Source organism: Rhinoderma darwinii, chromosome 10 (assembly GCF_050947455.1).
Source record: "Rhinoderma darwinii isolate aRhiDar2 chromosome 10, aRhiDar2.hap1, whole genome shotgun sequence".
NCBI classification, from domain to species: Eukaryota; Metazoa; Chordata; class Amphibia; order Anura; family Rhinodermatidae; genus Rhinoderma; species Rhinoderma darwinii.
This window is the reverse complement of record NC_134696.1, coordinates 82,537,196-82,681,374: the sequence shown is the minus strand read 5'-3', so window position 1 is coordinate 82,681,374 and position 144,179 is coordinate 82,537,196. Positions and strand designations below refer to the sequence as shown.

Sequence of the window (144,179 nt, the reverse complement as noted above, 5' to 3'; positions counted from 1 at the left end):
AAATGGGGTAAATAAATAATAATCCGCAGATATGTGGCCAGTGTTGCACTTATATTATAAATGGCACCCGATCTTATCCGCTTTTGGAACGCTCTGCACATTTTGCATCGCCATAATCTGGGAGCCGGAATTTTTTTTATTTTTTCACCACCGGAGCTGTGCGAGGGCTTATTTGTTGCGGGACAATCTGTAATTTTCATTGATACCATTTTGGGGTACATGCGATTTTGTTGATCACTTTTTATTCCATTTTTCGGCAAGCAAGGTGACCAAAAATCATCAATTCTGACAATGATTTTTATTTATTTTTTACAGTGTTCACCCTGGGCTATAAATGACCGTTATATTTTATTCTGCGGGTCGGTACGATTACGGCGATACCATATGTATATAGGTTTTTTTATGTTTTGCAGCGTTTGCGCAATAAAATAACTTATTTAGAAAATAATTTATTTTTTGTGTCACCGTATTCTGAGAGCCATAATTTTTTTATTTTTCAGTCAAAAGAGCTGTGTAAGGGCTTGTTTTTTGTGGGACGGGTTGTAGTTTGTATCGGTACAATTTTGGCGTACATGCGACTTTTTGATCACTTTTTATTGTATATTTTGTGAGGGGTGGTGACCAAAAAATAGTGATTCTCGCTTTGTTTTTCATTTATTTTTTTTGCGGTGTTCACCGTGCGGGAAAAATAATATTATAGTTTTATAGTTGGGGTCGTTACGAATGCGGTGATACCAAATATGTGTACTTTTTTTTTACGTGTTAAATTTTTTTCCTATAATAAATGACTTATTATAGGAAAAAAAGCAGTTCATGTTTATGTCACTTATAACTTTTATTTTTACACTTTTTTTTAAAACATTTTTATTCTTTTTTTTACTTTTTTCACTTGTCCCACTAGGGGACACTTAGACTTGCAGCTCTGATCGCTGCTGGAATACATTACACTACACACGTAGTGTAATGCATTCCAACTGTCATTGTGACGTGACAGTCACACTGACAGGAAGCCTACGACGACCACCCTCCGGGTGGTCCTCATAGGCTTCTGTACATGGCAACCCGGAAGCCATTGTCTGGCGTCCGGTTGCCATGGGTACGATCGCCAGCCCCCGGGATTTCACATGGGGGCTGCCGATCGGCGCCAAACACCTTAATTGTGGCGTTCAAATCGAACGCCGCAATTAAGGGGTTAACTGCCGAAATCAGCGGCGATAGGCCGCTGATCGGCAACAGGGAATGCAGGGCAGACGCCCTGCACAGTTAACCGCCGCTGCGGTGTAGCGCCGCGCGGTGGTTAACTGTCAAAGCACAGACGTAACTGCACGTCAAGGTGCGCGAACTTACTGCACACATTGACGTGCAGTTACGTCAAGGTGCGGGAAGGGGTTAATGTCCATGCAGTTTTTTGCAAACCATAAGGCTGGGTTCACACGACCTATTTTCAGACGTAAACGAGGCGTATTATGCCTCGTTTTACGTCTGAAAATAGGGCTACAATACGTCGGCAAACATCTGCCCATTCATTTGAATGGGTTTGCCGACGTATTGTGCAGACGACCTGTAATTTACGTGTCGTCGTTTGACAGCTGTCAAACGACGACGCGTAAATTGACTGCCTCGGCAAAGAAGTGCAGGGCACTTCTTTGCAACGTAATTTGAGCCGTTCTTCATTGAACTCAATGAAGAGCAGCTCAAGATATACGAGCGTCACAGACGCCTCGTATATTACGAGGAGGAGCATTTACGGCTGAAACGACGCAGCTGTTTTCTTCTGAAAACAGGCTGTCATTTCAGCCGTAAAAGCCAGCTAGCGTGTGAACATACCCTAACAATCATTTGAAAACCGCACAGACTTTCGGTAAAACTGCATGTGCTACTTGTAGTACTGGACGATGGTTGTTGTTAATTACGATTTGATTGTTTGCATTAACGCCTGTGTACCCTTTTGAAGGGGATTTTTTATTTATTTTTAATAAAATGTCAGTCAGTGTGTTTTGTGCAACTTTATAATTAGTTTTTATTAAAAAATCTTTTTACTTTTTGAGAAACAGCTGCTCTGTATCCTGTATACAAAGCAGCTGTATCTTACGCAGAATCCTGAACACGTCAGGTGCATAGGACTGACGGGTTCAGTGTCAGCGTGTGCTGTGTGTCTCTGACACGCAGGATCCACCTATAATAGATCACATCTAAGTGACTTAAATGTGGTAGATTACAGGTGGATACAGTCAACTACTCTATTGATTCCGCCCAAAAAAACGGAAACCTTGCGAAACAGAGACAAATGGAATCCATTAGCAAAGGAAGGTTACCATTGAAATCAATGGTAATGGTAACGGAAAGCTATGGTTTCTGTTTGGTTTCCGTTCGTGGGTTCCCCTGACGGAAAGGTCTGACAGAAACCATGAACGGAGCCCCGACGCAGGTCTGAATGAAGCCTAATTATTACTGTACAGATGATGGAGGGTACTATTTTTTGGGGTATAAGCAACTCCCAGTATATCATTACCATTGTTCAGGTCATACTGGAAGCTGCTAACCTGACTTTGCAAATGATCTCTGTACTGAAATGTATTTGTACTGAGCTTTGTTCTAGTGCTGTATATATGTACTGAGCTTGGATTTTGTGCTGTATATATGTACTGAGGTTGGTTCTGGTGCTGTATATATGTACTTAGCTTGGTTTTGGTGCTGTATATATGTACTGAGCTTGGTTCTGGTACTGTATGCATATACTGAGCTTTGTTCTGGTACTGTATACATATACTGAGCTTTTTTCTGGTGCTGTGTATATGTACTGAGTTTTGTTCTGGTGCTGTATATATGTACTGAGCTTGGTTCTGGAGCTGTATATCTGTACTGAGCTTGATTCTGGTACTGTATACATATACTGAGCTTTGTTCTGGTGCTGTATATATGTACTGAGCTTGGTTCTGGTGTTGTATATATGTACTGAGCTTGGTTCTGGTGTAGAGCAGATGGCATTGTTGCAATTCATTGTATGTTTAATCAGAACCTGTCTGGTAGTTTAAATCCCTTGAACCGCCACCATGCAGTAATACATGACCTGACAATATTTCCAAACATTCCCCTGTATGTTTGTTTCAGATTCAAATCTTTAAAATCAACTTTTAAAATAATCCACGCTATATGCTAATTACTATATAAAGAGTCATGGGTCGGTGCTGCTATCCTGTAGCGTCACACAGTCCTAAATGCAAGTCCACCTTTCCATGCTTGGTTGACATCTCCCTGGCTGTTCTACATCACTACCAGTCTCCTCCAACTTTCCTGGATGCGCCATTGCCTTGTACTCCATGAACACGCACCGTTCAGCGAGTTGTACTCTGCCCGGCTACATCACTGCACCGTGCATGCTAGGGGAATACAAGGCAAAGGAGAAGGCTGGTAGTAATGTAGAACAGTCAGGGGGATGCCAATCAAGATCTGCGGGGTGCCATATAAATTTTCGCCTTAGGCAGCAGAAAAGCTAGAATTGGCCCTGGGCAGCGGCACCACTGAAACCAGCTGCCGCCCACCCCTCATGCACTAATTGTATCTGCCTGTAAAGGATTTGCCAGACACAGCTTCTGTGTCAATGCTCGTGGGCAATCAGTCTGCACCTGCTCCTATGTCTGTGAGACTGACTCCATCTTCCACCACTCAGGATGGCAGGCTTAGGTGTGGGAGAGCCTATCACAGCCTGGCCAGACGGAGCTAGTTCCCGCCCACTGTCTATTTATACCTGCCTTTCCTGTTCCTCCTTTGCCTGTGATTCTTCTATGCTTGTTTCCTGGCTTGCTGCTGCTGCTTGTACTACTCATCCTTTGCTTGTTATTGACCTTGGCTTTCTGACCACTTTCCTGCTCAGCGTTTTGTACCTCGCTCTCTCCTGGTTTTATCTCGGCTCGTTCACTACTCTTGTTGCTCACAGTGTCTCCGTGGGCAGCTGCCCCGTTTCCCTAGCTTCTGTGTACCCTTGTCTTGCCCTTACTGAGCGTAGGGACCGTCGCCCAGTTGTACCCCGTCGCTTAGGACGGGTCGTTGCAAGTAGGCAGGGACTGAGTGGCGGGTAGATTAGGGCTCACCTGTCTGTCTCCCTACCCTGTCATTACATAATCACAGGCCCATATACCTAGTCTACCCTGGTCCCTGACACTTCGATGGACCCCCTTGAGACCCTGGCTCAGCAGATGCAGGGCCTCTCTCTACAGGTCCAGGCCCTGGCTCAGAGGGACAATCTGCGTGATGCTTCCCTGGTAGTGCCCCCCATCTCACCTCTTGAACCCCACCTCAAGTTGCCTGACCGGTTCTCAGGGGACCGGAAGACTTTTTTGTCCTTTCGGGAGAGTTGTAGGCTCTATTTTTGCTTAAAGCCCCACTCCTCAGGTTCTGAGAGCCAGCGGGTGGGTATAATTATGTTCCGGCTCCAGGACGGGCCCCAAGAATGGGCCTTCTCCTTGGCTCCTGACGCCCCTGAACTTTCCTCCGTTGATCTTTTCTTTTCTGCTCTCGGGCTCATTTATGACGAGACTGACAAGACTGCCTTTGCCGAGAGTCAGCTGGTGACCTTACGTCAGGGTAAGAGACCTGTAGAGGAGTATTGTTCTGACTTTAGGAAGTGGTGTGTAGCTTCTCGTGGAATGACCCTGCCTTGAGGTGCCAGTTTAGATTGGGTCTGTCGAACGCCCTGAGAGACCTGCTAGTTAGCTATCCCTCTGCTGACTCCCTAGATCAGGTTATGGCTTTAGCGGTACGACTTGACCGACGTCTCAGGGAACGTCGACTTGAACGTTTTTGTGCTTTCTCCTCTGACTCCCCCATGATGGCTCCCGAGGTTCCGTTGCTTCATTCTTCCACGGAAAACTCGGATGAACCTATGCAACTCGGGGCCTCCGTGTCCCCCCAACAACGTAGAGAGTTCCGCAGGAAGAATGTTCTCTGCTTCTACTGTGGGGATGACAAGCATCAAGTGAACAACTGTCCTGGGCGTAAGAATAAGCAGCCGGAAGAACTTCCGCGTCTAAGTGATCATCGGGGAGGTCACTTGGGTGCACAGGTATTTCCCGTAAAGATGAAACCTAATAAAATCTTGCTTCCCTTCCAGGTCTCTTTTGGTGGTAGGTCTGCTACCGGCAGTGCCTTCGTGGATTCAGGGTCTTCTGCTAATATTATGTCTCTAGCTATGCCATTGATTGATTTGCCTAAACCTGTCCCGATAGTGGATATCAACTCCACTCCTCTTGCTAATGGTTATTTTACACAGCATACCCCTGTTTTTGAACTCCTTGTTGGCTCCATGCATTTGTAGCAGTGCTCTGTACTGGTGATGCAGGGATTATCGTCCGATTTGGTTTTAGGCCTTCCCTGGTTGCAGTTGCATAGTCCCACGTTTAACTGGAATACTGGGGATCTTACCAAATGGGGTAATGAATGATTGACGTCATGTTTTTCTGTTAATTCTATTTCTCTCCCTAAGGAGGTTAACACTCTACCTGAGTTTGTTCAGGACTTCGCTGATGTTTTCTCTAAAGAGGCTTCCGAAGTGTTACCTCCTCATAGAGAATACGATTGCGCAATCGATTTGGTACCAGGAGCTAAGCTCCCTAAGGGTAGGATATTCAATCTCTCTTGTCCCGAACGTGAAGCCATGAGAGAGTATATCCAGGAATGCCTGGCCAAGGGTTACATTTGCCCCTCTACTTCTCCGGTAGGTCCTGGCTTCTTCTTCGTAGGGAAGAAGGATGGTGGTCTTAGGCCGTGCATCGACTACCGGAACTTGAATAAGGTCACTGTAAGGAACCAGTACCCCCTTCCTTTGATTCCTGATCTCTTCAATCAGGTTCAGGGGGCCCAATGGTTCTCTAAGTTTGATCTACGGGGGGCTTATTACCTTATCCGCATCAAAGAGGGGGATGAGTGGAAGACTGCGTTTAACACGCCCAAAGGTCATTTCGAATACCTCGTCATGCCCTTTGGGTTGTGTAATGCTCCCGCGGTCTTCCAGAATTTCATAATTGAGATTTTAAGAGACTATCTGGGGGTATTTCTTGTAGTGTACCTTGATGACATACTTGTGTTTTCCAAGGAGTGGTCCTCCCACATTGAGCATGTCAGGAAGGTGCTCCAGGTCCTTCGGGAAAACAAACTGTTTGCTAAGACCGAAAAATGTGTGTTTGGGGTGCAAGAGATACCATTTTTGGGTCAAATCCTCACTCCTCATGAATTCCGCATGGACCCCGCCAAGGTCCAGGCTGTGGCGGAATGGGTCCAACCTGCCTCCCTGAAGGCGTTACAGTGCTTCCTGGGATTCGCTAATTATTACAGGAGATTTATTGCTAACTTTTTGGTCATCGCTAAGCCTCTTACGGATCTCACTCGCAAAGGTGCTGATCTCCTCCACTGGCCTCCTGAGGCTGTCCAGGCTTTTGAGGTCCTTAAGAAGTGCTTTATCTTGGCCCAAGTGCTGGTTCAGCCCATCCAAATGGAGCCATTCATCGTGGAGGTTGACGCCTCCGAGGTGGGAGTGGGTGCTGTCTTGTCCCAGGGTACCAGGTCCCTCACCCATCTCCGTCCCTGTGCGTGTCTACTTCTCCAGGAAGTTTTCGCCCACTGAGAGTAACTATGATATTGGCAACCGCAAACTCTTAGCCATTAAATGGGCATTTGAAGAGTGGCGCCACTTCCTGGAGGGGGCTAGGCACCAGGTAACGGTCCTTACTGACCACAAGAATCTGGTTTTCTTAGAATCTGCCCGGAGGCTAAACCCGAGACAAGCTCGATGGGCGTTATTTTTTACCAGATTCAACTTTTTGGTTACCTATAGGCCTGGGTCTAAAAATATTAAGGCTGACGCACTGTCGCATAGCTTCATGGCCAGCCCTTGTTCGGAGGAGGATCCTGCTTGTGTTTTGCCTCCAGGTATAATAATTTCCTCTATTGATTCTGATTTAGTCTCAGAAATTGCGGCTGATCAAGGTTCAGCTCCCGGGAACCTTCCTGAGAACAAGCTGTTTATTCCCCTGCAACTCCGGCTAAGGGTACTTAGGGAAAATCATGACTCTGCACTATCTGGCCATCCAGGCATCCTGGGTACCAAGCACCTCATTGCCAGAAATTACTGGTGGCCTGGGTTGCTTAAAGATGTTAAGGCCTACGTCGCCGCTTGTGAGGTTTGTGCTAGGTCCAAGACTCCCAGGTCCCGACCAGCGGGCTTATTATGTTCTTTGCCCATTCCCCAGATACCTTGGACCCATATCTCCATGGATTTTATCACTGATTTGCCTCCATCTCAAGGCAAGTCGGTGGTTTGGGTTGTAGTAGACCGCTTCAGTAAGATGTGCCACTTTGTGCCCCTCAAGAAACTACCCAATGCTAAGACGTTAGCTACCTTGTTTGTCAAACACATCCTGCGTCTCCATGGGGTTCCTGTCAATATTGTTTCTGACAGAGGGGTACAATTTGTTTCATTGTTTTGGAGAGCCTTCTGTAAAAAGTTGGAGATTGATCTGTCCTTCTCCTCGGCCTTCCATCCTGAAACTAATAGCCAAACGGAGAGGACTAATAAGTCTCTAGAACAATATTTAAGGTGTTTTATCTCTGACTGTCAACATGATTGCGTCTCATTCATTCCCCTCGCCGAATTTTCCCTTAATAACCGGGTCAGTAACTCGTCAGGGGTCTCCCCCTTTTTCTGTAATTTTGGGTTTAATCCACGCTTCTCCTCCGTTTCACCTGGTAGTTCTAACAATCCCGAGGTAGATGTCGTTCATCAGGAACTGTGCACATTCTGGGCCCAGGTTCAGAAGAACCTAGAGGCGTCCCAGAGCATACAAAAGACTCAGGCAGATAGAAGACGTTCTGCTAACCCCTTGTTTGTGGTCGGGGATCTGGTGTGGCTATCTTCTAAAAATTTGCGCCTTAAAGTCTCGTCTAAGAAGTTTGCTCCCCGGTTTATAGGGCCGTACAAGGTCATTGAAGTCCTTAACCCTGTCTCCTTCCGACTGGAGTTGCCCCCGTCTTTTCGAGTGCACGACGTCTTTCATCCCTCCCTCCTTAAACGCTGCTCCCCGTCCTTGGCTCCCTCGAGGAAACCTCCGGTCCCAGTTCTCACCCCTGAGGGGGTAGAATTCGAGGTGGCCAAGATTGTGGACAACAGGATGGTCCAAGGCTCCCTCCAGTACTTGGTCCATTGGAGAGGATACAGGCCTGAGGAGAGGACTTGGGTACCCGCCCGGGATGTTCACGCTGGGGTATTGCTCAGGAGGTTCCACCTTTGTTTCCCCAATAAACCAGGTCCACCTAGAAAGGGTCCGGTGGCCCCTCATAAAAGGGGGGGTACTGTAAAGGATTTGTCAGACACAGCTTCTGTGTCAACACCCATGGGCAATCAGTCTGCACCTGCTCCTATGTCTGTGAGACTGACTCCATCTTCCACCACTGAGGATGGCAGGCTTAGGAGTGGGAGAGCCTATCACAGCCTGGCCAGACGGAGCTAGTTCCCGCCCACTGTCTATTTATACCTGCCTTTCCTGTTCCTCCTTTGCCTGTGATTCTTCTATGCTTGTTTCCTGGCTTGCTGCTGCTGCTTGTACTACTCATCCTCTGCTTGTTATTGACCTTGGCTTTCTGACCACTCTCCTGCTCAGCGTTTTGTACCTCGCTCTCTCCTGGTTTGACTCGGCTCGTTCACTACTCTTGTTGCTCACAGTGTCTCCATGGGCAGCTGCCCCGTTTCCCTAGCTTCTGTGTACCCTTGTCTGTTTTGTCTGTCTTGCACTAACTGAGCGTAGGGACCATCGCCCAGTTGTACCCCGTCGCTTAGGACGGGTCGTTGCAAGTAGGCAGGGACTGAGTGGCCTGTAGATTAGGGCTCACCTGTCTGTCTCCCTACCCTGTCATTACACTGCCTTACAATGACGCTGATTGTCAGGGCAGAATGACTTGCCCCGCTAATCAGCACCTTTCAACCGCTTCTGTTGTTGAAAGGTGCTGATTGATGGGGAAAGTCATTCTGCCCTGCCAATCAGCGCCGTCGTTCAGCCCCAGCAGACCTGCTCAGAAGAGAGCAGGCCTGCATTGACATAGGAAGACGTAGGAACGGGATCGAGGTGAATATGTAAAGTTGTTTTTTTTGTCTTTTTTTCCACTTAAAAGTGTGAGCGGCATTATCTACAGTGGGGAGAGATATATGTGGGGCACTATATACAGGGGAGCTATATGTGGGCCACAGTCTACAGGAGAGGCTATATGTGAGGCACTATCTACAGGGGGGCCATATATGGGACACCATATACAGGGGGGCTATATGTGGGGCACCATCTACCGGGGGTGGCTATATAAGGGGGCACTTTATACCAAAAAATCCTCTAGAATAACAAGCATGTACATTATTCTCGTGGAAAAGCAGTGGATTCGTTGGAGTTGGGGCTTTCAAGAACTATTCCTCTTTTCATTTACACCAGTTTTAATAAATCTCCCCATGTCTTGTATAGCTGAAAGGTGGTCCCAGCCAAATACTGGCGGCTGAGTATGGCCTGCGGTGGGCCTGTGTGCTTAAAAATGCCAGGGCTGATTTTAAGTCCCAGTCCGGCCCTGCTGCTGAGTATTATGTCTCTTCTATCCAGTCAGATGAAGTATCTTAACCCTTAAGTGTGCTGCCTACGGACTACAGGAAATGAAAATTTTAGGTACATTTTCCACATATATAGATAGATAGATAGATAGATAGATAGATAGATAGATAGATAGATAGATAGATAGATCTGCAATCCTGGATACTCCATCCTGCAGTTGTGGTACATGTCATTTATGAGCGGTTGATGGAAGCCTAAAATTTTAAACATTTGCCAACACAGTTACACAGGTTATGGGTGACTGAAGACTCAAGGAAGCCATTTTAAAAAATACGCAGAAAGCTCTAGTCTAATTCTACAGATTTTAATGAGTATTAGCTATACTATGATCATTAATGCTGGTTCAACCTAAATCCTTAGGTTTTTGATGTTGTCTCACCCAAATCTAGCCCTACTGTTATGTTGTGCTCTGGGGGTCACAGATGACTAAAAATTCAGCTCACCCCTCAGCCTTATGATGGGAGACACTTTCTACAAAAGGTATAAATGCGCCATCTGCTGGTCAGAAGTTGCATTGATCTACTCTTGACTTTTCCCCAATTTTATGTTTATGTGTTTGTGCAGTGTCTGAAAGTGCATTGTCAAAAAGGCCCACAGCCACTCAGTCAGATGCTGCCCTCCAGTGTAAGAGCACCCCACCAGCTTATCTCTTCAAGCCGATAAAGATGGTGTTTAATAGAACCGCTAAAATGGTAGGAATTTGTTTATTCTATGATTTGACAAACGATGACAAGAACCTTGAGGACAAGGCCAATTCTAGACTTAAAGGAACAGTGTCATCACAAATTATTTTTTCATATGTTAAAGATGTTAGTGCTTTATTAAAAACGTTTATATTTATTTGTGTGTTTGTGTTTTACTTTTTCTTATTTTTATACTTTTTCTTCCCTATGGGGGCTGCCATTTTTTGTTCCATTTCTGTATGTGTCGATTAACGACACATACAGACATGGAATACGGCAGCCACAGTCCCATAGGGACTGCGAACGGCTCCCGTCCCATCCACTTCAATGTACGCCGTCTGTGTGGGAACTGCGCATGCGCCGCTCCCACACAGTCCAATTTGAAATGCTCGCCGTCCGGCGCCATTTTCGTGTGGACCGGAAGTCGCGCCCGGACAGTAAGATTACTACTTCCGGTCGCGGCTTCCGGACTTGTGCACTTGGACCAGCGGCAGCAGACGGAGCGGACGGGCCGGAGGGAGCCGCGGCGGCAGGAGCAGGTAAGAGATTTATATGTATGTTCGTGTTTGTGTACGTTTACTACTGTATGTAAACCTACTACACTGTGTGTTAGCTCAAAAAATGGCGACACACAGTGTAGGAGGTTAGACCGTTCAAACCCCTCGTTTATCCCGGCACTAGCCAGGATAAAGGAGGGGGGGGAAGCTGAGAGCTCACTAGAGCGAGGGCTTTTTACCCAATTTTGCAGCATAAAGCAATGTGGTTGCTTTACCACATGCAATGCTGCAATTTTGGGAATAGCTCCATCTAGTGACCAGCAATGGGAAATATTATAAATTAGAATTAATTTATAATATTTCCTGACTCGTGAAAAAAAAAAACACGTGTTTTTCTGGCAACACATTCCCTTTAAAGGGAATGTGTTGCCAGCAAAACATGTTTTTTTTTTTTTAATTAAACATTTAGTGTGTAAGTGATTAAACATTGTTCACATTTTTTTTATTTTTTTCACAAGTCAGGAAATATTATAAATTAGATTCTAATTTATAATATTTCCCATTGCTGGTCACTAGATGGAGCTATTCCCAAAATTGCAGCATTGCATGTGGTTGCTTCTGGTAAAGCAACCACATTGCTTTTTGCTGCAAAATTGGGAAAAAAGCACTCGCTCTAGTGAGCTCTGAGAATCCCCCCCTCCTTTATCCTGGCTAGTGCCGGGATAAACGAGGGGATTGAACGGTCTAACCTCCTACACTGTGTGTCGCCATTTTTTGAGCTAACACACAGTGTAGTAGGTTTACATACAGTAGTAAACACACACAAACACAAACATACATAGAAATCTCTTACCTGGTCCTGCCGCCGCGGCTCCCTCCGGCCCGTCCGCTCCGTCTGCTGCCGCTGGTCCAAGTGCACAAGTCCAGAAGCCGCGACCGGAAGTAGTAATCTTACTGTCCGGCCGGGACTTCCGGTCCACAGGAAAATGGCGCCGGACGGCGCGCATTTCAAATTGGACTGTGTGGGAGCGGCGCATGCGCCGTTCCCACACAGACGGCGTACACAGAAGTGGATGGGACGGGACCCGTTCGCAGTCCCTATGGGACTGTGGCTGCCGTATTCCATGTCTGTATGTGTCGTTAATCGACACATACAGAAATGGACAAAAAAATAGCATGCCTATACCATATATAATATAAGCACTGATTGTGTCGGAGGTATTCCCTGTGAGGCATTCAAAGGGGGCATCACTCTGTCTGTGCCCTTGCCCGCCACGGTAAGAATTGATCACCACATACAAGAGGTTAAACAGCGGAGATAAGAGGCTTTACTTATCTCCTCCGTTAGAGCAGGACTATAGACACTTTTGATCGCATCAACGGAATGCAATCACAATGACGAGTAAGCCCGTCGTTGCAGCTACTACCTTCCACTCATGAGTAGCATACTTGTCAAAGGAGCTCTTCTAACCACACTAAGTAATGGCTTATAGTTAAGATGTACCATCACTGATTAGTGGGAGTCCGTATAACAAAGAGACCGCAGCCCGCTGTAATCCCTCGCTCTAGAGGTCCTGGGGGACCCAGTGGCCGGCCCGTGTGAATAAGTAAGTTTTACCATATTATAGCCACATGTACAGTAAAACTTACTGTGGTGGGAGAACCCCTTTAAGCATAAGTATTTACAATAGTGGAAATAATACCTGCTAACATCCTTAATCCCAAACAGTGACTAGCAGCTTCGAAATGGTAAGCAAAATGTATACACTGTACAAACTCGAAAGGTGAAAATATAGTCCTATTAGATTGCTGAGTCATGTCTATCCCGCAAAGCCTGATCCCGGCTGGAGAGAATATGAACAGAATGGCTCTGCACTAAGTATTTTTTGGCATTGCTCCCCAACGTACACGGTTTTAAAAACCACTCATCCTCCCTTTTCTCCTCATTGACACAGAGCACCATTCTAGTTGAACCAGCAATAGCTTAGCTCCTACTGGGCAGTGACAACTAACCACTTCTATACAGAGCAGTTTCTGTCCCATGATCAACTGTCAATTAAACTCTATATGAAACTACTAAAAAAAAGTTAGAAAATCACATTTGGATACTGTACAAAAGTTTTCTAAATTCAGAAATACATGCCACTTCTGTTATGCCACATTGCTGTAACTCCTGCCTAAAGTACATAGTAATGTCAGTTATACATATGAAGATTTATAGAAATTGGTGCACAAAAAAAGTGGAGTTGGCCTTGTCAATCCATCAGGTTGCTGATTTTATTTTATTATGTTTAGGCTATGTTCACACGGAGTATTTTGCCGTGTTTTTTGACGCGGAAACCGCGTCGCAAAACTCGGCAAAAACGGCCCGAGAACGCCTCCCATTCATTTCAATGGGAGGCGTCGGCGTCTTTTTCCCGCGAGCAGTAAAACTGCCTCGCGGGAAAAAGAAGCGACATGCCCTATCTTCGGGCGCTTCCGCCTCTGACCTCCCATTGACTTTGCCGCGAAAATCGGCGTGCAGGGAGAGGAAAATCTGCCTCAAAGTTCCAAACGGAATTTTGAGGCAGATATTCCTCCCCCAAAATACTCCGTGTGAACATAGCCTTAGTAAGCAACAGCAAAGTTTTCAGAATCTCCCAAATGGTCTTTACTTTCCAGAACATATAAAAGTATGCTATGGATTTTTATAGATTTGATTAATTTTGACAGCTAGACGTAGATATTACATACTGTCACGATGGGTGCGTGGACCCACTGGGCCGTACCGCCTTGATGGTATGGCAGCTGGCCAACAGGACGCAGGTCACTGTCTATAGTTCGTATAGTGTACCTGTGGCAGCTCGGACAGTAGCAATGACAGGCTCGGCTGGGACTTAGGCAGCAGGCAGACGTCAGGCGTGGTGTAGCAGGACAGGCATGGAATAAAGCACAGCACGATTACAGCTCCGCATGGCACTTGACCAGGTAGCACAGGATACAGGTATAGGAACGGGGAACACTGGGAACTGGAAAACACTAGGAGACCATTTGCTAGACAAACTTAGGGTACGACAACAACGCTGTGGCATGGGAGGAAGGGGCTGGGCTCATCTTATAGTCCAGGGTACTCATGGACTAATTTTGACATTAAACTCCGGTGTGCGTGCTGGCCCTTTAAGAGCGGCCACAAGCGTGCGCGTGCACCCTACGCGACCCGGCCAAGGTAAGCGGAAGTGAGCGCTGTTATCTCCTGAGGAGGAGACTGGGACCAGCGCTCGCAGATCCATGGCTGCGGGCGTCAGGAGTTGAGTAAGCCTGACGGCCCGCGGCCATGGGCATGACAGTCCCATTGTTCTTCTCCCTAATGCTATGCTTCCTAAGAGGCGGATTTATAATCTTTCTGCTCCGGAAAGACAGGCCATGAAAGATTATATTAAAGACAGTCTCCGTAAGGGTCATATTCATCCATCTACTTCTCCGGTGGGTGCAGGGTTTTCCTTTGTTGAAAAGAAAGATGGCGGTTTAAGACCCTGTATCGACTACAGTAAATTAAAAAAGATTACTGTTAAGAATCAATATCCTCTTCCACTCATCCCAGACCTGTTTAATCAGATCTAAGGGGCCAGGTGGTTCTCTAAACTAGATTTACGCGGGCCAACAATTTGGTTCGTATCCGCAAAGGGGATGAGTGGAAGACAGCATTTAATACTCTAGATGGTCATTATGAGTATTTGGTCATGCCTTTTGATTTAAGTAATGCTCCAGCTGTTTTTCATAATCTGGTAAATGGTATTTTCAGAAATTTTATTGGACGTTTTGTTGTTGTGTATCTGAACAATATTCTTGTGTTTTCTTCCCATTGGCCTCTCATGTTCAACATTTAAGATCCGTCCTTCACTAAAAGCTCTGCAGAGATTATTGAGTTTTGCTAATTATTACCGAAAATGTATTCAGAATTTTTCCTCCATTGCCAAACCTTTGACGGATCTTACGAAAGAAGGTTCTGAGTTTGTAAATTGGAAACCTAGTGCGGTTCCCGTCTTTGAAACTTTGAAACAGTGTTTTATGGAAGCACCTGTACTTTGTTCAACCTGACGTTTCTAGCCCCTTTATTGTTGAGGTTGATGCCTCAGAAATAGGTGTGGGGGCTGTGTTGTCTCATGGATCTTCTGTATTGACTAATTTGCTTCACTGTGCATTTTTTTCTCGCAAATCTTCTGCCACTGAGAAGAATTATGATATAGGTAATCGAGAGCTTCTTGCTATTAAGTTGGCGTTGGAAGAATGGCGCCACTTTCTAGAGGGAGCTAAACATCAAATTATTGTACTGACTGACCATAAAAACCTGTCTTTTTTAGAATCAGCCAAAAAACTCAATCCCAGACAGGCTAGCTGGCCCTTGTCCTTTACCAGATTTGACTTTATTGTAACCTACAGACCCGGGTCTAAAAACGTCAAGGCCGACTCATTATCTCGAAGATCTGTTGCTCACAGGTCCCCGACATTTATCCTGAACCTATTTTATCTGAGGGGATAGTTGTTTCTGCAATATCTCCTGATCTTGCAAATGAGATTAAAGAATGTCAGAAACTCGCTCCGCAAACCATTCCTGCTGGGAGATTGTGTCTATCTCCTCAGTTCAGATTTCGATTGCTCAAAGAGTTACATGATTCTGTTTTGTGTGGCCATCCAGGGATCTCTGTGATACTGCCTGATGAAGGAGCCGGTACGACTGTGAAACACGTTGCTTTTATGATCACAATTAAAACCCTTTATTTGCATAACCTCAACGTTACATTTGGAGATTCATTACTGGGTATCACTCAAAGGATTTTCACGAGTGGGGAACAGCGCCGCCCCAAGGTTTCTTTTTAGGTATAGCTTCCTAGGAATATACCTATACAACTTTTTTCCCATCCAGGGATAACTGGCACGAAAAAATTTGTCTCACGGCTCTAATGGTGGCCGTCTTTATCTCGTGATGTTTGTTCCTATGTCTCTGCTTGTGATGTTTGCACTTGCGCTAAGACTCCTTGAATTCGTCCTATGGGTGAACTACTTCCATTGTCTATTCCACAGAAACCTTGGTCTCATCTGTCTATGAATTTTATCACCGATTTGCCTCTCTCTGAAGGAAAAACTGTCATTTGCGTTGTGATGGACCGTTTCAGTAAAATGTGTAATTTCATTCCTTTGCTTCAAGTCCCTCATTCAAAAACTCTGTCTAAATTATTTATTGATCAGGTGGTTAGTCTGCATGGTATTCCGGAAAATATTGTCTCTGATAGAGGTGTACAATTTGTGGCTAACTTCTGGAGAGCTTTCTGTAAGAAACTTGGGGTACAGTTATCTTTCTCTTCTGCTTTTCACCCTCAACTAATGGTCAAACCGAGCGCTTTAATCAAAACTTGGAACAATATTTTAGGTGCTACATTGCGGATAACCAGGCTGAATGGGTCTCGTATCTTCCATTAGTGGAATTTGCTATAAATAATCGCCACCATGTTTCTCTTGATACCTCACCATTTTTCTGTAGTTATGGTTTTTATCCTCGTTTTGGTTCATTATCCGCCTCTTCTAGTGATAACCCTGAGGTGGAAGTTGAATCAAATAAACTTTGCACAGTTTGGGCTCAGGTTCAATTGAACCTGAAGAACTCCTAAGTTATTCAAAACAAAAATACAGACAAAAGACTTACGGTGGATCCTGTGTTTAGTGTAGGTCAAAAGGTGTGGCTTTCCAAGAAGAATCTGTGACTGAAAGTACCGTCTCGTAAGTTTGCTCCAAGGTTTATTGGTCTTTGTTCCATAGACAATGCAGGTTTTTGTTGTTTTTTTTATCATTTTTATACACATCCTTTTTGCTATTTTAGAATTTTTAGGCTTAAAGTTTCAAAATAATAGTAAAAAAATAAGCTTTGTTACATTTTAGCTATATTTTCTGGTAATAACATAGTTTTACCCTAAAATAGACCTTTTATTTGTGATCGTCATTGTCTACCGTAAATGTTTTATATATTACATGTCTATTTTAGGGTAATTGGCTAGTTAGACCCAGCAGCAGTCTGCCACTAACAGCATCCCGGTGATCATGTGACGTCACATGATTACCGGGACCTCGGCTTTGTCTATAGATCAACCCTTTTGCTCAGTGATTTGGACATTCTGCTCGCATTTCTGTCGGAATGGGACCTTGACTAACGAAAGGTTTCCATTTCCATCACCATTGATTTCAATGGTGACAGATCCAGTACCAATGGTTTCTGTTTGTCTCCGTTGTGCAAGGGTTCCGTCGTTTTGACGGAATCAATAGCGTAGTCGACTACGCTATTGATTCCATCAAAATGACGAACCCTTGCACCATTGAGATGAACGGAAACCATTGGCACCGGATCAGACACCATTAAAATCAATGGTGATGGAAATTGAAACCTATGGTTTCCGTTTGTGTCTGTCAGGGCTCTGTTCCGAAGAAAAGCTCAGACGGAACGTCGGAACGGAGCCCTAGCGCAGATGTGAACGAAGCCTAAGACAGCATCTGAACATGGTTTGTAGGTGTGGTACTGGAAAATGTTAAAGGTAATGTGTCGCTAGAAATTCTTATTTTTTTTTTTAGTTAAACAGTTAGTGTATAAATGATTAAACATTGTTCTAATTTTTTTAATTTTTTCACGAGTCAGGAAATATTATAAATTAGATTCTAATTTATAACATTTCCCAGTGCTGGTCACTAGATGGAGCAATTCCCAAAATTGCAGCATTGGCATGTGGTAAAGCAACCACATTGCTTTATGCTGCAAAATTTGAGAAAACACACTCGCTCTAGTGAGCTCACAGATTCCCCCCTCCCTTATCCTGGCTAGTGCCAGGAGAAAGGAGGGGATTGAACGGTCAAACATCCTACACTGTGTGTCGCCATTTTTTGAGCGAACACACAGTGTAGTAGGTTTACATACAGTAGTAATGACACACTAAAACACGTACATACACAGAAATAACTTACCTGCTCCTGCCGCCGCCGCTCCCTCCGGTCCGTCCGCTCCGTCTGCTCCCTCCACTCTGTCCGCTCAGTCTGCTCCCTCCTCTCCAAGTGCTTGCATTAGAACACAAGTCCGGAAGCCGCGACCGGGAGTAGTAATCGACACATACAGAGGTGAAAAAAAAAAGGCAGCCCCCATAGACAAGAAAAAGTTCAAAAATAAAAAAAAGTAAAACACAAACACACAAATAAATAATTTTTTTTAAATAAAACACTAAAAGCAAATTGATATAAAAAATGTTTTTTTCGCGACACCCTTCCTTTAAGCATGTTGCTGTTCAGCACTAAGAGGACACTTGTGAAGAAAATGTTGAGTTCTAGTGTAGACAGCCAGCTCCCAGTGTTTTAGCTCTGCCTTTCACGGTGGACATGTGGGGCTTGGATTAGGGGTGGGTGACCTATGCTTGGGCAAAGGGGGCTCATCACTCTCCCAATAAGAAGAGGGCTGCTGTTTGTATTCCAGCATGTAAGTAGGAGAGCTGCAGACGAGGTGAGAGAAGTAGGCTCCCCCCCATGCTGTTTGTCTTTTGTGTGAGTTATTGTTTCCCCTCGCCTTTTGTTCCTGTCTGCGCCCCCTATAATGTTCATCTATGCTCTTCCTTCCCTGCTCTGTGAGCCACAGCACACAGCAGCACTGGCGAGCACAAGAAGCCAGAAGGAGGAGGCACCGAGCTTTAGCGCGGGCCCCTCGGCATCTAAGGAGCTTGACAGAGGGAGGGTATCTTCCTTTGTCTGTTCATTGGCGCTCAGCGACACGATCAAGCGTTTTATGCGTGATTTTTTTTTTTTTTTCTATGTTGGTGGGTAGAGATGAGCGAACTTATCAAAAGTTCGGTTCGGCTAGTTCGCCGAATTTCACAAAAAAGTTCGGTTCGGACCGAACTACTTCGGACCGAACCTGTCACTTCCGTGCGCCGAGCATGCTACTGTCCGGGGTGCTGATAGAGTTAATGGGCTGCACTAACTCTTTCAGCAACCTTGACAGTACATGCTCGGCGCGCGGAAAATACAATTTAAATGTAATAAAAAAATAAAAATTATACGTTCGTACTTACTTTCCTCCTGTCCGGCCTCCAGCGATGACGTTTCATCCCTTTCGCCGCTGCAGCCAATCACAGGCTGTAGTGGCGGTCACGCACGTCAGGATGACGCTTCATCCCACGTGACCGCCTCTGCAGCCAATCACAGGCTGCAGCGGCGACATGGATAAAACGTCATCGCTGGAGGCCGGACAGGAGGAAAGTAAGTATGAACGTATTATTTTTTTTTTTTGGCATGTATGTTGGCATGTATGTATGTATGTATGTATGTATGTATGTAGGCATGTATGTATGTTGTCATGTATGTATGTATGTATGTATGTATATATGTGCATGTATGTTTGCATGTATGTTGGCATGTATGTATATATGTGCATGTTTGTATGTATATTTGCATGTATATATTTGCATGTATGTATGTATGTTTGCATGTGTGTATGTTTGCATGTATGTATTTTTGCATGTATGTTGTCATGTATGTATGTATGTATGTATGTTGTAATGTATGTATGTATATATGTGCATGTGTGTATGTATATTTGTATGTATGTATGTTTGCATGAATGTATGTATATATGTTTGCATGTATGTGTGTTTGCATGAATGTATGTTTGCATGTATGTATGTATGTATGTATGTATGTATGTATGTATGTTTGTATGTATATTTGCATGTGTGTATATTTATATGTATGTTTGCATTTATGTATGTATGTTGGCATGTATGTATGTTGTCATGTATGTATATATGTGCATGTATGTTGGCATGCATGTATATATGTGCATGTGTGTATGTATATTTGCATGTATATATTTGCATGTATGTATGTATGTTTGTTGTCATGTATGTATGTATGTATATATGTGCATGTATGTTTGCATGTATGTTGGCATGTATACATGTGCAAGTTTGTATGTATATTTGCATGTATATATGTTTGCATGTGTGTATGTTTGCATGTGTGTATGTTTGCATGTGTGTATGTATGTATGTTTGCATGTATGTTTGCATGTATGTATGTATGTTTGCATGTATGTATGTTGTCATGTATGTTTGTATGTATGTTATGTATGTATGTATGTATATATGTGCATGTATGTATGTTTGCATGTTTTTATTTTTGCATGTATGTTTGCATGTATGTTTATATATATGTGCATGTATGTAATTATGTTTGCATGTATTTATGTTTGCATGTATATTTGTGCATGCTTGTATATATGTTTGCATGTTTGTTTGTATGTATGTAAGTTTTCATGTGTGTGTGTATGCATGTATGATAGTTTGCATGTATATATGTGTGTATGTTTGCATGTATGTATATTTGCATGTATATATGTGCATGCTTGTATGTATGTTTGTATATATGTATGTATGTATGTTTGCATGTATGTTTGTTTGTATATATGTCTGTATGGCCATGTATGATACTGTCTGCTGGCGCCCTGTATCTAAGTCAACTTCGCGTCAGGCTTCTATACATGGTATAACAGTCAGTATCACACATTAAACTGAATCTAAGCCTACGACATGTTTTATTTCATAATTATTTTTTTTTACAGGTTTGGTGTTTGGACTACGTCGGTTTCGAGGACTACTTAGATGACGTTTTTTTTTCTACAATAAAATGGTTAATGAGGGTTGTGTTGGGGGTGCTTTATTTCAATAAAATATTTTATCTATATCTTTGTCTTTTTCTTTTCAAATTTTATTACTACCACTTTAGTAATGGCCGCTGTCTGAGTGACAACATCCATTACTAAGGCGAGGCTTAGTGTTAGCCGGTGCAGAGGCTAACACTAACCACCATTATTACCCCGGTACCCACCACCACCAGGGGTGCCGGGAAGAGCCAGGTACGATCCAGTACCCGACCATCTGTTGTAATGGTCGGGCTCTGGGGCGGCCGCAGGCTGGTATTATGAGGCTGGGAAGGGCCAAAAACAGTGGACCTTCCCACCCTTGTAATGCTAGGCTGCTGCTGCTGTGTTGTATCTGGCTGGTTATAAAAGTGGGGGGGACCCCACGTCATTTTTTAAATTATTTATTTATTTTTTTTTATTTTTTTTTTAAAAAGACATGGGGTTCCATCCAATTTATCATAACCAGCCACATACAACACAGTGTTATTAGCCTGGGAATGGACAAAACCAGTGGCCCTTCCCACTCATGTAATGCCAGACTGCTGCGGCCTTGTATATGGCTGGTTATTAAAAATGTGGGGGACCCGTCTATTGCTAAATTTGTTAAATTCAAAAAAAAAAAAAACGACTTGGGGGGTCCCCCCCATTTTTATAACCAGCCCGATACAACACAGCAGCAGCAGCCTAGCATTACAAGGGTGGGAAGGTCCACTGATTTTGGCCCTTCCCAGCCTCATAATACCAGCCTACGGCCGCCCCAGTACCCGACCATCACAACAGATGGTCGGGTACTGGATCGTACCAAGCTCTTCCCGGCACCCCTGGTGGTGGTGGGTACCGGGGTAATAATGGGTGGTTAGTGCTAGCCTCTGCACCGGCTAACACTAAGTACCGCCTTAATAATGGACGCTGTCAATCAGCCAACTGCCATTATCTAGGCACTAATAAAGTTTAAAAAAAACCACAAAGACAATTCTTTTTTATTGAAATAAGAAATCCCCAACAAAACCCTCGTTAACCATTTTATTAAAATTTGAAAAAACGTAGATCTACGCAGTAGTCCAACGAATCGAAGATGTAGTCCAATCGGTACATCAAAATCTGCAACAACATAAAAAAACAGTTATCAATGTGAACAATACCAATACTTCTACTCACCTACACACATATATACACGCACACACAAACAACCATACACAAACACACACATACATACACAAACACACACATATATACACAAACACAACAAGATATACACACACACACACACACACACACACACACACACATAAACAGACAAACACACACACATATACACGAACTCACACATATACAAACAAAAACACACACACACACACACAGTTATACACACACATACACGAACACATATACACAAACACATATACAAACAAAAACACACATACCCAAACACACACATATACACAAACACATATACACAAACACACCCATATATACACACAAACACACACACACATAAACACACACCCATATACACACATATACACAAACACACACATATACAAAAACACACACAAACATCTACACACAAACATATACACAAATACACCCATATATACACACATAAACACACACACATATACACAAACACACATATAAAAACAGACAAAGACACATACCCAAACACACATATATACACAAACACACACATACACAAACACGGTTTCTTTTAAATGCTGCTGGGGAACCCGCTCGATCCACTATATAAGGCTGCGCTACAGTGCAGCATTTAAAAGAAACAGGATCCTGACCTGTCCATAGAGTTTAAGGCAGCACAGAGTATTTCAGGAGATGAGCGTGCAGATTCAGTGCTGCTGTGAACTCTGCTCTTACCATTACGTAGCTCTCAGTCTGTTACCTCTCCTCCACTCCTGTCCTCCAGAACACCTTCACATGATTGGCAAGTCACCACCCCGCACAAGATCCGCACGCTCATCTCCTGAAATACTCTGTGCTGCTGTGAACTCTGCTCTTACCATTACGTGGTGACTTGCCAATCATGTGAAGGTGTTCTTGAGGACAGGAGTGGAGGAGAGGTAACAGACTGAGAGCTACGTAATGGTAAGAGCAGAGTTCACAGCAGCACTGAATCTGCATGCTCATCTCCTGAAATACTCTGTGCTGCCTTAAACTCTGTGGACAGGTCAGGATCCGGTTTCTTTTAAATGCTGCACTGTAGCGCAGCCTTATATAGTGGATCGAGCGGGTTCCCCAGCAGCATTTAAAAGAAACAGGATCCTGACCTGTCCACAGAGTTTAAGGCAGCACAGAGTATTTCAGGAGATGAGCACGGGCAGCCGTTCGTTTTTCCGAGCCGTGCTCCCATTATGCACACGACCGTAAAAACACCCGTTATTGCGGGTCGTAATTACGACCCGCAATAACGGGCTCATAGACTTCTGTTACCCACGAGTACCTTTCCGTTTTGTCACGGGAAGGTGCCCGTGCCGTTAAAAAAATAGAACATGTTCTATTTTTCTATTTTACGGGCCGTGCTGCTATAATTATAATGACAGCACGGTTCGCAAAAGCGTTCGGCTAGCCGTGGCCGGCCGTGCTCGTAATTACGAGTCGTAATTACGAGCACGGCCCGTAAAATAAAAAAATAGAACATGTTCTATCTTTTTAACGGCACGGGCACCTTCCCGTGACAAAACGGGAAGGTACCCGTGGCTAACAGAAGTCTATGGGCCCGCTATTTCGGGTCGTAATTACGACCCGTGATAACGGGTGTTTTTATGGTCGTGTGCATGAAGCCCCGTAATGACGGGTGGCTACATGTGTGCACCCGTCATTACGGCAGCGTTGCTAGGCGACGTCAGTAAGGGTATGTGCACACACACTAATTACGTCCGTAATTGACGGACGTATTTCGGCCGCAAGTACCGGACCGAACACAGTGCAGGGAGCCGGGCTCCTAGCATCATAGTTATGTACGATGCTAGGAGTCCCTGCCTCTCCGTGGAACTACTGTCCCGTACTGAAAACATGATTACAGTACGGGACAGTTGTCCTGCAGAGAGGCAGGGACTCCTAGCATCGTACATAACTATGATGCTAGGAGCCCGGCTCCCTGCACTGTGTTCGGTCCGGTACTTGCGGCCGAAATACGTCCGTCAATTACGGACGTAATTAGTGTGTGTGCACATACCCTAAATAGTCACTGTCCAGGGTGCTGAAAGAGTTGAAAAAATGTAGGAGGGAACCTCCAGCTCACCTTAGGGCAGAAAATGTTTACTGCCTGTTGCGCCAGGATCCTCGTGTCGGCACACGTCGGTAGAGACACAGCAAACAATGGGTGTGATCCAGCGCAGGAGAAAAATCAATCCAAATTCCGGATGAATTAAAATGGAAACTGGTTCCGATTTTATTAAATATGAAATAAAAAACAGGGAGAGCTTACTCCCACAGAGGAAAGGTGGATATATGAAAAGAAGATAGGTGTGTGAAGCCTACGCATTTCAGACGATCTCCTCGTCCTTAGTCATGGCTGAAAAATGAAGCCATGACTAAGGACGAGGAGATCGTCTGAAACGCGTAGGCTTCACACACCTATCTTCTTTTCATATATCCACCTTTCCTCTGTGGGAGTAAGCTCTCCCTGTTTTTTATTTCATATTTAATAAAATCGGAACCAGTTTCCATTTTAATTCATCCGGAATTTGGATTGATTTTTCTCCTGCGCTGGATCACACCCATTGTTTGCTGTGCTGAAAGAGTTAACTGATCAGCAGTAACTGTTTCAGTACCCTGGACAGTGACTACCGATCACAGTACCTGTAAAAAAAAAGACGTTCATACTTACCGGGAACTCCCTGCTTCCTCCAGTCTGGTCTCCTGGCCGTTGCCTTGGTGACGCGTCCCTCTCGACATCCGGCCCGACATTCCTTGATGACGATGCAGCCCATGTGAGCGCTGCAGCCAATCACAGGCTGCTGCGGCCTCTGCAGCCAATCACAGGCTGCAGAGGCCTCTGCAGCCAATCACAGGCTGCCGCATCAGAAAAGGTCGGACTGGAGGAAGAAGAGGGACTCGTCACCAAGACAACGACCGGGTACGTATGAAATGCTTTTTATTTTATTTTTAATCAGCAGCCTCTTTTCTCTATCAGTGATTGATAGAGATAAGTGGCTGCCGATTTGTATAATGTTTTTGACCGGGTTCGGTCAAAACGGGTTCGGCCGAACCCGGTGAAGTTCGGATTCGCTGCGAACCGAACTTTTCCGGAAGTTCGGACCGAAACCGGGTTCGGTTGTCCCGGTTCGCTCATCTCTATTGGTGGGTGCCAAAAAGAAAATTCTGCACATCTTGTAATCTATCTTTAGGCTGGCCCTGGTGACATGTACCTGGCAACCAGCAAAAAAACGGGCAAAAGAGACGACTAAGGGGTAGTATAAGTATATAAATGACCCATACAAAAAATATAGTGGAAACCTGTTCCCTGTAAAATCCCCTCAAAAGACATGGGGCACTCCCTCCGTCTGGAGAGAAAAACGTTCAATCTCCAGAGACAACAAGCCTTCTTTACCATAGGAACTATGAATCTGTGGAATAGCCTACCACAGGAGCTGCTCGTAGAAGCAGTAGTAGATGGCTTCAGAAAAGGCTTAGATAATTTCCTAGAATGAAAAAATATCAGCTCATGTGTCAATGTATAGAATACTTGTTTGGATGTTGATCCAGTCGGATTGCCACTTGTGATCAGGAGGGAAGATTTCCCTTTTAGGTAAGATTGGTTAATGCCTTATGGGTAATTATTTTTATTTTTTTTAATTCTGGTTTTTATTTGAGATTAAGCACATGACAAATATACAAACACAGAAAAATGTGTCCGACCGACCCAACAAAAATGGGACAAAAATCAGACAGATGTAAAAAACAAATGGTAACAATCAAGTAGCCATAATCACAGAGAAAGCACCAATATGGACAAATAGATACATCAGCAAGGACATGACTTGGTGCGTGTATTAATTAACTCTTGGCTAGGACAAACAAGACATTTGGAAGGGGGGGGGGAGAGAGAAAGAAAAAAAGGGGGGGGGGGAACAATCTTGTTCCCTCTAAGATCATTCCGAATTACAGGACACTATCAGATGTCAGCAGAGACTTCTATGAATCCGATGTCCGAAACTGGATCAAAGGGGACCATACCGTGGAGTAGGTTTCCTCAGTATTCCGAAGAGATGCAGTGAGCTCCTCCATCCTTATGATGTCATCCACTCTATGTAACTACTGCACTATGGTTGGGGCAACTGTTTTTTTTCCATAGGGCAGGGATACAGGCTCGGCCAGCATTGAACAGATGGCGAAGAATAGAACGAGTGTAATAGCTCTGTGGAAGATTATTGATATATAAAAGGAAGAGAAATTATCTAAGGAAATATCAGTGACCAGGCAGGAGGGACTTTGGACCCCCGACCAGAATACTTGAAGGGCTGAGCAAGACCAAAATATGTGTAAGAGAGTTCCTACTGCAGAACCACAGCGCCAGCACATAGGGGAGAACATGGGATAAATCGAGTGGTCTCTCTGGTACATAATACCATTGGGACAAAAGCTTGTACCCGGCCTCCTGGTATCTGCTAGCGATGCAGGACTTGCGGGTATAGAGAAGTGTGTGTCTTTCTGTTCAGTGGAAAAGGTGGTCTGTAAATCCTCTTCCCATTTAGCTAAGAACGGGGGGTCATAGTCTACCGGAGGAGAGGCCAGGAGGGAATAGCAAAAGGATAGAGAGTGCCGACATGGACTCAAAGAGGAGAAAAGGGTCTCGAAAGGTGTTTTAGCTCGGGAGTATGTTTTTGGCACAAGAAAGTGAGAAAGTTACATACATCTCCAGGGATCTAAAGTGATGAGATCCTGATTGGTCACCCAAGAATCTCCAGAGAGGAAATGGAATGCTCGGAAGTATCCTTTAGAGTGCCAGGAACGGAAGAGAGGATCCGAGTGACCCGGTGGGAAGGCTGAGTTGCCAAGGATGAGGAATAATGGTGATGGGGAGGGGGAAATGTGGGCATGAAGAAAAATATGCCTACAGACTCGAAGGTTGGCTCCTATTTTGGGGTGTGACAGAATGTGATGGGACTGGGGAAGAGTCAGACATGGAATGGAGTCTAAGGGGTAGAGGAAAGGGCCCGTTCCAGAGCAACCTAGCATTTATGTGGGCCATGTCGACACCAGTCGATTACTCTCTGAAGATGTGAAGCCTCATAATATTTCCGAATGTTCGGCAGACCCAACCCACCACTGAGCTTAGGGAAAGAAAGAGTACGACAAGCAATGCGGGCGGGTTTGCCAGCCCAGATAAATTGAATGAGGTCTTTAGAGACTAGGTTAAAATAAGAGACCAGAACGTGTATGGGGAGGGTCTGCAGGACATACAAAAACCTGGGAAGGACATTCATCTTATAAATGGCACACCTACCAAACCATATGTAGAGGCCCTTAGACTATCTATGCAGATCTTCTCTGATATGGGACAGGTGGGTCATATGGTTAGGTTTGAAAATGGAAGAAAGGTCTCGAGGGATCCAGACTCCCACGGATTTCAAGGCCGAGTCGACCCAGCGGGATTAAAGGAAGAGGCTAGGGCTACTTGTTGGTCTACAGGAAGGGAAATGTTAAGGGCCTCTGATTTTTTTTAATTCATTTTAAAATTAGACACCTCCCCGAACTTGTTCAGTTCCGAAAGCAGATTAGGGAATGCAATCAAAGGTTGAGAGACCATAAATAGAAGGTCATCCGCATATGCTGCCACCTTGATCTTAGTCATACTAATCCGAATGCCGCGTATATCTGGATAGAACGTATGGAATGCAGTAAAGGTTCCAGGGTTAGCACAAAAATAAGGGATGAGAGGGGGCAGCCCTGTCTCCTTCCATTCAAAATATTGAAGGGGGAGGAGAGGGTGCCATTAACCCAGACCGACGCTGATGTGTGTGAGTAAAGGGAGGTAATCCAGGATAATATGCTGGAGCCTAGGCCTATATGTTGGAGAACCACAGTGATTAGGGGCCAAGACACTCGGTCAAAGGCCTTTTCAGCATCAGTGGATAGTAGGCACATTTGAACACGGGAGGACTGAGCTCTGTGGACCGCATTGAACACTTTAGTGGTGTTGTCGCGTGCTTCCCTAGTAGGTACAAATCTGACCTGATCTGGGTGAACAAGGCCAGGGAGGTGTGGGGCAAGACGAAGGGCCAGAACCTTAGCAAATAATTTTAAGTCAACATTTAAAAGGGATATGGGCCTATAACTAGAGCATTGCGATGGGTCTTTGACTTCCTTATGTATCACTGAGATATGGGCATGCAGCATATCATGGGGGAGCTCCCCACCGGATGAGATGAGATTCAGCGCTTGGGCCAAAGGACCAGAAAACTGAGGAAAGTATGTCTTGTAATAAGAGACTGAAAAATCATCCGGGCCAAGGGCCTTACTAGGCTACATGTCCTGGAGTGCTTTACCAATCTCCTCGACCAAGATCGGGAATCCAGAGAATCCACCACTTTATGGGGTAGGGAGGGGAGAGCACAGTCTTGCACATATTGTTGAAGACGGGCTAGGGGTGAGGAAGAGGCATCAGAGCCACAAGCTGGAGGAAGGTTATATAAAGCATAGAAAGAGCCGAATGTATCTGCTATGACACAGGCGTCTTGTCTGGGGGACCCTGTAGGACGGGAGATGGCAGGGACGAAGTTACGGGCTGATTATTCACGGATGGATTTAGCTAATGTATGGCTACTCTTATTACTTTATTCGTAATAATGATGACAGCCGCGGTGCAGTAAACGTTTAGTATGAATATCTAGTTCCGACCACAGCTGTTTACGCGCTAGAGTAAGTTGTGCAAGAACTTCGGTCGCATGAGAACGTTTATGGACTGACTCCAACTTGGACATTTCTTGAATAAGGGCAGCTGTTTTAGCCACATGTTCTTTTTTCAAACGAGCGCAGTGCTTCACCAGTAGGCCCCGGATGACACATTTGTGCCCATTTATGCCGAACCATTTCAGGACGAGTGTTCTCTTCAAAATATCTAGACAGTTCCATCCTGATATCACCACATACTCCCTGATCATTTAAAAGAGAATGATTGAGGCGCCAACGCCAGGAACGTGGTTGTAAAGGATCTTCCAGACACAGCTTCTGTGTCGACGCCTGTGGTTAGTCAGTCTGCACCTGCTCCTAAGTCTGATAGAGTGACTCCTTCTTCTACCACTCAGGCTGGGATGCTGAGGAGTAGGAGAGCCTATCACAGCCTGGCCAGAAGGAGCTAGCTCTCGCACTCTGTCTATTTATACCTTCATTTCCTGCTTCTCCTTTTCCTGTGATTCTGCTTGTTTCCTGGCTCTGCTGCTGCTTGTACAATTTGTGCTCTGCTTCATATTGACCCTGGCTTTACTGACTACTCTCTTGCTCTGTGTTTGGTACCTCGTACACTCCTGGTTTGACTCGGCTCGTTCACTACTCTTGTGGCTCACGGTGTTGCCGTGGGCATCTGCCCCTTTTCCCTTAGCTTATTTGTACCCTTGTCTGTCTGTCTGTCGTGCACATAGTGAGAGTAGGGACTGTCGCCCAGTTGTACGCTGTCGCCTAGGACGGGCCGTTGCAAGTAGGCAGGGACTGAGTGGCGGGTAGATTAGGGCTCACCTGTCTGTCTCCTTACCCCGTCATTACAGTGGTTGGGTAATAGGGGAAGTTAGTGAAACACGGAGCATCGCATGATCTGAGAAGGTGATGGTATCTATTTCCGCTGAACAAGGCAGGGGAAGGTCAGCATGTCGAATGACGAAGTAGTCTAGTCGGGAATAAGTGTTGTGGGCAGTGGAATAAAAAGAATAGTCTCTAGCGTCTAGGTGTACTGAACGCCAACTATCAATGAGGTGGTATGAGTGAAGCAAATGCTTGACGTGGCGTGGGTAGGAATAGGCTAAATGGGAAGATCTTCTTGAGACATCTAATAAGGGTTCTAGAGCCAGATTAAAATTCCCACCTACCAACAGGGTGCCCTCAGTAAAGCCCTCAAGATGAGACAGGACAGTGTCGAGCCAGCTCAACTGATTGGAGTTAGGGTGATAAATGTTCGCAAAGGTGTATGTGTGGGACGCGAGTTTACCCTTGACAAAGACATACCTGCCCTCCGTGTCAGCACAGACCGAGTCTAGTTCCCAAGGTACCTGGTTGGAAACGAGGGTGCTCACTCCTTGAGACTTGGATCCTGAATAGCATCCATGGTAAACATCAGGATATCCGTTGGATTTAAGGCAGAGCACTGCATCACTGCGGAAGTGGGTCTGTGGTAGAAAGGCCACCTGTATCTTCTTGCTCCAGAGTAGGTCCAATAGTGCGGAACGTTTCTCAGGGGTATTGAGTCCTTAAACTTTAATGATGCGAAGGCGATGTCACCCATCAGGTAGATCTAAGAGGGACAGAGAAGAAAAAAGAAAAAGGGGGGGAGAGAATGGGGGTAGTTATGAAATCAGAAGGGGTAAGAAAGGTCAGAGTAGGAAGAAAGGGGCCAAAGCACACCACAGAGCTGAACCTAGTTGGGATAGGTGGAAGAGCTGACACCGAGATCTGACACGGTCCAAGCCTAATTAACAGTTGAAGATAAACTAAACAGCAATCATATTAGAAGCAATGGCTGAGAAGTAGTAATGACACGAGGAGAGGAAAGAAAAATAAAGAACATACAACGATCTGGAATTAGCACCTGTAAATTAGAATGTGTCAATAAAGCAGACAAAACAATAGATTAGACGGGGAGGCTTCAAATGGAGAACAAGCCACCATCTCTTGGGGACAGAAACAGCAATCAATGACCTGGAACTCATTCCTGTAAAGCAGAATAAGCCAATATAACAAACAAAATGACAGGTTTTGTGAGTGCAGGAATGCAACAAAAGGCAATATGCAGAAAAAACGCTGGACCAATCCCATAGTCAACATAAGAAAAGTCCCAAGTACTACTGAGAAATAGGTAATTTTAATATTTATTTACTTCATTTATTTTATTTTATTTTTTAAACCTTTCTCTGGATCATTAGGGGTAAAACAAAGTTCTATAGTTTCTCCCATCCCTTGGTTGAACTTGATGGACATGTGTCTTTTTTTTGTACCGTACTATGTAACTATGCCGGATTCCCTGAAACCTATCTGTACATAGCAGGCACGGCTCTATTAGAAAAATAGTGGTGCTTCAGGATCTTCCCTTGGCTCAACAATCGTCATTATTTCTCTGAAGGCCTGTGTCGTTATATTGACATTCTTTACAACTGCAAATCATTCTCAAGTTAGTTGTTTTATCCAAACTATGAAAATGTTACTTCGGGGAACAGATCTTGGTGCAAGAGCCACTCAGGTACTCAACGACAGGAAACAGTTTGAGATCTGAGAGACAGAGGCTGGGATTTATTTTTCTATCTGAATTTTTTTTTGTGTGTAAATCATGTGAACTGGTGTGACTGGAACTAACAGGCAAATTTCCACCTAAAAAAAACAGGCAACAACAATAACCAGCCCAATAAATGTCTTTAAGGGTCTACAGCAAACAATGGCGGTACACGGAGTCCCTGCTGTTCTGTATGGCAGCATGCATTGGAACATGGCACAATTATTTTTCCTGACACATTTCGCCTGTGTGGGCCCATAGCAGTCTATAGGTGATCTACTACCTATCTGTACAACACAGATCTGTAATACGGCTGTGTGCATGGGCCCTAAGATATGGCAGATGATACCAGACATCACAGATGATACCAGATGTGGCAAATGATACCAGATGTGGCAGTTGACACCAGACGTGGCAGATGATACCAGACATGGCAGATGAGACATACACGACTCCAACAATAGGCTTAGGCTCAGGAAGAAACACAGAAACAACATAGAGGCTATGGGAAGCAGTATATGGGAACACATGAAGCAGGATACAACTAAGGGACCATTGGTAATACGAACATGGGTAGACAACAACACTCAGTCAAGCAGTCGAAGGGAAGAGCCCTATTTATAGTCCAGGGGGATCTGAGGATTCATTGGATAACTTTTTGCATAAGGCCGGGGACGAGCGTGTGGACACGCAGAGCAATACGGCCACGTGTGCTGGCGTCTCCGGGGAGAGAGACGCCGGCAAGAAGTCCGCAGTTGCTGCCGTCGGGAGGTAAGGGAAGGTGGTGGTCCGAAAATTGAGGAGAAACCATACTTTTTGTCACGGGCACAGGGTATGTGGACCCACTAGGCCGCTCCGCCGTAGCGGGGAGGCAGCTGACCAGGTCACAGTCTAAGCAGAAGTAAATGGTAGACAGTATGCTTGGGTACCTGAAATAGTCCGGGCGGTGGTTGTGGCTTCAGCACAGATGGAGGTAGGTGCGGCAAGTGGCGCCAGACGTGGCGGGCAGTATCCGATGACACTTGACGTGGCAGATGGCACTTGACGTGGCAGATGGCACTTGACGTGGCAGATGGCACTTGACGTGGCAGAAGACACTTGACGTGGCAGATGGCACTTGACGTGGCAGATGGCACTTGACGTGGCAGAAGACACTTGACGTGGCAGATGGCACGTGACGTGGCAGATGGCACTTGACGTGGCAGAAGACACTTGAACGCGGGTAGGCACAGGAACAATACGGAATACAGGAACGGTAACAGGGCACGGGTAACAGCTGGAACGGGAGACACTAAGGAACCATTTGCGAGACAGACTGGGAAAGACTAACAACGCTCAGGCAAGGATTAGAAGGCCAGGGGCCTTCTTATAGACCAGGAAATCGTGGCAGTTGATGGTGATGACGATTTCCTAATTGCGCGCGCTGGCCCTTTAAGGCCGGGCGCGAGCGTGCGCGCGCACCCTACGGGATCCAGCCGAACCGAGCGGAAGTGAGCGCTGGCATCTCCTAGGAGGGAGATGGAGGCCAGCGCTCACAGATCCATGGCTGCGGGCGTCGGGAGGTGAGTAAACCCGACGGCCCGCGGCCATGGGCGCTACAGTATCCCCCCTCTTACGCCCCCTCTTCTTGGGGCCAGAGTGAGAGAGGAACTTTTTAATAAGAGCAGGAGCACTGAGGTTCTCTTCTGGCTCCCAGGACCTCTCCTCAGGACCAAACCCTCTCCAGTCCACCAAATAGAAAGTCCTTCCTCCTACTCTCTTGCGGTCCAGGATCTCCTTTACCTCAAATACATCAGAAGGACCGCTGGGAGCAACTGTGGGACTAGAGTTCTTGCTGTAGCGGTTCAGGACCACTGGTTTCAGGAGGGACACATGGAAGGAGTTAGGGATTCTGAGGGTAGGAGGCTTATAGGAGACAGGGTTAATTTGTTGCAGGACCTCGAAAGGACCAAGGAACCTGGGAGCGAACTTGTATGAGGGCACCCTCAAGCGAATGTTCCGAGAGGACAGCCAGACTTTAGTCCCCGGAAGATACTGAGGCGGCTCTCCTCTCCTAGTATCTGCCTTTCGCTTCATGCGTTCGACCGCCAGCAAAATAGAGGACCGGGTCTGTTGCCAGATTTGCAGGAAGTCCCCATATGCAGAGTCAGCAGCGGGTACCTGAGATGAAGTCGACACAGGAAGAGGGACTCTGGGATGTTGACTGTACACGATGTGAAACGGAGTGGAAGTGGTGTACTCACTTGTGTGGTTGTTGTATGAAAGCTCCGCCCATGGAAGAAGCTGTACCCAGTTATCGTGCTGTGAAGAGATGAAGTGGCGGAGGTAATTTTCCATGATCTGGTTGATCCTCTCAACTTGCCCATTGGACTGGGGGTGACAGGCAGAGGAAAAGTCCAAACTCACATCCAGGAGTTTACAGAGGGCTCTCCAGAACTTGGAGGTAAACTGAACCCCCCGGTCAGACACAATGTGAAGAGGCAAGCCATGCAAGCGGAAGATGTGCTGAATGAAGAGACTTGCCAGTCGAGGAGCAGAGGGTAGGCCGGTCAGCGGGATAAAATGTGCCATCTTAGAGAACCGGTCCACCACCACCCAGATGGTGTTACATCCTGCTGAGAGAGGAAGGTCCGTGACGAAGTCCATAGCAATGTGCTGCCAGGGGGCACTGGGTACAGGCAGGGGCTGAAGCAGGCCGGCAGGTTTGCTGTGAGTCACTTTGTTGGAGGCACACACCGTGCAAGCAGAGACAAAGTCCAGAACATCCTTAGGTAGCGTGGGCCACCAGAAGTGACGAGCGACCAGGTCTTGGGTTTTACGGACACCGGCATGCCCAGCCAGTTTAGAACTGTGTCCCCATCGGAGAATTCTTTTTCTGTCTGCCAACCAAAAAAAAGTTCTCCCCGGAGGGATATTTCTAAGCTGCAGAGGATTGGCGGTGACAACGCAGGATGGGTCTATGATCGTCTGAAGGGACTCCACCGTGTCTTCCGTCTCAAATGATCTGGACAGGGCATCTGCCCTCACATTCTAGTCAGCGGCACGGTAGTGGAGGAGAAATTGGAAACGGGTGAAGAACAGTGACCACCTGGCTTGACGAGGATTCAGTCGTTGTGCAGACTGAAGGTAAGTGAGATTCTTGTGGTCGGTGAAGATCAGGATGGGGTGAGCAGTGCCCTCCAGAAGATGTCTCCACTCCTCCAGGGCCAATTTGATAGCCAGTAGCTCCCGATCCCCAATGGAATAATTGCGCTCAGCAGAGGAAAACAGTCTTGAGTAGTAGCCACATACTACTGCCTTTCCTTTGGAGCTCCTCTGGAACAGAAGTACGCCTGCACCAACAGAGGAAGCGTCCACTTCCAGTGAAAACTGCCGAGATACGTCAGGGTGATGGAGGATTGAAGCTGAAGTGAAGGCTTCTTTGAGGCTAATGAATGCGGACTCTGCCTCTGGAGTCCACACCTTGTCGTTCACACCCTTCTTGGTAAGGGTAGAGATGGGGGCCGTCAGAGAAGAAAAGTTCGGAATAAACTGCCGGTAGAAATTGGCGAAACCCAGGAACCGCTGTATGGCCCTTAGGCCTTGAGGACGTGGCCATTCCAGGACAGACTTTAACTTCTCAGGGTCCATCTTAAGGCCTTGATCCGAGATGACATAGCCCAGGAAGGGCAAAGACCTCTTTTCAAAGGTGCATTTCTCTAACTTGGCATACAAGCGATTCTCTCTTAGTCGCAGAAGAACTTGACGAACATGCCTCCGATGGGTCATCAGATCTGGGGAGAAAATTAGAATATCATCGAGATAAACTACAACGCACATATAGAGGAGATCTCGTAAGATGTCATTAACGAACTCCTGAAATACTGCGGGAGCGTTACACAGTCCGAAGGGCATCACTAGGTATTCGTAGTGCCCATCGCGGGTGTTAAATGCCATCTTCCATTCGTCACCCCGGCGAATCCGGATTAGATTATAGGCCCCCGCAGATCTAGCTTGGAAAAAATTTGGGCCCCTCGTATGCGATCAAACAGCTCGGAAATTAGTGGCAACGGGTATTTGTTCTTGACCGTAATCTGATTGAGACCATGGTAATCAATGCAGGGTCGGAGAGATCCATCTCTCTTTTTAATGAAGAAGAATCCTGCCCCGGCCGGGGAGGAAGATTTTCGAATAAAACCCCTCTCCAAGTTCTCCTTGATATAGGCTGACATCGATAAAGTCTCTGGCAAGGAGAGAGGATATACTCGTCCACAGGGAAGAGAAGCATTGGGAACCAGTTCAATGGGACAGTCATAATTCCGATGTGGAGGCAACGTCTCAGCCTCTTGTTTGCAAAAGACATCCGCAAAACTGGCATACTGAGAAGGTAGATCGGAGAGTGACTGAGGCAGAGGGGGCACAACAGGACGGACTTGTGACAGGCAATGGCTATGGCATCTGGAACCCCATTGAAGAACTTCTCCAGAACTCCAGTCGAGTGTCGGGGCATGTAGACGGAGCCATGGCAGACCCAGCAGGATAGGATTGATGGCCTTGGGTAGTACCAGGAAGGAGATCTGTTCCGAGTGAAGAGCTCCGACCCGTAATGTCAACGGCTCAGTGATGAGCATGATCGGATCAGGCAACGGTAGACCATTCACAGAAGCAACTGCCAGGGGTCTCTCCAGACGGACTGTGGGTAGTTGAAACCGATCCACTAGATCCTGGTGGATAAAATTAGCAGCCGCTCCAGAGTCAAGATAGGCGGAGGAAGGATGTGATGTCTGTCCGGTGACGATGGCCACAGATATCGATAATTTGGAAGAGGTTTTAACGTTTGGAGACGTTCCACCTAGAGTTGCCTCTCCAACCAACCCTAGGTACGGGAGTTTCCCGGTTTCTGTGGGCATTGGCGCACAAAATGACCCTTGAGGCCGCAATACATACAAAGTCCAGAGGAGCGTCTGCGCTGCTTCTCCTGTTCATATAACCGGACTCTGTCTACCTGCATGGGTTCCTCAGGTAGCGCACTAGGAGTGGACAATAGTGGTCTCTGGGTAGAGGGTGCTGGTCTGTGGGCCCGGCTCTCCTGACGAACCTCTAGAGAGCGCTCCCGGATTCTCATATCAACCCGGGTGGCTAACAGGATGAGGGCATCCAAGGTAGAAGGAAGGTCGCGGGCTGCCAGTTCGTCCTTGATGTGAGAGGACAGTCCCTGCCAGAATGTCGCCACCAGTGCCTCATTGTTCCATGCCAGCTCGGCTGCTAGGGTACGGAAGGAGATAGCATACTCCCCTACTGTGGAGCCTTCTTGCTTGAGGGTCAACAGAGTGGCTGCGGCAGAGGATGTTCGACCCAGCTCCTCGAACACGGCACGAAAGGACTGCAGGAACAAGGCTAGGTCCGCGGATACAGGTCCTTGTTGCTCCAAGATTGGGTTCGCCCATGCGAGGGCCTTGCCAGCGAGGAGGGAGATAATAAATGCCACTTTGGCCTCCTCGGAGGGGAAGAGATGAGGCCGTAGCCTAAAATGCACCGTGCATTGATTGAGAAATCCTCTACATGCTCTGGGGTCACCGTCGTAGCGAGGAGGAAGAGGCAGAGGAACTGAGGATCCGGAACAAACAGGGGGAGCAACAGGCAGTGGCACGGCAACAGCTTCAGGGGGAAGAACCGGGGGTGGAACAGCGAGTAGATCCAGGCGGACCAGGATAGAATTCACCGCCTCAAGGAGTTGATCCTGACGTGTGCGTAGGTCCTGCATCTCTGTCTGAATCTTCTGTACTGGGGTCTTGGGCTGGCCAGCGGGTTCCATGGCCTGAGCGTACTGTCACGGGCACAGGCTATGTGGACCCACTAGGCCGCTCCGCCGTAGCGGGGAGGAAGCTGACCAGGTCACAGTCTAAGCAGAAGTAAATGGTAGACAGTATGCTTGGGTACCTGAAATAGTCCGGGCGGTGGTTGTGGCTTCAGCACGGATGGAGGCAGGTGCGGCAAGTGGCGCCAGACGTGGCGGGCAGTATCCGATGACACTTGACGTGGCAGATGGCACTTGACGTGGCAGATGGCACTTGACGTGGCAGAAGACACTTGACGTGGCAGATGGCACTTGACGTGGCAGATGGCACTTGACGTGGCAGATGGCACTTGACGTGGCAGAAGACACTTGACGTGGCAGATGGCACTTGACGTGGCAGATGGCACTTGACGTGGCAGAAGACACTTGAACGCGGGTAGGCACAGGAACAATACGGAATACAGGAACGGTAACAGGTCACGGGTAACAGCTGGAACGGGAGACACTAAGGAACCATTTGCGAGACAGACTGGGAAAGACTAACAACGCTCAGGCAAGGATTAGAAGGCCAGGGGCCTTCTTATAGATCAGGAAATCGTGGCAGTTGATGGTGATGACGATTTCCTAATTGCGCGCGCTGGCCCTTTAAGGCCAGGCGCGAGCGTGCACGCGCACCCTACGGGATCCTGCCGAACGGAGCGGAAGTGAGCGCTGGCATCTCCTAGGAGGGAGACGGAGGCCAGCGCTCACAGATCCATGGCTGCGGGCGTCGGGAGGTGAGTAAACCCGACGGCCCGCGGCCATGGGCGCTACACTTTTTCTATCGGCATGCCTTTTCATACGATCAACTGCCTGAAGGATTGCAGACTTGCTTTGCTCCTAGATGTGAATAAAGGTCCCAAAAGAAGAATTAGCTGCTGGTACTTGAGTCATGGCTGGAACAGGAAGAAGAACTTGTGGATGCTGACTGTACACAATATAGAAAGGACAAGAGGCAGTAGACTCACTTGTATGATTATTGTAAGAGAATTCTGCCCAAGGTAGAAGTTGTACACAATTGTCATGTTGGGCAGAAACAAAATGACGAAGGTAATTCTCTAAAATTTGATTGGACCTCTCCACTTGAACATTAGACTGTGGGTGATAGGCAGAAGGGAAGTCCAGCTTCACATCTAGCAGATTGCACAGGGCTCTCCAGAATTTGGAAGTGAACTGTACACCCCGATTCAAGACAATATGTAGAGGTAGTCCGTGCAGATGAAAGATGTGCAGAATGAACAGATTTGCCAGACGAGGAGCAAACGGAAGGCCAGTCAAAGGAATGAAATGTGCCATTTTAGAGAAACAGGCCACCACTACCCAGACTTTAGTACATCCAGCCGAAGGAGGAAGATCTGTAATAAAGTCCATAGCGATAAGATGCCATGGGGCATCAGGCACTGGCAGGGATAGTAGCAGACCAGTAGGTTTGGAATGGGTAGACTTGTTTGAGGCACAGTAAACCAAAAAAGAAATGACTCAAAAAATACAAAAAATGTTCATAAAAAAATATAGATATAATTTTATTACTTTGTCAGGTCCGTATATCAGGGAAGCTCCTTTCTCCCTGTCATTTCACACCGAATAACCACCTCTGTAAATTGAAAGCTGAAGGCATGCCTGGAAAGAAGTGAATCAGTCAGAAATGTTTGCTACACAACTTTCCCTTGATCAGAAAAGAGGAGAACTGAACTTTATTCAGAACAAAGAAACAGACAGAGGAGACACATGCCCCTCCCTCGAGATGTGGGACTTGCTTAAGTCCCATTGGCTCCTCGCCTGTAAGTTTTCCTGTACATTCTTCTGCACACTCCTCTTTGCATTCCAGGGGGCGGTGTCTTCCATAGGCGTGTTATGCAGGCTCTTTGTGCTCCATAAAATCCAATCTCTTTGTGTAATATACTGAATATATATATATATATATATATATATATATATATATATATATATATATATATATATATATATATATATGTAAGGATAATATTTTTCAAACAATATACATGGTAATGATCCCTGACAACTTCACATATGAACAAACATAACCCCCAGACAAATATATATTACAAACATATAAAAAAAACATTTATATAAAATCAACCAGGTGTAGCACCATCAAAGTCGTTTTTCATAGTTGATCCACAACTAACAATGGTTACAAGCAGGGGCAGTGAATAAAAAAATGGTAACCCTGCCTGTATAGTACACAAAATAAGTGTGATCCTCAAAAAGTACAAGCTAATGCAAGTCAGATTACCTGTGGTAGACATGATGGTAGTTTGAGGCACAGTTCGTACATGAGGAAACATAGTTCACAAAATCTCTAGGCAGTGTGGGCCAACAGTAGTGATGAGATATCAAGTCCCATGTCTTACGGACACCAGAGTGCCCAGCCAGTTTGGAATTGTGTCCCCGCAGGAGAATTCTCTTCCTGTCTGCAGGATGAACAAATGTCTTTGGCGTTCACCCCCTTCTTAGTGAGAGAAGAGTTTGGAGCAGTCAGTGGTGAGAGGTTTGGGTTAAATTGCCGGTAAAAGTTTGCAAACCGCAGAAATCATCGTATAGACCGAAGGCCCTGTGGACATGGCCACTCTAAGACGGACTTCACCTTCTCTGGATCCATATTGTGTCCATGATCAGAGACAATGTATTCCAGGAAGGGCAGAGAGTTCCTCTCAAACACACACTTTTTGAGTTTAGTATATAGGCGATTCCCCCTTAACCACAACAGATCTTGATGAACATTCTTCCGATGCATCATCAGATTTGGTGAATAGATCAGGATGTTGTCCAGATACACCACCACATAGACATACAGCAGATCCACAGTCCAAAGGACTTCACGAGATATTCGTAGTGACTGTCTCGGGTGTTGAATGCGGTTTTCTACTCGTCACCTTTGCGGATACGGGTCAAGTTATAAGCCCCGCGTAGATCCGACTTTGTAAAAATCTTGGCCCTATGAATTCTGTCGAAGAGCTCTGAGATTAGCGGCAAGGGGTACTTGTTTTTGACCGTGATTTGGTTCAAAACTCGGTAATTGATACATGTTCGAAGAGATCCATCTTTCTACTTTACGAAGAAGAATCCTGCTCTGGCCGGGGAAGAAGATTTCCGGATGAACCCTCTCAAGTTTCTCCTTGACGTAAGCCGACATGGCCTGGGTCTCTGGCAAGGAGAGAGGATAGACTCGTCCACGAGGGGGTGAGACGTCAGGGAGCAGTTCAATAAGACAATCGTAGGAACGATAAGGAGTAAGAGCCCCTGCCTCCTTCTTGCTAAAGACGTCCGCAAAGCAGGCATAATGTGTGGGTAGATCGAAAAATGAGTGAGGCAGTGGAGGCAAAACAGGACAAACCTGTGTCAGGCAGTGGGGTAGACTCTTGGATTTCCATTGGAGGACCTCTCTGGAACTCCAGTCGAGAACCGAAGCATGTAGACTAAGCCAAGGCAGGCCCAGCAGAATAGGATTGATAGCTTTTGGCAAGACGAGAAAGGCAATCTGTTCTGAGTGGAGGATTCCGTCTTATACTGTCAATCGTTCGGTGATGGACAAAATAGGATCGAGCAGAGGTAGTCCATTCACAGAGGCAACAGCCAGGGGTCTCTCCAGAGGAACCGTGGCCAGATGGAGATGATCTACTAGATCCTGCTGAATAAAATTTGCAGTCGCTCCAGAATCGAGATAGGCAGAGATGGTGTGTGATTTCTCTCCAGAAACAACAATTTTTAGAATAGATAATTTGGGAGAGGATTTGGCATTTGATGTCGTTCCACCTAGGGTTGTTTCTCCAATTAACCCTAGGTCCTCGAGTTTCCCCTCTTTTGTGGACATTGACGGACAAAATGGCCCTTGTGGCCACAACACAGACACAGGCCTGAAGAGCGACTGCACTGTTTCTCCTGATTGGACAACTTGACTCTGTCCATCAGCATTGGCTCTTCATGTGGAACAACTGGAGAAGGCAGCAAAGGTCTCTGGAACATGGGTGCCAGTCTGTAGGACCATCTCTCCCGGCGATCCTCATGAGCACGTTCCTGGATCTGGTCGCCAACAAGATAAGGGCATCCAAAGTGGAAGGAAGTTTGTGAGCTGCAAGCATATCCTTGATGTGTGGGGACAGTCCTTGCCAGAAAGTCGCCACCAAGGCCTCATTATTCCATGCCAGCTCCGCCGCCAGTGGACGAAAGGAGATGGCTTACTCTCCTACAGTCGATTCCCTTGCTTGAGGGTCAGCAGTGAGGCAGCGGCAGAAGATGTTTGACCTGGTTCCTTGAACACAATAGGAAAAGTCCCTAGGAATAGCGACAGATAAGAAAATTCTGGACCCTCTCGTTTCAAGATGGGGTTTGCCCATGCCAGGGCTTTGCCGGAAAGGAGGGAAATAATGAATGCAACTTTGGCCTCGTCAGAGGGGAAGAGGTGAGCACGTAACCTGAAATGGATGGTACACTGATTGATGAACCCTCTGCAGGTCTTGGGATCCCAGTCATAGCGAGGAGGTAGAGGCAATGAAATTAGTGGAATAAGGTAGGCAGGGGGAATAGCAGGTAGTGGAGCAGCAGGAACAGCCAGAGGCGGTGCAGGAGGATGATAAAAAAAGACGTTCACCACCGTTAATAGTTGATCCTGACATGCCCGGAGGTCACACATGTCCGTTTGCATAACATTTATGGCAGACTTGGGTTGGCAAATGGGTTCCATGGCCTGAGCGTACTGTCACGGTCCTGGGGTATGTGGACCTACAAGGCCGCTCCGCCGTAGTGGAGTGGCAGCTGGCCAAACAACAGTCTATGCAAAAGTCTTTAGCACAAGAATACCTGTAAGAGTCCAGACAGACACGAGGTATAACAGACGCTTTAGCACAGATGGTCAGTGGCACAGATGAAGCTTGACGTGGCAGATGGCACCAGACGTGGCAGATTACATCAGATGTCGCAGATGGTACCAGATGTGGCAGATGATACTAGACGTGGCAGATGACACCAGATGTGGCAGATGACACCAGACGTGGCAGATGAGACACACACGACTCAAACAATAGGCTTAGGCTCAGGAACAAACACAGCAACAGGATACAGTATACGGAAACACTGGGAGCAGGATACAACTAAGGGACCATTTGCAATACGAAACGTGGGTAGAGAACAACACTCAGGCAAGGAGTGGAAGGGCAGAGCACTTTTTATAGTCCAGGGTGATCTGCAGTTTGATTAGGTAACTTTTTGCATGTGCAGAGCAGTACAGCCGCATGTGCTGGCATCTCCAGGAGGGAGACGCCGGCAAGAAGTCAGAAGTCCGCGGCCGTCGGGAGGTAGGGGAAGGCAGCAGTCTGCGACCGTGACAAGTTCGTCTTTGAGTGGCCACATCCTCAAGGTCTCCAAGCTATCCAAAGATTCCTCGGATTTTCTCATTTCTACAGTCAGTTCATCCTAAATTTCTCATCTCTTAGTGCTCCCATCTCTGCCTTACCAAGAAGGGAGTAAACGCCACGGACTGGACCCCTGAGGCAGAGTCAGCATTCTTCAAACTCAAGAGCGCATTCGCTTCTACCTCTGTTCTTCATCATCCTGATGTGACTTGACAGTTTTCCTTGGAGGTTGATGCCTCCTGCATTGGTGCTTGAGCACTCCTGTTTCAAAAGAATACTAAGGGTAAGACATTATCATGTGGATTTTTCTCCAAACTCTTCTCTCCTTCTGAGCGCAACTCCGTTGGGGACCGATAATTGCTTGCTGTCAAGTTGGCCTTGGAAGAGTGGAGACACCAGCTGGAGGGGGCTACTCATCCAATCATCTACACAGATCTTACATATTTGCAGTCCTACAAGTGTCTAAATCCTCGTCAAGCCAGATGCTCGCTGTTCTTCGCTAGATTTAGATTCCGTCTTCACTTCCACTCTGCCGACAAAGACATTAAGGCCGATACCCTGTCCCGGTCATTCGAGACTGATTACTCTGAAGAAAGTCCTAAACACATCATTGATCCCTCTTGGATTATTGCCGTAAACCCTCTACAGATCAAGGACATGACTCCTGGAAATTTTTTTGTCCATTCTGCTAAAAGGAAAATAATTCTCCGCAGGGGGAATAATTTCAAAACAGCTGGCCCTCTGATGTCCATAAGACTCGGGACTTTATTGCTTGTCAGAACTAGTGGCCCACGCTACCCTAAGATGTCATGGACTATATTTCTTCCTGTACTAACTGTGCATAAAACAAGGCTACCTATTCTAAACCTGCAGGCCTGCTCCTACCTCTGCCAGTTCCCGATACCCCCTGGCAACATATCGATATGGACTTTGTTACTGACCTTCCTCCTTCTGCTAGATGTAATACTGTCTGGGTCGTGGTGGACCACTTCTCTAAGATGGCAAATTTCATCCCTTTAACTGGTCTTCCCTCTGCTCCTCATTTGGCAAGTTTGTTTATCCAACACATCTTTCGCCTCCCCCTCCTTATTGTGTCAGATCGGGGTGTACAATTCACATCTAAGTTCTGGAGAGCCCTTTGTGGACTTTTGGATGTGAAATTGGACTTTTCTTCCTCTTATTACCCGCAGTCTAATGGCCAAGTTGAAAGGATCAACCAGGTGCTTGAAAATTACCTTCGTCATTTTATTTCAGCTCAACAAGACAATTAGGTACAGCTTCTGCCATGGGCCGAATTCTCTTACAACAATCATACCCGTGAGTCTACTGCCTCTTCTCTGTTCTTCATTGTGTACAGTCAACATCCACGTGTTCATGTTCCGGTGCCAGCTATGTCTCAAGTACCTGCTGCCAATTCTTCATTCCTTCACATATGACATCCTTCAGGATCGCATGAAGAGATATGCAGAGAGGAAGAGGAAAATTCCTCCTCAGTATTCTCCCGCAGTCCAAGTCTGATAATCTTCCAAAAACATTAGTCTGAAGAACCCCTCCCACAAATTTGCTCCCAGATTCCTCGGTCCCTTGCAACAAATAAACCCAGCTACCTCCTACCCTTAAAATTCCCAACTCATTCCATGTGTCCCTCCTAAAACCTGTGGTCCTGAACCGATTCAGCAAATCCCCTGGTTCTACTGTTGTTCCCTGTGGTTCTTCTTACATCTTTGAAGTAAGAGGTACCCTGGATTTCAAGAAGGTAGGATGGGGGACCTTCTACCTCGTGGACTGGAAAGAGTTTGGTCCTGAGAAGAGGTTATGGGAGCTTGAAGAAAATGTGAATGCTCCGGCTCTCATCAAGAGATTTCTCTCACGTTCTGGACCTAAGAAGAGGGGGCATAAGGGGGTACTATAATGGCCGCGGTTGCGGACCGCCGGCATTATTCACCCGCCAATGGCCACGACTCGAGACCCACGAGCTCATGCCGGCGTCTCCCTCCTCTGAGACGCTGGCACACTCTACTGTCCTCGGCTGCTGCTAGGTTGCCAAGAAAAGGGCCAGCCTGCGCACCAGGAAAATCTCCCCCATCCTATCCCAGCATACTAGGAACTATAAAAAGAACTCTGTCTCTTTCTCTTTGCCTGAGCGCTGTTTTGTCTGCCCATGTTAGTCTTTGCAAGTGTTCCCTTTGTTGTATCCTGTATCCAGTGTTCCTGTTTCCTGTATCCATATCTAATAATTGTGTTTGTTCCAATGCTTTATCTAGTATCGTAGTCGAGAGTGTCCTCTGTGCCAAGTGTCATCGGTGCCAAGTATCTGCTACGCCACGTGTTACTACGCCACGTGTCTGCTAGGCTTAGTCTCTGCCACGCTGAGTGTTTGCCAAATCATCTATCCAGGTTGTAGCATCCACGACCGCGGACCGTCATTCCTATTCACCCCTCGACGGCCGTGGCCATGTATCTGTGAGTGCTGGCCTGCGTCTCCTTTCTAGGAACTGCCAGCACTCACTTCCGCTCCGCTCTGCAGTCTCCCTGGACTATAAAAAGGGCTCTGCTCTTTCCCTCCTTGAATGAGTGTTGTTCGTATTCTTCTGTTAGTCTTGCAAATGGTCCCGTAGTCGTATCCTTTTCCCTGTGTTCCCGTGCCCTGCTACCCGTATCCTGTAACCCGTGCCGTACTTGTTCCAGTGCCATCTCTAGTATGGAGTCGCGTTGTACTGTCTATTATGCCTGCTGTGTTACACCACATCTGGTGTCCTCCGCCACGTCTTGCATCACCTGCTGCCAAAGATCCCGTCTGTTCCTGCCGTTACTACTGTCTGTACTATCACAGGTACCCTTGTGCTTGGACTATATACACTACCGTTCAAAAGTTTAGGGTCACTTAGAAATTTCCTTATTTTTGAAAGAAAAGCACAGTTTTTTTCAATGAAGATAACGTTAAATTAATCAGAAATACACTCTATACATTGTTAATGTGCTAATTGACTATTCTAGCTGCAAATGTCTGGTTTTTAATGCAATATCTACATAGGTGTATAGAGGCCCATTTCCAGCAACCATCACTCCAGTGTCCTAATGGTACATTGTGTTTGCTAACTGTGTTAGAAGGCTAATGGATGATTAGAAAACACTTGAAAACCCTTGTGCAATTATGTTAGCACCGCTGTAAACTGTTTTGCTGTTTAGAGGAGCTATAAAACTGACCTTCCTTTGAGCTAGTTGAGAATCTGGAGCATTACATTTGTGGGTTCTATTAAACTTTCAAAATGGCTAGAAAAAGAGAGCTTTCATGTGAAACTCGACAGTCTATTCTTGTTCTTAGAAATGAAGGCTATTCCATGCGAGAAATTGCCAAGAAACTGAAGATTTCCTACAACGGTGTGTACTACTCCCTTCAGAGGACAGCACACACAGGCTCTAACCAGAGTAGAAAGAGAAGTGGGAGGCCCCGCTGCACAACTGAGCAACAAGACAAGTACATTAGCATCTCTAGTTTGAGAAATAGATTCCTCACAGGTCCTCAACTGGCAGCTTCATTAAATAGAACCCGCAAAACGCCAGTGTCAACATCTACAGTGAAGAGGCGACTCCAGGATGCTGGCCTTCAGGGCAGAGTGGCAAAGAAAAAGCCATATCTGAGACTGGCTAATAAAAGGAAAAGATTAATAGGGGCAAAAGCACACAGACATTGGACAGAGGAAGATTGGAAAAAAAGTGTTATGGACAGACGAATCGAAGTTTGAGGTGTTTGGATCACACAGAAGAACATTTGTGAGACGCAGAACAACTGAAAAGATGCTGGAAGAGTGCCTGACGCCATCTGTCAAGCATGGTGGAGGTAATGTGATGGTCTGGGGTTGCTTTGGTGCTGGTAAAGTGGGAGATTTGTACAAGGTAAAAGGGATTTTAAATAAGGAAGGCTATCACTCCATTTTGCAATGCCATGCCATACCCTGTGGACAGCGCTTGATTGGAGTCAATTTCATCCTACAACAGGACAATGACCCAAAGCACACCTCCAAATTATGCAAGAACTATTTAGGGAGCAAGCAGGCAGCTGGTATTCTATCTGTAATGGAGTGGCCAGCGGTAGTCACCAGATCTCAACCCCATAGAGCTGTTGTGGGAGCAGCTTGACCGTATGTTGCCCAAGAAGTGCCCATCAAGCCAATCCAACTTGTGGGAGGGCCTTCTGGAAGCATGGGGTGAAATTTCTCCCCATTACCTCAGCAAATTAACAGCTAGAATGCCAAAGGTCTGTAATGCTGTAATTGCTGCAAATGGTGCATTCTTTGACGAAAGCAAAGTTTGAAGGAGAAAATTATTATTTCAAATAAAAATCATTATTTCTAACCTTGTCAATGTCTTGACTATATTTTCTAGTCATTTTGCAACTTATTTCTTAAATATAAGTGTGAGTTTTCATGGAAAACACAAAATTGTCTGGGTGACCCCAAACTTTTGAACGGTAGTGTATATTGACTTGGTACACTGTAGTTTGGCCAGCTGCTATCCCGCTTTGTCGGTGCGGCCCAGTGGGTCCACACATCCACAGATCGTGACAGTACGCTCAGGCCATGGACCACGCTGACCAACCCAAAACCATGACGACGTCACAAGCCATGCAGGCAGACATATGATACCTTCGGTCACTACAGGATTAACTCCTCCTGGCGGTGAATTCCATTGCACATCGGCTGGATGCGCAAGCTGCAGCCGCCACAGCACCTATTCCTGTTGCTCCGGCTGTTTCTCCTGCTACACCTCCTGTCAGTACCAGTGACGACTTCAGATTTTCGCTGCCACTACCTCCTCGCTACGACAGAGACGCGAGGGCCTGCAGGGGATTTCTGAACCAGTGCCATATCCACTTCAGTCTAAATGCCAGAGCATTTACTTCCGATGGCGCTAGGGTCGCATTCATAGTCTCTCTCCTTGCTGGCAAAGACTTGGCATGGGCGTATCCAATCTGGGAACGTCAGGGACCAGAGACCCGTGACTTACAGTGCTTCCTACAAACTTTCCACACAGTCTTTGAGGAACATGGATGAGTCTCTTTAGCAGCTGCATCCCTGCTGACCCTGTGCCTTGGAGACACTTCTGTGGGTGAGTATGCAGTTCGGTTCCGTACCCTGGCGGCCGAGCTGACCTGGAACAACGACGCCTTAGTGGCCACATTCTGGCAGCGTCTATCCTCTGATATCAAAAGATGAGCTTGCCGCTTGAGACCTGCCTTCTACTCTAGATGACCTCACTCTTCTAACTACCCAGATCGACATGCGGATTCAGGAACGATTTCAAGTGGTGCGCTGGTCCAGAAGACTACCTAGGCTGGCTACTACATTTCAGCAACCCCTGTTGCCCTCATCAGCTTCTCCACCTGAGGAGCCTATGCAAGTAGACCACCTCAAATTGTCTGTCCAAGAGAAACAACGCAGATGCCCTTGGGACTATGTCTCTATTGTGGCCTCAGAGGGCATTTTGTGCGTCTGTGTCCCCAAAAAACTCCAGTGCCTAGGTTTGTTTGGAGAGACAACCCTCCGGGAGGACATTTTTGCGGTTGGCAGACAGGAGGAGAATCCTTCGCTGGGGACACAGCTCCAAACTGGCTGGACACGTGGGTGACTCGAGACCTCATAACTCGTCATTTCTGGTGGGCCATGTTGCCCAAAGATGTTGTGGACTTTGTCTCTTCCTGCACTGTGTGTGCTTCAAACAAGGTTGCTCACTCAAAGCCTGCCGGTCTGCTCCAACCTCTGCCTGTGCCCAACGCCCCCTGACAGCATATTGCAATGAACTTTGTCATAGAACTTCCTCCCTCAGCGGGATGCAATACGGTCTGGGTGGTGGTGGATCGGTTCTCCCAGATGGCTCATTTTGTTCCGCTGACTGGCATACCTGCGGCTCCTCGACTGACTAATCTCTTCATTCAACACATCTTCCACTTGCATGGCTTGCCCCTTCATAACGTGTCTGATTGGGGGGTTCAGTTCACCATGAAATTCTGGAAAGCCCTCTGTAAACTCCTAGATGTGAAATTGGATTTTTCCTCAGCCTACCATCCCCAGTCCAATGGCCAAGTCGAGAGGATTAACTAAAGGAGAATTATCTTCGCCACTTCATCTCCATGCAGCATGATGACTGGGTACAGCTTCTTCCATGGGCCGAGTTCTCATACAACAACCACACAAGCCCACTGCTTCCACACCGTTCTTCATTGTCTACGGCCAACATCCACGAATCCCTCTTCCTGTTCCTACTGCTTCTCAGGTACCCGCAGGTGACTCTCATTTAGGGACTTCCTACAAATCTGGCAACAGACTCGGTCGTCTATTCTGCTGGCAGTCGATCGCATGAAGCGAAAAGCGGATACACGAAGAAGAGAGCCACCTCAGTTTCTTCCGGGTACCGAAGTCTGGCTGTCCTCAAGGAACATTCGTCTGAAGGTGCCCTCATACAAATTTGCTCCCAGGTTCCTCGGACCCTTTGAGATCCTACAACAGATAAACCCTGTCTCATAAGCTTCGGCTACCTCCTACCCTCAGAATCCCCAACTCCTTTCATGTGTCCCTCCTGAAACCTGTGGTCCTGAACCACTACAGTAAAACTCCTAGTCCTGAAGTTGCTCCCAGCGGTTCATCTGATGTGTTTGAGGTAAATGAGGTCCTGGACTGCAAGAGGGTAGGAGGAAGGACCTTCTATTTGGTGGACTGGAGAGGGTTTTGTCCTGAGGAGAGGTCCTGGGAGCCAGAAGAGAACCTTAATGCCCCTACCCTCATTAGGAAATTCCTCTCTCGCTCTGGTCCTAAGAAGAGGGGGCGTAAGAAGGGGGATACTATAGTGTCCATGGCCTGTCGTTCCTACTTACCCCTTGATGGCCGCGGCCATGGATCTGTGAGTGCTGGCCTGTGTCTACTTACTAGGAGAAGCCAGCACTCACTTCCGCTCCACTCTGCAGTCTCCCAACCCTAAAGGGCCAGCTCGTGCACATGTAAAATGTTCTAACTAGCCCATGATCACCCTGGACTATAAAGAGGGCTCTGCCCTTTCACTCCTTGCCTGAGCGTTGTTCGTATTCCTCTGTTAGTCTTGCAAATGGTCCTATAGTCGTATCCTGTTCCCTGTGTTCCGGTGCCCTGATACCCGTATCCTGTATCCCGTGCCATACTTGTTCTTGTGCCATCTCTAGTGTGGAGTCGCATTGTGCTGTCTATTATGCCTGCTGTGTTACACCACGTCTGGTGTCCTCCTCCACGTCTTGCATCAGCTGCTGCCAAAGTTCCCGTCTGTGCCTGTCATTACTACTGTCTGGACTATCACAGGTACCGTTGTGCTTGGACTATATATATTGACTTGGTACACTGTAGTTTGGCCAGCTGCTATCCTGCTATGGCGGTGCATCCCAGTGGTTCCACACACCCACAGATCGTGACACAGGTACTCTTATCCTAGAGACTGTTATTGACTTTTGTTCCACCAGCTGCTACTCCGCTATGGCGGAGCGGCCTAGTGGATCCACATACCCCATAGCCGTGACATCCACACAGTATAATGCCCCCATTGTACCTCCCCACAAGATATAATGCCACATACTGCCCCCACAAAGTTGAATGCTCCCGTAGTGATCTCCACACAGTTTTGCCACATAGTGTTTCCCACACAGTATAATGTCCCCATTTTTAAACCCTTTAGGTATTTCACAGGAATTAAAGTAAAGTAGATGTCAAATTGACAAATAATAATGTTTTTCCGAAATTCATTTGTAATACATTTTTTTCAGTAACACAGAAGGTTAAACCAGAGAAACGCAACTCAATATTTATTGCCCAGATACTGCAGTTTTTATAAAGATCCCACATGTGGCCCTAGTGTCTCATGGACTGAAACACAGGCCTCAGAAGCTAGTGTTTTTGGGGCATCCTTTTTTATAGAATATATTTTAGCCACCATATCAGGCTTGAAGAAGTCTTGTCGTGCCAAAACAGTGGAAACCCTCCATAAGTGACCCCATTTTTGAAACTACACCCCTTAAGTAATTTTTGTAGGGGAATAGTTAGCGTTTTGACCCCACAGGTTTTTTTTTACAAAGCTTAGTGGAATTAGGCTGTGAAAATCTACTGTTTTTTCTGAAAAAACTTAGAAACTTTTAACTTTTACAAGGAATAAAGAGGAAAAAGAACCCCAACATTTGTAAAGCAATTTCTCCCAATTATGTCCATACCCCATATGCGGTCATGAATTGCTGTTTGTACCCAAGAAAGAAAGGAGCGCTATTTGGCTTTTGGAGCTCAAATTTAGCTGGAATGGTTTTCAGATGCCATGTCGCATTTGCAAAGCCCATGAGATTCCAAAACAGTGGAAACTCCCCAAAAGTGACCCATTTGAGAAACTACACCCCTTAAGGATCTACCTAGGGGTATAGTGAGCATTTAGACCCCATAGGTCTTTTGCAGAATTTATTAGAATTAGGCCATACTAAAAATTTGGAATTTTTTCAATTCACAAGGGATAAAGGAGAAAAAGCACCTCAACATTTGTAAAGCAATTTCTCCCTAGTACGGCAATACCCCACATGTGATTTTAAATGTTTTTTTCATTAGAAATTAATTAACCTTTACAGGACTAATTCATTTTTTGCTTTTTCATTTTTGTTTTTCATTCCCCGCCTTACAAGAGCCTAAACCTTTTTATTTCTTCATCAGTACATTGGTGTGAGGGCTTATTTTTTGTGGGAGGAGTTGTAGTTTCTATTGACACCATTTAAAATACCATATAATGTACCGGGAAACAGGATTTTTTTTTATTTGCGGGCTGTAATTTGAAAAAAACTGCGATTCCTCCAGTTTTTTTTGGTTTAATTTTTACGGCTTTCACCGTGCGGTAAAAACGACAACTTAAACTTGAAAATTGATGACCTATCTGCCGGACAGGTAATCAGTATATCATCGGTGCGGGTCCGACACCTGGACCCGCACCGTTAAGCCGCTCGGTTTATGCAATTTACGGAGCTGGAAGCAGTTGGCACCGTACATAGCATAGCGTCCGTGCTGCCGAACAACTGCTTTGTTCCTATTCATTTGAATAGGAGCATAGCTGCAGTACTGCAGCTCAGCCGCTATTCAGTGGCTGGAGCCAACTGCTTCCGTCATGTACGTCCGGTGTTCGGAGGCAGCCGGTGCGGGTTACGGGAGTCGGACCCCCACAGATTCTGTACTGATGACCTATCCAGTGAATAGGTCATCAGTTGTCCAATAGTGGACAACCCATTTTACTTTATTCTGCGTCTCAATACGATTACGGAGAAAAAATTGTTTTGTTTCACCACATTTCGAGAGCCATAACTTTTTTATTTTTTGGTTGATTGAGTGGTGTGAGGGCTTATTTTTTCGCAAGGAAATGTGGTTGGACCCTTGGTAGCTGGCAGGCCAGATACAACAATGAAAAAACAAATGCCAAAGGCAGGGAAGCCCTATTTCCCAGCTACCATAGAAATTGTTAAATTATATAAACTAATCTTTATTATGCTATTTCAGCAAACAACAGACAAACAGACAGACCAACATAAATGTTTAAAATTCTCTATGCAAGGAACGGGTCAGCAATCATTAATAATTGTGTCAGTGAGCACATGTATTTGCCGTCTGTATCCTATAGACCGGCAGGGTCTGGAGAGCGTGGTTTGTACCAGTGGACTCCTAACATTTAAATTGTTAAATTGTTAGATTGCTAATCCTAAGTATCCAGCATGTATTAAAATTGACAAGAGAGCCCCCCCAACATGTTTCGCTACGAATGTAGCGTCCTCAGGGCCCCGCGAACCCCTGAGGACGCTACATTCGTAGCGAAACATGTCGGGGGGGGGCTCTCTTATCAATTTTAATACATGCTGGATACTTAGGATTAGCAATCTAACAATTTAACTGTTAGGAGTCCACTGGTACAAACCACGCTCTCCAGACCCTGCCGGTCTATAGGATACAGACGGCAAATACATGTGCTCACTGACACAATTATTAATGATTGCTGACCCGTTCCTTGCATAGAGAATTTTAAACATTTATGTTGGTCTGTCTGTTGTTTGCTGAAATAGCATAATAAAGATTAGTTTATATAATTTAACAATTTCTATGGTAGCTGGGAAATAGGGCTTCCCTGCCTTTGGCATTTGTTTTTTCATTGGCTTATTTTTTAATGGGACAAGCTGTAGTTTCTACTGACGTGGTAGATGACAGCAGACAGGGCAGATGACACCAGGCGTGGCAGGTGAAACCAGATGTGGCATATGACAGCAGACATGGCCGATGATACACACGACTCAGACTAAAGGCTTAGGTACAGGAAACAATACAGCAACAGGATACAGGGAGCAGGATACAAAAACACTGGGAGCAGAATACAACTAAGGGACCGTTTGCAATACGAACATGGGTAGACAACAATGCTCAGAGAAGGAGTGGAAGGGCAGAACCCTTTTTATAGTCCATGGTGATCTGGGGAAAGGTAGGGGAACTTTTAGTATGCGCAAGCTGTCCCTTTAAGGCCAGGGACGAGAGCACGCACCTTAGCAGTCAGTCCAGGGCAGGATGGCCGCACGAGCTGGCATCTTCTAGGAGGGAGACACTGGCAGGAGGCTGAGTCTGCGGTTGCGGCCGTCCAACAGAGGGGAACAGCAGTGGTCCGCGACCACAGCCGTTACAGTACCCCCTCTTATGCGCCCTCTTCTTGGGTCCAGAGTGCAAGAGAAATTTTTTAATGAGGGTAGAAGCATTAAGATTCTCTTCTGGCTCCCAGGACCTCTCTTCATGACCAATCCCTTTCCAGTCCACTAAATAGAAAGTCCTTCCTCCTACGCTCTTTCAGTCCAGAATCTCCTTCAACTTGAACACATCAGAGGAACCGTTGGAATCAACTGCAGAACTAAGAGCTTTACTGCAGCGGTTCAGAACAACAGGCTGAAGGAGGGACAGGTGGAATGAGTTGGGAATCTTGAGGGTAGGAGGCAAGCAAAGTTTATAGGATACAGAGTTTATCTGTTGCAGAACTTCACAAGGACGAGGAACTTGGGAGCGAATTTGTGAGAGGGCATCTTGAGACAATTTTTTTCTCGACGATAGCCAAACTTTGACTCCAGGAGAGAATAGAGGAGGAACTTTTCTTTTTTTATCGGCATGATTTCTCATGCGGTCCACTGCCTGAAGGATCGCAGACTTAGTTTGCTGCCAGATGTGGATAAAAGTCCCAAATGAAGAGTTAGCTGCCGGTACTTGAGTCATGGCTGGCACAGGAAGACGAACTCATGGATGTTGACTTTACACAATGTAGAAAGGAGAAGAGGCAGTAGACTCACTAGTATCATTGTTGTAAGAGAATTCCGCCCAATTGTCAAGTTAGTTGGAAATGAAATGACGAAGGTAATTCCCTAAAATGTTATTGGTCCTCCCCACTTGACTATTGGACTGTGGGTGATAGGCTGAAGAGAAGTCCACCTTTACATGTAGTAGGTTGCACAGGGCTCTCCAGAATTTGATTTGGACATAAACTGTACACCGCGAGACAATATGCAGAGGAAGTCCATGCAGATGGAAGATGTGCAGAATAAATGGATTTGCCAGGCGAGGAACAGACGGAAAGGCCAGTCAACAGAATAAAATGTGCTATTTTTGAGAAACAATCCACCACTACCTCGACCGTAGTACATCCAGCTGAGGGGGGAAGGTCGTTAATAAAGTCCATAGTGATATGTTGCCAAAGGGCATCAGGGACAAGCAGGGATAGGAGCAGACCAGCAGGTTTGGAGCGGGTAGACTTTTTCGAGGCACAGTTCGTACATAAAGATACAAAGTCCACAACATCTGTAGGCAGCGTAGGCCACCAGTAATGACGAGCTATCAAGTCCTGAGTCTTTCCGACACCAGAGTGCCCCGCCAGTTTGGAGCTGTGTCCACATAGGAGAATTCTCTTCCTGTCTGCAAGGCGAACAAAAGTCTTTCCAGGAGGAATGTCTCTAATTTGTAGAGGGTTAGCAGCAATAATCCTAGAGGGATCTATGATATATTGAGGAATTTCCTCAGAGTCATTAGTTTCAAATGATCAAGACAGGGCATCAGCCTTCACATTCTTGTCTGCAAGACGTAAGTGAAGCAAGAATTGAAAACGAGCGAAGAACAGCGACCATCTGGCTTGGCGAGGATTTAGTCATTGTGCTGACTGTAGGTACATAAGGTTCTTGTGATCCGTATAAATTATAATAGGGCAAACAGCGCCCTCCAGCAAGTGTCTCCACTCCTCTAAGGCCAATTTGACGGCCAGCAACGTCCGATCCCCGATGGAATAGTTGCGCTCTGCAGGACAAAATAATTTTGAAAAGAAGCAGCAGGCCACCATCTTGACTTTAGTTTCTTTGACATAGTAGTGCTCCAGCACTAGAAAGAACTGCCGAGATGCATCAGGGTGATGGAGAACTGGGGCTGAGGAGGTTGGTAAATGCTGACTCTGCCTCCGGAGGCCAAACCTTGGTGTTCACACCCTTCTTGGTGAGGGCAGAGATTGGAGTAGCCAGAGATGAGAAGTTTGGAATAAATTTCCGATAGAAGTTTGCGAATCCCAGAAATCGTTGTATAGACCGTAGGCCCTGTAGACGTGGCCACTCTATGACGGACCTCACTTTCTCTGGATCCATCTTGAGTCCACGGTTAGATACGATGTAGCCCAGGAAGTGCAGAGAGTTCCTCTCTAACACAAACTTTTCGAGTTTGGCATATGGGTGATTCCCACTTAACCGCGACAGAACTTGATGAACTTGCTTCCGATACGTCGTCAAATTGGGCGAATAGATCAGGATGTCGTCCAGATAGATCACCACACAGACATACAGTAGATCCTGGGAGATGTAATTTACGAACTCCTGGAACACAGCTGGAGTGTTACACAGTCCAAAGGGCATCAAGAGATATTCGTAGTGACCATCTCGGGTGTTGAATGCGGTTTTCCACTCATCACCTTTGCGAATATGGATCAAGTTATAAACCCCACGTAGATTCAGCTTTGTGAACAACTTGGTCCCACAAATTTTATTGAAGAGTTCTGAGATGAGGGCAAGGGGTACTTGTTTTTGACCGTGATTTGGTTCAAACCTCGGTAGTCGATACATGGACGAGGAGATCCATCTTCAAAGGTTTTCCTTAGCGTAGGCTTATATGGCTAGGGTCTCCGGCAGGGAGAGAGGATAGAGTCACCCATGGGGTGGTGAGACGTCAGGAAGCAATTCAACAGGGCAATCGTAGTTGCGATGGGGAGGAAGAGTCTTTGCCTCCTTCTTGCTGAACACGTCTGCAAAACTGGCATAATGTGAGGGCAGATCGGAGAGTGACTGAGGCAGTAGAGGCAAAACAGGACGAATCTGTGGCAGGCAGTGATGAAGGCACTTAGGCCCCCATTGGAGAACTTCTCCAGGACCCCAGTCGAGAACCAGAGCATGTAGACAAAGCCAAGGTAGGCCCAGCAGAACAGGGTTGATAGCTTTAGGCAAGACGAGAAAGGCAATCTGTTCAGAGTGAAGAACTCCGATTAGTAGTGTTAGTGGTTCAGTGACGGAAATAGGATCGGGCAATGGTAGTCCATTCACAAAGGCAACAGCCAGATGTCTCTCCAGAGGAACTGTGGGTAGATGCAGGCAATCCACTAGATCCTGCTGGATAAAATTTGCAGCTGCTCCGGAATCCAGGTAGGCAGAGGAGGAGGGTGATGTCTCTCCAGAGATGATGGTTACAGGAATATATAATTTGGGAAAGAGTTGGCGTTTGGCGTCGTTCCACCTACGGATGTCTCTAACATGCAGGGGATTAGCCGTAATAATGCAGGACGGGTCTATGATACATTGGGGACTCCACAATGTCCTCTGTTTCAAACGACCTGGGTACGCGATCGGCCCTCACGTTTTTGTCAGCAGGACGGTAGTGGAGAACAAATTGGAAACGGGTGAACAGCGACCACCTGGCTTGACGCGGGTTTAGCCGTGGAGCCGACAGGAGATACTTGAGGTTCTTGTGGTCAGTGTATATCAGGATGCGATGAGCTGCGCCCTCTAGCAGATGTCTCCACTCCTCTAGTGCCAATTTGTTGGCCAATAACTCGCGATCCCCAATAGAGTAATTGCGCTCAGCGGAGAAAAAAGTTTTGAGTAATAGCCACACCCCACTGCATTTCCTTTGAAGCTTCTCTGGAACGGAAGTGCACCTGCACCAACAGAGGAAGTGTCCAACTCCAAAGAGAACTGTCGAGAGATGTCAGGATGATGGAGGATTGAGGCTGAGGTAAAGGCACTCTTGAGGTTACTAAATGCAGATTCTGACTCTGGAGTCCACACCTTAGCGTTCACACCCTTCTTGGTAAGGGTAGAGATGGGAGCTGTCAGTGATGAGAAGTTTGGAATAAACTACCGGTAGAAATAGGTGCGAATCCCCAAAAACACTGTATGGACCGCATGCCCTGAGGACGTGCCCATTCCACGACGTACTTTACTTTCTCAGGATCCATCTTGAGACCTGGATCCGAGATGATGTAGCCCAGGAAGGGAGAGAATTTTTTTCAAAGACGCACTTCTCCAGCTTGGCATACAGACGATTCTCCCTTAATCGCAGCAGAACATTACGAACATGCCTCATATAAGTGATCGGATCTGGAGAGAAAATCAAAATATCATCGAGATAGACCACAACACAGACATAGAGAAGATCTCGGAAGATATCATTGACGAATTCCTGGAAGACCGTGGAAGCGTTACACTGACCGAAGGGCATCACCAAATATTCGTAGTGCCCGTCTCGAGTGTTGAATGCAGTTTTCCACTCGTCACCTTGACGGATTTGTATCAAATTGTAAGCCCCACGCAAGTCTAGTTTAGAAAAAATCCTGGCTCCTCGTAAGTGGTCAAACAGTTCGGATATTAGTGGCAACGGGTATTTGTTCTTGACCGTGATCTGGTTGGTAGTCAATGCAGGGTTGAAGAGATCCGTTTTTCTTCTTAACGAAGAAGAACCCGGCCCCTGCCGGGGAGGAAGACCTTCGTATGAAACCCCTGTCCAGATTCTCCTTGATATAGGCCGACATTGGCTGAGTCTCTGGCAAAGAGAGAGGATAAACCCGTCCACGAGGAGGAGAAGCATTTGGAACCAGTTCAATCGGACAGTCGTAAGACCGGTGTGGAGGAAGCATCTCAGCCTCCTTTTTGCTGAGGACGTCTGCAAATTGGGAAAAATGAGTAGGTAATCCCACTAAGGACTGAGGCAGAGGATGTTGGACGGGCTGGATCTGTAACAGGCAGTGGTGGGGACATTTGGGGCCCCATTGGAAAACTTCTCCAGAATTCCAATCCAGGACTGGAGCATGCAACTGGAGCCAAGGCAGACCCAGTAGAACCGGATTGACGGCTTTAGGCAAGACAAAGAACGTAATCAGTTCAGTGTGAAGGGCTCCAACTTGGAGCTTCAGTGGCTTGTCTCAGACACAATCGGATCGGGCAGAGGAAGGCCGTTCACTAAGGCAACAGCCAAAGACAACTCCAGAAGAACAGTGGGCAACTGGAGATGATCCACCAAATCTTGCTGGATGAAGTTTGCCACGGATCCTGAGTCCAGATAGGCAGATACCCGATGCGTCTTCTCGCCGGACACTATGGTCACGGGGATGGACAATTTGGGAGAGAGTCTTTTATTTAACCCCGTTCTGGCTAGGGTTGACTCTCCTACCAACCCTAGGTGCTGGAGTTTCCCGGCTTTTGTGGACATTGGCGCACAAAATGACCTCTGAGGCCACAATACAGACACAAACCTGAAGATCGTCTGCACTGTTTCTCCTGCTCGGACAATTTGATTCTGTCCACCTGCATAGGTTTTTCTGGCATAATGCCGGAAGAAGGCAATAGGGGTCTCTGGAACAAGGGTGCCAGTCTGCAGAAACGTCTCTCCCGCCAAACCCCTTGAGCACATTCCTGGAACCTCATGTCGACCCGGTTTACCAACAGGAGAAGAGCATCCAGAGTGTAAGGAAGATCGCGAGCTGCCAGCTCGTCTTTGATTTGCGTTGACAGTTCTTGCCAAAAGGTTGCCACCGAGGCCTCATTGTTCCACGCCAGCGCGGCCGCCAGTGTACAGAAGGAGATGGCATATTCTCCTACCGTCGACTCCCCTTGCTTGAGAGTTAGTAGAGTGGCAGCTGCAGAGGATATTCGACCCAGCTCTTCGAACACTGTACGAAAAGTCTCTAAAAATAAGGCTAGATCTGAGAATTCCGGGCCCTCCCGTTCCAAGATGGGGTTCGCCCAGGCCAGGGCCTTGACATCGAGAAGAGAAATGATGAATGCTACCTTGGCCTCATCACAGGGGAAGAGATGAGCACGCAGTCTAAAATGGATGATACATTGGTTAATGAAGCTTCTACAGGCCCTAGGATCTCCATCATTGCGAGGCGGTAGAGGTAGCGAAACTGTGGATCCGGAAAAGGCAGGTGGGGTAACAGGCAGTGGAACAGCAGCACTATCCACAGGAGGAGCAGGAGGGTGATCCAGATGGGTGATGATAGAATTTACTGCCAGTAGGAGCTGATCCTGGCGTGCACGCAGGTCATGCATATATCCGTTTGCATCACCTGAAACGCTGTCCAAGGTTGGTCAGCGGGTTCCATGGCCTGAGCTTACTGTCATGATCTAGGGGTATGTGGACCCACTAGGCCGCTCTGCCGTAGCGGAGTGGCAGCTGGCCAAATAACAGCCTATATAAAGTCTATGCAAAGTCCTTAGCGCAAGAGTACCTGTAAGAGTCCTGACAGTAGTAGAGGCTTTGGCACGGATAGAACTTGACGTGGTAGATGACGCCAGACGTGGCGGATGACACCAGACGTGGTAGATGACAGCAGACGGGACAGATGATACACATGACACCAGCTAAAGGCTTAGGTACAGGAAACAATATAGGATACAGGGAGCAGGATACGGGAACACTGGTAGGAGGATACAACTAAGGGACTGTTTGCAATACGAACATGGATAGACAACAACGCTCAGGCAAGGACTGGAGGGGCGGAGCTCTTTTCATAGTCCAGGGTGATCTGGGTATAGGTTGGGGACCTTTTAGTATGCACGCGCGCTGGCCCTTTAAGTCTGCGGGCACGACCATCTGATGGAGGGAAACTTTTAATATATATATTTTTTCACTACTAATAACTTTATTTTACACATTTTATCAGTCCCCCTAGATAGCTGGTACAATAATACACTGCAATACTAATGTAGTTCAGTATATTGTCATTTATACAGGCTCCTGTAACAGCGCGATCGCTGTTGCTGTCCGTTAGTTCCGGGTGTCAGTTGTAAATCACCCCCCGCACCACGACATGCTATTATGTCATGGTGCACGAAAGGGGTTAATGCACAGCAGAAGTGAAGGGATTGCAAATTTTCCACTGATATGCTATTTTATTGCACAATATGTTGTGCCCAGTTTGTGCCACTGAAGACAAATACCTCAAAATTTTAAGCGGGTTCTTATGTGACGTAAATGGCTGTTTGGGGACGCTGTAGAGTTCAGAAGGGAGGAAACGCCATTTGGCTTTTGGAGCGTAGATTTTGCTTGGTAATAGTTCTATTTGGGGTTTTGCTGGTATTTCAGTTTATAACGTGGGGACATATGTAAGCTGGGCAGAGTACATCAGGGTATATATAATCTGTGTGTAGTACATCAGGGTATAATAATGCGATAAATAAATAATAATCCACAGATGTGTGGCCAGTGTCGCACTGATAAATGGCGCCCAATCTGATCTGCTTTTGAAGGATTCAGGTTTCAGCGCTAGATACAGTTGCTCTGTATACAGAATACAGAAAAGCTGCATCTTAAAAAGTAAAAAGAATTTTTAATAAAAAACAATTATAAAGTTGCACAAAACACACTGATATATAAATATTTTTTTTTTTAATAAAAAGGGACAATCTCTTTGGAAGGTTTACATAGCTTTTAAGCCTCTTCTTATCCCTTTAGATAGTGGTCTTCCTCCTCAGCCTCTCTTCTAATCCCCTTGGTCTCTTGTCTTAGTAACAATCGCTCATCCCTAAACACAGCTCCTTGTGAAAGGAGCAAACGAGCGCCGATTGACAAGCTGTCTCATTGATCGGTGCTCCTTTACACGGCCCATATCGGGCTGTTTAAGAGGACCATTAAGAGCCTTTTACACCAGCAAATTTTGGCCGTAAAAACGAGCACTGATCAGCGAGATATCTCGGCACTCGTTTGCCCGCTCATTGACCCATGTAAAAGGGCCTTTAGTCTTCCCCCTCAGCCTCCTTCTTCTTCCCCCTCAGCTTCCCTCTTCTTCCCCCTCAGCCTCCTTCTTCTTCCCCCTCAGCTTCCCTCGTCTTCCCCCTCAGCCTACCTCGTCTTGCCCCTCAGCCTCCCTCGCCTTCCCCCTCAGCTTTCCTCCTCTTCCCCCTCGGTCTCCCTCCTCAGCCTCCGTCGCCTTCCCCCTCAGCCTCTCTCGCCTTCCGCCTCCCCGTTCCCTCGCTGTGTCCCAGGTGTGCGGGAGGCTGGGAAGGACTGAGCACAGGAGACAGGAGGGGGAGGGAGCGGAGAGCAGGAAGCAGTTAGAGGGGAGAGGCTCTTATTTTGACAGCGGGCAGGCTGAGCGGCTGTAGGATCCAGTGTCTTCCCACATCCGATATCATAAACCCCCGGGAGCGGGTTATCAGTCCTGCACCCTGGGGAGGGGGGATCATCTTTCCCGGGGTTCCCCTCCGTTCTCTCTCTGACACATGCCCGGATTGTAAGTAAGGAAGTGCGGGTCAGACTGGTTACATGCCTGCCGTGCCCTGCAGCGGAGGAGGGGCAGGATGAGAGGGGGTACCGTGCTCGCCTCAGCTGCGGCTCTCTCTCCCCCTCAGCCCCCGTGCTGCGGCTGCTGAGAGGGAGAGAGGGGAAGCTCAGAAACCCCCACAGGAGGCCGGAGACAGAAAGAAGATGGGAGGCCGCAGGGGAGATCAGTGAGGAGAGGTAAGCAGCAAGGACAAGCAATGCAGCCAGGTGTAATGACTGGCACCGTGCCCATCTGTCCCTGTATGTAGCAGCTGCCCACTACCCCGATCCGTGACAGCCTAGAAAGTAACCAGTGCTCCTAAAAATGATACCATGTCTTTACTGACAGACTATCCGGAACACCAAGCCATTAATTGTAGCGGCTGGCGGTCAAATAAAACAACCACGACCTGTGTGTGCGTGCGCAATGTGCAGCACGTGAAGTCGCCAATCCCGGCTGTCCGGTACACCGTACAATTACATCAAAACCACGTATACGTATAATAAAGGAATAATACCGGATACGTTGCACTAAGGGTTCAGTTTTGCGAATGGCGTAATGGTTACAATTCGTTTAGTTAAGAGATTGTACTGTCATTGACGCTTTAACTGGTGTATCGCGTGCGTGCGTTCGTGCCGTGTTGTCCGCTAGCGGCTGCATGTCTGGTTTGTGGAGGTTTTGCCATATGTGTAGTATTGGTACATGGAGACATATGTTCCCGTTCACACCTTGCCTTTTCTATGCTTTCTTGTTTCTGTTATAGTGTGGTTGTAACTGCGACAATATCATCCATGTGTGAACAAGGCCTAAGCATGACAGCTGGTGGCTAGAAGACTGACTGCTACCTGTGCCCAGTACTGAATCATCACTGGTGACAGTACCCATAATGCATCAGTGATGTAGTTCTCTCTCTGATGTATGTTTAAACCACGAAGAACTATAGAGAAGTGATCGGTCTAGTCGTGGTCATCACTAAACGTTTTGTTTACATATTTTTATGTAGAAACGTAGTTGGATGAAATTCTGAAACACAATAATAGGAAAGGCTTTAGTTACACACACACACACACACACACACACACACACACACACACACACACACAGCTAACGGTGCCGAAAAGCAGTGTTGTAATATAGATATAATAGTTTCTAACCCTTTGTGCAGACGATAAGGGGCCATTTACACAGAAAATAGAACAAAATAATATCGCAAATCAGGGTGTATTCACATGGGCAGGTTTTGCGTAAGTTTTGTTATGCCATTTTTGAAGCCAAAGCTTATGAATGGAAACCATAGGTTTCCGTTTGCATCACCATTGATTTCGATGGCGACGGCTCCGGTGCAAATGGTTTCCGTTTGTCAAAGTTGTTTGAGTTCCATCGTTTTGACAGAATCAATACCGTAGTCGACTACGCCATTCGTTCCGTCAAAACAATGGAACCCTTTTGTACCGGATCTGTCACTATTGAAATCAATCAATGGTGATGCAAACGGAAACCTATGGTTTCGGTCAGGGTTCCTGATGGAAAGCTCAGACGGAACCCATGAACAGAGCCCTGATGCTTTTTTTTTTTATATACTTGCCAGATACAATTCTGAGATTGAAATGCATGATAAATTGCCATGCTGCAGATTTTAAATTCTGAGCCGCAGGTAAATTTATGTGCAACAAAAATTCTGTAATGTGTAGATGAGATTACTTGAAATCTGATTTATTTTGCTTGTGCTTTCTAAGGGTATGTTCACACGTACAAAAAGAATTGGCTGAAAATTACAGAGCTGATTTCAATGGAAAACAGCCTCTGAATTCAAGGCATTTTTGAAGCTGTGATAATGAAGTTTTGTTTTTTTAGGCATTTTTACACGCTACTACTTTTTACGAGGCTTTTTTTTAATTCAGCAGGGTAAAAATACACCATGTGAACAGCACAGTGTATTTCCCATTGAATTCAATGGAAAGCTGTTTGTAGGTGTTTTTCCTGGCGTATTTCAAGGTGTTTACGCTCAGAAATATGTCTGAAAAAACTACGTGAGCACATACTCTGATTTTCATGCGCGTCGCACGGACCTATGTAAGTGAATGGGGCCATTCAGACTGTCAGTGAATTTCACGCAGCGTATGTGCGCTGCGTGAAACTCACGACATGTCCTATACAAGTCAATGGGTGCGTGCAAATCGCGCTCGGCACACGGAAGCACTTCCGGGTGCCGTGCGTGATGCGCGCTATAGTAGTAAAATAAATAAATGAATGAAAACAGAAAAGCTCCTCGTGCTTTTCTGTTTGTAAACATAAAAACAGAGTGTCATAATGATGCCGGATGCGCAAAAATTACGCAGCCACGCACCATATGCTGATGCCACACGGACCTTTTGCGCGTGCCAAACGGACACGTCTGTGTGAATAAAGCCTAAGGCTGAGTTCACATGGGGCAGATACACTGCATAATAGCACGCAGCGCATCCGCCCTGTGCGCCGCAGTGAATTCCAGGGGAAAAAGCGCACCAAACTGTGGTGCAGTTTTTCGCCCGGAATGTCCGCTGCTGAAAAAGCTGCAGCACTCTCCTGCCAGGATACCGCTGCAGCGGCGGTCACATGGGATGAAGCGTCATCCCAGGATGCTGTCCCTCTGATGTCATCCAGGCCGACTTCCTGGGATGACGTTTCATCCATGTGACCACCGCTACATCCTGTGGTTGGCTACAGCGGCGGTCACATTGGATGAAGCGCCATCCCAAGAGGATGAAACACAGACTCCTAGGTAAGTTTAATATATTTTTTTGTTTTCTGAGTTACGCTTTTTCTGGCGAGATCGCTGCGAACCCGCTGCAAAAAAATTTAACAATTGCTATTTGATGTGGGATTTACATCCCAATTGAATTCAATGGGGAAATCCCGCAACAAATAAGCAGCGTTTGCGTAAATACAATTGACATGCTGCGGGATAAATCTCTGAACCGCAGGTCAATTTCAGAGCGTTTTTTTTCCGCTCAGTATTTACACAGCGTGTGGATGAGACTTGTTTTTATCTCATCCACTTTGCTGCTACTGTATTTGCTTAGGATTTTACGCAACGAGTTCCGTTGCGGAAAATCCGCAGTATTTACGCTACGGATTTGCCACAGAAAAATCCATGCAGCAAATCCTCACGTAATACGAATCATGTCAGAAAATCAGTTCCATTCAGAATGTGGTTGCTTTTGTAACAGGTGGATGGATTTTTGCAACAAAACAATGCTGCGTGTGATTGGACCCTAAGATTATGTTCACACAGGTCGAATATGCTGCGTAAAAGTATACCGCTTAACCGATCTAGAACCCGAAAGGGTTACCTTCATTGGCGTTGCCATAGCGACACGTCCCTCTGGTCTTTGTGTAGCCCGGCCTCCTGTGATGATGCTGTAGCCCATGTGACTATTACAGCCTGTGATTGGCTTCCTCAGTCACATGGGATAAAAGGAGGCTGGGCTGCACGCAGAAAAGACGGAGGAACAAGGAGCCGTCGCTAAGACAACGCCAAGGAAAGTAAATACAGACTTTTTAATAAAATTTTAACAAGAAACTTTTTAGTATTCTTTCAGAATTGTGATTTTTGCGGTGGAATCACGGCAAATCATAACGTTTGCTATTTGTTGCAGCCGCAACTCAATGAGGAGAAAGTGCAACAAAAGGGAATCTATTGCGCACCACAAATTGACATACTGCGGATTAAAAAAATGCACCACGGGTCAATTTATGAACACTTTCTCAGCAGATTTTTTTTCTGCAGCGTGTGGATGTGATTTGTTCAAATCTCATCCACTTTGCTTCTACTGTAATACGCTGCAGATTTTCCGCGTTGAGATCCGTTGCGGAAAATCCGCAACTTTCTACCACGTGTGCACATAACCTAATAGGTAAAGCAAAGAAACCTTTCTCCTTTCCACGTGCATGTTGATAATACAATTGTTTGGACCTGTTTAATCAGTTAGGCTGGGTTCACACGAGCATGTTACGTCCGTAACACACTGCAGGGAGCCGGGCTCCTAGCATCCTAGTTTTGTACGACACTAGGAGTCCCTGCCTCGCTGCCGAACAACTGTCCCGTGCTGTAATCATGTATTCAGTACGGACAGCAGTTCCGCGGACAGGCAGGGACTCCTAGCGTCGTACATAACTATGATGCTAGGAGCCCGGCTTCCTGCAGTGTGTTCGGTCCGGGACTTGCGGCCGAAATACGTTCCGTCCATTACGGACGTAACGTGCTCGTGTGAACCCAGCCTTAGAAAGTTAATAATTGTTAACCCCTTAAGGACCAGGCCTATTTCGGCCTTAAAGGGAACCTGTCACCAGCATTTCACCTATTGAACTATACTTATCCCTCACTGGCCGCTGCTATCAAAAGTTCATTGCCGTTATCCCCTCTCCTAAACTCCTCCTCCGACTGTAAATAACGGTCTGCAAACATTTCGCGCCTTTTATCGTAATAATCCTGTGTCCCGTTGTACGCACACACCAGAATAGGACATCAATGCGCAAGCTCAGGATTTTGTGTAGCAAGGAGCTGTCAATCAAAAGTAAGGAGGCGGGGTAAACTCGGAAAGAATTAAGGAATGAAGATATGACTCTTTTATGCTCATTAGCATACAGTGCAGAACACTAAAAAACTGAATACTAAAGCTACAGAGCCGACTAAAGACGAGATGTAGTTTTCAGTGGTATCATTTTGGGGTACATGGAACTTATTGATTAACTTTAATCTTTGTTGGGGGGGAATGTAAAAAAAAAAGAATTTTCGGCGTTGTTTTTTTTGTACCGCATTCACCCGACATTAATTTGAGAACTTTATTACTCGGGTGGTTACGAACGTGGTGATGCCATATGTGTGTGTGTTTTTTATTTTTTTGCACTTTTAGTAAATAAAATGGTTTTAATTTTTACTGTAATCTTTTTTATTTTTTTTAAATCTTTAACGGTTTTAATTATTTTTTTTTTATTAGTCCCACTAGGGGACTTTACCATGCGAGCTTCTGTTCGCTTATATAATGCTTTGATATACTTAGTATACCAAAGTGTTATTGGCTGTCCGTGTATAACTGACAGGCAATCTATTAGGCCATGCCTCTGGCACGACCTAATAGGTATACAGCCAGGGCAGGCCTGGGGGCCTTTGTTATGCCCCCATCTGCCATGGCAACCCATCGGCGATTGCTCCCTCCCTCTTTCCAACATCTTAAATGTCGCGGTCACTATTGACCGTGGTATTTAAGGTGTTAAACGGCCAGGATTGGACGTTTCTCCAATCCTAGCCGTTGCAGCAAGAGCCCAACTGTTAGTCACAGCCGGGTTCCCGCGCCGATCATGTGGGCATAGCTTCTGTGCCCGCACGATCTCCTTCACGTACATGCACGGCGGAATGCGCTAATGGCTGCATTCTGTGCCGTTAAAGGGAATGTCGAGCCTCTCCCTTCGCTCAGTATATATAGGGCACTTATCTAATAATCTTCTTTTCCTCACTGGTAGTTAGTAATCTTTACTATATAATCATTCTGCACTTGATGTAATAGAAATCAGATCTCCATGACCTGACTTTCTGGTGGGATTGTGTTTATACACCGCAGCCAATATGGAGAGACCGAGCTGCAGTGGGGAGGTTAAGATCAGCGTCGTGAACCGGAAATAACTAAGCTGTAGTCACAGATCATATCTCTGACCTTGTGGAGCTGAGTTGAAAAAGAGATCAGTAGTATGCACTGTGGTAAAACAAAACGAGTAGGCAAACGCGAACATGAATAGGACCTGCTCTGAGTTTTGAGGCCCGGTACCACGGCCCTCTCACGGATTCGTGAAAAACACGGGAGTGTGCATGGGGCCATAGAAATAAATGGATCATTGTTCTGTTCGTTAAAAAAACCAAAAAAAAACTGATAGCACACTGGCGAAAACAGTAGTGCTGTGCATGTAGCTTTAATCTTTGGCTTTTTTCTTTTAACTTCTGATCTAGGGGTCATCCACACATCCGTTATTTTTTTACGGATAGCACATTAACCCATTCTTTTCTATGGGGCCATGCACACATCCGTTTTTTGTTTTTTTGCAGATCCATGTACCGGATCCGTAACACTCAGAGCAGGTCCTATTCCTGTAAGTTTTGGCAGATCAGTCTCGCCCATTCTATTCAATGGTCTATTTATAAAACGAACAAAAAAAAACGGATCGTTGACGAAAGCCATCCATTTGCAGTCTGTTTTGCGTAGCCGTATTTTGCAGCCGTATAAAAGGACAAGCATGTGTGCATGATGCCTTACAAATCTATAACCGTTGTAGGTGTATAATCCTCATCTGTGTTTTTCTATTTATATTGTCAGCTGTAGAAAGCCATGTAGCTGAGTTTTTGTGTGTGACAGCTTATAATGTACTACAGGAACAGTTTTTGTTTGTAGGGTTTTCTGTTTAGCGTCCTTGTTTCTCAATCTCCCTGCTGTTGACTATTGAATGTGTCTAACATCATTCTGCAACCACCTTGCCAAATAGCAGAAAACATGCCGACTAATGGAAGCTGACACACAGAACAGACAAACTTGTGCATATTTCTGGGCACAGCTTTCGTTATTCAATCTTCTATTTTTGGGTTTCAGGCATACTTCCATGCATCAAATTTGCACCAGTCTGATATGCTGCAATAGAAAATACAACTGCATATAATAATGGAGGAGCCAACCCGGCACAAATGCTCCCAATATTCAACAATTACTTCTTGTTGTCACTTTTGCACAATTTTCCGATACTCTATACCAGTGGCTCCCAAACTTTCTGAGGCCAGCACTCACTTTTGGCCGAGACTTTTGTTTGGGACCCCCCCGCTGGCATATGTCAACATCATTCGTCGTTAGATGCCGATACTTAGCTCCATTGGAGAAAAAAAAACTTGCAACATCTAAAACAACGATAAATGTGTGGGAGGGGGTGGGCTCAAGATATCCTGCTGCGGTGCTTTGCTGAGGCCTGACTATGGCTGCTGATGGTGGGCCATATTTTAATTTTGGGGGGGGGACTGTGAGTGTGTATCATGTTTACAGAGGGGAGTTCTCTGCTGCTATCTTACTTCGTGCTAGATGTTATATTAGCCGCAATGCAAATGATCTCATATCAGCCAAACTTGAGACTCCTCCAAACATAAGAGAGTACCATCTGTAGACAGCACTGTTTCAGGGTTTTTGCTCCTCCTTAGTGCAGAGCAAGGGTACTGGTTATCTGAATGAGATGCTTTAGTCCTGCTAAGGGGAGACTTATTTACAGGCACTGCTTTTTTATTAGCAGCAATATAAGGTGGTTATCTTGTGCTTTATGGAGCAGCTAGAGGAGGAGGCTGCTGGGTAATCTGAAGTCTCTCTCTAGAAATAGCAGAGCTACAATGAAGGTAAATCCTGCTACTCACAGTGTTATCTTGTACTTTTACCCAGTGTCTGCCTCTGTGTTTCTAGCAGTGATTAACCCTTTACAAGCAGCTGTCCCTTTCTTCTCTAGCTGTGTTGCATAATACACAGGATAATCTTATTGAAACCGGGATGCTTCAGGACAGCCCTGGGGCCATTTGTTTGTCTTGGTCATCCGTTAAACCGTCATACCTGGTGATCGCTACTGCTCTAGCTAACTATCAGGGGACAGTGGGAGCCCCTTCCTTGTGATGCCGAGATCGCTATTCATCCCTCAATTCAAGGGTTAAATTGTCAAGATAAGATTTTTCCTGATCCCGGCTGTAGCCATGTGGTGGCGATTGTCAATCAATAATATAAAGGGATTAATATTGCTTGGAAAGTTAAAACCTATAAATTCTGCACTTAAAATGTTTTGTAGAATGAGTTATTCTTGTATACACTATTTGGAATACTATTGTATTGAGTATTACGGATTTCTGATTCTATTTTTTTTTTCTAGGTCCTTGACATCCCTCTTAACATCTGTGTAATTCTCTGCCAATCAAATGCACTCTGAAAGCAAACTGACCAATCATGGGAAGGCATCTAGCAATGGTGGACAATCACAGCCTGCAAATGTGAGCCAAGGATCCAAAGGGCCAGGGCTGCTCGGCCCCAAACCCAATCACATGTCGCCAAGTGGTGTGGGTCTGAAAACCACGCAGAACCAGGGCCCAAATCATGGGAATGGGCAAAGAGAGTCAGCTGGAGAGGTAGCAGAGCAGAAAGAGCCAGGAACCCCCTCTCTGGACCCAGAACCAAAAGGTATGATGCCAAAAAAATCACATCCACTGAGTGCACGTTTATAATAAACATATTCATATACTTAAGGCTTGTTTACTGTAATATTGGCTCATTAAATTGTCTTATGTACTGACTGCATTAATTACAGATTATGAAGGGCTCGCTTTTTACTACATTTGAGTTGTTGTATGACCAATAATAACATTCAGTTCCCCTTGATGATTTCTTTCTGTAGTTTTTTACAGTCATTTACAAGAGAATTGTATTGGTTGTCTTTGAGACCAGATCAGGGGCCATATAGATAAGGGTATCTTAAAGGGAATGTGTCATCAGAAAATGACCTATTCTGAGGTTTTTATCTTTAAAAAATAATCCTAAAATCTTGAAGTATTCACTCTGGCCACTAAGCATGACAATAGACTGATCCTATTTTGTAGAGATCACTTCTCAGCAGTCATCTTATTATGATCACAGGCAGCAATACAATGAAAGGTAACACATCTATATAGGATCCACCATTGACCATAGGTGGACACCGATCCCTTCCTCCCCCTCCCTGCACAATGACCTCTGCATCGGTCACAGAGCATGCCTAGAAAACTCTCCCATAGAAATCAAAAGGTCCCTGTGTTCACAGGTTCCTATGGTCCATGTGGTTGATGTAAAGTATATCTCTAAATGCTGTTAACAGAAGCTCAGGCTGCAGCCATAATCCTGTACAAAAAAAAAAGAAATAATAAAATCTACACTCAAAATTTAAAACCGATTTAGAAAAAAACATTGTATTTAACTATTTGACTTTAATTGGGGAAAAAAATCTAGGACTTAGGATTTTCCTCAAGACCAGCCATCAGCGTTTGATCGGTAAGAGTCTGACTCCTAGGATCCCTGCCAATCCGCAGATGAGTTTTGAGGGAGCGCCACAGATCTTTCATTGTGCGTCAGATGGGGGTCAGACCCCCACGGATGAAACATCGGTGGCCTATCAGAAGGATTGTCAATCATTGATTAGCCCTCTAACTGTCCCATTAATGAAGACCTGTCATATAAGGTGAACTGGTTTACTGACCTGAATAGCGCTGCCTCCCTGATTCCAGTGCTGTTTTCTTTTTCTGGACCCCCCCCCTGTCGAGACATGGCCCACTGTTGTGTTGGCTCCCTCAATGCGAATTTGCTGCAGTTAGCCAACAAGGCGTAAACTACACTCAAGCTACCTTGCGCTGATCGGTCAGGATCAGAAGCAGGAATGTTAGCGCCACTCCATTGGCTAACTGCAGCAAATTAGCATGTAGGGAGCCAACTGAACAGTGGGCTATATCTCTGGAACAAGGGGTCCAGAAAAAAAAACAGTTCTGTAATAGGGGCGGGGTGCTATTCATGTCAGATAACTAGTTCATGTCACGAAGGGTCTGTGGACCCAGCTGGCCAACCGGGAGCAGGTGAGGGTCTATTGGTACCTGTAGCAGCTCAGACAGCAGCAGGGCACGCTCGGCTGGGACTTAGGCAGCAGACGGACGTCAGGCGAGGTGAAGCAGGTCAGACGTGGATGCAGCACGGCATGACTTTGGCACAGCTCAGTGCTAGACCAGGAAGGTATGGATTGCCAGGAACAGGAACTGGAAACTGGTATAGGTACAGGGACAGAGACTGGAACAGGAAACACACTAGGAGGCCATCACATAGACAAACTATAGGGAACACAACAACGCTCAGGCATGGAACTAGGGGGCTGGACCCCTCTTATAGTCCAGGGTACTCACGGGTCAAAGTTCGTCTATGAGGTCTGCCCCATTAAGAGCGGGCACGAACGTGCGCGCGCTCCCTACGGGATCCGGCAGAAGTGAGTGGACGCGAGCGCTGGCGTCTCCTGAGGAGGAGGCTGAGGCCAACGCTTGCCGACTTGTGCCTGCAGCTGTCAGGGGGAGGTTGGAGCTGACAGCCTGCAACCACAGACATTACAGTTCAACTTATATGACCTAGTGACAGGTCCTTTTAAAGTTAGAAAAACCCCCCTGAAATTGTTACTTTTTTTTTTATTGTAGATTATGAATTTATTTCTTAAGCAAATATAGTTGGCCCATAGCTCAGATGCCTTAACCCCTTAGTGACCAGCCCATTTTAGGCCCTAATGACCAAGCTATTTTATTCGTTTTTCTATAGTCTCATTCAAAGAGCTATAACTTTTTTTTATTTTTTCGTCTACATAGCTGTATGAGGACTTTTTTTTTGCGGGATTAGTTGTACTTTTTAATAGCACCATTTTAGGGTACATATAATTTTTTTATTAGCTTTTATTAACTTTTTTGGGGGGGATTATAAAAAAAAACCTGAAATTCCACCATTGTTCTATGCGTTTTTAAATTGACGCCGTTCACTGTGCGGCGTAAATAACATGTTACCTTTATTCTATGGGTCAGTACGATTGCGGCGATGCCACATATGTAGAGTTTTTTTTCTGTTTTACGACTTTTGCACAATAAAAACACTTTTGAACTAAAATTATTTGTTTTTGCATCGTCTCTTTCCAAGAGCCGTAACTTTTTTATTTTTCCATCAATGTAGTGATTTTTTGGGCTTGTTTTCTGCGGGACGAGACGTAGTTTTGATTGGTACTGTTTTGGGGTACATGGCACTTATTGATTGATTTTTATTATGACTTTTTTGGGGGGCAATGGAAAAAAAATTCAATTTCACCATAGTTTTTGGCGTTTTGTTTTTTTCATTCTAAAACATTGTGTACGGGGAAAAAACGTTTTCTCTTCTTTTTTTGTAAAACCTCTGTTGACCCTGACATCTAAGAGGTTAAGTGGCCGGATCATGGAGTAGAAACCCCCCCCAAAAAACCCATATATGTCGATAAGAGATCAAGTTTGCTTTCGAATTGATAAAGGCAGGGGTCATATAATGAACAAAAGTCAATGTTACCCCTCCCACTGGGGTCATCTACAGCCATACAGAGACAAGAGAAGGATCGCAAATCCCCCTCCTCTCCCTGCTCCCTTCTTGCACATCCCCTCTGCCCCCACCGCTTGCTCTTCATAGAGGCTGAAGTGAGAGCTGCAAGAAGAGTATATGCATCTCCCACTTTCACCTGGCTTTAGCTGGAGTTGGAGCTGCTACTCTGACGGCTCTGTTTGCACTCTCCCTGCCCGAACTGTGCTTGAGCTAAATCGTAAGGTCTTTTTCCTGCAGCCAGAGCACTGCTCAAGTTAAACTGTAAGGCCTCATGCACACGACCGTAGCCCGACCGTAGCCGTGTGCACGCCCGTGATTTTCGTGTCGGCCGGCTGCGGACTGTCAGCGGACTGTCAGCCGCAAGCCGCCCGCACATGCACATGGCCGGGCCATTGTTTTCAATGAGCCCGGACCGCAACTCCGGACCATAATAGGACATGTCCGTACTTTCTGCGGTCCGGGTTCCCGGGCCGTGCACGGACCGCAAAAACTACGGTCGTGTGCACGGCCCCATAGAAAAGAATGGGTCCGCAATTCTCCCGTGGATTTGCGGGGGAATTGCGGACGCAAAAACACGGTCGTGTGCATGAGGCCTTAGGTGTTTAAACAGATCATGTCAGCCCTCCTGACATGTGTGTTCAGTAGATACTTCCCCATGAAATTACAATTCTGGAGCAACTCTTCTTAGAACTCTGCATTGTGCTGTTCCTCTCTTATTCCTCCTAGAATACATTGACAACTGGATGTTACCATTTCACTTGTTAAAGAAAAGATTCTCTAGAATTGTTGTTTTACGGGGAATTTAACTATTTACTAAACAGACATGTCACCCAGGTTTCCCTATTTTCTCCTGAGCCATCCCATTTCATCCCCTTTCTACTTTACTGTCCACCCTGGCTTTGTACTCTCTTTTCACTGCCTGATAAAGTTGTTACCATTACCCCCATCTAGGGAACATGGTGCCCTTTTTCTATATTTGTAGATCGCTATGCCTCCTAACTCCGATGCACAATGTGCAGAGCCTCTGCTTTCCACATTAGAGGTCTAAAGCGGTTTTCTACTACTGTAGCATCCAATGCGGTATGTATCCAAGAGACCCACTTCTCCACATCCTCCTTCCCGTGTTATCTTGCACCCTCTTAAGCCCATGTTTTTTTTCTTGTAAATGCTCCTGAAAAAAGTAGAGGAGTAGCTGTCTGCTTTAAGAATTCAGTTCCTTTTGTACTCACTGCAATGATTAAATCGGTTGTCCAATTTAGAAATAACATTTTCATTTACTCTATTAGGCAACTTTGAGTTTATAGAGGCAGGGTCTTCTCTTTTGAAACCTCATCGCTTGGCCAAAGTGGAGAGCGGTTACAAAGAGCCTCGCTCTGGAGGATATGTCTTGTCCTACATTACACAGACAGCAATTTGATTAGAATGAGAACTGTGTAATGCCTAATTTTCCCTGTGGTGGTGCTGCAGGGATATTGAACACTTCCTTGTTTTCTCAAAATTACTGCTGATTGCTGAGGATCCCAGCAGGGGGACACATAGTGATAAGCTTATTCTCAAGGGACCCTTCTAAAAAGTAGGGATTGTCTAAAATGGAGAATCCCTTTAAGGACCCAGAAGGGAGATGCATTCTAGTGTCAGGCACTATATAGGATGATCCTGTTACTATAGTATCATATTATGCCCCCAAAGCCTGACAGACAATTTTTCTCTTATAACAACATTTCTTGTTGATTTCCACTAATGTGCAAGGGGTGACCTTATTATTTGGCTATGCCAATTGTGTCATTGATCTGAGGCTGAACAGCTCTTCCCCACCCACTCTTCCACCCCTCCTTTCCCCTCAACTTTTATTTCTGTAGCATTCAAAGCACTTTTTTTTTTCTCCCCCCCCCCCCCAATTGCAGTAGTCCTTTTCCTTGAGAGAGATGCACCCGAGCGGTAGGGATTATATGCAGTTCTGAAGCGCTTACTCCCTTTACTCCAGAATTGACCATATTTTTGTACCAGTTGCCTAGTCGGACCTGTGCAGTGTATTCCTGGTCCCCCTCACACTGTGGCCACAATGGCTCTCTCCCTCCTAGAAAGTACACTTAAAGGGAACCTATCACGTTGAAAATGCAATCCAATCTGCGGACAGCATGTTATAAATCAGGAGTAGATGAGCAGGCTGATGTATGTTTTTGTAGCAAAAAGATTCAGTATAACTTGAAATTTATTCATTTAAACCTCTACCCATTCTGTGCTTAGGAGTCCAGTGGACGATCCTACACAGTAATTGACAGCCTTTCTTCTATGGGTGTGAATAGAAAGATCGTTGTCAATCACTGAGTAGGGCCGCCCACTGGAGTCCTAAGCCCAAAATGATCAGAGGTTTAAGTTATACTGAATCTTTTGCTACAAAACATATACATCAATCCGCTCTCCCTGCTTAATAACACGCTGCCCGCAGATTGGTCTGCCTTTTCCTCGTGACAGGTTCTCTTTAAGGAGTACTTCTCTTTCAACCCCACTACTGCTTCTACTCCAATCTGCCTTTGGGAAGTCTATTAAGTTGTCTTACTGCATACAGGAGGCCTCGCGTAAAAAGCAAGAGCACTTATCTAAGCAGTTGGAATTAGAAGCAAAGGTTTCTCGCCAGGAATCTAAGTTTTAGTCCTCCCTGCGTAATGCTACTATGTTCTACAACTTCCTTAAGGCTAGAACAGAACTAAATCTGTGCCTGACTGAAGCCGAGATGGCTTTTACAGCTAAATATCATAAAAAGTTTTCCCCTATTCTGACCCCCCACCTCTGCCATTTCTTCAATGCCCTCCAGTTCAATAATCCTCCTAACCCCTCTACATTACAGGCTGCTGTGTCGATGATACTAAAGCCCATTAAAGGGTCTATCTACTGGGTTAACTACAAGGCCATTTCGCTCATCAATATTGATGTCAAATACCCAGCCAAAATCCTAGCTGCGAGACTCAATGGGGGATTGGGCTAGTTGATGGGCAAAGACCAAGTTGGGATCAAGTTATGTAGACAGGCGGTTGATGGCATTCGTCAGTTGTCTCATTTGATTAGTTTGTGTGACACTTGCAAGCTATGGGCCATGCTATTATCCCTTGATGTGCATTTTGAAGGGGTCTCCCGTGCTAAGCAGAAGCTTATTCAATCTTTCTTTATGGCCATGAAGTAAATTATTTCCAACATCTGGAAACTGCAATGAATGAGCGGAATCATGCACTCATCCGCTAATAAAAATATTTCTTCTTTATTGGAAACCATGTAGTATCCCAGGGAATCACACTTAAGCTTTTCAAACCGGCTGTTTCTTAATCATAGCTAAGCCTATCCTTCACTTTTCAAAAGTTAAAGACTATGTACGCCTTTTGAAATCTTTTTTGTTTTTTTTCTAAATAAAAATACTTTTTATTAAAAATAAGTTTTACTTTTTGAGATAAAGCTGCTTTTGTATTCTGTATATAGAGCAGCTGTATCGTGCGCTAAGATCTGAATCCGTCAGGTCAACGGCACTGACTGGTTCGCTGTCAGCGGGTCCTGCGTGTCTCTGACACGGAGGATCCACCTGTAATCTACCACATCTAAGATCTCAATTTAGATGTGATCGATAGCAGATCAATCCTGTGTGTCAGAGACACGCAGGACCCGCTGACGCTGAACCAGTCAGTCCAGATACAGGTTTTGGAGCTAGATACGGCTGCTCTGTATAAAGAATATAAAGAAGTTGTATCTCAAAAAGAAAAAATAAGTTTTAATAAAAAGTATTTTGAAAGTTGCATCAATCACACTGTCCATTTCAAAGGTGTACATAGCCTTTAAGACCCAGTTGCATTACTATATGATTAATGAAAAGGTCACTGCAGTATCACGGGGCACCCTATAATCCTTTCATAAGATGTGGAATCCATGGGTAACGTATGCACTCAAATCTTGAGTACCTTTATGGTAGTCTCTTTGGGCCTAAAATTTCAGCCCCTGTACTAGATTACATTGGTTGCAGTCCACCTCTACCCTGACTTTAAAAAAAGACTTTCCAATGAAAACCCGCACTCCTCCACTCCCCTTCCCCCTTGTTGTTCTATCCGGTTCTCTTGGGCGGTTTAATTTTCCCTGCTTGTATTTGGCTTTTGACCAATGCACACTTGCTATGGCTTGCTAAATGTATTTCCTTGTATATGCAATGTGATACTTCTGTTTGTCTTACATTATTGTTACCTTATTTGAATCCCATTGACGTCTATGGGAAAACGTATTGTTGTGGATACGACGCGTTTTTTTACGCTCGCGTGGTTAAAAAACGCGTCGTGTAAAAAAAGAAGGATCAGGTTAATACCTGACACATAAAGCGTGCCAAAAACACCCCTAATTCCCACAGTTAATGGTAACTACGCGCCAAAAAAACGCGGCAAAATACTATGTAAAAAACGCCTGTACTTTAAAAAGCGCTTTGCAAAAACGCTACCATTTTTTACACGTGTTTTTTTTTGGAGCACCGTGTGAACAAGGCCTACGTCTAAAAAAATAACACTCCTTTCAGTTCAGGTATGTACACAATATTTCATGCGCAGTCTAACAAGTGATTTAAAAAATAAATAAAGGTTCAACTTAGTTCTTATTATGTGCATCTAGGCTTCTTTTGATGCATCCCATTATCTTAACTGGTTAAGGACTAGGGTGTTTTACAGCTAAATGACCAGAGCAAATTTTACAATTTTGCTATGCGCTTCTGCAGGTGAATAAAGTTCATCTTTGAATTTTACACTCTTTTTAAAGGACAGATAGGGCTTTGTTTTAGTGGCATTTGTCAGTATATATCATTTTTATTTTTTTCTCTAAAGTGGGCAAAATTGGAAAAAAATGCAAGAATTTAGCAATTGCGTCAGTTTATGCCAGCATTTTTCACACACCGTATGGACCACGGACAAAATTAATCTCCTTTCACATTCTTCCACTTCTCCCGTGCATGGGGATACCAAATATGTGTGCCTTATTCACTGTGCGGGCATGTGCCAGGGCTTGGCATAAAAGGAGGCTTTTTGGCCTTTTCGGTCCAGGAATTTAGCATTTGATTGTATAGCCGCATACTGTTTTCTGGGGGGCGTAATGCTGCTGAAACATTAGAAACACCCCATAAATGACTTCATTCACACAAGTAGACCCTATAAGGTTCCCTTCAAGGGGTTTATCATATTTTTAGCAAGTCCAGTTTTCTTCCGAAAGTTTCTTGAATAAGATGGAACAAAAAAAAACAGCGCTTTTTTAGCAAATGCGTCAGTTTAGGCTAGTATTTTTCACACACGGTATAGACCACGGACAAAATTCATCTCCTTTCACATTCTTCCACTTCTCCCGTGCATGGGGATACCAAATATGTGGGCCTTATTATCACATAGAGATGTAGGAGGGTGGACGATAGAAGAAGCTTATTTCACAAATCGCTTTTTTTCAAAGCTGGTTTTACAAAACTCAACAGAGTTTCTATAACACTTCCAAAATATTCATCTAGGGGTATAATGGGAATTTATTTTTTGGGGTTTTCTAAAATAAGAAATTGCAGGTTTATGCAAATGGAGCTATTCAGCAGATGAACTTTAGAAAACAACAAACATGACATCCACCCCCCACCCATTCCCTCCCTCACCCTTGGAGTAAAATCAGGGGAAAAATAAAAAAGTAATGTAGGGAAAATATATTTTCAACGAATTAACTAAAATCTAATAATGCAGAACAGTGTGGTATTTTTTAAAACATGGCTCAATGCACAGGCCTGGTTGCGAGGGACATGATGGACAGAAATATCGGGAATCTTTGCGGTGCCCGTCTTTTCTGCAGACGCGGCACTTTTTCTGGGGGTTGCTTCTGGTTGGTGTTGGGGGAATCCGACTGATGAAGTGTCTTTCAGTCAGTCGCGTGACATCCTCAGACTGGGGGCATTCTCGGGTGTCCTGAACATCAAAAATGAGGCCTTCAATAATTTTTTCCTGGAAATCCAGGTATGTGTCTCTGCCTCTGTTTTTTTTATAGAGCACAAATGAGTTGTGGATGGCCACCTGTAACAAATAAATGGCCACTTTTTTGTACCAGGGTTTAGTTTTGCGTTTCACTAAATAGGGCTGTAAAACCTGGTCGCTTAAATCCACCCCCCCCATGTACTTGTTATATTCGGACACGCTCACTGGTTTGTGCTTGTCCGATGTTGCCCCTCTTTCCCTCACTGCCACTGTTCCTGCGGTATGAATCGTGCTTAGCACATACACGTCTTTGCGATCCCTGAACTTGACCGCCAGCAATTCCTCAGATGCATAAGCACAGGAGTCCCCCTTTACCATGCGCTTCCCCACTAATTGCTGTGGACCAATTCGGTTTTTGCGTATGGTACCACATTCCCCAGTCCTTGCAGCATGCAAATGCCTAAACAGAGGCACACTGGAATAAAAATTGTCGCAGTACAGGTGGTACCCCTTGTGAAGCAGAGGCTGCATTATCTCCCACACGATCTTACTGCTGGTGGAAAGATCAGGGGGGCATCCAGGAACATTTATTGTGCGGTCCTGCCCTTCATAAATTCTGAAGGCGGTGGTATATCCTGACCCGCTTTCACACAATTTGTAGAGCTTAACGCCATATCTTGCCCTTTTGGAAGGTAGATATTGGCGAAAGCTAGGTCTGCCATGAAAGTTGAGGAGGGATTCGTCCACACTTACATTCTGCTCAGGGGTGTAGAGTTGCAGAAATAAATTATTCAGGGAATTTATTAGCGGTCTTATTTTGAACAACCGATCCCGGTTTGCATCGGTACTTGGGGGGGCCTGTGCGTTGTCATTGAAGTGGAGGAACCTCATTATTGTCTCATAACGAGACCTGGGCATTACTGCAGAATATACTGGGGTGGCTTGGGCGGGTCTTGTTGACCAGTAAGACCTAATGGAGGGCTTTTTGACAATACCCATATTTAGGGTGAGCCCCAAAAAATTTTTTAATTCCTGCAAATTGGTGGGCGTCCAATCTCTGGCATGGGTGGATGAAGGTTTCTGCCTTATATATTGAGTGGCATATAAATTCGTTTTGTGGACAATCAGATTTAGGATGTCGTCCGTTATAAATAAATGGAAGTAATCCATTTGGACAAAATTTGTATTGTCCACGGTTATGCCAGGAGTGGCAGTAAATCCGTGGATTCTAGGCCCAAAAGATGGGGCTGGTGCCCATACAAGAGCCTGGACTGGAGGGACCAGGCTGTCCCGTGCTACAGCGCTACTTGGCCCTGCGCTTTCATGTTCTGCAGTTTCAACTGCGTCAGGGATAACGTCCCCTGAAGATGAACCTGAAGTGACGCTGTCATCGTCACTACCTAAAACAGGTTCCATCTCGGACGCCATCTCTGATGCGGTCTCCGACTCAGACCACAGCATGGCGTATGCCTCCGGCGCTAAACAACTTCCTCGCCAGCCATAACGTAACTAACACTAACTAAACTAATTTTTTTTTTTTTATAAAACACACAAACTAACTGGTATATATATCTACACTACCGCTAACAAAAAAATAAACCGCTATTGCTATATATATTATATATATGTGGATATATATATAATTATAAACTCCCTACCTGCCTATTCTAATAGAATAAAAGAAAGGTAGATAGATAGAAAAAAAGATAGATGGATAGATTGTATAGATAGATAGAAATCTATCTATACAGAGAATGTTTTAGAGTGTAACTGTATTTTTTTTTCACTGTAATCTTCTGGCAGCAATTCTCTCGAGTCTCTTCTTCTCCTCAAACTGAAACAATGTTTGAGGAGAAGAAAAGAGGCAGGAGATTTACTGCCAGAAAAGTCAAAATAAAACAAATGTGGTCGCTGTGATAGGTTTTCACAGCGACCACATGTTCAGGGACCATCAGATTGGTCCCTGATACTCTGCCCAGTGCCCAGAGCTGTTGGTAACAGCGCGGGCACAGGGCTGTGTGCACGCGATCGCGTGCACACTGTTTTCTATGCAGAAATGCATGTGATCGCTGTGATTGGTTGTCAGCGATCACATGTTCAGGGGCCAAAAGATTGGCCCCTGACATTCTGCCCAGTGCCCATGGCTGTTAGCAACAGCCAGGGCATAGAGCTGTGTGCACGCGATCGCGCGTGCACAGTCTCTGAAGTGCCGCCGTAATTAGTCTCTACGGCGGACTTCAGAGACCCTGACCGCTGGCCGTATATATACAGCCAGCGGTCGGGAACCTGTTAACAGGCACAGCCATTTAGCTAATATGTTGTGATGTACCTGTTAAACATTGTAGTTGACATTGCGCTCCCTTCAGATAGATTATCAGAGGGCATGCTGGGAGTCGGACCCCTACCAATCTGGCCTAACCTAGGGATAGGCTATCAATAATTTAACCCTTTCAAGACCGAGCTCATTTTGGCCTTCAGGACCAGCCCCATTTTTTCAAATCTGACATATGTTACTTTATGTGGTAATAACTCCGGAATGCTTTTGCCTATCCAAGCGATTCGGAGATTGTTTTCTTGTGACATATTGTACTTTATATTAGTGGAAAAATTTGGTCAATAAATTCATTGCTTATTTGTGAAAAACACCAAAATTTAGAGAACATTTGCAAAAATTATGATTTTTCTAATTTTAAATGTATCTGCTTGTAAGACGGACAGTAATACCACACAAAATAGTTACTATTTCACATATTCCATATGTCTACTTTATATTTGCATTGTTTTTTGAACATTATTTTATTTTTCTAGGACGTTACAAGGCTTAGAACTTTACCAGCAATTTCTCACATTTTAAAGAAAATTTCAAAAGGCCATTTTTACAGGGACCAGTTCAGTTCCAAAGCGGCTTTGAGAGCCTTATGTACTATATAGACCCCATAAATCACCCCATATTAAAATCTGCACCCCTCAAAGTATTCAAAACAGCATTCAGAAAGTTTCTTAACCCTTTAGGCGTTTCACAGGAATTAAAGCAATGTAGAGGGGAAATTGACAAATTTAATTTTTTTTGCTGCAATTCATTTGTAATACATTTTTTTCTGTAACACAGAAGGTTTTACCAAAGAAACGCAACCCAATATTTATTGCCCAGATTCTGCAGTTTTTAGAAATATCCCACATGTGGCCCTAGTGTGATAATGGACTGAAATACCGGCCTCAGAAGCAAAGGAGCACCTAGTGGATTTTGTGGCCTCCTTTTTTTAGAATATATTTTAGGCACCATGTCAGGTTTGAAGAGGTCTTGTAGTACCAAAACAGTGGAAATCCCCCAAAAGTGACACGGTTTTGGAAACTGCACCCCTCAAGGAATTTCTCTAGGGGTATAGTTAGCATCTTGACCCCACAGGTCTTCTGCTATATTTATTGAAGTTTGCCTGTGAAAGTGAAAATCTACTTTTTTTCTGAAAAAATATTAAAAAAAAAAAAGATATTTGCAAGGAATAAAGAATAAAAAGAACCCCAAAACTTGTAAAGCTACTTTTCCCGATTACAGCAATACCCCATATGTGGTACTAAACTGCTGTTTGGACCCACGGCAGAGCTCAGAAGGGAGGGAGCGCCATTTGGATTTTGAAACGCAGATTTTGCTGGATTGGTTTTCAGTACCATGTCGCGTTTGCAAGACGGTGGAATCCCCCCAAAAGTGACCCCATTTTGTAGACTACACCCCTCAAGGAATGTTTCTAGGGGTATAGTTAGCATTTTGACCCCACAGTTTTTTTGCTGAATTTAGTGGAATTAGGCCGTGAAAATGAAAATGTTTAATTTTTACAATGAATAAAGGAGAAAAATCACCACAAAATTTGTAAAGCAATTTGTCCTGATTACAGCAATACGCCATATGTGGTAATAAACTGCTGTTTGAACCCACGGCAAGACTCAGAATGGAAGGAACAATATTTGGCTTTTGGAGCTCAAATTTAGCTGGAATGGTTTTCGGGTGTCATGCCGCATTTGCAAAGCCCCTGAGGTACCAAAACAGTGGAAACCTCCCAAAAGTCCCTTTAGGGGACTGGAACGAGCGATAATTAGGTCGCTGGTACAATACACTACAGTACTAATGTATTGCAGTATAATATCATTTTTACAGGCTCCTGTAACAGCGCGATCGCTGTTCCTGTCCATTAGTCCCGGGTGTCCGCTGTAATACACAGCGGACACCTGCAGAATATGGCGCGGGCGCAGCGCATCAGCCCGTTCCATATATAACCCCCCCGCACCACGACATGCTATTAAGTCGTGGTGCGCGAAGGCGTTAATGCGCAGCGGATGGTGCAAAGTGAAAATTTTAATTTTCCACTGACATGCCATTTTAACGCACAATATGTTGTGCCACTGAAGACAAATACCTCATACAATGTTGAGCGGGTTCTCCCGGATATAAAATATCATATATGTGGACGTAAGCTGGTGTTTGGGCACGCTGTGGGGCTCAGAAGGGAGGGAGCGCCATTTGGCTTTTGGAGCGCAGAGTTTGCTTGGTAACTGTTCTGTTTGGGGTTTTGCTGGTATTTCAGTTTATGATGTGGGGGTATGTGTAAATTGGGCAGAGTACATCAGGACATAATAAGAGGGTATAATAAATAGATAAATAAATAATAATCCGCAGATATGTGGCCAATGTCGCACTGATAAATGGCGGCCGATCTTATCAGCCTTTTTTATTTTTTCTTCACCGGAGCCGTGCGAGGACTTATTTGTTGCGGGACAATCTGTAGTTTTCATTGGTACCATTTTAGGGTACGTGTGATTTTTTTTTTTGGCAAGCAAAGTGACAAAATAACAAATTCTGACAATGTTTTTTGTCTTTTTTTTTTTTTTTTTACACTTTTCACCGTGCGCTATAAATGACATTTTACTTTATTCTGCGGGTCGATACAATTATGGCGATACCAGATGTATATAGTTATTTTTATGTTTTGTGGCATTTGCGCAATAAAATCACTTTTCGATAAAATAATTTATTTTCTGTGTCACCATATTCTGAGAGCCATAACTTTTTTATTTTTCAGTCAAAAAAGCTGTGTGAGGGCTTGTTTTTTGCGGGACGGGTTGTTGTTTTTATTGGTACTATTTTGGCGTACATGCGACTTTTTGATCACTTTTTATTCTATATTTTTGGAGGGTTGATTACCAAAAAAAATAGTGATTCGGACATTGTTTTTTAATTATTTTTTTTGCGCTGTTCACCGTGCGGGAAAATAATATTATAGTTTTATAGTTTGGGTCGTTGTGAACGCGGTGATACCAAATATGTGTACTTTTTTTTTTTCAACATTTTTCATTTTTTCCCTATAATAAAAGACTTATAGGAAAAAAAGCATTTTTTGTTTTTGTAACTTTTATAAAACATTTTTATTACTTTATTTTTTACTTGAAGCCTGGCAGCACTGATCGCTGCTATAATACATTACACTACCTAGGTAGGGTAACGTATTATAAACTGTCAGTGTGACGCTAAGAGTCACACTGACAGGAAGCTTATGATGACCGGCCTCCGGCTGGTTCTCATAGGCTGCCGTGCTTGGCAGACCCGGGGGCCGTTGTATGGCCTCCGATTCTGCCTTATAACCGACGGCAGCACCCGCAATCGGTCCCCGGGAAAGTTTGTTGTAGCAACAAACTTTCCAGTTTGTTGTAGTAACAAACTTTCTAGTTCGTTGCTACAACAAACTTTCCCTGCGATCACATGACCGGGACCTGAACCAATTAGGTCCCGGTCATGTCTCCGGGACCAGAGGTAGGGGTTAACAGCGCGATCCGGGTGTCAGCGCTACTCTGAGACACCTGGATCGCGCTTTTAACACCCACCGTGAATTCACGTAGTCACTGCACAGAGCCCAGCAAATGCCGACGTGAATATACAGTGGGCGGTCGGGAAGCGGTTAATAAATGGGACTGACCTGCAGAATTACACACAACAACTACCAAATGTATGACACCGTGCCTGGGAAATAATGAAGAGGATGAGGCGCTCCTCAGATCAAACACCTGCCAATCTGATATTGATAGCCTAGATGAAGGTTAGGCCATAAATATTATAGTTCAAGAAAGCCCCTTTATTTTATTAGAATTGTACCATGTAAACAATGAAGAATGAATCTATTTACAAAAACTGCATAAGAAAGTAAATGCACCCTTCGACTTTGGTAGCTAAAGTTCTCTCTTTTAATAAAACTATGACTTTCAGATGAGTACTGCTCTCTCTATTCTCTACCTATATTAAGCTAGTCAAAATAGCATAGATATTGCTTCATCACATTTATAATTAAAGTTGTTTTGTTGTTTTTTTTTCGCATCTATGCCTATAAAATTTTTTTTTTTGCGAAAATGAAAATATTTAATGCAACGTTTTGCATAACGTAATTTCTATTACTGTTACTTCAGAGGTACTTCTACAAAATTAGACCTGCAGCGAACCAAATACATTTTGCAGTTGTGTAATTGAATTTTAGGATTTCAGATTTTTGGTAATTTATAAAGCTAATGTTGAGTTCTATATTTCACTCTAGGTTGATGAACTTTTCCCAGTCCTGGTTTCATTCAAATTTAATCGACCGTAACGCATTATGCACAAGACAGTGTTAGCCGGGCGGGTCCCGTCAGCGATCCGTGGAAAGATAGGACATGTCCTATCTTTCCACAGATCGGAGAATCGGGTCGGTTTTCACGGACCCGATTCACCCGCTAGAGTGAATGGGTCCGTGAAAACTATTGGGTGGCACTCTGCCCGAGTGACACATCGGTCGTGTGCAACTGGCATTAATAATTGGAGCATTCCTGGGTAGACCTAAACCCGTACAAGGAAGAAGCACAGCAATATAAAAAAAATCTAAATTTTATTTATAATTCATTCTCTTGGTCTTTTTTTTTTTTTTTTTTTTTTTTTACTGTTTCTTTGTTTAATGTTTGTTTTTGTGATTTAATGGGCTAAGAAATATTTAATAATATTTTTGTTGCAGTTTCGGCTTTTTAACTTCTATGTGTTGAACTTCTTCTATATTTTTTTTTATTTTTAGGAGAGTTACCTCCCCGTAGCAAGAGACGTTGTGTCTTGGAACGTAAACAGCCATACAGTGGAGATGAGTGGTGTTCAGCACCGGACAGTGAAGAAGATGAGAAGAATCTAGTGGTCTCCCACAGTAAGCCAGTTCTATTTCCATGGATAATTTAGCCGTAGATAAATTTAGTAGTGGCCTTTTTTTTTTTTTCTTCAAATAAAAATGATGTCTGGAGTAATTAATAATGCAATGAAAATATGATTACGTAAAGTAGAACGTGTAATTACCAGCTACATGTAATATTTAGTCTGAAATTATTAATTTCTGTCAGTTTCCTTGGTTGTCATTCTGACCATTTACCCAACAATGAAATTCTTTACATCTTTTCTTATTTCTATGGCCTTTTTAGGTTAAAATTATACAAGGATATAGGGAATCAATGACTATATAGATGGGTTTTGTATAAAACTTGCATAGGAAATAATTGTACTTTTGTAAAATACAATGTATAGGACATCATTTACTCAGTACATGTTGTTTTCTCTCTCCATCTTACTAGACCTTAGTGTTAGTGAATCTGCAATATCTGCCCCTACAGTGTCGGGATCCGGATCAGCTTCCCTTCCAGGACTCAATGACTCCAGTTCTTCCAGCACACCCCGTGAGGCTAGCCAAAACTTACATGGGGAGGGAGGAGGGCCAGGAGGTCCATCCAAGGCTCCCTCACAATATGTTTATGTCTTCACAACATATTTGGCAAACACGTGAGTGTTGTTCTCCTGGTCATAAAGGCAAATGCCAAATAATTCTATGAACAGAATAATAGTATTTATAAAATATAAAAAACTTAATTGGCTTACCAAAACAAAAAATATAGGAAAAAGCTTTTAGTACCCAATAGCTTGGCATAGACTATGAACAGTGCAATATTATTTTACATTATTTTAAATGTGAGGCCAATATATAAATGAAGAAACCTTTTTTTTTATCATGACAAGTGCACTTTAAGTGGTGTGTAATAGTCTGAGATCGGGTGATTATTTATAATAACCGTTTTTAAGATATCAAGTTGTGCGTACATCTTAAAAATAAATATTGCTTTATTGAGCTGTTGACATACAAAATGCTAGATAATTAAAATAAAGTAAACCGAAAATATATTAGTTTTTACGGATATGATCATTATGTAATTTCAAAAAGTTTATTCTCTTTCCCTCACAGGGCAGCTGAAGCTATTTTACAAGGCCGTGCAGATTCTATTCTGCACTACCACCAGCAAAATGTTCCTCGAGCCAAGCTAGTTGAGGTATACTTACTTTTTTATTCAATATGCCATTTTTATCTGCTTTCATGTATTTTATGTATATCACTTTGAACAGAGTGCTGGTGTAAAATACATCTCATGTATCTCATTAGACTCAAGTTAATTATCATATAATATAAATCAATCATTAACTGTATGCAGCGATTTTATTATGAAGCTAATTGAATGCTAAATTTGGAATTTCCCACATCCTGTTGGGCTGGTGGGCTCCTTCTAATTGTACAGACTTTTTGAAAAGTGAACAGGTCTGGGCATTCAGAATGAGACATAGCATGTCTTATTAGGCAACAATTGGGAGACCAATTAGTGGGTGTCCTTTTTGGGTCATGTGGATATTATGGTCCTTGTTGTCTGTACAAGACCCACCTCTCTCTATTTGTTAAACTTGTCCCATCCATATATTGCTATACAGGCAATGGAAAATAAATGAATAATAAATAGAACTTGATTGAAAGTAAAGTAGTCAATGTAACATTTAAAAAAAAAAAACTATTCCTATTAGAAAATTATAGAGTAGTTGAGAGAAAAAGCCTTAAAGCTCTGTGATGGGCATTATGTCCAAATTGGGCGCCGTGAAGAGCATTATGTCCGCGCTTATTCTGTTAAAAATGATCCTTTATTTATAAGACCTAGCTAAAAACGCAGACCTTGTGAGGAACATGTACGCTTACAGGTTTCGAGCTGCATATGAACTCTTACTCGTAGCCTAATTTATGGTACTTGCTCCCGTAACTTATTTATGTCCACCAAGCAAATCAATATAATAAGTATACGTTCAAGCATAAATATACACAATATACAAAATATTTAAACAATAATTGCGTATAGATGTAGACCAGAGCTCCCAAACACGCGGCCCAAGGGCCACATGCGACCCCTGAGGCTGTTGTCTGTGGCGCACCGTAGCTCCCTCGAGAGAGAGCGTGCAGGCCGAAGGAGGAGTGCGCCGGCGATCCTTCATGACGTCCCAGAGCAGAGCTTATACTAGTGCTCTGCTCCGCGGCTCCTGCTCTGAGGAAGCCCCCAACATCACTGTCTATATATGGACAGTGATGTCAGGAGCAGAGCTGGAGTCCCAGTCAGAGTGCTAGAAGCGGCTCCGCTCTGGGACTCTGGCTGGGGAAGCCACTGACATCACTGTCTATATATGGACAGTGATGTCAGGAGCAGAGATGGAGTCCCAGGCAGACCGCTAGTAGCGCTCTGCCTGGGACTCCGGCTCTTGGCTTGCCCCTGATATTACTGCCCATATATGGAAGGGGACTGTAGGTGGTGGTCCCGCAGGTTATTCCCTTAAACGTGGCAATCAAAGGCAATTGCCACATTTAAGGGGGTTACAACATCATCGGTGGCCACGCGATGCAATCGTTGGGTGCCGATGGTTGCTTTGGCAACCGGAGGCCTAACAATGGCCTCCAGGTCTGCCATCTACAGAAACAAAAAGCAGGTCCCACTAGGTTTGCTTCAGTGAGTAATTGACAGCTCTATTACTCTGCACTACGCATGTAGTGCAGTGTATTAGAATAGCGATCAGGGCTTTACGCCTTCAAGTCCCCTACTGGGACAACAAAAAAAGTTTTATAAAAATAAAAGTTTTAAAGTAAAGTAAAAATCGCCTTTTGTCCCTTATCAAGTCCTTTTTATTATTAAATAAATTAATAAAAAATAATCTATACATAATTAGTATTGCCATGTCCGTAATGGCCTGAACTATAAAAGTATTTATCCCGCGTGGTGAACGACGTAAAAACTAATAATAATGGACCATACCTGAATCGCTATTTTTTTGGTCATTTCACCTCCCAAAAAATGGAGTAAAAAAAGATCAAAAAGTCGTACCCAAAAATGGTACTAATCTAAACTACAGTTCGTTCCGCAAAAAACAAGCCCTCAGACAGCTTTCTTGATGGAAAAATAAAGTTATGGCTCTTAGAATATTGCGACACAAAAAGTAAATGATTTGAAAGAAAAAAAAAACGCCAAAATAAAAAAAAACCTTTATATACATTTGTTATCGCCATAATCGTATCGACCCGCACAATAAAGTGAATGTCCTTTAGGGTATGTTCACACGGCAAACTAAAAACGGCTGTAAAATACGCAGCTGTTTTCAAAACACCCTCTGATTTTCAGCTGTTTTTGAAAACCACAAGCGTTTTTTGTGTCCGTTTTTGGAGCGGTTTTTCTATTGACCCAATGAAAAACTGCTCAAGAAGTGACTTGCACTTCTTTTTACGGAGCGTGTTTTTTACGCGCAGTTTTTGCAGATGGCCACGTAAAAAAAACATCCCGTCGCAACGTAACGCCATTTTTCACATTCACATTGAAATCATTGGGCAGCTGTTTGGAGGTGTTGAGCTTCTGTATTTTCAGCCTTTTTTTGGGGCATTGACGGCCCGAAAAACGGCTGAAAATTAGTTGTGTTAACATACCCTTATAGCGCACGGTGAACGCTGGAAAAAAAAAAAAATGAATAAAGGACAATAGTGGAATTGCTATTTTTAAGTCTTCTTGCCTCTTAAAAAAAAAAATTAATAAAAACTGATCAAAAATTTGCATGTACCCCAAATTGGTATCCATGAAAACGACAGATTGTCCCGCAAAAAATAAGTTCTCACACAGTTCAGTGGGAAAAATATAGCAACACAAAAGGTGCAGAATGTGTTCCAAAAGGGGATAAGATCTGGCACCATTTATCAGTGCGACACTGGCCGCATAGCTGCGGATTATTATTTATTTACCGCATTATTATACCCTCTTATTATGCCCTGATGTACTCTGCACAGCTTACATATATCCTGATGTACTCCGCACAGCTTACATATGCCCCCACATTATAAACTGAAATAAAGGCAAAAACCCCAAAGAACAACTACCAAGCTAAATCTGCGCTCCAAAAGCCAAGTGGCGCTCCCTCCTTCTGAACACTACAGCGTGCCCAAACAGCAGATAATGTCCACATACGGTATATGGCATTCCCATACCCGGGAGAAGACATTTAACATTTTGAGATATTTGTCTTCAGTGTCATAAGCTGGGCACAACATATTGTGCACTAAAATGGAATATCAGTGGAATATCCACTGTACATTATTTTCTGGTAAAGAACACTACTAATGAGATATATGGTGTTTGGGGGTTTGTTTTACTATTTGGACCTCAAAGCCCTGCAATTGTGGGCCAATGCTGTGAAAATCACTGAAATAGGCCTCAAATGCGCATGGTGCTCCCTTACTCCTGATCTCTGGCGTATGTCCAGGAAAATGTTAAATGCCTTTGGAGATGTAGGTTGCCACTGGACTATGGTACCTCAAGGGCTTTGCAAATGCGACATGGTGCCCGAACGCCAATCCAGCAAAATCTGTGCTCCAAAAGCCAAATGGCGCTCCTTCCCTTCTGAGCCCTGCCGAGTGCTCAAACAGCAGTTTAGGGCATATGGGGTATTGCCGTATTGATTGATAAATTGTGTGGTGTTTTTCTCCTATTATCCCTTGTGAAAATGAAAAGTCGGGAGATGAAACTACATATTTTTGGAAAATATAAAATTTGTAATTTTCACTGCCTAATTCTAATAAAATGCATGAAAAACCTGTGTTGTAAAAATGCTCACTAGGTCGCTAAATGATTTCCTTAAGGGCGGGTTCACACATGGCGGAATTTCACTTAAATTCCGCTGCGGACACTCCGCAGCGTTAATCCGCAGCGGAGCCGTTTCTCCATTGACTTTCACTTTAATTTAGCAGTGTTCGTTTACACGATGCGTACAATTCCGCTGCGGAGCATAGGCTGCGGAGCGGAATTTGGTGTCCGCAGCATGCTCTGTCTGTTACGGAGCAGTGGCGGACTGGTTGCGGACTCATGGCGGAATTTCTCCATTGACTTCAATGGAGAGTCAAAATTCCGCAATGAAGTCCGCAGATCTTATGTGTGCTGCGGAGCGTATTGTTTTTACTACCATGACATTTCTTCATTCTGGCTGGACCTATGTATTTCTAGGTCTACAGCCAGACTGAGGAAGTCAATGGGGCTCCCGTAATGACGGGAGCGTTGCTAGGAGACGTCTGTAAATAGTCACTGTCCAGGGTGCTGAAAGAGTTACGCGATCGGCAGTAACTGTTTCTGCACCCGGGACAGTGACTACCGATCTCAATATACATGTATCTGTAAAAAAAAATATAAGTTCATACTTACCGAGAACTCCCTGCGTCTGTCTCCAGTCCGGCCTCCCAGGATGACGTTTCAGTGTAAGTGACGGCTGCAGCCAATCACAGGCCAAGCACAGGCTGCAGCGGTCACATGGACTGGAGCGTCATCCAGGGAGGTCGGGCTGGATGCCGAAAGAGGGACGCGTCACCAAGACAACGGCCGGTAAGTATGAATTTCTTTGACTTTCACTAGGGAAAGTGCTGTCCCTTCTCTCTATCCTGCACTGAATAGGGAGAAGGGAAGCACTTTTCCTGCAGTCCGCAGCGGCCAGTCCGCATCAATTTTCTGCACATTTTGTGCAGATCCGCAGCCGTAATCCGCAACCCGGATTAGGTGCGGCATTGATGCGGACAGTTGCGGAGGAATTCCGCCATGTGTGGTCATGCCCTAAGGGGTGTAGTTTCCAAAATGGAGTGACATTTAAAGGGTTTCACCTGTACTGGTACCTCAGAAGCTCAGCTAATGCGACATGGCGCCCAGAAACCAATCCAGCAAGATCTACATGCCACATAGCGATTCTGCCATTCTGAGCCCTGCCGTTTGTCCAACCAGCGGTTTATGGCCACATATGGAGTATTGCCGTACATGGGAGAAATTAAATTAGGGCCTGTTCATATCAGCGTTTACTTTCCGTTGAGGGGGTTCGCCCGACGGAAAGCTCAGACGGATACCATAGCTTCCGTTTGGATAACCATTGATCTCAATGGTGACGGATACTTTGCTGATGGTTTCCGTTTGTCACCGTTGTGAAAGGGTTCAGTTTTTTTGACTGAATCAATAGTTCAGTCGACTGTGTCTCCTCTTTTGATTAAGGATATGTTGAAACAGGGTGGATACACTGCGGAAAAGTACACCACGTATCGGTCCTGGTTCCCGCAGGGAATTCCTGCCGAAAAACCGCACCAAATATTGTCATGGCGACATGTCCCGCAGCCCGGGCTCCTGGGATGACGTTTTATCCCATGTTACCGCTGCAGCCTGTGACTGGTTGCGGCAGTCACATGGGATGAAACATCATCCCTGGAGGCCGGGCTGGACGCAGAAGCATAGAGATCTGGGTAAGTATCATTATTTTTAACAAAAGCAGCGATTCCGAAGAATAAATTGACATGCTGCGGATTAAAAAACCAAAAACTCACCGCAGGTCAATTTCTGAACAGTTTTTCGGCTTATTTTCTGCGCAACGTGTGGATGAGATTTGTTCAAACTCTGTCACCAGATTTTCAAACCCCTATCTCCTATTGCAGCAGATCGGCGCTGCAATGTAGATAAGAGTAACGTTTTTTGTTTTTTTCAAAAACGAGCATTTTTGGCCAAGTTATGACCATTTTTATATTTATGCAAATGAGGCTTTCTTAAGTACAACTGGGCGTGTTTAAAGTTATGTACAAGTGGGCGTGTATTGTGTGTGTAACATCTGGGCGTTTTTACTTCTTTTACTAGCTGGGCGTTGTGAATAGAAGTGTATGATGCTGACGAATCAGCATCATCCACTTCTCTTCGTTACCACCCAGCTTCTGGCAGTGCACAGACACACAGCGTGTCCTCGCGAGATCACGCTGTGACGTCACTCACTTCCTCCCACAGGAACTTCATCGCGTCGGATGAGCGAGGACACGCTGTGTGTCTGCGAACTGCCAGAAGCTGGGTGGGAACGAAGAGAAGTGGATGATGCTGATTCGTCAGCATCATACACTTCTATTCACAACGCCCAGCTAGTAAAACAAGTAAAAACGCCCAGATGTAACGAACACAATACACGCCCAGTTGGACATAACTTTAAACACGCCCAGTTGTACATAAGAGGCTCATTTGCATAAATATAAAAATGGTCATAACTTGGCCAAAAATGCTCGTTTAAAAAAAACAAAAAAAACGTTACTCTTATCTACATTGCAGCGCCGATCTGCTGCAATAGGAGATAGGGGTTGCAAAATCTGGTGACAGAGCCTCTTTAAATAGGATCTACACATTCATTAAACTTTTGATATGTCAGAGAGACATGTAAAAAGTTTGGATTGGGTTCCGAGTACTGAGACCCCGCACCTTTGCTGAAACTAAGGTGCAGAAGCGTTCAGCTGAGCGCTTTTCTCCTGTGGCGGTGATCGGCACGCATCGTCGGGCTGAAGACAGCTCGCATAGAACATCATCAGCCTGTTGAGTAGCACTGATCAGTCGAAGGAGCAAAGCGCTCCGCTAAGCGCTTCTGCACCTTCGTTTCAGCAACAGTGGGGGTTTCCGGTCTAAACTTCTGATATGTCTCTGACATATCAAAAGTTTGATTAAAAGTTTAGTTACTCTCTTAACCCCTTAATGACCAGCCTATTTTAGACCTTAATGACCAAGATATTTTTTACGTTTTTCAATCGTCGCATTCCAAGAGCTATAACCTTTTTATTTTTGCGTCGACATAGCTGTATAAGGTCTTGTTTTTTGCGGGACAAGTTGTATTTTTTAATAGCACCATTTTGGGGGACATTATTTATTGATTAACTTTTATTTGGGGGGAAATACAAAAAAACCTGAAATTTCGCCACTCTTTTTCGCGTCTTAAATCTACGCCGTTTACCATGTGATATAAATAACACAATAACTTTATTCAGCGGGTTGTTACGATTGCAACGATACCAAATTTGTATAGTTTTTGTATGTTTTACTAACAGTAAAAACGCTTTTTTTTCAAGATTATTTGTTTTTGTGTCTCCATATTTGAAGAGCCGTTACATTTTTAATTTTTTCGCCGATGCGGTTGTATGAGGGCTTTTTTTTTTGCGGGAAGACTTGTAGTTTTTATTGGTACGATTTTGGAGTAGATGCGACTTTTTGATCACTTTTTATCACATTTTTTTAAAGTCAGTATTCACAGAAAACAGCAATTTTTCCATAGTTTTTTATTACATTTTTTACGGCGTTCACCGTGCGGGTTAAATAATGTAACAGATTTATAGTCGGGGTCGTTACGGACGCGGCGATACCAAATATGTGTAACTTTTTTACTTTATTTTGTTTTTTTAATAGTAAAGCATTTTGTAAGGGGAAAAGCTGGGTTTTTCATTTTTTTCACATTTTTTTTTAAAATTAACTTTATTAAACTTTTTTTCACTTTTTTACTAGTCCCATTAGGGGACTATAATATGCGATTCTGCGATCGCATTTATAATACACTGCAATACTTCTGTATTGCAGTGTATTACTGCCTGTCCGTTTAACACGGACAGGCATCTGCTAGGTCATGCCTCCGGCATGATCTAGCAGGCCTTTATTAGGCCCCCGGCTGCCATTAGAGACACAGACACTCAGCGATCTTATCGCCGGGTGTCGGTGGGAGAGAGAGGGAGCTCCCTCCCTCTCTCCAAAACCACTCAGATGCGGTGCTCGCTATTGAGCACTGCATCTGAGGGGTTAAACGGGTGAGATCGATACTAATATCGATCTCACACGGCAGAGCAGGGATGCCCCCAGCCCTCAGCTGCCTCTGGCAGCTGAGAGCAGGGAGATTTGACAGCTCCGTGCTCTGTTTACTTATTCCGATGCCGCGACGTAAAAAGTCTATGGCATCGGAATAAGGCCCGTTAGTGACCGACGTAGAAACACGATGGGCCGGTCACTAACGGGTTAAATACAGCAGCTTCACCAACAATGTAAAGAAAACAATCCCTTCTCAAAAAGTTATAGTATAAAATAGTTGCGATCTACCGGTATTTTTGGCAAACAATGGGGGTACGAAGGTCAAGTCCCACCATTCCAGGAATAAATCGCAGTTACCGCTGGCAGAGAAAAATCCTGCACTTTAAGTCCAATAAGGTCTTCCCATAAAGATGTCCTCCTTGTTCAGCAAAAACCTAAAACGTGGACAATAACGTCTACAACTAGAGCTTGGAACTCTGATAGGGTTTATTATACTCAAACACAAATTTAAAATCCGTGTACCAAATATATAAAATTCCACGTGACATCTAAACAATCATCCAACGGCCCAAATGTTGGGGACTTGTCTGATTTTGGTTTCTTGTTTCGTTTAGACCAGGGGTTTCCAACCTTTTGGCATCCCTGGGCCACATTGAAAGAAGATTTGTCTTGGGTCATACAATAAATACAAAAACACTAACGAAAGCTGAAAAAAAAAGGTCCGTGCATAATTTTTGACATCCGCCACCACAAATTTATATTTTTTATTTATAAAAGTATAAGAAAAGAAGGCAACATAAAACTAGTGGGATATTTGACGTTGTGTTTGAGTATTATCAAACCAGATATTGATGCATTCGTTTCTCAGAGTTTTTAAGGTGCTCCTCAGATATTTTGGTTCTAATTTTATTCTTGAAAATAGTTGCCTGCAAATGTAATGTAATGCAAAAGCAATGACATGAATAAGGCATAATTGTGAAGCAAGGGATATTTGTCTCTGGGGAGATATGACTTATAAAAGTCCAGTAAAGAGAGACTTTCACATATTTTTCTTTAAGTTGAATGTCAGATTGCAGCTCTATGCATTCCAGTAACCCTTAATAATCAAATAAGAATGCTTACCTGACTTCTAAAAAACATTAAACGCCTAACGTTGCTATTATTATTGGTAATCGCTGCCTCGCCAAGTAACTATGAGCAGATGTACATTTTACTATGGCGCTTGGAAGACTAACAGCGCCATAAAACGGAAGCCATGCATCCGCACGAATAGCGAGACCAAACACACGTTTATTTTATGATGCACGTAATTAAAAAAAATCCCCCAAATATCTCAATGTTTTAAGTTTACGATTTTGTATTGAGCCGTATTCATAGCCTTACTGGGCCACACGTGGACAATTTAGACAATTCCACTTACCTGGTTATTAAAAGGTCCTCAAAACTTAATTTGAGTGTGTGTACAAGTGTCTTCCTGTTGTGTTCTGGATTGGAAAATGTTTTTAAAAAAGCGTGTATATTAAGATATATTTTAGGAATCTGCAACAATGTAAGAATCCCATTCTGTAATCTGATCATTTTAGACATAGTAGTACACAACAAGGGGAACCAGTGCTGGAATAAGTTTTAAAGCCTTGAAATTCGCCTCTGGCAGCGGATACACGACATTCTAGAATGTCGATTAGTCTTAGGGGGGAGTTCACACGGAGGTTTTTGCAGAGTTTTTTTTACGTGGAAACCGCATCGGAAAACGGCCGAAAATACCTCCCATTGATTTCAATGGGAGGCGGAGGCGTTTCTTTCCCGTGAGTGGAAAAATAGTCTCGTGGGAAAAAGAAGGGACATGCCCTATCTTCGGGCGTTTACACCTCTGACCTCCCGTTGACATCAATGGAAGGCAGAGAAAGCGTATTTCGCTGCGTTTTTTTGCCCGCGGGCGAAAAACTGAGTGAAAATCGGCGTGCAGGCAGAGCAAAATCTGCCTCAAAATTCCAAACTGAATTTTAAGTCAGATTTTCTTCCTGCAAAAAACTCTGTGTGAACCCAGCCTTAATTGGACAATAAGAAAAAAAGAGACCTGTGCCTGATAGATACTATTATTTGAATGCAAAGTACTACACTAAGTGAATGCACTTACAGGATCCATATGGAAAATCAGCTTATCGGGAGTCTCCTGGGGAAGCAATGTGATATTGCGAAACGTCGAGCTCCTTTTTTGTGTTTTTCTAGGTTACGTGAATCACATTTATTACAAGATGAAAAAGTAAATAAACAAGTGGAATGCTTCATCTTGTGATATGTGGACAATTTCCTTCAAGTCAAAAGGCAATGAGGAACCCGGGATACCTGCCTTTTTGATGAGCTAATTTTTATGTGGTCCTATAAATGCACTTAGTGTAGTATTTTGTTTACAATGAATAGCATCTATCAGACTGCGGTCTATCTGCTTTTCTTTTAAGACCTAACTAGTTTCAATATTTGTGGACAAAAACAAGCAAATCAGTTTGACCTTTTGAAAACTCTTTTCTGATTTGGTCTTAAATGTCGATTTTATATATTATTTAACTATATGTTAACATAATCTATTGTAATTTTTTATTTTTTTTCATGCATCCAGGATACTCTCCAGAAACCACCCAGCACTCCAGATACAGCAGTAGACGATTCTGTGCCCACACTACCACCTTCTACTTCACCCGCACCAGCCAGTCATCCAACAAGCACACCTATCCAGGCTCCTCCCAATGTTTTGCAAACTGAAGCAGCAGTGGAGGAGACAAAACAAGAATTAACCCCAAACATGGTGGGAAATAACAGTAGCCGTCCTGCCAGTAGCCACTCTGATCCACCACTTGCAGCTTCCGACCCATTACCTGTCCATGACCCTGGACTTCTGGAAAGTACACATGAGACCACTGTGACACTAAACACAGATGGTCTTTCAAGAGAGCAGCTTGAGCATCGGGAACGGTCTCTTCAGACTTTGCGTGACATAGAGAGACTGTTACTTCGAAGTACCGATGAGTCATTTTCAAGGCACAACACAAGTCCCGTAGAAGGCTCTGTACCTTCTCATCCTCCACCTCATGTCCCTTCAAACCCACCAAATCCAATAAAAAAATATGAAGAGCCCTTGCAATCTATGATTACACAGACGCAAAGTTTGGGAGGTCCAGGAATGGAGCAAGAAATGGGAGGTTCTCCATCTGGACCAGACATGGGTCATCAAATGAGTCTTATGATGCAGAGGTTGGGACAAGACAGCCTTACACCAGAGCAGGCTGCATGGAGAAAACTTCAGGAGGAGTATTATGCTGAAAAGAGGAGGAAGGAAGAGCACATCACCATACATGGGAGGTCAGCCCCTGATGTGATGCTTAGGGGACCTCCTCCACCATACCACAACAAGCCTAGTGAACAGTGGGTTGGTAATCGGTTACCTGGAGCCCTAGAGGGACAGGAAGCAATGCAACTGAGAGGTGGAGGAATAACATTCCAGGGTCCACGATTTCCGGGTAGATATGGACTCATGCAAAATATACCAATGGATGCTATGGGAGTCATGCAGAGACCAGGTAGATGGCCTGAAGATATGACACCAATGAGTGGAGGGCAAGGTAGCTTTCCCCAAAGTGGAATGGCATACCCTGGGGGAGGTCAAGGAGAAGTGGATAGATTTTTAAATCCTCCTTCCCGTGATGAATTTTTGAGACAGCAGCTGTTAGAGAAACGTTCACCTGTTATGCAGAGACAGTTGACAGTACCTAGTGGACAATGCATTGACATGGAGCGAGTGATAATGCAACAGCGTCCAGGTGACCCTTCTATGTTCCAAGGAGATGGATTGGGTAGTGGATCTACCATGGGTATGGATTTTGGAGGGTCCCGAAACATGGTAAGCCCCACAATGGGCCGTCCAGGGCCAGGCAGGGAACTGGAATTAGCAGGAGGTGGAAACCTCAATATGAACATGAGTGTCAACATGAATATGAACCTTAACCTTCAGATGACACCCCACCAACAGATGTTATTGTCTCAGAAAATGAGGAATGATCTAATGGTTTCCCAAGCAGGAGTAGGATCGGAGGAGCTGGTTCGGACAGCACGAGTGCAAAATGGCAGCGGAATGACAGGAGGTGGCCAGAAGATGGTAGTTCAAGGTCAGTTTTTCGAGGTCAGACCAGCTCTACCCAAGGGCAGGGCCCATATAACAGTATGCAACAGGAATGGAGTATAGAAATGTTTGGACCAGATCACAATTCTGTGGAAAGCACAATACGACTCGCATTCCAATGCCCTCAAAACTGGTTCCAATCCAGTTGATATTGGGCCAGTGCACATCAATACAAACAGGAGCATAAGTCACAGACCATCAGAGCTTGCAATCAACATAAATTAGATGGACTCCTCAATTATTAGCCACCTTAATACTTATATATTTAGAAAAGTCAGTTCATCCCTTGTCCCTTCTCCAGCCAATCTTATATCTCTCCAAACTCCAGGGGGGCAGATGGCTATGCTACCTCCCCCGCCCCCCCCATTTCCACTAAATCTCCTCAATTATTGGGCTCATCAAAATATCCTATAATCCATTAATTAGATTATTTTTAGAAGGGTTGTCCTTTTGATTCTTTATGCTTTTATGAATTATTTACAAAGAAGTACACCGTGGGTGTGATTTTATTAAGACTGACGTTCCATATACCAGTCTTAATATAAAGAGCACTGGAGTAAAATGTGCCTAATTTATGAAAAGTCTGCTTAATAAATTAGGCTCCTCTCTAGCTGTCTGTGTGCCAGAAGGGGAAATCTACACCAGCTAGGAGCTGGAGTAAATCTCCGATATAATTAATGTCACATTCTGGCATAAACTTTAATGAATTTGTTGGGTGACCACGCCCCCTTTCACTAGGCCCTGCCCACTTAAAAATAATAGGCGGCATTAAAAATACAAAAGTCGCAACATTTTTGGCCAAATTGTGACTTTTATAGCGTGCATAATAAATTCACACCTGTGTCTTTAAAGACCTTATCATATATTCCATAATTATTATTTTTTCTTTTAGATGGTGTACCGACTCAGAATCCTTTATCCTTGATGATGTCACAGATGTCGAAGTATGCCATGCCTAGTTCCACTCCATTGTATCACAATGCAATTAAAACAATTGCTACATCTGAAGATGATCTACTACCAGATCGGGTTCTCCTTCCACCTGGTAGTCAGCAAGGTGAGAATTTTCACTGGAAATTATGCACCTCTAGTAGCCAGGACAATTTTTACTTTTCAAACCATATACAAATAAAACCTGAAATGGAATAAATATGTATATTATGCCCCCATATCTATATGTTTCCGTGAAAATTAAATGCCACCCATAACTTATGGCCACCTTCATGCAATCTCGCATCAAACCAATAATATTCTGTAAAAATAAATAAAACCTAAAAGTATGATCTAATAGAGACGACTAAAAAAAATCTGTGCTTAAGCTACAAACTTAAAATAATCTTAAAGTCATTAAACACATTGACTGCACCTTCGAACTCTATATACTACATTACAGCAGACAACCTGAAGAATGTGAAAGTCCTACCTACTAATCTTGATTACCTTCATGCAACAATGCCACACACTGATCTTTTGTAAAAATTCCATGAATGTTCATATGCCCAAGCACACTCTTTATCCACAGAAAGTTTAGTGCAACATTCCCAAAAGTTCACACACACCGATAGTTTTACCCAGCCGTTTACAGCTATGACCACCCTTCATGCAACTTTGTGGCAAAAAAGGATTTTCTCGTTCGTTGCATTGGGGGACACTGATTGTGGGTATTTGCTGTATCCACTAGGAGGCTTGAAACGAAGAATTGAAAAAGAGGCCCCTCCTACAGGATATACCACGTCTACAGACACTGAGCTATTCAGTCTTAGCATAGTGTTTGTAGGAGGCAGACAGTCCTGCTACTGCAGCAGAGTCTTTACCATGTTAGTTAATTGTTTTATCTTTTTAGCTGGGAAACAGGGTTGACTTAGAGGATATGTCGCTAGTTTATTAATTCCCTATCTCCAAACTAATCTAATAGGTGTTATGCTGCTGCTAACTACAGTGTAATTTTTTTCTAAATGTGCTTTCCTTTGGGTGCTTTTTTCAAAATCTGCTAATTTGGCTATACTTGCAAAATGGGAGGTCACTCTCTTTTTTTCACTCTGGCGGTGTAATGTTTTTATGTAGAATCTCATCTTTCATATGCCACCATAACCACTTTTGTAAGTGGTCCACAGCCCGATATATGGCTATTTGAAGTGATCCCCCTTTCCTCCAGCCTCGGTCTCACACTGTGTGATGCAGCTTCATGCTGATAGGACAGCGTCAGAGGCTGTGGTAGCTCCACCTCATGAGAATCGCTGGTGTTGACACCCACTTGTCTAGTATAGCCTCATTTGCATATTTTGAAAAAAAAAAAGCTCATAACTTAAAATAATACTATCTTTGGGACACCATTTCACTAGCATTATCAGTGTGACAATGCCTATTAGATTAGCTAGGAGATTGGGCGTTCCTAAACTAGTGACAGATCCTCTTTAAAGAGGCTCTGTCACAACATATAAGTGCCCTATCTTCTACATAATGTGATCGGCGCTGTAATGTAGATCACAGCAGTGTTTTTTTTTAATTTAGAAAAACGATAATTTTTTATGGAGTTATGACCTATATTCGTTTTATGCTAATGACTTTCTTAATGGACAACTGGGCGTGTTTTACTTTTTCACCAAGTGGGCGTTGTGGAGAGAAGTGTATGACGCTGACCAATCAGCGTCATACACTTCTCTCCATTCATTTACACAGCACGTAGTAGTGTTACTAGATCACTATGTACACACACACACACACACACACACACACACACACACACACACACACACACACACACACACGTTACTCAAGTGCCCTGACAATGAATAGGCATTACCTCCAGCCAGGACGGGATGTCTATTCAGAATCCTGACACTTCGCTAACGTTTGTGTGAGATTTACAGCAAGGCAAGCGTAATCTTGTTCTAAATGACCGTTTACAGTGTAATTTCGTGAGATTACACTTGCCTTGCTGTAAATCTCACACAAACGTGTGGCCACTACTTTTTTGAGGCTCTGCAGACCTTCAACGCTTAAGAGGCGCCATTTCCAGCCTGCCTGTATTTGACAGTGCCAGTTACTTTTTTGCTACTTTCCTCCGTTTTGCTCGACATGACCCCCGGCGGGTAATTGCGGCGGTTCAGGGGCGTGGCCTATTTTCCCTATTCTGTCACTCCTTAATTCGGACATACGCTACTGGGACAACGCACCTCCTGACCGTGCATTGCTTAATTTTTGCCTGAACACGATCTCAAGGCACTTCTAAAACCTGGTGGGACTGACCCTTGGACTTCTCTTTTCTCCTGCAGATGCTCTAGCCTTTGTCCCTGAGCTTTACTCAGTGTGGGAGTTTTTTTTTGTATTTTTTTTTTTTCCCTAGCAGACCTAGGTGAAGGCAGCCATTACTTTCTAAGAGAGTAGTTTATTGCTGCGTAGTATAGGAGGGGTTTTATTAGTCTTGCTACCCCACGTTTTTTTCTCAGTGGGTGGTGTAGTGACCCACTCTACTGCTTTATCTGACTCCAAGGAAGAACCTTCTCGCCAGAAAACCATTACAGTCCATTATTCATGCCCTAAATGCATCACTAAGTTTCCTTGCTAGTTAGCCTACTTCCCTTCTTGATGCACTCCGTCTCCTGGCCAAACGTCTGTTGGCTCTGGTACCCATGCCACCCCCAATGTTGCTTACACCTGGTATGTTGGGTTTTGATCCAAAATGGGCTAATTCCCTTTCCAGAACCGTATGTAACCAAGCGAACATTCAGTACGTGATGGGCATGATGGTTTATTTTGCTGGCCAACCTCCCCTCGACTCTACGGCCACATCTTCCTCATGTGGCAGTCCCCAAAAACGAGCCTGGTCTGCTCGACTGACTTCTTTCACTAGTCTTCTCTGTCTTACTCCCCACCAGAGATGCGGTCTGGTGCCTCCTCTTCCCCTAGAGAGGCCTTGTCGGAGGGGGAACTTTCTGATTCCAATTTGTTTTTGAGAATCTTCCCACTTATGTTGAGTTGCTTATTAACGCTGTCCGTGACACCTTACAGTTTACGGATACAGCTCCTTCTCCTGAATCAATTTCCTTTCTTCAAGCCCAACGGTCCCAGGCGATTTTTCAATCTCATTCTGAACTTGAAAGTATAGAAACACCCGGACAAGTAGTTCTTACTCTAGCCAGCTGGGAGTCATCTGTCCTTTTCAGGAAGGAGCCTCTTTCATGTGACATAACTCTCCGGCGGTGGACCTTTCTGTTTCCCATATGACCAAAGCTACTACTTTGCCTATGGCGTACGCCACTTCCTTCGAGGATCCTTTGGATTGCCGTGTGTAATCCTTTTTTTTTATAATTTTTTTTTTAACGTTTTTTATGCATACAGAAGTGGAAAACGCGTACAAAAATACAGTTTCTTGTGAGCAACAAAGTAGTCATCTACGTGTTCACATTGCTCACACTTTCAGTGGTGATGTTAGACAAGAAAAACAGGGGTTATGACAAGTTAATCAACCTTAACTTGGCAAATGTTATCACCCTGCTTTTGCCAAGGTAGTCACTGAGATGTAAAAATGTCAAAGAATTCACATTAACAAATCCGACAAGAGAAAACAAAAACTGTAACTATACTGGAGCTTTGTGGAGCTATGAAGTCATATATGAAAAATTTGAAAGGAAGAGTGGTTTGTCGCTATGTTTGGGGACGGTTCAATAACCCTGATGTGCCTTGAGGTCTTCTATAAGATACCATGGTGAACCAGTGAATGGATCAATTGTACTAAGTACTTCCAATGTAGAGAAGTAATGTATAATAAACCGCTTCCATTTTCCAAAAAAGTCTTGCCTTGTGTATCTTTGCGATTTAAAGGGGTTTTCCCACGTGTGACATTTGACACATCCACAGGATATGCCATAAATGTCAGATAGGTGCGGGTCCCAGAGCTGGGACCCGCATCTATCTCCACAACGGGGCCCCCTAACCCTGTTCAGCCGCTGTGTGTTGCGGCTGAATGAGGTGTTTTCCGACCATGAAAAATGTTATATGGTCGTGAGTTACGTAAACAGTGTAACTCGTGGAGCAACGCCGTTTACGTTAGTCTCATAGAACTTAATGGTAGTTACGGAAACAGCGTAGCTCAGCGAGTCACGCTGTTTACGTAACTGACGACCATGTAACTTTTTTCATGGTTAGCCTGTATCCATGCCTGTCTAGCCTGGAATGTTGAGTGTGTAAGGCAAGCCGTGTAGGCGTACCTTAGTGCGTTACTGGAAGTGATGAATTTTTGCGTTATTTCCCTTTTTTTTGCTCTCAATATGACCGTATCCTACCTCCCAGCACTGCTTTGGCAGTATCCCATTAAAGTGATATGTTATTCCTATGCGCTTTGTTCGTTGTAGCATACTCCAGCCACCAACCCTGTAATGACCGCACGAATGAGTCGTCAGAAGCCAAATGGGCAGGAAATCGCCAAATATAATCAGAACCTCTCGGATACACCTCCTGAAGAGATTGCAATATTGGGGTATGGTCTGAGATCACTAGGTCTCCTATAAAAGGGGAGACCAGCCTGGGCTGCAAGGATTGGGTCATAAAAAAATAATCTATCCTAGACCAAGAATGTTGGGCATGGGAATAGTAAGTAAATTCCCGCTTATTCGGATTCCCCACCCTCCAGAGTTCTACTAATTGAGTACTCTCTAAGAGCAGGCATAACACCCTGTCCTGTTTCCTCTAGGCACATTTAGGAATGGAATCGGGGCCTTAAATCGTGTGCGAGCGCTTATCCTCCCTGTGGTCTAATACAGAGTTGGTCACCTCCCACTATTTTATGTATGACCATGTCTGAGAGCAGTGTTTTGTTCTAGTTTTGCATAAAATGAGACATTATCACTATTGGGTCCATATACATTATAAATGCTCAAAATCCAACAACAGGTGCTAAGAACAACATGGAGCAGATGACCCTCTTTGTCCGAATCTGTGTTGCACCTCATGAACCAGATATCTATTGATTAGGAGAAGTACTCCGGCCTTGCGGCTGCACGCTGAAGAGCCGTTTACTGAACCCACCCACAACTTTTTCATGCGGTGGAAGTCGCTCTCCTCCAGATGGGTCTCCTGTAGGAGAGCAATATCTTTATGAAGTTTCTTTAGATGCTGAAGTACCATCCTCTGTTTATTTGGGGAACGGACTCCCTTTACATTCCTTGAGGTCAGCTGCATGTTCTAATTTTAGGGACCAAGATCAATAAAAACTTTTCATATACAGTTATGTATAAGCGTGATTGTCCCATTGCTGTGATTATCACTCGGTTGTGTCTGCTCCAATTTGTTCTCAACATTACAACAAAGCCATCTAAAAGCAATATCAAAAGAACTTATACATAATACACTGAATCATAATACCAAACCATAAATGCCTGCTTCTTGCCTTCCAACATAGGAATCATTTCGGCATACATAACTTCACTTTTTTTCTGGGTTGTGGCCCCCCCTTCCTCCCCACCCCTCCCCAGCTTCTATGCATACCCTAATTGACGTTCCCAGTCTCCAAGAAGTGTGTGATACCTAGGTAACATCGTATGTCTAGGAGACAATCGATCATGAAAATATAATGGTGTGTGTAACTTGCCATTTATATAGTATAACCGTTACCCCTTCAGTCAAAATATAAAGTCCAGATCCACCTTTTAAAATATACTGTAGTGGCACATCCATAACAAAACGTTTGCGTTTATCAACCCGATATTGTATACTTATCAGTCCAGTATCATCTTGGCCGAGTTGTCTGTGTGGTGGCGTTGGTGAGTTTTAGGCGACCCCACCCTTTGTTGCTTGGGCGAGGTCGGACGCGCTACCTCGGACCAAGAGCGGTCTCTGGAAGGTGCGACCCAAGGCACCTTGTCTTGTGTTCATGGCAGACAATGTCCCGGGGCTCTCTGTTCCGGGATTCCTGTCTATGAATGTTGCTGGTTCATCCGGTAAGTGGAACACTTTAATGGATCCATCCGGCTGTGTGATCCTCAAAATGGCCAGATACTGGAGTTGGAATTTGATTTTACACTTCTAGAGAGTGGTGCGCACTTCCCCAAAGGCCCTTTTGTCTACGTGTGACTTCTGCTGAATAATCCGCAAACAAAATTATTTTGGCACCCTGGACATAGAAAAGGGGTGTTGCGGTTTCTGAAGGTAGGTAGGAGTTCTTCCTTATCATTGTAATCCAGGTAGCGCATGATTACCGGTCGCGGTCGGAGTTGTTTGGTTCTTTAGGAGGAACTTTTCGGAACCTCACTGCTAAGGGGCTGTGGTCTACACAGGAATCATTTCTCCCCATCAACCTGCTGGAGTTGAGCCATTAACGGAGCCTCCAATGCAGATGAGAATGAAGCCTAAGACAGGCGGGGGACCACTGGAGTATTATTTTGCTTTTGTTTTTTTATTGTTTTAAAACCCTTGCGGCTGCTAGTTAACTTTTTTTTTTAAAATCTCACACAAGCTCTTTATATTATGTAATACTGGCTCACCAGAACCTCCACTAGGGGGAGCTTATGGCATATGGATTTATATAGCATACAGTGAGGTAAAATAGGCTTTTGATCCATATAGAGATCTAATTTAGAATTAAGCAGCATGAAATTTTACACGTTTATAAGTAAAAAATAAAAAATGCTCAGAAGTATTTTTTTCAATTTAAATCTTTAAGAGGAGACGCTACAAAAAGTATTGTTAAATTAAAGAACAGAAATAATTGGCATAAACTGATATAAAGCAGTTTAATATTTGTATTTATAAGAAATACTTCTTTATGAAAACATAATATGAAATCCTACTCTTGCTGAGCAGCACGGTAGGAACAGGCTATTTTTACAGTCTCTAAATTTCAAAGTGCACCCTCCTTTTATAATAAAGGAGCTAGCCCTTTATTATTAAAGGATTAAGGGAAGAACAGAGAGAAAGTCCATCTAAAAATGAATCTTGCGTAAGGTCCCATATTCTCCTGTCCTTCTGAATATTTGGGAGCTAAATGAAGGGTATAAAATTGGTTTCCTTTCTCTATTGCGAACAGTGTGGAACTGGAGAAGTTGCATTTGCAGTAAAGGGAGCCGAAGGAATGGAAAACAAAAGTTCTATTTCCCATGGCACAAAATAATTTTCTTATTGCTCAATCTTTGGATTGTGATATGGGGCAGAACAGAATCAAGGGTAAATGGTAAATCATGGTAAATGTTGCAATTTTGTTTTTATCCACCATGTTTTTTCCCATAAAACAAAAAAAGATAGTAAATATTGGCCCTTGAGCCTCCTCTGTTAAGTTTTTAGCTGTGTATGGGAAAGTTTTATGACAACCACGTGGGAGTTGGTTATAAGGGTATGTGCACACACACTAATTACGTCCGTAATTGACGGACGTATTTCGGCCGCAAGTCCCGGACCGAACACAGTGCAGGGAGCCGGGCTCCTAGCATCATACTTATGTACGATGCTAGGAGTCCCTGCCTCGCTGCAGGACAACTGTCCCGTACTGAAAACATGATTACAGTACGGGACAGTTGTCCTGCAGCGAGGCAGGGACTCCTAGCATCGTACATAACTATGATCCTAGGAGCCCGGCTCCCTGCACTGCGTTCGGTCCGGTACTTGCGGCCGAAATACGTCCGTCAATTACGGACGTAATTAGTGTGTGTGCACATACCCTAAATGCTGCCAAATAGGTTGTTGTGACCAAACTTTCTCTGAAACATATAACTAAAGACAGCTGTAGTAATTTTTTAACAACTTAACAGAAGTAATGTACTCCAGAACCTATATTTACTGTTGTTAGTTTTTTTTTTATTGGGGAATATTATATTCCGGGTTATTGGGGTGTAGTGTTAAAATCTGGTAATACCGTAGGTAGACTTATTTTTTAATTGTTCACTAAGTTTATAAATCAGGAAAAAGATGTTTCTGCAGTTAGAGGATTTACATTACATACAATGCATGCTTTGCCTGATTTTTATATTATTTGTTTCAGGCTCTGGGATGAATCCTCCTATTTCTCTGCATTTGAATTTGAGTTCTTCACAAAGCCCAATTGGGAACATTGGTCTCCAAGGACAGCCACCACTCTCCCATGAACCTTCAATGCTTAATTCACCTGGTCCTCCCATGCACTCATCAATTGGCCCTATTCAGACACCTTTAATGATTCAGTCTGTGACTCAGGACTCTTGCTGTCCTGGATCGCAAATGATGTCCTCCAACCCATTGGTCTTCCCTCCACGTCTGCAGCCTGGGCCTCCACACAATCCGTCTTTACCACAAGGAGGTGGAAGTAATTCCATGCAGCAACATTATCCCAATGAAACATCTAATCAACCCCGTCTGCCACCCAGGATATCAGAACCCTATGGCCCCGGTATCCCTGCTATGCTCATGGACCCAGAGCTAGGAGATGTAATCCGACCATCACCCAGTGGTATTCCAGAATTTGACTTGTCCCGTATAATGCCATCAGAGAAACCTAGTAGTACTCTGCAGTACTTTCCCAAAGGGAATACACAACCCCCAAAGCCACACCCCACTAATATGCACCTTCTTGGCCTGCAGAATATGATGGTCGAGCAACATTCGGGTCGTTCAGGCCCAAGTCTTCCAGGCCCACAGAGAACCCTCGGAATGCCACCTATGCACCCTATGGGTAGGACAGGAATGGCGCCTCCATCTCAGACCGCGCAACAGAACTTTATGTTAATGAAGCAGCGGAGTGTGTCAGGAGAGATGTACCCTCAGAGTTCCAGTATGTTGTCACCACAGGGTGCTCTTGGTGGGCATTTGCATGGACAACAAAGCATGATGGTTGGACACCAATTGAGACAACGTAGTGTATCCTTAGATACATACATCCCAGGACCAGGACACTTACCATTTTAGTGTCAAAGACTCACTAGCACCTACCTAGTTCGTTCTTCCATGATTCCATAAAAAAATGGCTCCCAAGACTAAACGGTGAATAGCAGCTTTCTTAGCTACAAATCATATTTTCTATGTCAGAATTTTAAAAGCAAAGAAAATGTTAGAGGTTGTCCACTTTTGATTGTCTCCTGAGCTGCAGTTTTCAGTTAATAACCATTGTGATGATTGAAAAATAACTGTCTTTTCAGTGCAACGTTTTATCTTCCTTCAAAACTGAAGACGCTTCTAAACCATTGATAGATCATTTGGCTTTAGTATATATATCAGCGTTTTTTTGTTCTGTCCTAGCAGATTGAGCTATAATGTCTTTTTAATAGCAAAATGTGACATTGCGACAACTGTGGGGACTGTTACCTGAACAAATTGCCAAACCATTTTTGAAAGGATTTGATCGAGCATAAAAGTATTTGTCTGTAATAAAACGATTGTTTTTTTGTGTTTTTTTTTTTAAAGTTCTGAACCTTAGTAGTTGTCTCTTTGCAGTTATTGATAACCTATCCCTAGGATGCCGTCAATGTCCTATTGGTGGGGTCAACCATTGTCTATTGCAGTTTGCTAGAATGCAGTGGCAGTGCAGTTAGAAAAGAGACGTGGTACCATATCCTGTTGGCTCAGTTTTTTTGGATGCCACATGGTCGCCCCTCGTAGTCAGTAGCTGACCATGTGGCCTCAGGGAAAAGCAGACTGGAGACATTGTCATAGCACTTTCCTATCACTGCTGCCATTCTGTTCTAGTGATCGGTAGGGGTGATAATGATCGAACCAGCACTGATTGGACATAGATGGCGAATTTCCAACTTTGTCTGTACTGATACAACCATATTAATTAATCTTTACTTAATCCGTATCATGTAATTTAGTCCATGGTTTCTTCCACGACTTCTCAAGAAAATCTCTTCCTATAAAACTCTTCTTCATATATTGTTCAGCAGTTTCCCTGAAAACCCCTTATCTTCTACCTATGGTGTCTCCATATAAAACATTCTGCTTCTAATACCCATATATATTGAAGTCCTCTATTTTTGCTTAATAGTTCAACACTTATTGGTGGTCAATTGTTGTAAGCTTTTGGATAATAATGCAATGTTTAGCATTTTGAAATGTTTCCATCCACATTGTTCTTCTGTAAATTTTACTTTTGTATTTTTATTTTGAACATCTGCTTGCAGGAGATATGCATTATTGGCAGTGATATTTGCTTTGTTTTGTATCGTTTTCTTGGTTCATACTACTTCCACTAGCCTCCCTCATTCTTACCTTCATCATCTGACTGTTCTGTATTTAAGACCTATCACTAAGATAGGGCGTTGTGCAGACACCCTAAAGAAACCTATCAAAGCTCAACTCAACTGCACCCTCTTCTTCTTAAAAACATCTATCTTCATGGCCAAAATTATGTGGACACCACTTTTTAATGGTGGGTTAGGCTATAACCGCTAAACCCGTAGTAAACATGTCGATAAATTCAATTGTAGCATATAGCCGTGCAAACTTTTATATCAAAGATAAGTAGGGTGAATAATTTAATGCAATTTCAACATGACACTGTCACAGTATGCTTATTTTCTAACAAATCCGTTACAATCTGGTCAAAGTTTTATCCGGCTAAAAGCTGTGTGGCACAATTGTAGTGGAACCATGTACCATGAAGTGGAGGCAACGCAGCCGTGAAGTGTTAGGCATACGAGCTTGAGGATCTGAAATATATCTTTAATTGCCTGTCCTCCGTTCCATCACTCATTACGGAGTTCTAAAAAGCTCATGGAAGGAATGCTAGTACAAAATATGTCTATCTAGGGCTTGATGGATGGAGTTGCCAAAGCAAAACGGAGATCGCCATAAACTAAGTTCACGTCAAATGGAGTGCTCTGAAGGTCACTGAAGCAGTGGAAATGCATACTTCACAATTCAACACTGACAATTGACTGGGTATAGCAGATGGCAGGAAGATGTGTTGTGTTTGAATATGTAGTACATCCTATCAATTTTGACGGTGGAGTAATAATTATTTGGGACTGTTCTTCATAGTTTTGGCTTTGCCACTTTGTTCCAAAGAAGGCAAATCTTAATAGTCCAGCATGACCATGTCCTATCTATGAAGTGAGGTCCATAAAAATTATTCGCTCGCTTTTATGTGAAAGAGCTTTGACTGCTAATATAGAGCCCTGACCTCAAGCCCATCAATTGTAGTGTCATTGGAACATTGGTGAATCAGGCCTCATCACCCTGCTTTAGTGTCTGACCTCCCTCTTTTGACTAAATAGATATGAAACCCCAACATCTATTGTTATAGTGGGGGTTGTCAACTCCATGATGCCCACGACTTTGTAATGGGATGTTAAGCAATCCCTTATAGATGTGTTGTTCAGGTGTCTACATATTTTAGGTCATGTAGTGTCTCCTATCTCCAATCTTTGCTATTCATCATATACTTAAAAGCCAAATTAAGTCATTGCCAGTAAAAAATTATTATGGGGAGAGGAAGCAGTGGAGTTGGTGCAGTGTAATGTCTCTGTACAGTGCTGTCTCTTCCTATGTATATCTTTTTTTGTGAGTGTGGCTTTTTCTCTTTTAATTTTTTATTAAAGCAGTGAAATGTGAAAACATTTTTGGAAAAAAAATGTAAATATAAGAAATGAAATGTGAAAAATTGTGTACTGGATCTTTCATTTTTGTATGTATGGTATTTAACTATTGTAACGTCTATGGCCGCGGTCTGTCGTTCTAACTTACCCCTTGATGACCGCGATCATAGACGTCCTGCTGCTGTGCTGCGTAGTCCCCCTGTGGGGCACCTGCACTCCCTTCCGGGTATCGAGCCCGCTCTTAAAGGGCCAGCGCGCACACCTGAAAATCATCATCATGAACTCCTGGTCTATAAGAGGGTCACCGCCCTTCTTATCCTCGCCTGAGCGTTGTTGATGTTTCCCTCAGTCTGTCTTGCAAATGGTCTCCTAAGTGTCTTCCAGCTTCCCAGTGATTCCCGTTCCTGTATCCTGTTTCACGTGCGATCTGTTCAATCCTGGTCTACTGCCGTATTGAGCTGTTGTTGTGTTGTGCTGCATCTCCACGCCTGTTCTACTACTCCACGTCCAACGTCTACCTGCTGCCTGGTCCCAGCCGAGCCTACCTTGCTACTGTCTACACTGCCTCAGGTACCCTTTTCAGGACTATAGACTCTGTACCATACCTGTTTGGCCAGCTGCCATCCCGCTACGCGGTACGGCCCAGTGTGTCTACACACTGCCTCGTGACAGTACGCTCGGGCCATGGACCCCGCTGGTCATTTTAAGGGCATGTCACCCTCCCAAGCCATGCAGGCGGACCTGCAGGATCTCCAAACAAGACAGGATCAACTTCTTGTGGCAGTGGACTCCATGGCGCAGCAGCTAGGGGAGCTTACTGCTTCCATTTCCTCTATACAAACTCCTCCGACCGACCCTCCTACTCCTGGCGGTTCGGATTCCCGGTTCTCGCTGGCATTACCTTCTCGGTTCCATGGAGACGCAAGTACCTGCAGGGGATTTCTGAACCAATGCTATATCCCTTTTTTTCCCTGCACGCCTGAGCATTTCCATTGGACGGAACCAAGATCGCCTTCATTGTGTCCCTACTTGCTGGCAAGGCCCTGGCATGGGCGAACCCAATCTGGGAACGACAGGGACTCGAGACTTCCAGGGGCTTGTGCGGTTGTTCCTTACTGCATTGACTACCGAGGCCTCAATCGGATCACGGTGGAGAACAGGTACCCTTTGCCTTTAATTTCGGAACTGTTCGATCGCATACGGGGAGCAATTTTTTTTTTCTAAACTGGACTTGCGGGGGGCCTACAACCTGATTCGGATTTGTCAGGGTGAAGAGTGGAAGACCGCATTTAATACTCGTGACGGGCACTATGAATACCTAGAAATGCCCTTCAGCCTGTGTAACGCCCCCGCGGTCATTCAAGAATTTGTCAATGACATTTTTCGTGATCTCCTCTATATCTGTGCTGTGGTGTATCTTGATGACATTTTTATTTTTTCCCCAGATCCAGTAACTCCGAGTCATGTCCGCCAGGTGTTGCTTTGTTTAAGGGAGAATCATCTTTACGCCAAGCTGGAGAAGTGCATGTTTGAAAAAAGATCTCTTCCCTTCCTGGGCTACATCATCTCCGATCAGGGCCTCAAAATGGACCCTGAGAAGGTAAAGGCTGTGCTGGAGTGGCCATGCCCCCAAGGCTTAAGGGCCATACAACGCTTCCTGGGATTTGCCAACTTCTACCGGCTGTTCATTACCCCAACTTCTCGTCATTGACAGCCCCCATCTCTTCCCTCACAAAGAAGGGTATGAATGCCAAAATGTGGTCTCCGGAGGCTGAAGCCGCATTTGAGACACTGAAAAAAGCCTTCACGTCAGCCTCTATTCTTCCCCACCCTGATGTGTCCCTACAGTTTTCATTAGAGATGGACGCTTCCTCTGTTGGCGCGGGTGCACTGTTGTTCCAGAGAGGTTCTAAAGGCAAGACTTCTGTATGTGGATACTATTCTAAACGGTTTTCTTCCGCAGAGCGCAACTTTTCGATTGGGGATCTGGAGTTACTGGCCATCAAGCTGGCCCTGCAGGAGTGGAGACACCTACTAGAAGGCGCAGTGCACCCTAAACTGGTCTTCACGGATCACAAGAATCTGACGTATTTAAAGACGGCTCAACGGTTGAATCCTCGTTAAGCCAGGTGGTCGTTATTCTTTACTCTATTCCGGTTCGAACTCCACTATCGACCTGCCGACAAGAATGTGAGGGCCGATGCCTTGTCTAGGTCATTCGAAACAGAGGACACTGTGGTGTCTCCACAGAATATTATTGATCCTTCCTGCATCTTCTCTGTGAACCCTTTGCAGGTTAGAGAGACTCCTCCAGGAAGAACTTTTGTATGTCTGGCAGACAAAGGAAGAATTCTTTGCTGGGGGTCACAGCTCCAAGCTGGCAGGTCACGCGGGGACTCGTAAGACCTTAGACCTAATCGCCCGTCAGTTCTGGTGGCCCACGCTACCCAAGGATGTCAGGGACTTTGTTTCCTCATGCACGGTATGCACAGCTAATAAGGTTGCCCACTCCATACCAGCTGGTCTTCTCCAACCACTGCCTATTCCCAATGCCCCCTGGCAGCATGTTGCAATGGACTTTGTCACGGATCTCCCTCTCTATGCTGTTTGCAGTGTGATCTGGGTGGTGGTGGATCGATTCTCTAAATTGTCTCATTTTGTTCCCCTGACTGGCCTGCCTTCTGCTGCTTTACTGGCTGACCTCTTCATACAACACATCTTCCGTCTGCACAGCTTACCCCTGCATATTGTTTCGGATCGAGGGGTCCAGTTCACTTCAAAGTTTTAGAGAGCACTCAGCGGTCTCCTTGGTGTAAAGTTGGACTTCTCTTTGGCCTATCATCCCCAGTCCAATGGGCAAGTCGAGAGGATTAAACAAATTATGGAGAACTATCTGCGGCACTTTGTTTCCAGACGACATGATGACTGGGTGCAGCTGCTCCCGTGGGCAGAATTCTCCTATAATAACCATACTAGTGAGTCCACCACCTCCAGCAGGTTCTTCATAGTCTACGGCCAACATCCTCGAATACCTCTTCCTGTCTCTACTATGTCCGGCAACAGACCCGATCTTCTATTCTGCTGGCGGTGGATTGCATGAGAAAAGCAGATAATAGAAGATGGGATCCTCCTCAGTTTCTTCCAGGTATGAAAGTCTGGTTGTCTTTAAAGAACATCCGGCTGAGGGTGCCGTACTGCAAATTTGCTCCCAGGTTCCTCGGACCCTTCGAGATCCTGCTACAAATTAACCCGGTTTCGTAGAAGCTGCGGCTGTCTCCTACACTCAAGATCCCTAACTCCTTCCATGTCTCCTTGCTGAAGCCCGTGGTCCTGAACCGCTACTCTAGGACTCCTAGTTCCGCAGTGGCTCCTGGCGGTTCGTCAGGGACTTTCGAGGTAATGGAGATTCTAGCCACCAAGAAGGTGGGAGGAAGGACATTTTATTTGGTGGATTGGAGAGGATTCGGCCCAGAAGAGAACATCGGTGCCACGGTCCTCATAAGGAAGTTTATCTCCCGTTACGGCCCCACTTCTTGGGACCAGAAGAGGGGGGATACTGTAACGTCTATGGCCGCGGTATGTCGTTCTAACTTACCCCTTGATGACCGCGGCCATGGACGTCCTGCTGCTGTGCTGCGTCGTCCCCCTGTGAGGCGCCGGCACTCATCAACAGCTCATAAACTCCTGGACTATAAGAGGGTCACTGCCCTTCTTATCCTCGCCTGAGCGTTGTTGTTTCCCTCAGTCTGTCTTGCAAATGGTCTCCTAAGTGTCTTCCAGCTTCCCAGTGTTTCCCGTTCCTGTATCCTGTTTCCCGTGGTATCTGTACCATCCTGGTCTACTGCCGTGCTGAGCTGTTGTTGTGTTTGTGCTGCATCTCCACGCCTGTTCTACTCCACGTCCGACGTCTACCTGCTGCCTGGTCCCAGCCGAGCCTGCCTTGCTACTGTCTACACTGCCTCAGGTACCCTTTTCTGGACTATAGACTCTGTACCATACCTGTTTGGCCAGCTGCCATCCCGCTATGCGGTACGTACCAGTGGGTCCACACCCCGCCTCGCGACAACAATAAGCAATAAGAACTGTCATAAACATCATTGTTTGGCGAGGGGGCCGCTGATATCCTAATACACAGTGGAGTCATAACTAAGGTTCTGCCAAATTATTTAATCTAGGCCATTATACAAATGACAATATTTTTGGTGCCGTGTGGTATAATACATCAGCATACCTGTATAAAGTGGCAAATTTTAATGACAGATCTGCTTTTATCCACTTATAATGCACTGTTTTAAAGGTATTTGTATGAGACTAGAAAAAAAGATTTACCTTTTCACAAATAGTACCACTCTTGTCCATGTGCTGTGTCTGGTATTGCAGCTTTGCCCCATTCAAGAGAAGAGCTACGATATTAAAGAGGCTCTGTCACCAGATTTTGCAACCCCTATCTGCTATTGCAGCAGATCAGCGCTGCAATGTAGATTACAGTAACGTTTTTATTTTTAAAAAAACGAGCATTTTTGGCCAAGTTATGACCATTTCAGAGTGGACTCCACCTCCTTCTTTTTGATTGACAGCTCCTTAGCCAGTCAGGGCCGGACAGGTGCCGGCGGTGGGCGGGGTTAAGAAGCGGAGTCCCAGAGGGAAAACTAATTACCATAAAAGGCGGGAAAAGTTTAAACGAGAACATTTACTGACAGAGGAGGACTTCAGGAAAGAAGAGAATAGGAACGAACTCTGGACAGCTGCGGCCATTGAGCGGTCAGGCGAGTTTGACAGGTAAGATGTTGATGACCGGATCCCTTTAAGTAAGATTAAGTTTAAACACTATAAAAAGTAGCAAACTTTGTCATCTACTTTCCACTGAAATTCTGCTCCTGTTCTCTGGTATTTTTGGACACAATGAGGTCTTGTCATGTGACACGGTACAACATTGTTGCTGGCTGTGGGGACATTTCGTTTATAGTGACATAATGTCCTCATGGCAACAATTTACCTTCGTAGTCACATGATGTCATAGACAAGAAGTCTATAGAGACTTAATCTTAAAAACTGAGCAGTGAAGACCGAGGGAGAAAAATGATGTGGATGACCATTTTTGTGTTGTAGCTTTAGGGGTTTTTGCAAATTAGACTTCGTTCCCATACAACCTGTTTAACTAGAAATCTCAGAAATAATATGTTGACTTTCTAATTGAGTGAATTAAAACCGTGCAGTGGAATTGCTGGTTTTTTACATGATTTTGCACAAAATCGCAAGGAAAAACAAAATTCCACCGCAACGTGTAAAATATATTATATTCTCCTTTTTATTGGGCTGTATGGCAATTAGTCTGCTGGAGAAGTCTTAGAGGACCCTTTTACATGGGCCAGTTATTAGACAATCAAACGTTTACAGAACGCTCGTTCCCGATCATTGCCCTGTGTAAACAGGGCAACCATCAGCCGATGAACCAGCAAATGCTCGTTTATCGGCTAGATGTATCATTTATGCTGCAGAAAATATTATAGTTGTCGGCAGCACATGTTTCTGTATAAACAGCGAGATGTGCTGTCAACATGATAGAAATGTGTGAGGACGATCGATCGTAGTAACCTCCTTGTGAAGGAAACAGACAAGCGCCGATCAACAAGCTGTCCTGTTGATCGGCGCTCGTTTACACGTCCCATGTCGGGCCGTATTGTAAGAGGACCTTTAAGGTCAGTCTGAAAGAACACAATTTATAACATCTTAACACAACCTTTGTACCCTGAACTTTAAGCCAATTAGACTATTTAGTACAGAACTTGATAAGCAATGTGGAAGATGTTTAATGAGAATCCTCTTCCCAGAAAGAGGAATATTGTCACCAGTCCTTCCTTGAGGTAAGACAAGTAGCTGGACCTCTGACACCAAGAAACCTCTCAGTAGGTGGAAACCAGTTGGCTCTACTTTCTATTGGTCCCTAAACATGGATCTGGTGATAAATGTTATTGAAGGAATATGAGTAACAATAGAATTATTCATATTTATTTTTTTTCATTTTTTTTAATTTTTTCAATCACTAATTTCAACTTTGTTCATTTTCAAAAACAATTCGCATCAAATGAGATTATTCTGAAGCCAGATGAAAATTTTGTACAAAACAAGATTGGAGTCATCTACACAACTACATGTAGAAGAATGTTTTGTTTTACAAGGAGACTGCTTTCTCAAACCTATCACTGGCACGTGGCGTTTTTGAGATTTCTCATGGTATCCAGGCAAGTGCAGAAACTGTAAACCAGTTGATTACATTTTACTGCCACTAGACCATGCATACAAATATTATATTAAACCTAAACAAAAGTACTCTATGTCACTGTTAGGCATGTTCTCTTTAACAGAAAACCAAATTATTGTAAGTTATATAAAACACATTTATTTATTAAATAAGTATTTAATTATCACATAGCATTACCTATGCAAAACTCCAGAATGCATAAATGTTAGAGGGTTGTCCCAACTACATAAACCCTGTCCATATGCCTATGAACCCATAAAGGAGTGGAGTCCCCCACTCAAGGCCCTCTCTATTAGACAAAACAGGGAACAGCTGCAAATGCATCTTCCACCTGCGAAGACTTGTCCTGACCATGTATCATGTGGTCACCAACATTCTTTTTTTTTTTTTCTGTTTCAATATGTCTTTATTAAACAGTTGAGACATCAGAAAATATATATGTATAACAGTTCTACTCGCAGGTAGAAGTAAAGAGTTAGTCTCAAATAATAATTAAATCGTTAATTCCTATAAGTTTTAACATTTTGGGAAAATGGGATTCAAAATAATATGGATAATAAAAGAAAGGTAAATAAAATAAATGTTGTGAAGAACGTAACCAACATTCTTTTGAATGGCAGACATGCACTACTACATTTCCTCTGGCGACCGATAGAAAATAAATTTTAGGCTTCCCCTGGCAACAACAGCTGATTGACAGAGTTTTCAGCATGTAGACCTCCAGCCTTTAGCTAATTGTCATGCGGCATGCTTTTGAGAAGGGATTTGTCCCAACTGGACAAACCCTTTTGATAAAAATTTTATCCATGCCAAAGAAATATACCTATATGATTGTAAATTATTTTGCATCCTAGGAAGAGTGGAACAATAAAGTAAATTTCTCTCATTGAATCTCAGAGAAATAAAGCAGTAAATGTCATGGAATTCGTTCATCAACAACTTCCGAGAAAAACTATAATGATAAAGAAATACAGAGCAACTACAGTGGCTTACATAAACTAAAATCACAAATCTTTTGATAACCGTAAAGACACTGGCACAAAAATATTACAGATATACCAGCAATTCATAAGAGGTACCCTCAATACCCCGGCAGGACAACTTGTTATAAAAGTGACTGTAGACATAATAATCTTTTACAACCCTCGCATTAGAGGATTGTAAGCGGCTAATTATTATCACTATTATATGGAAACACTTTATTTACATAGACTAAATATACAACTTTATGTGTATGGCTGGCCTCAACCATTATAAGACTAATTTATTTGAATTGTCATAAAACCCTCAAAATTTATAGCCATTCAGAGGAATACAAATATCTGCTCATCAATATTTCTTCCGTGATCAGTCTGTCAGGGGTGTTTATTAGAGTCCATAGATATGAGGACTATTGACCGATCCGACAAGATATGACAATAGTTATTTCAATCCTGAGGGTAACTTTGTATGACCTATTCTCTTATAAGATAATCATGCAAAGCATGCTTATCTCTATACAGAGCTTGGATTGTTTCCTGACCACATCTCTGCTTCACGCTGCCACCTGTTGCTGCTTATCTGTGTGCCGAACTTGGACCGTTTCCTGACAAGTCCCTATCTTACGCTACAAACTGTTACCGCTTATCTGTGTATTAAACCTAGACTGTTACTTGACTACTCTTGTTATTAGCACCCTCCCGCCTGATTTCTTTAGCCACTGGACTCCAAATCTGCTGCAGACTTTGACAAAGGGAGATAATAAGAACTTCACTTGTTGCGTGTGAGGGTGTAATATTAAAAGAGTTATGTTTTAAACATGTTCTATGAAGAAAGAAAATAATGCAAAAGCCACACATACAATGAACAATAAACACCAAACTTATCAGCATTGCATTTTATTAAGGTAATATATACCTCAATTCGACAGTATAAATGCGTTATTATACAATGAACCTAAAACAAAGTGCTTTCTCTAGAATGAAGGTGGCTATACACGGCAGAAGTTGAACATGCCCGATCCTTCTCTCGCCACAACATCTGCTGTTGGGTGAGAGTCGGGTCACCCCTTTATACATTAGATAGTTGATTGATTTTATTGGGACTATGTAATGTGTATAGGGGTGTCCAAACTCTCTTCTGACAAAAGATGTCTGCGTGGAGAAGGATCAGGCATATTGGATATTAACATGTCTGATCATCTTTTCTCGCAGAAAAGAAGTCGCTACCAGAGAAATCTGACAGGCTTATTTCCCTCTCCTCATTGAACACACATGGTTTGGTCGACTGTTATCTAATGTGTATGAGCACTTTAATGTTACTTTAGGACCCTACAGTCTCCATATGTTTTAAAGGGAGAATACCTAATAATACAGCATCCAATGTAACATGCCACAATTTTACATATGAAATTGAAAGCATACAGAGGTACAGTATGGACCCATGGATTTCCATAGGTGCCCAATTATAGCTCCTGTATGGAGCCGTTACAGGATCGTGTGCTTGAGCCCTGATCTGCTATGATCACTGACATATTGAAACAACATTGTCACCGTTTCTGTAAAATGTAATACAACAATTAAAATTAGAGAAAGGAAATATAAATGGAAAATATTGTAGACAATGGTAAACAGAGTATATGTTATTAGCAATATTTTTACAGCTTGGTCTATTACATGTAGTTTTGACATGTAATTGTTTGTAGATTAGTACACGTAATAAATTGTATGTCTTATTATGTTAAGTGATGCTTGAAGTTCATAGTAGGAGTTCTATATATTTAGATGCTGGAGATGACTGTCCGACATTCCGATTCTGTGGTGCTGCTCTTCCTGCTGACTGATGGGACACGGTTGAGCAGCTTTGATTTGAAGCATCCCGCATGTTTTAAAACTTTCAGAGCATCATTCCGGAACTTTGCCCCCACAAAAGCATAGAGCAAGGGATTCAAACAACAGTGCACATATCCGAGTAATTCTGTGACTGTTATTGCTACGGGCAGATTGTACTGAAGTTCACAACTATCTATCAATTTATATTGATTTAAAGTATCTAGAAATACTGCCACATTGAATGGAGTCCAGCACAGAAAAAAGACACCCGTGATAATTATTGCAACTCTTACTGCCTTTTTCTTTTCTCGCCTCTGGGACCTACATAGGGTGGCAATGATGTGGGAATAGCATACGGTCATGATGATCATTGGAAGCAAAAACCCCACAATGTGATTCAGAAATCGTCCGACTTGCCACCAGGTATTGCTGGGAAAATGGCTTTGGTTGTATGTGCACCATGTATAATTGTCTATTTGGTGGGTTCCTAAGATAAATATGTTTGGCAGTGAAAGCAAAAAGCAGAAAATCCACACAATGATGCAAGAGAAGTGTACTGCCTTAATACTATGTTTCCTAAAAGTACGAATAGCATAGATTATAGATAGATAGCGATCAATACTAATAAACCCCAGGAGAAGGCTACTGCAGTAGAAATTTAGAATACTGATGGCTCCCACAACCTTGCAGAGATAATCTCCAAATATCCACCCAACCATAGCCTCTGTTATAGCAAAGGGGAAAGTAATGAGCATTAGCAAATCAGCAATTGCCAAGTGCAGAAGGAAATTGTCTGTACTGGATCGAGAGCGATGGTTCCTCATTAGAATATAGAGGACAAGGCTGTTGCCCACTGTTCCAACCACAAAAACCAGGCTGTAGAGTATTGGGATTACAACCTCATAGACTTTTGGGCATTTCTCATCTCCTTGTAAGTAATCACTGAAGGAATTCTCACATGTATAATCGTTATAGTTTTTGGGAAGATAACTGGTATTCTCAGGATCAGCATATAATTCCTGTTCATAAAACACAGAAAAAGAGAAACCTTAGTATTCATGTACATATGAAGAATACAAAAATATTACATTGCATACAAGTTATCTGGACTGTCTCCTACTTCATGGTAACATACATGTAGCAGTTGAGTAAGCAATAGGGGATAGATGAAAGGGAGTATCTGACAGCACAGGGTTTGTTTGTAGTCTGTAACTATGGAGACACAGGTCTGCATAGGAACTCTATACACAAAATGGTAGGATGTCAATTAAGACCATTGCAAAATTACTTTATGTTTTTATATTAGATGCATTGGAGCAACAAAAATAATGTTTAGAAAGGAGGACATACTCTTCAGACAAATGATTACATAGAGAGAACTTGAATTCATTCAGTACTCAAAAACTGGGCAGGGAAGAAAACAAAACAAACAAAAAAATTAAATCTATCAGACGCAGACATAAGTAGACCAGTTAAATATCAGATTAACTATTGTACCACCTAATATCAAGCTGGATATGAACTTCCACATTGAAACCCCAAACACCTGATATTTGAAACTTGGTCTCTTTCACATGGCAGTATCTAAGGCAGTATTTGTCAGTATTTGGAGGCCTAAACCAGAAGTGAAACAAAAACTAGGAAAAGTATAATGCCAATATTTGCTCTTCTTCCATGTTGACTTGTTGATATGACTTAGCCTTATCAATTATTTTTATGGTTCTTGATATGAACTTTTACATTAAAGGGATTGCTAGCTTTTGACAAGCCCCCCAATGATAAGTTGTTTACAGGTTGTCGCATTGCTGGGAACCACATAGGTCCGCTATATGTGGGGAACCCGGGCAGCGAGTGTTCGATTTCCCTGCAGCACCACTGCAGGGGAAATAAAGCATTGCACAGTTCCCTTTAAAGAGTCTCTGTCACCAGATTTTGCAACCCCTATCTGCTATTGCAGCAGATAGGCGCTGCAATGTAGATTACAGTAATGTTTTTATTTAAAAAAAACTAGCATTTTTGGCCAAGTTATGACCATTTTTGTATTTATGCAAATGAGGCTTGCAAAAGTCCAAGAGGGCGTGTTTAAAATAAAAGTCCAAGTGGGCGTGTATTATGTGCGTACATCGGGGCGTTTTTACTACTTTTACTAGCTGGGCGTTCTGACGAGAAGTATCATCCACTTCTCTTCACAACGCCCAGCTTCTGGCAGTGCAGACACACAGCGTGTTCTCGAGAGATCACGCTGTGACGTCACTCACAGGTCCTGCATCGTGTCGGACGAGCGAGGACACATCGGCAGCAGAGGCTACAGTTGATTCTGCAGCAGCATCGGCGTTTGCAGGTAAGGCGATGTAGCTACTTACCTGCAAACGCTGATGCTGCTGCAGAATCAACTGTAGCCTCTGGTGCCGATGTGGCCGACACGATGCAGGACCTGGGGCAGGAAGTGAGTGACGTCACAGCGTGATCTCTCGAGAACACGGCTGTGTCTTCACTGCCAGAAGCTGGGCGTTCTGAAGAGAAGTGGATGATACTTCTCGTCAGAACGCCCAGCTAGTAAAAGTAGTAAAAACGCCCCGATGTACGCACATAATACACGCCAACTTGGACTTTTACTTTAAACACGCCCACTTGGACTTTTGCAAGCCTCATTTGCATAAATACAAAAATGGTCATAACTTGGCCAAAAATGCTCGTTTTTAAAAAAATAAAAACGTTCCTGTAATCTACATTGCAACGCCTATCTGCTGCAATAGCAGATAGGGGTTGCAAAATCTGGTGACAGAGCCTCTTTAAAATGATGGGCTATCCTTGTAATACATAGACGTGCTGGGTCAATTTGGCAAGTGATGCACTTTATAGCGGCTCGCTGCTATGGCTAAAAAATGAAAGTCCAGAACGGAGATCCCCCTGAATTTCTTAATAGGCTATTTGAAAATGGGCTTGCTAAACCAGGCAATGCTATTTATGATAAGTCAAACATTTTATTGATGTAATGGTGGCTGAAGTTTACTGTGCCTAATATGAACTTATTATAATAGTCCCTTTTTTAACTTTGGAAATTAGCCACAAACATGGAGCATTATTAATTTGATAGTCATTAATTGTGACATTGTGTTCTTTTTTTTTTTTTTTTTTATATATTTACAGTATATATTAACTTGGAAACAATTGAATATAAATGACAGACAAATTTAGCTCAGATACTAATAAAAGCACATTAGCAGCATTTACTGTAAATTCAATTCCAGCATCAAAATAATCTTCGTCACATCTATTTTATATTATGGATATTACGCAACTGTCCATTAATTTATGGAGGGTTGGCAACCCTGAACACCATGTGAGAGACTCAGGAAGTGCTTTCTTACATCCCCCTTTTATTTGTCACTTGGGGGGGTTTGGGGATACAATCTCACTCATAGCTCTAATTTGAAGTGGTTTGTCATAGTACACTTAATAATGGTTACATTAGAGCAGGTTATGGAACAAAACACTTAAAAGGAGTTGCCTCATGAAGACAACCCCTCATCTAACCTTTGGCAAACAGCTGTTATCGTTGGGGGGGGGGGAATGCCGTGTCCAGCCGCAATTTACAGCTGATATGCCCGCGGTTGCTGACCACCAGCACACTACTTACCGGCAGCCGCGACCTCAGGACTCACGGAACTTGTTGGCGCCTCCCTCCCAGCAGACGCCAGCACTCGCGGCTGCAATGTCAGTCTATGGTTTATAGGGTGCGCGTGCGTACTCGGCCTTAAAGGGCCACTGCACGCACCACTAAATTGTTACCTAACCAATCCCCTGATCACCCTGGACTATAAAATGGACTCTGCCCTCTCCCTCCTTGCCTGAACATTGTAGTTGTCTTCTCATGTTAGTTGAGCAAATGGTCCCTTAGTTGTGTTCTGTTCCCAGTTTTCCCGTATCCTGCTTCCCATATCCGGTATCCAGTAACTGTGTTTGTTCTTGAGCTAAAGTCTAGTGTTGGGGTAGTGTTGGAGTCATCTGCCACATCCGGTGTCATCTGCCACGCAAGGCATCAGCTGCCATGCCAAGCATCATCGGTGCCACGAATAAGGCATCTGCTTCATCTCGAGTCTGTCTGGATTTTCATACAGGTACTCTTGTTCTTAGACTTTCCATTGACTGCTGTTTGGTCAGCTGCCACTCCGCTACTGCGGAGAGGTCTAGTGGGTCCAAATTCCCCCGGGATCGTGACAACAGCCACACATTAAATAAATGGCCATCCATGGATGTGTGGGGTCTGCCAGAGCGGGAGTTGCTTTTTCAGGGCGGCTCTCCCGTCCTGGCACATAGACTTTCCTCCAGGGGCGTAACTAGAGTCCTATGGGCCCCATGACAAATTCTGCACCTGAGCCTCTGCCTGACCCCGCTTTCAGCTTGGATGTGTGGGTCCCTGTTGTATATACGGTAGGTATAACACAGTTTTCTATGTATGATAATATACCTCAAAATTATACAGTCAGAAAGTTACCACATAATACCACTATTCACTATAGAAGGAACAAATATCACCATACTGTTACTGAACAAAACCCAGTATACACAGGCCAATATTACCAATGATGGCACTAAACAAGAAACAAATAATATTGCCACACCATGAACACAGATTACCACCACATAGTGACTGAATAATATCACCATACTGTTACTGAATAATACTGCCACACCATGACCACATATTACCACTAAATAGTGACTAAAGAATGCCACTCTACTATTACTGAATAATACTTCTAAACTAAGACCAATATTGCCACCATATAGTGACTGTATAGTAGTAGATACCAGTTATACACAAGCACTCTGCAGACCATAAAAGTGAATACAGTACATTTATATTGAGTGACTCACATGTGAGATCTTCTCTGGTTGTAGTCATTCATTTTCCCTTCTCTTCTTCATCCGGCCCAGCCTGGCATGATGACATCTTCCATCCATGACTTGCCTCTGCTGAGTTTGACACATAGACATCTTTGGCTCCTCGATATTCAAGCACACTCCGCACCTATTCCCAACCCTCCACACAAGCTTTCCATCCATAGTGACCCAAACAGTAATAGTTCCTCCACACAGTCAATATTTTCCTCTTGTGCCCCCACACAATAGTAGTCCTCTTTTGTGCTCCCTTAAAGTAGTTATCCCCCCAAATTGTGGTTAAGTGCCCCCATGTAGTAGTTAGCAGCGCCATATAGTAATTAGGTCTCCCATCTAGTGGTTATGTGCCCCAATATAGTAATTAACCCCCCATATATTAGAGCGTTCCCTATCTAGAGGTTAGGTGCACCATGTAGCGGTTGGTCACCCCCATATAGTAGTTAGTAGTTTCCATAAAATAATTAGCCCCCATATAGTAGTTGGGCCCCCCCATATAGAGGTTAGGTGACCAATGTAGCGGTTAGTCACCCTCCTATAATAACCCCCCCACCCATACAATAGTTAGGCCCACTGGCGTAGCTATAAGGGTCGCAGCGGTCGCAATTGCGACCGGGCCCACAGCCCCCCGCACCACATCAATAAAAAGTTACTATAGTAACTCGGGCCGCGGGCCCCTGTTACTATAGTAACATACTGTACTTACCTTCCTGGTTCCGGATCGCAGCGGAGGTCCTGACGTCAAGCGCTGTGCGCCGCGCATGACGTTACAGCGCTATGCGCCGCGCATAGCATCGAGACGACAGAACTACCGCCTCGGCTGAAGAGAAAGGTGAGATTAGCCCTGACTGGCGGGGTCCGACTCCCGGGACCCGCCAATCAGCTTTTTTTTAAGGGGCCGCAGCACTCGTACGAGAGCTGCTCCCCTTCATTCCGGTCACTTCATTCCGGTCACACTGTGAATCGGTGTCGGCGATTCACAGTGTGAGCGAGTAGTGAAATGAAGGGGAAGCAGCTCTCGTACGAGTGCTGCGGCCCCTTCAAAACAGCTGATTGGCGGGTCCCGGGAGACACATCAGCTATTGATGGCCTATCAATGTTTAGGGACTGCACAACCCCTAAGCCTACGATGTAGCAGGCTTAGGGGGCCCATGAGACAGGATCACAGATTGTGTGATCCTGTCTGCTGGGCCCTGTATCTAAGCCAATCACATGGTAGGCTTAGATACATGGCCCATGCGTGATCCTGTCTGCTGGGCCCTGTATCTAAGCCAATCACATGGTAGGCTTAGATACATGGACCATGCGTGATCCTGTCTGCTGGGCGCCGTATATAAGCCAATCATATGGTAGGTTTAGATACAGGGCCCCAGCACACAGTAATCTTATACTGTATAAGATTACTGTCTGCTGGACCCTGTATCTAAGCCTACGTTGTGATATGCTTAGATACAGGGTCCCACAGACAGTATCACACATGGGCCCTGTATCTAAGCCTAACACATGTGTTACTAATCGTTTTTCTTGTGTGTTTTCTTACAGGTTCGGTCGTTGGACTACGGCGGATTCCAGGACTACTTCGATGACGGCTTTTTTTTTATTATCAATAAAATGGATAATGAGGGTTGTGTGGGTTTTATTTTTATTTAAATAAAATATTTTTTCTATGTCTTTGTGTTTTTTTTTTAAACTATATTACTACCGCCTTAGTAATGGCCGCCGGCTGATTGACAGCATCCATTGCTAAGGCGGGGCTTAGTGTTAGCCGGTGCAGAGGCTAACACTAACCCCCATTATTACCCTGGTACCCACCGCCACCAGGGGTGCTGGGAAGAGCCGGGTACGATCCAGTACCTGACCATCTGTAGTGATGGTCGGCCACTGGGGTGGCCGCAGGCTGGTATTATCAGGAGGGCAAAGGCCAGATACAGTGGCCCTTCCCACCTTGGTAATGCTAGGCTGCTGCTGCTTTATTGTATCTGGCTGGTTATGAAAAATGGGGGGGACCCCACGTCATTTAAAAAAAAAAAATAAAAATATTTGGAAAGAACGATGTGGGGTCCTCCCCCAATTTTCATAACCAGCCAGATACAACACAGCAGCAGCAGGAGGCAGCATTACCAGGGTGGGAAGGGCCACTGGTTTTGGCCTTCCCCAGCCTAATACTACCAGCCTGCGGCCACCCCGGTGCCTGACAATACAGATGGACGGGTATTGGTTCGTACCCGGCTCTTCCCAGTACCCCTGGTGGCGGTGGGTACCGGGATAATAATGGGGGTTAGTGTTGGCCTCTGCACCTGCTAACATTAACCCCTTCCCGACATGCGCCGTACATGTACCGCGCTGTCGGGAGGTGCTTCCCGCAAAGCGCCGTACATGTACGGCGCAGTGATTGTGCGGGCTCAGAAGCAGAGCCGGCACCATCACCGCGGGGTGACAGCTGTATTATACAGCTGGCACCCTCCTGTAACTGCCAGGACCGGAGCTACTCTCCGATCCGGCAGATTAACCCCTCAGATGCTGCGCTCAATAGAGCTGTGGCAATCGGACGCCAGAAAATGGCGTCCGAGTCTGCCTTGTACGGGAGCCGATGAGGACCCGCCTTCGGCGTGTCCTCATAGGCTTGCTGTCAGTGAATAACTGACAGCGCTAATACACTGCACTTCGTATGTAGTGCAGTGTATTAGAGTAGCGATCGGGGCATCAGGCCCTCATGTCCCCTAGTGGGACAAGTCAGAAAAGTAAAAAAAAGTTAATAAAAATGTGGTAAAACAATAAAAACACACACATTTCAAATAAAAATAAAGCTAAACTGACTTTTTTCCCATAGTAAGTCTTTTATTATGGGAAAAACCGTAAAAATTAAAAAAAACTATACATAATTGGTATCGCCGCGTCCGTAACGACCCAAACTACAAAACTATTATGTAATTTATCCCGCACGGTGAACGGCGTAAAAAAAAAACATGAAAAACAACGCCAGAATCTTTGTTTTTAGGTCACATCTCCTTCCAAAAAATGCTATAAAAAGTGATCAAAAAGTCCCATTTACTCCAAAATAGTACTAATAAAAACGACAATCCGTCCCGCAAAAAATAATCCCTGACACCGCTTTGTGCACGCAAAAATAAAAAAGTTATGGGTCTTAGAATATGTCGACACTGAAAACAAATGATTTTATAAAACAAGTGATTTTATTGTGCAAAAGCCGCAATACATAAAAAAAACTATATAAATTTGGTATCGCCGTATACGTATTGACCCGCAGAATAAAGCTAACATGTAATTTAGGGCGCACTGTGGATGCCGATAAAAAAAACAATAAAAAACGATTCCAGAATTGCTTGTTTTTGGTAATTTCCTTTACCAAAGAATGAAATAAAAAGTGATCAAAAAGTCGTATGTGTTCCAAAATGGTACCAATAAAATCTACAGCCCGTCTCGCAAAAAACGAGCCCGCACACCGCTCAATCAACTAAAAATAAAAAAGTTACGGCATTAGTAATGCGGTGATCAAAAACATCTCAATGCGCAGGCCGGAGGGGAACATTCCTTCAGTTTCAGGGCCCCAGTATTGAGGAACTAGAAAAGGGAAGGGACATCGCACATCCGCTGGAAGCGAGGGCGCCCGTATTATACCAGCGCAAAACTTTCCCAGTAATATTTCCCAAACTACGAAGGAGAAAAAGTCCCCAAAAGGTGCAGAGCGTTACAAAAGGGGGATAAGAAAGAAAACCGTTTATCAGTGAGACACCGGCCTGTGCATAACGGATCGCTTCACAGCGTAACACACATCTATGGAGAATTGTATTATTTACCCCATTATTATACCCTCTTATTATGCCCTGATATACTCCGCACAGATTACATATACCCCTGATATACTCCGCACAGATTACATATACCCCTGATATACTCCGCACAGATTACATATACCCCTGATATACTCCGCACAGAAAACATATGCCACCACATTATAAACGGAAATACCAGCAAAACCCCAAACAGAACTATTACCAAGCAAAATCCATGCTCAAAATGGCGGTCTATTCCTTCTTAGCCCTACAGCGTGCCCAAACAGCAATTTATGGCCACAAGTAAGGCATTACCATACCCGGGAGAACCCGCTTAACAATTTATGGGGTAAGATTCTCTAGGGGCACAACATATTGTGCGGTGAATAGGCAGATCAGTGGAAAAATTGCAATTTTCACTTTGCACAATCCACTGCGTATTCATTTCTGAAAAACACCTGTGGAGTCTAAATTCTCACTACATCCCTGATAAATGCCTTTAGGGGTGTAGTTTCTAAAACGGGGTCACTTTTGTTTGGTACATCAGGGGTTTTGCAAATGCAACATGGCGTCCGCAAACCATTCCAGCAAAATCTACGCTCCAAAAGATAAATACCGCTCCTTTTCTTCTGAATGCTCCCATATACGTAAACAGCTGATTATAACCACATATGGGGTGTTACCGTACTCGGGAGAAATTGCTTTTTCTTCTCTATTCCTTGTAAAAATGAAAAATGTTGATCTAAAACTACATCTTGTTGGAAAAAAAAAATATTTTTCATTTTCATAGCTTAATTCTAATTAATTCAGCAAAAAACCTTTGGGATCAAAATGTTCACTATACCCCTAGATGATTCCTCAGGGGGTGCAGTTTCCCAAATGGAGTCAATTTTGGGGTGTTTCCACTGTACTAGTACTACAGGGGCTCAGCAAATGTGACATGGCGCCCAGACACTATCCAAAATCCAAATGGTGCTAGTTCCATTCTGAGCCCTACCGTGTGTCCAAACAGCCGTTTATGACCACATGTGGGGTATTGTTTTACTCGGGAGAAGTTGCTTTACTAATTTTATGGTGCTTTTTCTCCTTCAGTCCTTGTGGAAATGAAAAAAAAATACCTAAACCTACATTTTATTTGAAAAAAATGTAGATTTTCATTTTTACGGCCTACTTCCAATAAGTTCTGTAAAACACCTGTGGGGTCAAACTGCTCATTGTACCCCTAGATAATTTCCTCATGGGGTGTAGTTTCCAAAATGGGGTCACTTGTTGGGGGTTTCCACTGTTTTGTCCCCTCAGGAGCTTTGCAAATGTGACATGGCCTCCGCAAACCATTCCTGCTAAATTTGAGCTCCAAAAGCCAAATGGCGCTCTTTCCCTTCTAAGCCCTGCCGTGTCTCCAAACAGCCGTTTATTACTACATGTGGGGTATTGTTTTACTCGGGAGAAATTTCTTTACAAATTTTATGGTGCTTTTTCTCCTTTAGTTCTTGTGGAAATGAAAAAAAATTAGCAAAACCTACATTTTATTTGAAAAAATGTAGATTTTCATTTTCACAGCCTACTTGCAAAAATTTCTGCAAAAAACCTGTGGGGTCAAAATGCTCACTATACCCCTAGATAATTTCCTCAAGGGGTATAGTTTCCAAAATGGGGTCACTTGTTGGGAGTTTCCACTGTTTTGTCACCTTAGGGGCTTTGCAAATGTGACATGGCCTCCGCAAACCATTCCTGCTAAATTTGAGCTCCAAGAGCCAAATGGCGCTCTTTCCCTTCTAAGCCCTGCCGTGTGTCCAAACAACCGTTTATTACCACATGTGGGGTATTGTTTTACTCGGGAGAAATTTCTTTACAAATTTTATGGTGCTTTTTTTCCTTTAGTCCTTGTGGAAATGAAAAAAAATTAGCTAAACCTACATTTTATTTGAAAAAATTTAGATTTTCATTTTCATGGCCTAGTTCCAAAAATTTTTGCAAAAAAACTGGCCGGTCAAAATGCTTGCTACACCCCTAGATAAATTCCTCGAGATGTGTAGTTTCCCAAATGGGGTCACTTTTGGGGGGTTTCCACTGTTTTAGTTCCTCAAGACCTGTTCAAAGCTGACATGGTGCCTAAAATATATTCTAATAAAAAGGAGACCCAAAATCCACCAGGTGCTCCTTTGCGTCTGAGGCCGGTGCTTCAGTCCAGTAGCACACTAGAGCCACATGTGGGATATTTCCTAAAACTGCAGAACCTGGGCAATAAATATTGAGTTGCATTTCTTGTGTAAAACATTCTGTGGTACAAAAAAAATGGATTCAAAATGAATTTCTGGAAAAAAAAAATGAACTTTGTAAATTTCACCTCTACTTTGCCTTAATTCCTGCGCAATGTCTAAAGGGTTAAGAAACTTTCTAAATGCTGTTTTGAATACTTTGAGGGGTGCAGTTTTTAAAATGGGGTGATTTATTGGGGGTTTCTAATATACAAGGCCCTCAAAGCCACTTCACAACTGAACTGGCCCCTGTAAAAATAGCATTTTGAAATTTTCTTGAAAATGTGAGAAATTGCTGCTAAAGTTCTAAGCCTTGTAACGTCCTAGAAAAATAAAATTATGTTTAAAAAACGATGCCAATCTAAAGTAGACATATGGGGGATGTTAGTTAGCAACATTTTTGTGTGGTATAACTGCCTGTCTTACAAGCAGATACATTTAAATTGAGAAAAATGCACATTTTTGCAATTTTTCGCAAAATTTTGGTGTTTTTCACAATTAAATACTGAATGTATCCGGCAAATTTTGGCAGTAACATAAAGTCCAATGTGTCACGAGAAAACAATCTCAGAATCACTTGGATAGGTAAAAGCATTCCGGAGTTATTACCATATAAAGTGAAACATGTCAGTTTTGAAAAATGAGGCTCTGTCAGGAAGGTCAAAAGCGGCCAAAGAGGGAAGGGGTTAAGCCCCGCCTTAGTAATGGAGGTTGTCAATCAGCCAGCGGCCATTACTAAGGCGGTGATAATAAAGTTTAAAAAGATACAAGCACATAGAAAAAATATTTTATTGAAATAAAAAAAACATAACCATCATTAACCATTTTATTGAGAATAAAGTCAATGAAGTCCTCGAATCCGAAGTCCAACAACCGAACCTGTAAAAAACCACAAACACACAAAAATAATCAGTAACACAAAGAAGCAAAATTATTATTCTTACCTTTCCTGGGTCCAGCGCTGGAGCGGCAATGTCAGCGAGCTGAGTCCTGTATCTAATCCAATCATGTGTGATACTGTCTGCTGAGACACTGTATCTAATCCTATCATGTGTGATACTGTCTGCTGGGCCCTGAATCTAAGGGTATGTTCACACGGCCTATTTACGGACGTAATTCGGGCGTTTTGGCCCCGAATTACGTCTGAAAATAGCGCCTCAATAGCGCTGACAAACATCTGCCCATTGAAAGCAATGGGCAGACGTTTGTCTGTTCACACGAGGCGTATATTTACGCGCCGCTGTCAAATGACGGCGCGTAACTAGACGCCCGCGTCAAAGAAGTGACCTGTCACTTCTTTGGCCGTAATTGGAGCCGCTATTCATTGACTCCAATGAATAGCAGCGCTAATTACGGCCGTAATTGACGCGGCGTTCAAGCGCCTGCACATGCCGGTACGGCTGAAATTACGGGGATGTTTTCAGGCTGAAACATCCCCGTAATTTCAGCCGTTACGGACCCCCGCCGTGTGAACATACCCTAATCCTAACATGTGTGATACTGTCTGCTCAGCCACTGTATCTAATCCTATCATGTGTGATACTGTCTGCTGAGCCACTGTATCTAATCCTATCATGTGTGATACTGCCTTCTGAGCCACTGTATCTAATCCTATCATGTGTGGTACTGTCTGCTGAGCCACTGTATCTAATCCTATCATGTGTGATACTGTCTGCTGAGTCATTGTATCTAATCCTATCATGTGTGAGGCTTCATTCAGACGAACGGGAATTACGTCCGTGCAACGCGCGTGATTTTCACGCACGTCGCACGGACCTATATTAGTCTATGGGGCCGTGCGGATATGTGCGTGATTTTTACTCAGCGTGAGTCCGCTGGAAAAAAGTCACGACATGTCCGTTCTTTCGGCGTTTTGCGCGAATCACGCACCCATTGAAGTCAATGGGTGCATGAAAACCATGCATGCCGCACGGAAGCACTTCCGTGCGAACTGCGTGATTCGCGCAACAGCTGTCAAAAGGATGAATGTAAACAGAAAAGCACCACGTGCTTTTCTGTTTACAAACATCCAAATAGTGTGTCATAATGATGGCGGCTGCGCGAAAAGCACGCAGCCGTGCATCATATGATGCTGCCACGCGGAGCTGTTAAGTGGTTTTTGCGCACGCAAAACGCCGCGTTTTTGCATGCGCAAAAACGCCACGCTCGTGTGAACCCAGCCTGATACTGTCTGCTGAGCTGTGCATCTAATCCTATCATGTGTGATACTGTCTGCTCAGCCACTGTATCTAATCCTATCATGTGTGATACTGTCTGCTGAGCCATGTATCTAATCCTATCATGTGTGATACTGTCTGCTGAGCCTCTGTATCTAACCCTATCCATAGTTTATAGGGTCGTAGTTCTATAGATATGCTATGCTGTCTCCTATACACACATTTTTTTTGGGCGGACACATATGTATTGGGGCTATTTCCCCTGACATTTTAAGCCCTGAGGGTATGTTCACACGGCAGCATCCATTACGGCTTAAATTACGGTGCTGTTTTCAGGAGAATTGGAGTTGTTTTTCCATGGAGTCCGTGGAAAACTGCTCCATTTACGGCTGAAGAAGTGACAGGCACTTCTTTGACGCGGGCGTCTTTTTTACGCGCCGCCTTTTGACAGCGCCGCGTAAAAAAAATGACCGTGTGCACAGAACATCGTAAGACCCATTCTAATGAATGGGCAGATGTTTGCCAACGCTTTTGAGCCGCATTTTCAGATGTAATTCAATGCTAAAACGCCCGAATTACGTCCGTAAATAGGGTGTGTGAACCCAGCATTAGTGACGCCCCGGCTGCTAGTGCTGCATTGTTGGGTCACTTAGGAGACCCGGCTATGCTGCTGAAAGCTGCAGACCGTCGGCCATGAGGAGTTTGTGTGTGGGGGGGGGGGGGGGGGGCAATAAGAACTATTGCATCGGGGCCCATGAGCCTTTAGCTACGCCCCTGGTTAGGCCCCCTATTAATAGTTACACTTTACGCCAATGAGAAAAAGTAATATACTCACCTTAACTCCATTCCACTTCCCATGACAAGCTGCTGGATCTTCTGCCCAGCGCAGGCAACGCAATACAGTGATGTCCTTGCGCCGCCTGTTCTAGGATGTCAAGCCGCCGTCCTCTAATAGGCCACAGGCCTAAAACAGTCTGTAGCTTACTAGAGTAAGTGGCGGGGCAGCGAGCCAATGGCTCGCTGCTTTGCTATAGTAAGCGGGCCGTGCCCCCCTTACCCTCCTGTTGTGGAACGGGAGTGGTGTTCTGGCACCAAGTGTCAGATCATGTCAGTCTTTCTCATCCTAACCGCCTTTAGACAGTTGTTCTTAAATAAAGCCCGGTGATCGGCCCCTGTATCGTCCCTTTATTCCCCTCTATTTCCCCTTCTGGACTCTCCCATTATTCCCCTCTATCTCCCCTCATAGAATTTCCCCTTTTGGATTGTTCCGTGCGCAGGAGGCGTGGCTGGTGTTGCCTGACAGTTGGTAAGAAAAAGCAGTTGGAGGTTGTAGTCAGCCATTTACAGATGGGGTATCCAGGGTCCAGAGTAAAGCAAGAAAGCAGAGTATTTACCATCAACCAAGAGACTTTATCATAGCAAGTGGTATGTGTACTGTGACCCTCTGTGTCTCCCTCAAATAAACACACTGTTTTAACTGTTAAACTATTTTCTGTGTCTGCCTGGATTATTTCACCCACAACAGCGATACCAAACACCCGGTATCACCACATTTGGGGGCAGCGGTGGGATATTAATCCAGCACGTACAACGGGGAAGCGGCAAGGGACAGGTACTCCCGGTACCATCCAGCGCTTTGCGGCCAGATAGTCAAAGACAGCAGAGGGAGTGCACACGGGATACGACGCCTGCTTTGACCCCAGAAATGTCTTCCGACAGCCAAGGTGTTCTGGTGGACCCCAGCAGCAGCCCCTACCTCAAAAATACCAAGAGGACATTGCTGGAGCTTTGCAAAGTTCGAGGGATCCAGTTCGAGTCGACTGAGGTAAAGGCCATGCTGGCAAGCAAGCTCATTGTGTGGGACAGAGCGCACCACGAGTTGAGTGACGAAGAGGACGACGAGAAAGAGGGGAATGGCCCCAGCGACCGATCTGACAGTCGGGGGTCCTTACACAGCACCCCCTCTTCAGCCACCTCCACTCTCATAGGTGAGATGCTAGCCGCCCTAGACCCCTATTGTACCGAGCATGAGAGAGCCTGCATAATGGAGTCGGTGCTCCGGTTTCTTGTGCGAAACCCCATCCCAATGAGTGCACCAATGTCCCAGTCACCCAGCGGCTACGGAGGGCCACACTTGCGGTTCAGCAACGTGCCCGCCATTAATGATGCCACCACGGACATTGACACGCACCTCCATGTATTTGAGTCTATCATGGAGGTGCATACCATTCGGACCTCGGAATGGGCAAAGTATGCGGGCCCCAGACTAACGGGCATAGCCTTGGAAGTTTATTGGGCGCTAAGTGTGGAGGACTGCCGTGATTATTCCCGCCTGAAGGAGGCCCTGCTCCAGCACTTCGCCATCACCCCAGAGACCTACCAAGTCAAGTTCCGGACCATGGGGTGCCTGGCCCTCAGCATCTATGCAGAGTTTGCTACCCAGCTACAGCAGAGCTGCACTAAGTGGCTGAGGGGAATACAGGCGAACAGCGTATAAGCTATTGAGAGTCTCTTCATCCTGGAGCAGCTCCTCCTGGGGATGGACCCCGAGATTCGTGAGTGGGTCACTGACCGGAGCCCAGACACCCCAACGCAAGCAGCTACCTTGGCGGACCAGTTTGTGGCCAACCGGCCCAGATGGAGAGGTACGAGCCACCCTGACCTTCGACCTACTCAGAATCCTCCGCCCTGTCCCGAGGGGCCATCTCGACTGCTACTGAATCGTCCCTCGTTCCGGCCCAAGCCAGCCATAGTCCCTCCAAGGGGACGGGACCTTCCAGAGATCCGCCGCTGCAACCAAGCTGGGCACATGCAACGCAACTGCCCATGGAACCGAGCCCTGCTACTGGGGCCACGCGAGGCCCCACACCATGTTGCTCACCTCCAAGAGATGGATGATCCCCTTTGTGAGCACAACTACCTCTTAGATGCACCTGAGGTGGAGGAGGTAGACTTCCATGTTGCAGGCTATGTGGATCATGATACCCATGGCCAACATGCTAAGCCATTTCCAGCCAATTGTGGTGGGTCATCAGGTCATCCAGGGGCTCAGGGATTTGGGTGCCTCCCTCACCCTTGTGCACCCTGAATTAGTTCCAGAATCCCAGATCCTGAGAGATCGATGTGTCAATTTCATCCTGGCCGGTAACCAGCAGATCCACCTCCCTCTAGCCTGAGTGTTCATGGACTGGGGTGCCGGCCAGGGAATGGTTATCGTTGGCCTGATGGAAGGCCTCACCACTGCAGCCCTCTTGGGGAATGATTTTGGGAATGGTCTCTCCAGCCAGTACGTGGCTGGAGTTAGCCGCAGCCAAGCTCCGGTCTTCGCAATCCCGCTCCCAGAACCACCGGTGGTAAGCGAACCAACCTCTGACATTGCAAACACGACAGATGAGACTGACTGTCAGGTAGACTTGGGGGAGGTGGATGGAGCAGAGTTCCGGACAGCCCAGGCGACTGACCCCTCCTTAGCCCCAGCCCGTAGCGCTGCAGATCAAGCCCCTGTAGAAGGCGCCCAAGAGCAGTACAAATGGGAGAATGGATTATTATATTGCATAAAACCCATGACATCACCCAAGGCCCCATGGACCGCCACTAAGCAACTGATGGTGCCCTTGCGCTACCATTCCCACTTGCTCTCCCTGGCCCATGATATCCCAGCAGCAGGCCACGCCGGCAATCGGAAAACTGGAACCAACTTTTTTTGGCCAGGGATGACACAGGACGTACAGCGGTACCGAGCCTCATGCTTCGTATGTCAACGGTTAGGTGGAGCGCCTTGCAGAATTCCGCTCCAGTGCATGCCCATTATTGGGGAACCCTTCCAGCGGGTAGCCATAGATCTGATAGGGCCGCTACCAAACCCCAGTCGTATTAGGAAGCGCTACATATTAATGCTGGTAGATTTCGCTGCTCGCTACCCTGACACCGTCGCTCTCTCATCCCTGAATGCGGAGCATGTCGCCCAAGGCCTGATGGACATATTCAGTAGGGTAGGGTTCCCGCAGGAGGTGCTGACCGACCAAGGCTCCCAATTCCAAGGGGAACTGATGCAGTCCCTCTGGAATCAGTTCGGGGTATGTCCACTAAGGACCACCGCCTATCACCCCCAAACGAACGGACTGTGCAAAAGGTTCAGTGGAACCCTCAAGCAATTGCTGCTCCGGTATGTCCATGCGGAGGGGAAGGACTGGGAACGATCTCTGCAGCAGCTTCTCTTCGCTTATGGAGAGGTGTCGCAGGAGTTTACCGGGTTCTCCCCGTTTGATTTGATATACGCGAGGAAGGTCCGAAGGCCCTTGGACTTAATCCGGGAGACGGTTGGGAGGGATCTTTCTCAATCCCGGAGGCCCCAGTAATAGAATATGTGCACAACCTGCAGAAACGCCTAGCCAGAGGCGAGGTTACGATCAGCGAGGCCCCGCGAGTTAGAAGTGCGAACGAAGGTATTAGTTCTGGTGCCCGGAAAGCGTAACAAGCTGCAAGCCAACTGGGCAGGACCCTTCACAGTAGTTGGACGGCACGGGGAAACTAACTACTCAGTAGCCCTAGACAAAGAAAGGACCACGATACGCCTGTATCAAATTAACAGATTAAAAGCCTACATGGAGCGGGTAAGTCACTACCATGGCCGTCTGTTGTTCGCCCATGGATGACCCCGATGCCGATCACATCCCTCACCTGCTAGCCGAAGTCCGACAAGATCAGGGAATAGCAGAAGTACAGCTAGGGTCCCAATTGTCCCATGCTCAGAGCAGACGGATGGGGGAGGTGTTGGATGCGCAGGAACCCCTGTTCACCACGCGTCCAGGCCGTACCTCCTTGGTCTCCCATCAGGTTGACACTGGGGGAGCCCGGTCTATGAGGCAGCCAGCATATCGTGTGGCTCCCGCAATGTTAGACATGATGCGAAAGGAGGTGGATGAGATGCTGGAGATGGGGATCATTGTACCATCTCACAGCCAATGGGCGGATGGCATTGTGCTGGTCCCCAAGAAGGACAAAACCACGAGGTTCTGTGTTGACTATCAGAGGCTGAACGAGGTAACCGTTACGGATGCCTATCCCATGCCCCGGATCGACGAGCCGCTTGATAGGCTGGGGGGCATGCTACGTGTCTACTCTGGACCTCAGCAAGGGCTACTGGCAGACTCCCCTGACCAGAGAGGCCCAAGAGTGCTCCACCTTCATCACCCCATTTGGCCTGTTCGAATTTACGAGCATGCCATTTGGGATGAAGAATGCGCCCACGACCTTCCAGAGAATGGTCGACCGGATTCTCGTTGGGTGTCAAGGCTATGCCCAGGCATACCTGGACGACATAGCCATCTTCAGTGAGACCTGGGAGGAACACTTGGCTCATGTGGCGCAAATTTTAGAGCGCATCAGGCTCGCAGGCCTGACCATTCGGGAATGGCTGAGGTTTCCTATTTCGGTCACCGGGTAGGAAGTGGGCACCTCTGCCCTGAGCCAGACAAAGTGGAAGCCATTCTCCAGTGGCCCCGGCCAACTAACCAGAAACAAGTTAGGGCATTCCTAGGGACCACAGGGTATTATTGAAAATTCATACCCCACTACAGCTCCCTGGCCAAACCCCTGACAGACCTCACAGCCAAAAGGTTCAACAAGAATATGCCCTGGACCCCTGACAGTGACCAAGCCTTTGAGAGTCTTAAGGCCGCCCTGGCATCATCCCCTGTATTGGCCGCCCCTGACTTCCACCGGCGGTTCCTAGTACAATCCGATGCCTCCAATGTTGGACTGGGAGCAGTACTCAGCCAAGTTGACCAAGCCGGACACGAGCACCCCATTGCATACCTCTCCCGTAAGTTGCTGGACCGAGAGCGGGCTTACGCTACAATTGGGAAAGAGTGCCTGGCCATTGTGTGGGCCCTCAAAAAACTGCAACTCTTTATGGGAGGGAATTCACCGTCATTAGGGATCATAATCCTCTTACTTGGCTGCACCGGACTGCAGGAGACAATGGTCGGTTTTTGTGATGGAGTTTGGCTCTGCAATCCTTTAATTTTGTTGTTTCCCACAAAAAGGGCCGAGACCACGGAAACGCCAACGGTCTCTCCCAGCAACAGGACACTGATGGGTGTAGAACCTCATTACCGGGCCCCCAGGTCACCGACGACCCGCCAGAGGGCCAATCGGACTCCCTGTGGATTTAAGAAGGGGGAGGTATGTGGCGGAATGGGAGTGGTGTTCTGGCACCAAGTATCAAATCATGTCAGTCTTTCCCACCCTAACCGCTTTTAGACAATGGTTCTTAAATGAATCCCGGTGATCGTCCCCTATATCGTCCCTTTATTCCCCTCTATTTCCCCTCCTGGACTCTCCCATTATTCCCCTCTATCTCCCCTCATGGAATTTCCCCTCTTGGACTGTTCCGTGCGCAGGAGGCGTGGCTGTTGTTGCATGACAGTTGGTAAGAAAAAGCAGTTGGAGGTTGGAGTCAGCCATTTACAGATGGGGTATCCAGGGTCCAGAGTAAAGAAAGAAAGAGGAGTATTTACCATCAACCAATAGACTTTATCACAGCGAGTGGTATGTGTACTGTGCCCCCCTGTGTCTCCCTCAAATAAACACGCTGTTTTAACTGTTGAACTATTTTCTGTGTCTGCCTGCATCATTTCACCCACAACGGCGATACCAAACACCCGGTATCACCACACCTCCAGTCACGGCCCACACCTTATGGTGTTTACCGAGCCGGCAGCCCAGGCTCCCCTGAGAGTGTGAGCCCCGTAGCAGTCAGCATGGCTGCTAAAGCGGAAGTTTCACCACTAGAATCCTCCATGACGTCCATATCCCCTAATAAGACATATGTACGGTTGATGACGTGGTGAGACAACCCCTTTAAGCCACATCTTATTACATGTAGATGTTGCTACATGCACTTGACTAAGCTTACGTGATGTCTTGTTAGTACATGACTTTGTTGTTTGTTATCGCACTGTTTGCTGAAATCAATTGAGCTTTTCTTTCCTATGTCTATGTATGAGTACTATATTGTTATATTTAAACACTTCCTTATTTTACCAGAACTTACTACTAATGACTTTTATTTACTTATTACAATCCTGTGCAGTTTTTAAAAAAAAAAAATATGGGTGGCTCAATATTGTCAGAAAGGCTTCAGAATAAAGGATTATTCGATTTGTGGAGGTTACAATTTCCAGATAGAATGCAATATTCCTGCTGCTCTGAATCTCATGGGACATTTTCCAGGATCGACCTGGTCTGTGGTAAAACTTTGACTGTAAGGGCAGATTCACACGAACGTTGCGTTTTTGCGCGCGCAAACAACGCAGCGTTTTGCGAGCGCAAAAACCATTTGACAGCTGCGTGTGTCATGCGTGTCTGATGCGCGGCTGCGTGATTTTCGCGCAGCCGGCATCATAGAGATGAGGCTTGTCAACGCCCGTCACTGTCCAAGGTGCTGAAAGAGCTAAATCTTTCAGCACCCTCGACAGTGAATGCCGAACACAACAGCGAAAAACCTGTAAAAAAAAAAGATAAAGTTCCTACTTACCGAGAACTTCCCGGCCGTTGCCTTGGTGACGCGTCCTTGGTGACGCGTCCTTGGTGACGAGCCTCTCTTGACATCGGGCCCCACCTCCCTGGATGACGCAGCAGTCCAAGTGACCGCTGCAGCCTGTGATTGGCTGCAGCCTGTGCTTGGCCTGTGATTGGCTGGAGCTGTCACTTGAACTGAAGTGTCATCCCGGGAGGTCGGACTGCAGGAAGGAGACAGGAGTAATCGGTAAGTTAGAACTTCGGTTTTTTTTTACAGGTTAATGTATTTTGGGATCGCAAGTCACTGTCCATGGTGCTGAAACAGTTTAACTCTTTCAGCACCATGGACAGTGACTATCTCCTGACGTCGCGTACCGATAATTTTTTTGCCGGGATCGGCCAAAACGAGTTTGGCCGAACCCGGTGAAGTTCGGTACGCTTGTCCGGCTTCGCTCATCGCAAAGACACTCCGTTTGGATGTTCGGAAACAGAAAAGCACGTGGTGCTTTTCGGTTTTCATTCATCCTTTTCACTGCTGTTGCGCGAATCACGCTCGTCCCACGGAAGTGCTTCCGTGTGGTGCGCGTGATTTTCACGCACCCATTGACTTCAATGGGTGCGTGATGCGCGAAATACGCAGAGTTATTGAACCTGTCGCGCTTTTTGCGCAGCAGACAAACGCTGCGCAAAAAGCACGGACTGTCTGTACTGCCCCATAGACTTGTATTGGTCCATGCGTGCCGCGTGAAAACCACGCGGCCCGCCCGGACCGAATACACGCTCGTGTGAATCCCCCCTAACTATAGTCCGCAGGATTGAATATAAAGATAGGGGTTGTTCTGATTACTCGAAATTGGTAGTGTTAAGTTATTGATTCAATTGCACACTAACTTAAAGGAATATTCCTATCTAAGACATATATGGCATAACCACGGGATAGCCACCTCTTCAATGATTCTTTACCTGGATGAAGCGGCTGCCTCACCAGAGGCGAGACCCGCATCTATCAGACATTTATTGCATTGTTGTAAAAGAACATTTTTTAGAATCTGGCATCCATCACCATTATATGTGATTCATTTAAAGAGGCTCTGTCACCACCTTATAAGTGCCCTATATTGTACATGATGTGATCGGCGCTGTAATGTATATTACAGCAGTGTTTTTTATTTAGAAAAACGATCATTTTTGACTGAGTTATGACCTATATTAGCTTTATGCTAATGAGCTTCTTAATGAACAACTGGGCGTGTTTTACTTTCTGGTCAAGTGGGCGTTGTACAGAGGAGTGTATGACGCTGACCAATCAGCGTCATACACTTCTCTCCATTCATTTACACAGCACATAGCGATATAGCTATATCACTATGTGCAGCCACATAAGCATACTATAACGTTACTGCAGTGTCATGACAATGAATATACATTACCTCTAGCCAGGACGTGATGTGTATTCAGAATCCTGACACTTCTGTAGCGTCTCTGGGATATTTACAGCAAGGCAAGCGTAATCTCGTTTGAAATGACAGGTTACATCGTAATCTCGCGAGATTACGCTTCCTGTGCTGTAGTGTCAGGATTGTGTTAGCGAAGTGTCAGGATTCTGAATACACATCACGTCCTTGCTGGAGGTAATGTATATTCATTGTCAGGACACTGCAGTAACGTTATAGTATGTTTATGTGGCTGCACATAGCGATATAGCTATATCTCTATGTGCTGTGTAAATGAATGGAGAGAAGTGTATGACGCTGATTGGTCACTGATTGGTGAGCGTCATACACTCCTCTGTACAACGACCACTTGGCCAAAAAGTAAAACACGCCCAGTTCATTAAGAAACTCATTAGCATAAAGCTAATATAGGTCATAACCTTGTCAAAAATGATAGTTTTTCTAAATAAAAAACACTGCTGTAATCTACATTACAGCGCCGATCACATCATGTACAATATAGACCACTTATAATGTGGTGACAGAGCCTCTTTAAGGCATATATTAGAGGTAGCTTTATTAACTCAAAGTCTGAGCCAAAAAGGGCCACACAAGCTCAGAAGAATTCATTTATGCAGTTGGTGGATGAAAAATAGAAGAAATATATTCTTAATCCTATTAAGGAACACTATAGGGAATGGTTGAATGCAGATGCTGCACTAAAGGAGTTTCTTACTTACAGAGCTTGTACAGGCCCTTATTATTGACTAATGCAACTGCTAATATTATACGATTATAAAAATTGAGTAGAGTAATTGGTGGCCTGGTACATGAGAACCAATCTGGCTTTATACCCAGGAAGTCTCCCACCATCAATTTACGTACATTATTTATTAATCTGAAGATTACATGTTTGAATAATGGCAATTAGGCATTGATATCACTCAACGCATTCAAAGCTTTTGATCGCGTCGAGTGGGACTATCTTTTTTGAGGTCTTGACACATTTTAGTTTGCGCCCAGGTATTATTAAATAGATTAAATGTCTGACAGTGGGGGTCGTCATGAATGGGACCAAGCTGTCACCATTTGTATTAGAAATGGGAACAATACAAGGTTGTCCCTTATCTCCATTAAGATCCTATGACATGGCCCGGTATGGGTTGTAAAAACAAGCGCCGATCAACAAGCCAGCTCGTTGATCGGTGCTTGTTTGCTCTTTTCACTAGGAACAATGCTTGGTTATGTATGGGGACGAGCATGAAGGAACATTTCCGTAATGTTGGCAGAACATCTCCTTGTTTACACGAGGTAATGTGCACTGACCACAATAATATTTATTGCTGCCTAAACGAGCAGATCAGCCGATGAACGAGCGTTCCTTGGCTGATCGTTGCCCTGTTTACACAGGGCAATGATCAGGAACGAGCGTTTATGTGAATGCTCATTTGCTCGATCATTGACCCGTGTAAAAGTGTCTTTACTCTTTGCCTGGTAATTGAGCCATTAGCAATTTGAAATAGGCAAGATCTAAGGATAATTCTGTGATAGTTGCTACTATATGCTGATGACCTGCTTCTATTCTTGGGAGATACTTATGGTTCCGTGGAGATTGTATTTGATATTATTGTAAAACCTGGTTAATTCTAGAAGTTTAATTTAAATTGGAAAAAATATAATATTTTGCCTTTGGATAAGCATTAAATTCAGGGTCTTTCGTTTTGTATTTGGGTCTTTTTTATATTATCTATTTTTACTGAATTTAATACACTTAATCTAGCACCCATTATTCATAAGGTGAAGAGTAAAGTTACGTTTTGGAAAAAACATTGTCTTCCGGTATATGGGTTATGTGATTTTTATTTATTTTTTTCTAAACAGTTTTTATTGTTTTTCAAAAAAGGTTACATAAACCGTGTAGAATACTTTTCATAATCATAGAGATCCATAAAATAAGTTTACCAAAAATGACAATCAAATGGTAGGATATGTTGCATCTCATGTAAACGCGATATAGAAAATCTCCACAAGATAAACATCAAATGTAACCATGCTGTTATACTACAATAAATTTTATACAAGATAATCTGGTTGTTTTGAAATACATTACAATTACACCATCTCCAAGAAATTTGGAAATCTTATGAAAAAGAGATTTCAATAAATTTTTAATACTGTTAAAACCTGAGGGTGAACATAGAAATACCTATGTAGGGGGAGGGGATAGGGCGAGGGTGGAAAACCGATCGGTAG

At 44.7% G+C, this 144,179-nt stretch overlaps 2 protein-coding genes across 3 annotated transcripts; one reads left to right on the top strand and one right to left on the bottom strand.

Moving 5' to 3' along the window:
• Positions 1–60,694: 60,694 nt before the first annotated feature.
• On the top strand, positions 60,695–110,831 carry BCL9L (BCL9 like). Of its 2 annotated transcripts, none has more exons than XM_075840122.1 (8): positions 60,695–61,180; positions 68,901–69,205; positions 85,176–85,298; positions 85,756–85,921; positions 86,379–86,463; positions 96,713–98,255; positions 99,162–99,326; positions 107,241–110,831. In XM_075840122.1, the coding sequence occupies exons 2-8, from the start codon at positions 68,947–68,949 to the stop codon at positions 108,137–108,139; spliced, it is 3,240 nt and encodes a 1,079-aa protein (XP_075696237.1). In that variant the 5' UTR covers positions 60,695–61,180; positions 68,901–68,946; the 3' UTR covers positions 108,140–110,831. The 2 variants fall into 2 exon arrangements, with proteins under 2 accessions (XP_075696237.1, XP_075696236.1); XM_075840121.1 differs by having other exon boundaries at positions 60,698–61,180; positions 85,717–85,921.
• An 8,689-nt stretch (positions 110,832–119,520) lies between these two features.
• Positions 119,521–134,597, bottom strand: CXCR5 (C-X-C motif chemokine receptor 5). The gene is made up of 2 exons (XM_075840827.1): positions 134,559–134,597; positions 119,521–120,857 (listed from the first exon to the last, which is right to left on the bottom strand). Exons 1-2 carry the CDS (start codon positions 134,595–134,597, stop codon positions 119,787–119,789), a joined length of 1,110 nt encoding a protein of 369 aa, XP_075696942.1. The 3' UTR covers positions 119,521–119,786.
• Positions 134,598–144,179: the final 9,582 nt, after the last annotated feature.

Coding starts and splice junctions, on each gene's coding strand:
- BCL9L (XM_075840121.1), top strand. CDS start 68,947: ATGCACTCTGAAAGCAAACTGACCAATCATGGGAAGGCATCTAGCAAT. Junction 85,299..85,716: donor GAATCTAGTGGTCTCCCACA/GTAAGCCAGTTC, acceptor CCATCTTACTAG/ACCTTAGTGTTAGTGAATCT. Junction 99,327..107,240: donor TCCACCTGGTAGTCAGCAAG/GTGAGAATTTTC, acceptor TATTTGTTTCAG/GCTCTGGGATGAATCCTCCT.
- CXCR5 (XM_075840827.1), bottom strand. CDS start 134,597: ATGGTACCGGGAGTACCTGTCCCTTGCCGCTTCCCCGTT. Junction 120,858..134,558: donor TCCCTTGCCGCTTCCCCGTT/GTACGTGCTGGA, acceptor TTTTATGAACAG/GAATTATATGCTGATCCTGA.